We start from the raw sequence: 144,179 nt of genomic DNA, 5'->3' as shown, positions 1-144,179 counted from the left end.
TGGGACCGTTTGCATGAGCGTCTCATTAACGTCTTGGAGCAGCACTGGAAACTGAATTCATTTCCTCTGTGATTTTTCTTTTCTAGCGATAAGAGATCATCTGCAGCCTCCTTCCTTTGCCGCTTTGACAGCAGGAGCGCATTAGAGACAATTACGGAGTCTCACATCCGAGCAGCTCCCCCAAAGTTCAGAGAAATGGGAGGCATGTCAGGGAAATGGAGTTCTGCATGCTCTTACAAATGTCACTGGCTGCAATGTGTCTTTTGAAATTGATGCCCTCTGGCCTCGACACATCACCAGATGAGCCTCGGCCACTGAAATGTGTATAGAAATGTCATTGCAAATGGGATCCGGTTCCGTGGGCAACAGATGGAGCGTCACGCTACACCAGCATGAATCGAACAACAAACATTCAACATAAATATTAGTGTATTTTCATGTGCAATGATAAAGACGACGGATGACGGTTTGGGGTTTATCTAAATTCGATTCTTTGCCGAGCATAAAGAAAAACGGATTGTTCTAAAAAAGGCCACTTCTACGCACCAGACTGAAAAAGTGCTGTGCGCTTGGCTGGGCATCAATCCCTCTAATGGAAATAGATGAGGGCAATCCACTCAGGTAGATGAGGAAAATGAGCCCTGATCATTACAGCCCTCATTCAGAGCCACAGACAGGAAAATAAGTGGCCTGACGCACGAGACCTGCTGATCGACTAACTGGAGACACAGCACAGCAGCTACACAAGACAAGAAACCAATCATACTAAAATAATAGCCCAAAGGGGTTATTTTCTTAGTGATTCATACTAAAAAAATGAGGCTGACTCAGTTCTAGTGCTGCTAAAATATGGTGGAATATTAACAAAGCCCATTTAAAGGGATAGTTCACCCAAAAATGAAAATTCTGTCATTTACTCACCCTCATGTCGTTGCAAACCTGTATGAGTTGCTTTCTTATGTTGAACATAAAATAAGATTTTGAAGATTTCTGGTAATCAAACAGTTAGTTGTTCCCATTGACTTCCATAGTATTTATTTTCCTACCATGGAAGTTAATGAAAACCAACAAGATTTTTGGGTGAACTATCCCTTTAAGGTAAGTTGCTACAGAGAAACACCTCTTATGGTAATAAATATAAATTGTATGATAATACCAATAATATGGTGGGTAATAAATACACTTTCATTCAAAAGTTCGAGGTCAGTAAGATTTTTTTACATTTTTGAAAGTCGAAAGTCTCTTATTCTCACCAAGGCTGCATTACTTTAATTAAAAATAAAGTAAAACTCTAATGCTATACAAGTTGTTTTCTATTTCAGCTTATTTTAACATTTTAATTCATCACTGTAATGACAAATTTTAGGTGTTCAGGGTCACATGATCCTTCAGAGTGAATTCTAATATGCTGATTTAGTGCTAAATAAACATTTCTTATTACCAATAATTATATTTTTAATATTGTTGTGGAAACAGTGATACATTTTTCTTTCGTTTCCAGAATATTCAAGATTCTTTGATGAATAAAAACAGCATTTTTAAAAACAATACTGTTTGTAACCATGTACTGTAATCATCTACTATTAACAATGTAAAAATGCAATTTTTATCAATTCAATGCACCCTTGTTGGATTAAAGTATTAATTTCCTTATAAATACATAACCTTACTGTCCCAAAACTGTTAACTGTTACATAGTGTATAAAAGCACAGCTCCTATATATACACACACACGAATGGGAAGCAAAATCATGAAAATGTAAAAGGTATCATACATAATTTTTTTTCCACCTCAAATCTGTATTTTAAGGCTGGCAAGAATACCCATCTAAAAAGGTAATTGCCATACTGAGAGTTATGATTTTTCTATTTAGATTTTTTACTTTCTCCTGTCAGTTTGTCCATTGAGTTATAATACGTTTTTTAAGGAACTAAAAAAAAAGGATAGATTATGGACAGATGGCTGTCATGATTTTTTATTTTTTTTTATTATTCACTACTGTTATAAAAATTCAACCACTGATGAAAACCTTTTATAAAAAAAGTGTTGATCCAAAAATCTCTAATTTTAAATAATAAATCGTATATTGTGTACCACTTGATGATCGCTGAAATGGAGGTTTTAAATGATCATGATAAAATTATGCATGACAACCTCAAAACAAACAGCTGCATGGAGAGGAAGGAAATCATTTCTGCAGGGTGTGATGGTGCAGACGCTGATGATGCAGAAGACAAACGGAAGGCTGTGTGGGTGCGAGCACGACTATTCTACCTCACCGAACGTCACGGTTACCATGGAAGCCATGTTTTGTTTGTTTGATTGAGATTTGAATCTAGGGAGTCAAGATTCCAAAGCGGTGAAACCCCAAAAATAATTACAAAACAGAAACTGATATTTAGCTAATCTAAGCTACAAAAAAAAATAAAAAATAAAAAAAACACCATCACAAAAAGACACCTCGTCCATATTTTCAACACCCAATTACAGCATCAAGACCAACAGAGTGCATTACTGCCCATCCATTTTTCAGCAGCGTTGGTTCAGAAGTATTTTTTCAAATCATTGTTTCCATGGGGACTTTAACAAAGTCTTAGTTAAAGCATTATGAACAGCTATGAGGTGAATCACAACATTGCAAACTTTTATTTGACAAATCTGATAAAAAGACAAAAGGTACAAGAACTACAATCCCATGAAGCATTGTGAATGACATAACTGAATTAAAAATGTTGGTGAAATATAAAACTATTCAGTGAAATCTGTTGATTTTATCTATAGAAACCATCATTTATTTCAGTACTTTGAGAGCACAGGAGACCAAGCTCACTTGGTGTGATTTGCTGGCCGCAACTCTCTGATTGGTGGAATTTTATGCACAGCATCATGGGTAATGTTGTTTCTCACCACAAATCCCGCTGCTAAACATGATTATTTTAAAAACGTAAAATAATGCGAAACAACTGGCTTTAACACAAGCATATACCATCAATTAACACCCTCAGAGCTCACAACAGCTCAGTCTTTAAAAGTTAGTTAAAAATCGATTTCCCTATTGAGAAGTTTTCACACTAAACGCGACCGTTGCACTTAATGAACGTTATTACTCATTATGCACATGCAAACACATGTACAACCACAAATCTTACTGTTTGTTTGTGAGCCTAAATGTTTGGAAGCACTGCCCAGCTGTTGCATTTGTTAGTGTACACACACGCTGTGGGCGTGTGTGTGTGTGTGTTATGAAGCGGTGCCCTGTGGCTCGTGGCCCAGAGGGCTGTGCTGTCCCAAACAGATGGGCTGTGGCAGGGTGGAGCGGCAGTCTCCTAGAAATAATCCACTCAGACAGGTGTGTGTGAGTGTGAGTGTGTGTGTGTGTGTGTAAGTGTTCATGTAGGTATGTTGTTATGTTGGCGGGTGGAGACATGCTTTACTTTTGCACTAATCCTATTTGACAGGCTGATGTCTGTCTGTCTGTGTGTGTGTGTGTGTGTGTGTGTGTGTGTGTGTGTGTGTGTGTGTGTGTGTGTGTGTAGGAATACACATACCTAGCTGAGTGCTCCTATACCGCCTGATGCTTCGCACCATCTCAGCCACTTTGTGCTACAGAAAGACAAAAAAAGAGAGAGAGAGAGAGAGAGAGAGAGATTTTGGTTGACAGTCATTCAGTGAATGGTATGCAGTCACAAAATAATGTACTTGTGGCCACTAATCAGCTGTACAGAATATTGTGTATTATCAAACACTCAGAGTCCATTTTTAATGATTATTTTAGTCATTTTGAGGGAAAAGGAATGGACAATGAAAACAGTTCTTACTGCATTCATTACACCCTCATCAAGCTGTTGTGAAATTTTAAGAACAAAACAACAAAAGCCTAAAGCTGTATTCATTTGATCAAAAATACACTAAAAACAGTAATAGTGTGAAATCTTTTTACAATTTTAAAATAGCAGTTTTCTATTTTAAAATATTTTAAAAAGTAATTTATTGTCATTTCTGATGCAAAGCTGAATTTTCAGCATCATTGCTTTTGAAAACAGTTTAAAACAGTTAATGTATTTGTGTGGAAACCTTGATATATTTTTTTTCTGTGATGAAAAAGTAGCATTTATTTGAAATATAAATCTTTAGTCACATTATACATGTCTTTACTGCCACTTTTGATTGATTTCTTGAAAAAAAATCTTACTAGCCCCAAACACCGATATTATAAACAGTGGGAAACAGTTAAACATGCTTAAAAGTTGATTATTAATTTTCATGCACAGCTGACAAAAATTAAGATGCATGCGTGTCGTCAAAAGAAAAAAATATAGGGAGTCCTAATACATTTACATTTAGTCATTTAGCAGATGCTTTTATCCAAAGCAACTTACACATAAGAAGAACAGAAGCAAATACTTTATAATGCTGTTATGACTGCAATGTGGAAACATTAATGAAAACAACATGGAAATAGATTGTTACAATAAAAAAGGAACTAATTCCTATTTTCAATGTTAACCCTATTCTTAAATAGAGCAAATAATGTTGTTGTTTTTTTATTTCTTAAAACATATTTGTTTTAAATGAAAAATTCCTGTTAGAGGAAGGATTAAGGTTAATGCTAGTCTGTAAAAATTATATTTAGCCATTTTAAGCATAACAGAAGTCTACATAAATATGTGTGTGCATTAATGTAAGCACATCATTACTTCCATTAAATATGCCAACTCACCATCTTTTCAAAATTAACCAGCTCCCCATGGAAAGTTTTACAGCTCTCATGGAGGAAGGTCAGATCTGCAGAGAGAGAGAGAGAGAGAGAGAGAGAGTGAGCGAGTGAATGCATAATAAAGGGAACAGTTATGTAATGACATGTCATCATGCCATCACTCGCTTAGCCAGGCGTCTTCTTTCTGGCTGAGCTGAAGCTTGACGTTCACACGCAAGAAAAGAGAAAGAGAGAGAGTGAGAAGGAGAAGTGAACAGTCATCATGTCATGATGGGTGATCTGTCAGTGCCTGGGCCAGGTCTGGTGAAAAAGAGAGTGAGGCAGGTAACATGGGAGGAAAGGAGAATGTAAGACACTACATGCTGTCAGGATGAGTCTACTGAATACAGATGACTGAGTAAAAGAGAGAGAGAGAGAGAGAGAGAGAGAGAGAGAGAGAGAGAGAGAAAAAAAAGCCAAGTGCCAATGCACAAAAAAATAAAAATACTCATCCCCACACCTTCACACGACTGTTTGAGGCCTGCAGTTCAGCGGGAGCTCACCGTCTGTCTGCACGGTTCACTGTTAGTGAATTGTCCAGCTCTACTATAAAGGGTTTTGTTATTAAACTGAGAGCAGTTTGAATTTAAGGAGGTGTATAGAACAGTGTTCTTATTGATAACTTAAAGGGGGAAAATGTTTTTGATAATATTAAATTAAATTAAAATTCTCAAGTTCTTAAGAATTTGATATTTGCTTTGACTAACTTAAAACTAATACATTTAAGTACTAAAAATGATCAAAAATTAATATTTTTTAAAATTTTAAATAAAAATCATTTACAGAAATATAAAAACAATTTTAGATTTTTACAAAATTACAAAAACAATCTAAAGTTAAAAACTGAAAATATAAAAACAAGATCACTCAAAATTTGAATAAATAGCATGTAAATATTGCATAAATAACACTGGTACAGAATGTGGTATTCCACTGGTTTCTATTTGTCTGTCAAACAAATTAATTAGCATATTATTTCTCAGCTTTTTAACATTATATCTGAACTGGGGAAATAAACCATTATTATTATTATTATTATTATTATTATTATTATTATTATTATTATTACTACATATATTTTATATTTTTTGTTATTATTTAAAATGTAAAAAGTACAATGCCTTTTCTTAGCCATGGCAATAAAGTTACCTGAATGTTGAGAAAGAGAGAAAGAAGGAGGGGTGCCTCATGCTTCACCTCCTGACCTGCTCCTCTGAGGCCTGAGGCGGTTTTAGCAAAAAGCCATTAAAAATGCAACACGTGTCACATTTCGCCTTGCCATCACAAACAAACAACCCAAACAACCTCTCCAGTTCTTCTGAAGGTCGCTGTTTTAACTCCTATACTCTGAAAAGTCCACCCAAATCATTTGAGAAGATTTTGTAACATATTTAATGCATCAGTCTAAATCTATGATGAAACGTGGCTACTGTCCTCAGGCATGCCGCTTAATCAGCATCATCTAATTCACTTGATGTCATGCCAAACTACTTCTATTACACATGTGCACACATACACGACTCCTGCAGGATTCACATGGAAAGTGTGATGGATTTTCAGATCAGTTGACATTTCTAGACACAGATGTCACTGTCTGTCAACTACTAACATCATTCTAACATCTTTATCCCAGCAGACTCATGACAATTTACACTTTCAGGACAGCAGCTCCTGCAGGCCACGCAGGAGACACAGTGTTCAGATCCGTTAAACACCAGGGATTCCCCCCCGTCAGACTACAGATGAAGCTGTGCTATGAGTATTGACAGATCAGCATCTACAAAGCAAAGGTGCTCGAATATTTTACAAGACATTCCCAAATGTTTGGAGCCGGACACATTGCATTGTGGGCAATAGTTCCGGAGCAATAAAACTGGTTTTATACTGTAAATCTGACAAATATTATCAGTAAATCCTTGCATCACAAATAAAAGTAGTGCATCATTAAACAAGAAATGAACACAACTATTCTAAATCTCTATAACTACATATTACACTAGAAAAAAAAAAATTATGGGGACACTTTTTTGTTCCTCCAAATGAATCAGCTTGCTAAAATGAATCAGACATTGCAAGTTATTAGTCCTGTGTTCATCATTCTTGAGCCTGTTCTTCCTCATTTCTAAAGACCGTCTTTCCTATTCTGATGTCTGTGTGTCTCGTACAGAGTCATGTAATGTGTGTGTCAGACTGAAGCACAGAGCAATGCTCAGCAAAGATTTTGATGCTTAACTGATCCTGACAGGCTTGAGTCATGAGCACCTACAGGGAAGGAGACAGAGAGTGAAAAGACATGGAGAGACTACAGACACGAGAGAGGACAGATGGGACAGGAACATAGCAGCTGTGTGTGTGAATGTGTGTAGAAATGAGGATGAGCAGATAGGTAAAGGTGTGTATGTGTGTGTACATGTATGGCTTTAAAATCAGAATTTGAGAAGCACTCATACACTACCATTCAAACGCTTGTGGTCAGTAAGATTTTTTTTAAATACATACACATACATACATATACACACACACACACACACACACACACATACACACATACATACACACATACACACATACACACATACATATATATATATATATATATATATATATATATATATATATATATATATATATATAAAAAAATACATATAAAAATACATCAGCCATTAGTATTTTCACCAACAACACACATACACACACACTGAGGACTGAAGTAATGATGCTGAAAATTCAACATTGACATCAGAGAAATATATTGGATTTAAAAAAAAAAACATTAAAATAGAAAATACATATTTCACAATATGTTTTACTGTTTTTAATCAAATAAAGGCAGCCTTGGTGAACCAAGATACCATAGATTTAAATGGTAGTGTATATATACTTACACAATGTGAGATTAAAAAAAAAAAAGTGTCATTACATTTCTTGCACTTTTAGGTGTTAATGTTAACAAAATTTGCCTCGAGTCACTCTTCAAAGACTCTTTAAGATCTTCATTCAAGATTTACGTCTTTTTCAGGCAGCAATTTGAGCATATAATAAACGTTTTAATAAACTGAGGCAACAAAGTGTGGGTCAGAATTTGCTTTCATTATAGGGACCAAATATCCCCTCAAGCATAACGAAAGAAATCCACAGAAGTCCACAAGAAAACCCATAAAGAGATTAAATTATGTCTTAACGGCATGCAAAAATTCTGGAGTTAAAGGTTAAGTTTAGGGTTAGAGGATAGAAAATATCATTGGCTCAGTATAAAAAAAAAAAAACACCGTCATAATACAAAATGCACATGTGTTTGTGTGTATCACTAATGTGTATGCATGCATGTTGATCCCTGGTGCATGTTTGGCTGCAGGGGGTCTAAAATCCAGCATGTTCAGGAGCTGCAGATCAGAGGGGCATTAATTAATGAGGCGGGGCCTTTCAGACCGACTTCAAATCACAGAGGCAGTCACGGCAGGAGGGGACTTTATAGGAACACATATGGACAACAGCTGGAGGTAGAGACTGAGAGCACACTGGTGCTACTGTAATGTGTGTGTGTGTGTGTGTGTGTGTGTGTGTGTGTGTGTGTGTGTGTGTGTGTGTGTGTGTGTGTGAGGGACTCACCCTTTAGCAGCAGTGGAGTGAAGGGTATGAGTGGGGCTCTCAGGCTTGCTAGAAGGTCTCTGTATGATTTGTGATTCCTCGAAGGGTCCTGCAGCAACACAAACAGCATCATCATTATGAATGCTGTCGATTAATGTCAAATCAGCCTGCAGAGTGACAAATTTTATTGCTCAGAGATCGTTCTTTCAGAGATCAAGAGACTTAATGGAGTTCTCAGTTACACTGCGTTCAATTATTAAAGGAATGGTTCACCCGAACATGAACATTTGCTGTTAATTTGCTCACCCTCAGGCCATCCAAGATGTAAGTGACTTTTATTCTTCCGCAGAACAGTACAGAAGATTTTTAGCTGAACCTGTGGTCCTTAGTGATTCATAAAATGCAAGTCAATGGGTTCCGTCACTCTGAGAGTCAAAAAAACAGGTAAAGGAAGCATAAAATAGCTCCTGGCGATATATTGAGGTCTTATAAAGCAAAATAATACATCTGTGCAGGAAACTGAACATTATTTGATTCATTTTGTGTGTCCTGTACCTGTATTTTTTTGTTTGTTTGTTTTTACTTTCAAAGTGATGGAACCCATTGTCTTTTCTGAATCTTGAATAACATGAAGGTCAGTAAATTAACAGCAAATTTTCTATTTTGGGTGAAATAAAAGTAATTATTTTTAAAAGTACTGAGTAGAAATAAAAATAGACACAAATGGGACAATTACTGACATACAATTAGAGTATAGAGTTATAAAATGAACACTGATTTCATAGTCCAGATAATATGATCATGGAAGAATCTGATAAGAAATCTTTAAGTTCATTTATGTTCTTTGCAGATATGAGCACAGTTTAAGATATTTTTGAGATGTTATCTGAACTTCTAAGAGTCTTTCTCTCAAGACAAGCATCTGAGGAGCAGGAGACCTAAGCAAAGGTATCCGCTTGCTCTCCATTTAAACTCACTGCTGTCTAGGAGATCAATTCAGATATTAAATTGCATTTGGGATTTTTCTTCACTTACCGCAATGCTCTCAAACTGCTGAAACTGCTTCCGGAACTTTCCTGGCAAACCCTGCCAAAACACACACGCAATTAGCAAATCACACATTGCACATGCAAATTAAAACTCTATTAGGAATTGGATGCATGTAAATGTACTGTACACGTCAGGTAAAAAAGGTTTGAGGGGTTATGATTTATTTAAAAATCAGAAGGCATAATCTGACAATAAATGCACAGGTGGACATGGAAATATTTCCTTTGGAACAGCACTAATTCAGAGTCGTTGTCATGACAACTGCTAATAGCCTCCTGCCAAGAATAACACTCAGCGGTTCTTAGGAACGAGAGTAGGCAGAGGTGCTAAGAGACTGTGTGTGAGTGCGACACAGAGAGAAAGAGAATGCACTCACTTCCCAGGTCAGACGTAGGCGGCTGACTGCAGGGTTGTCCAGACCCAGAACCAGCGCCAGGAACGACAGCAGATCCTGCTGCTGTTTACATCTGAAACACACACACACACAACAGCACTCATTACACACACAAACCCAACAAACAATGTAATAGTCTTGTTCTTTTTCTCTAAACCTATTTAAAAAAAATCTGTATTTGACAATTGAAGTAAAGCTGATATAAAATAAACATTAGATGAAAAACCTTAACTTTAAAAAAAAACTTTTACTCAGGTAGTATTCTAAATGATGATTTTAACTTCTACCAAAGTCATTTTCTGGTAAGATATCTGTACTTTTACTTAAGTGACTTTTATTCTTCAGCAGAACAGTACAGAAGATTTTTAGCTGAACCTGTGGTCCTTAGTGATTCATAAAATGCAAGTCAATGGGTTCCGTCACTTTGAGAGTAAAAGAGCAGGTAAAGGAAGCATAAAATAGCTCCTGGCGATATATTGAGGTCTTAAGAAACAAAATAATTGGTCTGTGTAGGATACTGAACATAATTTGATTCATTTTGTGTGCCCTGTACCTGCTTTTTTTTTTTCAAAGTGAAAGAACCCATTAAATTGTATTTTATGAATCTTGGATGACATGAATGTCAGTAAATTTGGGGTGAAGTAAAGTATTCATTTAGAAATTAAGCAATTAGTATGAGAAAGCTGAAATAAACAAATATTAGATGAAAAACTTAAAAAAAAAAAAAACTAAACCGAAATAACAAAAAAAAATAATTTAAACAAAAGCACATAAAATTACTAAAACTTGAAAACTGATAATAAAAAACAAATTTAAAATATGAATAATTACTATAACAGTAAATAAATACTAATAAAATAACATTGGAATGCAAATAAGATGTTAATAAAAAACATCTCAAGTCCACTTTTGATGTTAGTCAAAGCTTCTTCCACCACGAACAGATTACTTTAAGTTTACATGACTCTTTTTCACCATCTTTCTGAGTTTCAGAATTAAACTGGTGCTTTCTGCTAGTGGACAATTAAAACTATATGCAAATGAACACTATTATGAGTGGCTACCCACCCCCTCCGAGAGCCGGAATACTGAATAGGTGTTGATACATGTGGGTGGTCATATGTTATCACGATCACAGTTGTGACGCAGTTCAGTGCCATGATGATTCCTGAATAATTCATTTTTGTCACCTTCATAAGCGGTTTCAGCTTGTACCCTTCCCAAACACATATACACTCACAAGGCTGCAATCTTTATGAACTTGCGCAGTAGCTGTATCCTCTTTGGAAGCGACTGGCACTGCAGGATCTCTGTGGCGACCCAGTGCTGCACTTCACTGCATCGCTGCAGGATCAGCTCCAGGTTGAGGGGGCGCCAGCGAGCCTGCTCCCCGTGAAACACGTAACACACAAACTCCACCTGTTCAAACAAACCCAAAAAATAATAATAATAATAAATAAACAAAACATGAACAGGAACAAAGACACACGGAAAACATTGCATAATGTGCCATAAAGTTTTGTTATTTTTACATGAACTTTGCCATGCAGCTAGCTTTGAACTAAAAGCTAGTTTCCTAAGGCACACATTTGATTGCAATGGAAAACTACAGAGGATGCATCGAGACAAGTCTTGATCAGACTTTGTAGTGACCCACCCTACAAAGGACACACCGATTAAAAATATGCTTACTGATATATTGTTGACCATTTTAGGACAGTGTTATTTTAATTTTATTTATATAATATTAAAATATTTATTAATCTATAAATGTTGAATTATTTCATATTTTCCATTTTATTTTAATTTTAGTTTAAGTCTTAGTCATTTTGTTATGAGTTTTTGTAATTTATTATTTTATCTATTTATTATTTTTTTAAATATTTTTCTATATAGCTTTTATAGTTTTGGTTTTAATAATCTCAGTACCTAAACATATTTTATTTCAGTTAGCTGTCAAGGCAATATTTCCGAGTCAATTTTATTACTTTTTTTCTTTATTACCTTAATGCCAAACTCAAATTTATTAGTTTTATTCTTTATTTTGTTTGTGTATGTAATGAGTGCCATTGCATAATACTTTTAGTACCTTTGAGATTAATAATTTAGTTTTAATTTTAGGTAACAATAACAATGCTTTTTTTAGGAATTTTGAAAGAAACCGTAGCATAAAAACAGACATTAAATAATCTACAATCTAAAAAAAAAACTCAGGATAACATTTGTGCATTTAAAATCTTGAATATTTTAAAAAATTAAGTTTAAAAGCAGCTAATAAAGAGTAAATAAATAAATGTTGTGAGCATGATACTAGCAACTAAAAAGGTCATGGGTTTGATTCCCAAATTCACATAAAATGCACCTTAAATGCCCTGCAATTTGCTTTGGATAAAAGCATCTGCCATGCGCATAAATAAAAAAAGAACTAATAACCAAAGTTTAATGCAGAGCTACAAGGAATTCCTCTTTTAAGAACAAATCTCCTGATATCTCCCAGTTACAATGATGTGCAAGCATTAAACACGTTGATATTATGTGCACAATGCAATGCAGCAGCTTTACGCTGGCCTGTGTCTGTCTGTGGTGAAGCGGAGCAGAATACTGATGATCTGAGGGCTGTAGTGTCCTGACCTCGTGCACACAGCTGAAGAGTTCCCAGTCGAACACCACCAGCTGATTGGCCACCTCCTCTGCACTCATGTCATGGAGTTTGCTGTCTCCCGGTGACCAGTGGATCTCCTCAGGGAGAGGTATCTGACCGACAAAGACATGAGGATGAGGACCGGAATCACCAAAAGACAAGTCAATATGGCTTTTTCAATAACTTTTACATTAGGTGCCCCCAAGTCTTGAGTATTTGCTTACATCCTACCGCATTATTCTCACACAGTGAAGCTGAACTATGATCACAGAGTTTAAATAACTCCAGCTCTCTGTTTGACTAAACTCTGCTTTCGCTTTGTGGTTGAATAAAACAAGATTTTGATGGCTTTCTAAACCACTGATTTAAGTTCTCAGCACTATTGTAGATAGCATCTTCAGTGAACATGAAGTTTGTGGTGTTTAACTAACAACAATCATAAGTAAGAATTCCCGTATGACTGTAGCAAATACAGAACCCTTATGCTGGCTATTTCTGAAGGTTGCCATGGGAACACCACTCCCCCTCCACAGGAGCATCTCGCCCACGGTTCTCACCAAGCTCTCGAGCTCCGCGGGCTCGCAGGCGAACAGGTGGGTGTTGACGCCCAGAGTGGTGAAAACGGCCTCGTCGCTGGGACGGAACACAGCCTTCTCTGAACAAACACAGATTAGATTGTGATGTTAAAGCAGATGAGCCAAAAATGTTATGTTCCCAAACAGTGAGTCAAGGTCTGGATCATTATGAACTGTCATGCCTCTTCATAATTCACACATATGTGTGCAAGTTTGCATTCTCTTACCCCCAGATGAGGTGACGGCCACCAGTATGAGGTTGGCAGGTTGGGTGGGCTGGTCCTCGCTATACTGGAGTTTCTCTTTCACCAGAGCCAAGATCTCTCCGACCCGACATGAGAGACGGCTCCGGATGGTCACGTATGAGTGATCTGGTGTGTAAACCCTGCAGAAGACTAAACAAGGACCAAAGAGTCAAATCAAGTATCCGATGCACATCACCATCACCTTAGTCTCACTGCACTGCATACAGTACATTATAGAACTGCTTTAAAAATCCTTTTATGAGTACCTAAATCGGTGAATGGTCTTGCCCTATCTTTCTGATCTCCTTACTGAAGTTCAAGAGTTCACCCTTACATCTAATCTGATTGAGCAAATAGTAAGCATATTCTGGCATGCTGTCCTGAGTGAGGACATATATAGCCTGAACCCAGAGAACTCCCCCTATCCCTAGTATGGGATGAGAATAGATTAGATGTGAGGAGTTGGGGTGGAGGAGGGATGCTGGAAAACCTTTGTAGGTTAGAGGTAAGTACGCTGCATACATATATATATATAGTATATATATATATAATATACGCTGCATATATATATATATACATATATATATATATATATATATATATATATATATATACGTATTGTGCTGGTTAGGATGATTAGCTAAACAAGTTACATCTGTGCCAAATTGGTTGATTATCTGATCGTGCTCCTCCCGAACCTTGCTAATAAAACATCATACCAGTCTGGAAGAACACTGAGATCTAGTCAAAAGCTATGGAAAAATTCCAAGGTCTAGATTATATCAAAGAAGTGATCGAGCATTTGCTGTAGCGGCACCCAAATGTTGGAATAGCCTGCCTAATTATAATAGAGATGCCGCTAATATATATGATTTCAAATCACAGCTTAATATGTACTTGTTTTTTATGACTGTTTTATGTTTCTTACTGTAGTGTGATGTATATTATTTTACAAATTATATAAAGCAAAAATTGTTGTGTTGTTTTATTTGTGCTGTATAAATGACACTGACACTGGCAAATATGATAATCATTCACCAATAAGCTTTCAGGCAACAGTATCACATCCTTAATAAAAATAATAATAATAATAATAATAATAATGTTTTATTATTGAAAAAATGGGGTCAGTTAAATGAATAAAATTTTGTTTGTGCACAGCTCGTTTTCTAAAATTAAATTAAATTAAATTAAATTAAATTAAATTAAATTCAATTCAATTCAATTCAATTAAATTACAATTCAATTACATTCAACATTCAATTAAATTAATTAAATTAAATTAAATTGTGAAATGTTTTTTCAAGATTCTTTGTTGAAAAGAATTTTCTTGAAATTGAAATCTTTTCTAACATTATAAATGTCATTACTGTTGATAAATTTAAAGCATGTTTGCTGAATAAAAGTACCTATTTAATTATAAAAAAAATATATTATATATATGTATATATGTATGTGTGTGTATATATATATATATATATAGTTAGATAAAAGAGGCAAAACTTTGAATAGTAGTAATTCTGTACAATACTGACTTCCTTTCCATTCACCAGTCAGGGTTTTGACAAAACTGGCACAAACTGGGTCACTGGAGGCTTCAGGGTCAGTAGCATTTTGTACTGTCAGATTGCCTATTGATTAAGGTCTGGGATATCACTTAAGCTTGGCTTGAACCCTGTCCTCATAAAGAGTCCCATTCCATCAGATGAACTCACTGCATCTATTAAACTAGGCAGACACTACTTCTGTGACCTGATTTGTCATCCAGGTCTGAATGAAGTGGAAGCAGACTGGCACTTTCACAAAAAAAGGATGAATAAGATGATTCACTAACAGTATTCTCATGGGTGTTATTGCACAGCTAGGCAAACGCAGTGGTAATAAACTGCATTCACTCTGTGCAATATTTATGCATCCTTTTGAAACGAAGGTTTGAACTTACTTTCGTCCGAGCCACGGAAAGCCTCTCGGGGCTGCAGGCAGGCGTCGATACGTCTGAAGTGTCGGAAGAGCGGGCGGACTTGCTTCTTTCGACTCTCCTTGTCCTCCTCGGCTCTGTCGGATAGTAGGGACAACAAGTCAGGTAGCTATTCATGTGTAAATAACTGAATAAGTTATCTGTCTCCAAAAGACTATTATTAACCTAAAATTATTTTATTAGTGGCAGCAGGGATGGAAAATATTCTATGCATGCGCAGGATATTTGAGGACCAGTGGTGGCAAGCTCTTAAACTGTTTATATCTGCCAAAACCATGAAAATGGCATTGATTATGTTTGCATGGCATCCTTATAATTTAAAGATGCAGAAAGACCAAACATGCCAGTGCCAATTAAAAGTTCTCCAGGAAAAATGTGCTTTTTTTATAAACTGAGTTACAGAACTGTTTAAGGGTTTATGAAAAGACAGCTGCCTTGTTGAGAGGCTTTAAATGACACAATCGAAATCCAACACAACACATTAAAGTATTAATCTCTGCACATTAATTCTTCATCTGGTTCTAAAGCTCTTAATGGGCAACTGCATGCGCCTCATTTAATACTTTACAACTCACGCTGTACTTCACCAAACTAAGAGGCTCTGAGGCTTCGTGTGTTATGTGATTTTCTGTTCCTCTATGATGTCTCCAGCCATTATAGCCCATAAAATATATTTATAGCTTATATTAATATTCCACTGTGAGGATGAAGGGGATTTGATGCTTACGGGCTGTGTAATATCTCAGTCCAGCGCTGAAGCTTCAGGACGTCTTCCACCAGTTCAGGAAAGCGGCTGAGCTCCTGAACGGCGCACAAATACAGCTCCTGAAACGACATGCATTTATTATTAAGAGCTGCAGGAGGCAAATAAAGGATAAAAAATTAACCTTTTTCTCCATTTCAGCAAGTACATTAATATTAATAAAATGACTTTGTGAAAAAGGATAGTCTAAAAACAGCTGCAATAGAAAAATAGCAGGTTTCAAAATAAACCTTGTGTAGTCATGTACCAGAACAAATTATCACAAAAAAAAATAAAAATAAAAAATGTTTGGCGCACAGGTGTGTTTGTCTTTAATTAAGAAGCACTGATGTGAAACGGATGAAAAGAGCAACATTTTCCTTTGTGGGGTTTTAATATGTTCTGTTACCATAGTAACCCTGAAAGTCTTATGACACTCTAAAAACTGTACAAAAGGTACCAAATATACAAATCTCCAGTTAGGTTTATTTTTCTGAATACATTTCTAACAAAACTGAATGAGGTTTATGCTTAAAACAATTGCCAACAGGGTAATCTTAATTCAAGATATATTCTCTGAAGAAGACTCATGTTGTTTCCCAAATCAATCTATTTTTTAGGTATTTTGCTGAAAAACAAGACAAAAATACTTATAAAAAAAGTAAAAATGATTATTTTAAGTGCCTGTTTTAGTGTCTGTTTTAGTTTATTTTTTTCTTTTTATTTTGTTGTTTGTATGCAATTGAACGCTTTTTTCTTTTTTTACAAACGTGTGCAGTACCTTTGGGAAGGTGTTGGAGCGATCTCCCTCCTCCTGCAGTAAGTCTCTGTATGTGTCCAGATAGCGGAAGGCCACAGTCAGAACTGCAAGTTTCCGCTCAGCTCCGTCCCAACCGGGCCAGCCCTCACCCTGCTTACCCTCTGAGCTGAATCTGAGCCAGGAGTTAAGAAACAACACACTCACGAGCCAACACACACACACCTGCGCTCACTAAATACAGTCAATACAAATGTACCAACACGTCTACACCTGTACAGACAGACAGACAGACAGATAGCCTCAAACACAACATGCAGCTGGTGTTTTTCAGCACAGAAATTGCACTGAGTGGGTTTTTATGAGTGTATGCAGATAAACACATACTCAGACAGCCGCTGTCCCATCACCTGACACAGATGCCACACTGGAAAAACAAAATCTATGCTTCAGTGGCCAGACAGCCAGAATAATTACAACCTTTGAAAAGTATTGAGGCCGATGGAACACACCCATCACACCCACACACACACACACACACACACACACACACATGCAAGTTACAACATAAACACAGCGAATGGACTTTTCTGTACTCGCATGTTTACATAAGTCACATTGGTGAAGTCACACATAAGCATTAAAGCAAAGACATATACTTCTTCGGCAAGTAAAATGACCTAAAAAACTGCAAAGACTCCGTGTCCCCAATCCTAACACTCAGGAAACCTGAAAGGCGGACTAAATTTAAACTGGAGTATCCCTGAGCCTCTCTGCTTATAATTAAAGAGTCCCCGACACCCATCTAAAATTGACACAGCTATTCCCATACAAAAAAGGCCCAAGAGGAGCTTCTGCAAATGGCATGTGAGATCTAGTAAATCTATATCCAGAGCTGTCACCTCTGCTCGGGTGCCAAAAAAACAACAGCAGTCTGAGCCGCTGGGCAGCTGCGAAAGTTGAACTCGCACGAGCCCTGGATCACGGCCGCCGCAGCGGTTTGGAGTCCGGCCAGGCCGACTCCACCGGGACTGTCAGTGTGTAAAGAGCTAAAAGCACTATCAGTCCTGAGTGAAAATGAATCATCCTGCTTTGAAATCCTTTTATTAAACCCCTCAAATGAGCCCTAATGAGTGGGAAGTCTACGAGACAGGGCTTTTCTAAGCAGGAAGCAGACATGTTGCCACAACAAAAAGATCTGACTAGGCCTGGATTAGGTCAAGCCAAAGACCAGGAGAAAAGGTGTGGAAAGTGGAAAGATACATGGCCCGGGAGGAGGGAGAGGAAAGAGAAAGAGAGGAGCGGATCATAAGGCGAGATTAGCGAGGGTCACTGATTGCTGCAGACTCTCGGGTGGCCGCCGCGCAGCAGACACGCTGCATTAGGAGCGCTGAGGCATGCAGACGAGCCTCCCCAGGAATACCTTTGTGCTTAAAGTCCGCAGACAAGCCCCTCAGACGCCATTATGGTCTGGGTAGAGGGGGCTATGGCACTCACAGAAGGAATGTAGGTCACTGAATGAGAGGGGACTTAGAGAGAGAGGGGTGTTCTCTACATACACACACACACACACACACACACTTACACACACACACACACACAATTACACACTCTGACACAATGCCTAAAGCTAACAAAACAAACATTCCCCACACTACTCTCTTCTTATCTGAATTTAGGAAACTGATGACCCCTGAGGGATTGGGGTGGGGGGGTGTTGGCCCGCAGAGTCTGATAGAGCTAGGTTAGCATTGCGGCTAATTGCTAAATCATTTTGACCCAAATTTTAAACACCATGTGCGACTGTTATCCCCCTGCGGTAGAAAGACACTGGGCTCTTCGGCTGTGCGTGTTTTTTGGCAGATAATTCAGTTTGTTTTGGAAGTGTTTTGAAGACATTCAAGTGTTCGGCTTGATAATTCATGCTTTTTCTGAAGTTTTGCGAAGTAAACAAACTGACTGGAGAACATGTGGGACACTAGCATAGCTGTCTGTGTGATCGTTCAGTTTTAAACAAAATAACATAAACGAGACCTAAAACTAATGAAGTTTTAGATAAAAGCTTAAAAAGTTAAAGTAGGTCAAGCATTACAAAATTTCACCAGAAAGACAATTAGCAAGTTATACATGATTTAACCAGTTCTGAGTTGTATCTAGATGGTAAATATTGGTCTGACAAACCAAAAAGCGAGGTCACGCTAGACTTTGATCATGTAAAATTTCATCAGATGCTGTAATGAATATAGACAACAGGATATGATATGACGCTATAGTAAACAGCCTCTAAGAGGACATTATGACAGAAAAAAATTAGACGAGCAGAGAAATTATATTTCAATGTTTGTGTTTTCTTTCAAAAGTATTACATTCCCAAAACCATTTATTGCTTGCAAAGTGATAGCAATATATAGTTGTTGTTTTTTAAACATAATTTTTGCGAACAAATGCAAAGTTTTGCAGGGGAATCAAAACCTTTTTTGATTTTTTTAACAAAAAATAAAATTGTGAGTGAACGCAAAAGCATTGAAATATAATTATTTTCTCCCACCTCATTTTTAAAGTTTTGGGAGAGAACACAAAGTTTCCAAGGGGAACCCAAAACATTTAACTAGAAAACGCAAAAGTTTTCCAAGAAAACGCAAAGGTTTTGCGAGAAAATTTTAAATTTTATATTTTCCTCCAATCAGCTTTTTGCCCATTATCATGTCCATTTTTATAAATAATTAAAAACAAAGAATAAAGAATACATTTAAAAAGGACTAAACTATGTTCAATCTTAAAATATTTAATAAAAAAAATTATATTCAATTAAATATAAAAATACTTTATGCAATCTATTCCACTTGCCCACACCAAATACGTGATCTTCTGGTCCTGAAGCAACATTCCTGTCATAAACTGCAGCCTAAACTTTATTCTTATTGTTAATGCTAACAGAAATTATTATGTTGATAAGACCCAAAATCCTTAAAACTGGTTAATAATGCTATGATGATCCCAGGTACATGTTCTACTCAGATGAATCACACTAAGAAAGGTTTCTAGTCGCCTAATGATGATTTTCAGAAGTTAAGAGACACTTATGGTTCTGGCGAGGGGAAAGGATACTGCTGAAGCAAGACCTGCTGGAACTTGTCTGGGGCCAAGAAGATTGGGTGTGTCAGCATGAAGTCATCCAGGAGTATTTCTGCAGGGAAACAGAGAGAAGAACAATACCTTATTAGTGACATCACAACAGAACAAGATTTTGATTGACACGAGGAGGACAGTATAATGAAAGACAAGGAAAGACTGGAAAATCATGCAGACTGCGTCATAACTGTTCATGTTCGACAGGTTGTGAACACTCGCTCTGTGAGCATGTGTGGAGAAACAAAGTTGAACCTGCCTTCACCTCTGCTAACTCATCTCAAGGACAGTCGGTTTGTGGGTAGAATAAATCACGGCGCTTTCTGGCCCACTTTGGACCGCAGACACTCCCAAAGGCTGCAGTGATGTACTGTACACACACATCTGCCTGTACAAGACAGGAGCTGAAAGCGAAAACTAACAAACTAGCTCACATAAACGTCAACAAACAGTGAAAACGACATTATAAACAGAATACTGAATGAGCAACGCTTTGTAAAACTGTGTGAAATGCTCAAAAAGGAATAGAATTGTATATAATATCTTTCGATCTGGGGCACATCTTGACGGTGAGGATTTCAGGACTGTATTTTGGCTGATGAGGAGACATGATGCTGATTATGTATCTGGGTTAGATCAATGTGGAGCACATAAATCATTGATACTTAACTATTAAAAATGTGATGGCTGAGAGGAATGAGAAACAAGTCAGTAGCATGAAATGAATACGTCGTTTCAGAATGCTAAGGCTTTCACGTGTCATGCAAATAAAGCAAAGCAGGCATGAACTAGAGCAAAACAGGGTCCAATATTCAAAGCTTAACCAACACATTCGCATTTCAGAGCAGTAGCTTGGACACTGAATGAATTTTGCCGTTGGATCAGTCAGACAATGAATTTAATTAAGATGAACTGTCAGCTGTATTTCCTCAGTTGATCCATTCGTCTGAACAGCAAAGATTCCCACAATCCTGCCCTGCTTTGCATACTGATTTGCAGGCAACAACCGATCACTGCTTGGTGCAGATGTGTTTGCTTTAGTTCCTCATTGTGACTATCGAGAAATTACGCAAACGTCCTCCTGTCATTACGGGATACTGGGGCGCAAGACATTCTCACGTGCATTTTAGAAATGTAACATGTTCAAACCTGCATACTTCACACCTCTGTGCATGTTTTTGTGAAGTCACACCTCTTTTGAGAGTTACAGGTGAGGAATAATGGAAGCGTGAGGAAAATAAGGTCACATGCACACCTAGCTATCTATTGTATTATATATAAAATACTACAAAATGCAAATAATACAAATAATATAATAAATATATAAAATAAAAATATTGAAATATAAAAAATATACTAAAATAATAATTATATATATAAAATATAACATAAGGAATAAAATATTTATAAAAATAATTAATGAATTATGTAATGCATTGTATATTACTTTATATACATATATTTAAATTTAAAATAAGTATTTGTATTATTACATATATTAAAATAAATGTGTGTTATGTGTAATAAAAATTGCTATAACACTAGTATTATATATTTATGTATGTATGAATTATATTATTATTTTAATTATAGTACCTATTGCTTCAAATTTTATTCGCCATGTAAGGCCCACTTTAGAGGTCACAACATCTTACTTGTTGAATAAAATATATGTACGTTGAAGTCAGACTTCCACATCTTTGCAGCTGCAGATTTTTTTGCGGTTGCCACGGCAACACTGACTTTAGAGGCTGGACGGTGAGTAAGGAGAAATAAAAAAGATGAGAGGCCAAGAGCGAGACACACAGACAAAATAAAGACAGATGTACGCAGAGAGACAGAGGGGAAAAGACTCAAGGGACATGTTAGTAACCAAACTGAAGATACAAGCCGGACTAGTTCTACTAAAGTTGATGAGGAAATGATGAGGTGTTATGTCAGAGCTGAGGGTGTGAAATATATTCACGCAACTTTACTTTTAGTCACTGTAGCGTGTGTGTGTGTGTGTGTGTGTGTGTGTGTGTGTGTGTGTGTGTGTGTGTGTTGACTGGAGCCCCTCCGGTCAAATGTAAGCATTCTTTTCTAGGGCAATGACCATCTCTCTTCATTAGCATTTGTCATGGCTGTTGAGATTAAATTAGAGTGGGAGTTTATAATTCTCGATAACTTGTGCTGCAGCAGTAATTGAGCCATGTGTTATATCCGTGTGTTATGTCAGTGCGTGGGTGTGTTTGCCTCCCTCACGCAGATAATGCCTAGCAGAGAGCATCACAACTGCTGTAAAGAGCCAAGTTAATTCCTGAATCACGTGAAGAATCACTGCAGGACATGCGTTTAATGCATCCAGCTGTCCTTAGTCAAAACACTTGTGGCTTTGACGCAACAGATATGGGCCTAATTTAGGATGAGTTTTATGCTAATAAAATTTTAGCTCATCAAGATAAATCAAAGTAATAAAACAGGAAAACCCAAATGTGCTTTTGCTTTTTTGTGACTATATCTCTAAATTGCGACTTCATATCTTAAAACTAAAACTTTATTTCTTATAATTGCAACTTTTTCTTAGAATTGCGACTATATATCTTATAATTGGAATACTCCAAAACTAAAAACTTTATTTCTTTTTGCAACTTTTTCTAATCTTCACAACTATAAAACCAAAAATTGTGACTATATCTCTAAATTGCGATTTCATATCTTAAAATTAAAACTTTATTTCTTATAATTGCAACTTTTTCTAATAATTGGGACTATATATCACAGTTATGACTGTGATATATACAGTTATGACTATATCTCTAAATTGCGACTTTGTATCTTAAAACTAAAACTTTATTTCTTATAATTGCAACTTTTTCTAATAATTGCGACTATTTATCCTACAATTGTGACTATATCTCTAAATTGCGACTTCATATCTTAAAACTAAAACTTTATTTTCTTTAATTGCATTGTGACTATGTATTTAAACTGAGACTTTATATCTTAGAATTAAAACTTTATTCTTTACAATTAAAATCTACATAATTATAAAACTAAAAATTACAACTATAACTATAAATATCAACTTTATAACATCTTAAAACTAAAACTTTATTTCTTATAATTGTGACTATATCTCTTAATAGCGACTTTTTATCTTAGAACTACAACTTTATTTCTTATAATTGTGACTATATCTTACAACTGCAACTTTATGTCTCATAACTGCAGCTTTTTATCTCAAATTGTGAGTTTATATCTTATGTTAAACTTTACGTTCTGTCTCTGTGACCTGTTTTAGGTGGAAACAGGCTTTCATAAGAAACTGTCTATGTGGCTTAACCGTGTAAATGTTTGATACCTATCTTCAGTGGTAAATAGATAGTCAGTGCTGATGTTTAGCTTGGAAATATAAATCAGCATGAAGATGAGGCACAGAAGACGCAAATATGACACCTTTCTGCCTCGCATGCTTATTTCTTTATTTAATCCCTTCTTTCTCTGACGGACCCCACAATCTTGAGTTCTTTTAGGCATTTTCCTCTTTCGACTCACTAGTTTACATTATGATAGAGCTTAAAGTGTAGCAAATCTCCTGCCCAGATAGGCACAAAGAGCATCTCTTTAAATGACAAGAGTGGGAATAGAGCAAAATCCAACACCCACCCTGATACCCACATGCACACACCACACACACATCCAGATACCAACACAAGCACATGCACACACACAATCATTATCAAATATAGAAACTGCACATGTATTCTCTACACCAGCACATGCTCTCGCACAGTAAGAATTAAATGCAAGAGGGGGTTCAGACAGACACCCATCACACGCACTGAACACCCATCGTTCAGACAAGTGAAAGCACTCCCTTTTCACTCTTTTCATCTTAAGGTCAAGAGGAGCTCTTGCCAAGTGAAAACACCATAATCCTGCTGCCTTCAGACGATGGGAAGAAACGGGGTGTGTGCAGCTGAAGGCCATCTAGAAGAATTTCACTTTCAGCTAAAATGACCTTGATGAGTCTAAACTGGGACCAAACTCATTTCACAATGTTTGTTTTGAAGTTTTAACTCTAGGGCAGAGCTCTTATTCTCCTCTGTCTATAGAGGCTCAAAATCACAACTGAGATCTCAATTTTTTCTCCTGTACACGAATAAGATCACATTGAGAACAAATGTGGACTTTTGCTTAAATGGACAGTTCAACCAAAGATGAAAATCTGTCACTATTTAATGCCATTTCAAACCTGTATACTATATATCTTCTGCAAAACACAAAATAGATTGTCCAAACCAGAGGTGAACCTACATTAAATGCAGGGGGCCCCAGGCTAAATGAATTTATATTTATAAAGGCTCTTCTAAAATAATTTTTTTCCCTAGAGAAATAATTCTACAACATACAAAAAGTCGTCAAAACACATCTAACAGAAAATAAAATTATATTTTAAACACAAAAAAAATGTGAACTAACCCCTTAATTAAATGCCGATAATCTCACAAGTGTCTCTGTAGAGTTTCTAAAAAGTTATTCCCAGTCATTTCTCAAACTGTGCTCAGAGTTGCCAAGATAACAAAGTTTGTGGTCAGAAGTCTCTATGAAATCTTACATTATATGCGTCTTCCACATTTTAGGGCAAATCAAAACAAATAAACAAATCATAACGCCAGTCTCCATTTACGCATGTAGCGGATGGACAATAAAGCTCACTTGAACTTAATCATATTAATGCATTAAGGCCTACATACTTTGTAAAAGTGCTGAAGAGTAATTATAATTGGCCAACCCCTAACAACAGATACTTAAATGAAACATAACCAGTCTGCTAAAAGACAAAAAGAGCATCACTTGAGCAATTTCATTTTCATAAATGTTTTTTAGACACTGGGACACCTGCAGGTTAGGGGTCACGGGGGTTCACGCTCAATGAACGGCTGTCAGAAAAAAGGGCTGAGCATCCCAGCTGCACGGATGTGGTCAATGTAGATGGTAATCAGCTGGAGATGTGAGATTGGGATTTCAGGAGAGCGTAATGGAGAGGACCAGGGTGGCGTTACATAAACCATGATAGACATTCCGTTACCATGGAGGCCTTATCACATCTAAACCCCCCACTACCCACGCATGCTCTCCTTTCTCTTCCTCACGCCATCTTTTCTTCATCTCTCCCTCGCTCACGTTGGTGCCTTTTGGCATGACGCACCGTGTGTGTGCATTCATGTGTGTTTTGACGGTCTCTGCTCATTCTCTGAGCTGTATTCGCTCGTTCTTCGTATCTGCTTTATCTCGACTCCCCTGCACAAAATCCATCCATTCTGGGAGGCATTTCACCCTTCAACTCCCATCTTTTCTTTGGCTCGTAACACAAAACACCATCATTCACATGCAAATCTCCTCTGGCGGGCCGCCAACTATAAGGAAATACACAAACGCCACTATTCCTGAAACAATCCTTTGAAATGAATGCTCGTGGTGAAAACTTCCCATACAGTTTGGAAAGAAGAAAGCAGGTGCAAGTGAAAATACATGCACAAAAGCAAGACAAAAGCAAGAAAGAGTCCATGTCAAGCCACCAGCCTGGCACAAAAAAAACACCTTACGGCCTGTAAACTAAAACAGAGCTTGCTGAATTTAGAAGCATGCCACTTTTTTAGGTCTAACCCAGTTCAAACTGGCCCCAGGAGAGATTGTTCCTAGATCAGGACTCACAAAAAGCATTTTTAAAGTCTGCTCTCTGGTCAGATGGGAGAAATGATTTGAAACCTCTGCAACTGGTATTACATAAGATGAAAACGAGAGAGGTGTAGTTTTAATAGCTCTACAACATCAGTCCAAGATGTGCCCACATGAAAGCACGACACAACAGATCTCAACAAGAATATCAGTGAACACCCATGCAAACAAATCCAAACCCACAGCAGAGGTAATGGATTTTTTTTGCACCCTTTTGTTTGCCTGTACCATGTGCACAGCCGCTGAACTGCTGGAGGCAGAGGCTTGATGCTGCTATTACTCAAAACATTTTGCAAATTTTCTCGCAGCATTTATTGAACTCTAATGTGTTCAGTTTTATCACATCATTTCTGCAAAAATGGTATGAACATTTATTCAGACTCTAACATATGTATGCCATTCAAAAGGTATCATTAATGTCACATATGTTTACTATTTCAAATCAATTTTGATCTTTTGACTTTTATCCGGAACAAACAATATTCAACACTGATAATAAGAAATGTTTCTTAAGCAATAAATCAGCATATTAGAATGATTACCAAATTACAATGAAAAACTGAATAATGAAGCTAAAAATTCCAAAAATTCAACACAGGAATAAATTATATTTAATAACATATTCAAATAGAAAACAACTTTTAAATTGTAATAATATTTCACAATATTACTGTCAATATTACTGTTTTTACTGAATTTTTGTTAAATAAATACAGTCTTATATATATGTATGTATATATGTATATATATGTGTGTGTGTGTGTGTGTGTGTGTGTATATTGTGTATATATATGTGTGTGTGTGTGTGTGTGTGTGTGTGTATGTATGTATTATTGGTTAATATTAGTTTTCCCTGTCCATGCATGGTCTTGGTTACATCAACAGAAAATAAATTTCTGTGTTGCAGAAAGTTGTATTTTCAGTGACAACTAAAACGTACACCGATTAACCATAAAGAATGAAAACATTTACTAAGAAAGAAATTTGAGTAAAATGTCAAGGACTGTAGTTTTTAAAAGGTTATCACAAGCCTCAATGCCATATACATAGTAAAAATCCTCAAGCCAGCCTGTGTTTGTAAAACTTTCTTATGAAAAATGTGTCACTTTCTGCCTCCCATGGCTCTTTTTCCTGCAGGGGAAGAGAGATCACACACCCAGCCTATCGTCACAGTGAGAATGGCCCCAATACTTCAAAATAGCATCTAACACATGTTTGATTAAGATGATCATCAGAGCTAAAATCTCCTCTATGGCTCTGTTTCTAAACGGTCCTGTTATAATCATCGCCCTCCTCCACTAGAGTGAAAGAACTAAACGAATGAACTTCATCGCCATTATAGTATGCAGTGATTGATATTACTCCTCCCTACGCTCATCGTTTTCTGCATTACTGTTTATGCCTGTGATCTCAAAGCATGAGAAGCTGTTTGAAGGGTCTGTATCTTCTTTGGTAAGCTGCTTCGGAAGGAGGCTTTCCATGTGCGACTGCTTCTTGGTGGGAGTGATCGCTGTGTGCTAATCACATCCTTCTCTCTAGCAAGCAGGAGGCTGTTTTCAGGCTGTTATTATGGCTGTCGGTCAAGCCACTGATCTGGGAGCTCGAGGCCATCTGTGTGTGCGTGTGCACGTGTGTGTTTGACTGTGCAAACTGCGTGGTGAAAAAGAGCAACCTCTGCTGTCACTTCAAAGGGGCGTCACGTGGCGCATTTGCAATGGTTTGATTCAGCCTCTGACTCGCACTGACTGCAATGCTGCTTTTGTAATGCAGAATGAAAAGAGCGGAGAGAGAGAGAGAGAGAGATCAGAAGTGGCGCCCTATAATTGTGTCTATGTAGCTGGAGTGTGATATTCTGCACTAACATCAGGGCATGTATTATGGGGGTGTGCAAAGCGAATATGATGCTTAAAACAAGACATGACCCACCAAAAGAAGGTCAAAACAAAATGATTATTTGTTTTAAATGTATGTATATCCCCAGGGTTATCAAACATCAGTTACCACAAAAGTAAGATCGCAAGTTAATACAAATATGAATTTTGACCTTGCGGCAAATATACGCACGCACGGATCATGTCACACTGAAGACTCTGAAGAATCAGCTTTACCAACACAGGAATAAATTACATTCAAACAGAAAACAGTTATTTTTAAATTGTACAAAATTTCACAGTATTACTATTTTTACTGTATTTTTGATCAAATAAATGCAGCCTTGACTTTTTTCAAAGTAAATCTTACCAGTCACAAACTTTTAAACAGTAGTGCATATATATATATATATATATATATATATATATATATACATATACACAAATATGTAACAAAAACGTTTTAAAACATTTAAAAAATCTTTAAGAGTTGGTTAACAAACTTTACTAGGGGCGTCGAAGAGCAATTTAGCCTGCACTCAACATGTTTCCAATTCAAAAACCTCATAACGTGCCCTAAAAGACATTATTAATAATTGCATAATTCCAACACTGCTTTCCACTTCTCCCTCTGTTCCCTCCTTCCATTTACCTCATCTTCCTACATCTCCACCTCCTCTGAAAGCGCCAGTTGCCATGTGAACAGGTGCTGAGACCGAGAGAGGCTCCTTCTACACTGGTGCATTTCTGCTAAGAGAACTAGGAGGACTAGGATGCTCACACAAATATCCATTTCATAACATGGAGAAAATAGCATCCCAAAACATTTATTTGGAAAAAAATATGTTTCCCCACTAAATTCTGAGGCAGCACAACATGTATCCAAAGGCAATCCCAGAATGCACTTTACCAAGCTCAGAGAAAAAAATAAATCCAAGATGGTAGATTCTAAATTTTTTTGTGCAGCACTGTAAAATATTGATTAACAGGTTTAACTATATTTTGTTTTGGTAATGAACAGGCTGCAGTGTCGCAAAATATGTTGTGTCTGTGTGTGCGTGAGGCGCCAACGCGATATGGCCATACCAACGGTATACAGATAGAAGCAATCATAAAAAACTGTCAAGCTTTTGCAAAACAAATAAAACTGTAAAATAAAAGCATTTGTAAAATAAAGAAAACTACTTTCTGCAGTCTCATTTTCCTTTCTGGGAACTTTGGATCGCGTCACAATTAACCGAAACTCATTTTTTCTTTCGTTTTGTTAATCGGTCAATGGTTTAAGTGAAATATATTTCATGTATAGGCCAATATAGGTTTTTCCATTTATGTAAGCCTAGTTTATTCTGTTTTCTCCGTTCACAGAAGTGATGCACGTGCATGTGATCTGTTGAATCCTTACACTATCATCGGAAAAACTCTAAAACCGGTGCATTTCCATAGCGACTTACCTTTGAGGATCTCACAGCTGAGTGTGGGCATTCATGATTGTTTGACAACAAATTTCAAATATGAAATGGAACGATAAAATAACGGTATTAACCAGTTAATGGTCATTTCAAATTTTCGATTCTGTTCGGAACTCTAAAATTCGATTTCATTTCTGTTTCTGATTCTGTTCCTGTCAAAATTTTGTTAGTTTCCGTTTCGTTCTGTTTTCGTTTTCGTTCCTTGGACTGGTTCAGAGCCCTGATTGGAATCAACTGTGAGCTCTATTAGTGAGCGTTGAGTTGCAGCAAAAGTTGCCTATGCAGGAACAGTGCAAACGAGTCACATATATCACACAATATAACAAACAATTGAAAATGCCCTTCTGTATACTACCACCCCCTCCACAAATACATCAGTTCTGCAGCATTAACATACATCAAAATAAACAAATTCAAAAAGCACAAAGTCAAGGTGGACACCTAGCTGCACTTCAGCAGAGCGCTGCCCAGGTGCGTGGATAAAATGAGTGGGCTAACCCTTAAGGATCAAGAAGAAAGGGGGCGAGAAGGTGATAGACACAGAACGAGAGAGAGATATCTCGCTTTTCCTCACAATGTTATGTAAAGCCTTGCAAAGGGAGGCCAGTGAGTGGGCAGCCATTCCACTCTAATCCCTCACTCTTTTCAAAAGAAAAAAAAATGCCAGCATTCCTCCTACACAAATACACTCTCTCCGACTGCACTTCTCCCTCTCTCCCTCCATGCATTTATTTCTTTCTCCACTCTTGCTCTCTTGCTGAAGATTCTTTAAAACACCCTCAGGATAGTTTCGGCCCACAGGAAAGCACCACATGGAGAGTGGGGTGGTCCTTATACAACCAGGCCTCAGTCCAGAGACTACCTACATCTTCATAAGCCTTCATTTGCTTCTGATGAAAAAGCAAATCAGCTATAATAATACCCAAAGATTTTTTGTGCATCTGACTACAGAACTTTTAGAGCCAATCTTCTGAGCTGCAAATGCCATCACTGTGGAACCACAGGAAAATGACGTCATGAAAAATGTTGATTGACACCACAAGAACGCACAGTCCCAAACCTTCACTACCAACAATCTTCAGATGTGAAAGGCTTTTAAGAGTATGGCTGGAACTGAGAACAAATTTTCATTCATTATTTAGAAAATACAGAATGACATTTGGCTTCGTTCGTGGTTTTCACACATGCATTATTCCGCCTGTGCGGATATACAGTGACGCCACAATGACGCTACTTGACTGAAATCACAGCACAAAACAGACAACGCAATCAGTGTGGTAGTCAGTTACTGTAAATCAAGCTTAGTGCAATGAAAGGTGGACTGTGCATCAGGACTGACACGCAAGTTGTCAGAGTCCTGAACAAGTGATTCATTTGAGTCAATTATTTTTAGTGAATCAAAAGCACACAGCACAAACTGTGCAGTCTGATTCCCAAACTTATGACTCTAACCATAACCAGTTCGTTTTAGTGTTATACATACCAAACTTTACAGCTCATTGTTTCTTTTTACGAACCAGGCCTAATCACTGAATGGTTCTTTGGGGAATTCAAAATGGCTCATCTATAGCATATGGAACCTTTATTTTTAGGTAGAAGTACATATACTAGGGTTTTAATATTACAAAGTCATTAAATCCACATGTTCACTTGCAAAGATGGTATCCAGAATGTAGAAGCATCTAAAAAGTGCATCTGTCTACAGTTACTCATTCTGTCAACAGCTGTGCTGTTTGTTTTAATGCTGATGAATTGACTGTGCATCAGGACTGATATGCAAGTTGTCCTGAACGAGTGATTCATTTGAGTCGATTACTTTTAGTGAATCAAAAACAAACAGCGCAAACTGTGCAGTCTGATTATCAAATGTGTGACTCTAATGAACCGGATCTTTTTAACTAACTGTGAAACTTAAATCAGTTAATCAACTGACCAGTTGATAAGACAATGTGATGTACACTCTTAAAAATAAAGGTTCTTTATCGGCATCAATGGTTCTATGAAGAACCCTGAACATGCATGGAACCTTTCAAAGGCAGAAAAGGTTCTTTAGATTTTTAAAATGTTCTTCAAGATGGTTCTTTTAGGAACGGTTCACTGAAAAGTTCTTTTTGGTACCAAAAATGGTTCTTCTATGGCATCACTGCAAAAACACCCTTTTGGAACCTTTATTTTTAAGTGTGTACATTGCAGCCAAATGGTGTAGTTACATCATCTACCAGGAGGCGCAACATGAGCTAACATGCTAACATTCCAAAACTTTTAATAAGCAAAACCATTATCACAACATGACATTTTTGTTGACAACAAAAACATTAAAGCATGAAGGTACAAGCCACTCCCATCGGCACGTAAAAGTGGAAGAAAACTTCCCAAAATTGGCAACCACCACCACTAATGAATCACATAGCCATTACCCTGCTCTTGCCCTGCCCACTGGAACTTTGTTCTGACACGCCAGCCAACGGAACTACTGTTGCCTCTGGCTCACAACTGGAAGGGCTAAAGGTAAACAAAGTTATGTAATGATCGACTTGTTAATCTCGGTTCAATGAGCCCTACCAAATCACTCCATTACACACATTCATGAGGTGTCCGTGCACATTCCAGAGATAAAGCTGTTTTGTAGGTGTGGAAGAGCACTAAATTAGGTTCCTGAGAATCCTACATTCCACATATAAAACCTAAGAAATACAGGTAATAAAAGTATATACACTCTAAAAATAAAGTATCTTAATTGGCATTGATGACCTTTGACATCTATGGAATCTGTCTATTGCACAAATGGCTCTTTATACTGGAAAAATGTTCCTTTAATTTTTATTTTTTTTTAAATGTTCTTCTTACATTGGTTCTTTTAAGAACTAATCACTGAAAGGTTCTTTGGGGAATCCAAAATGGTTCTTCTATGGCATATGGAACCATTATTTTTATGTATAAGTTATTTCAAAGTCATTTTAACTTGCAAAGATGGGATCCAAAATGTAGAAGCACCTACAAAGTGCATCTGTCTACAGTTACTCATTCGGTCAACGGCTGGGCTGTTTGTCTTAGCGCTGATGCATCAGGACTGATATGCAAGCAGTGTCTTATTTCAGTGTGTTACCTCTTGACCCTGGATCAGTGGACTTCCCTCAGTCCGTAATCCACAGTCACTCCATGGACAACAACACTAGATGAGACAAATTGCAAGCCCATTGTTGGCTAATCCAGGATTAGTGGCACTTTTTCAAAATTCCCCAGGCCTCAATAGTGACAAACCGCAGAGAAAATGTCAGTTTTATCTAGAGGCAAGGCATCCCCCTACACATAAAAAAGTAAAACAGGTTGAGAATGAGGCCAAATGTCTCAGTCTGTGACAAAAAAATTTTATCTCTCTGATCTGTTCTAGATATAGAGCAGAGGTTCAAGATAAATTGCTTAAACGGAGTAAGAGAGACATGAGCTGTCAAGTGCCCAAAATGAATGACAGTTCAGGTCGAGGCATCAGTTTATAGGTTATCAAGAGCTCACATAAAATGTGCTTTGAAAAGAAATGAAGCATGTTGAGTGAACTTTTGATTCTGAATCATTAGTGTAATATTTCAAGCCATAATAACAAATTAAGGAAATTCCGTTTTGATGCAAAATTTCAAATAAAGACATCAAATTCTGCATGTCCTTCAAATGCCTCTGGGTTTTTAACTTTTGCTTTATTACACATATAGTCTACCTCAATTTAGCTTGATGTGCGCATAAACCTTTCCTCACCTTTCTACTATTCACACAGGTAGAACAGATCCAATGAAAAAAATTAAAAAAATAAACAAAACTATCCGTCATCATCATTTACCTTGTCTATAAAAACTGGACATTTTATTAGTAAATGCATATCCTAACAACGCATTGAACCAATGCAAAACGGACCATCTGGCCATCGATTTCACATCAAGCATAATTCTCTCTTTATGCACGGGTCCGGCATACTATCGAAATCCCTCCAGTTTCCATGGTTACTTCACAAAAACACTCTAATGCACATGTGCAGTGCGAACTGCTGCACAGTGGCTGCAAAGCATCACTGCCAATGAATGTGTGGGAGAGCCATTCTTCATAGCATAAAAGTCCTGGGACTTACAGGAACAGGTAACATGTATGCACTTGTTAAAGACACCCCATTCCCATCACAACACATCACAGTTTGCCATTTCCCTGTAAAGCGTCCTTTGTCTGAGACTACAATAGAAATCCCCTCACTTGGAACAGGAATTGATTCATTCCTGGTGTTTTCTGCATACAGGTGCTCAGTGCTGTTTGTGGGTGTCAGGTGTGGGTGGCAGCAGCTTGTCGGTTCATGAAACACCCATAACACCAATTTGAGGAAAGACACAACGGAAAACCATTTAATATTTTCATTCTCTTGACATAAGCTTTCCCATAGCCAAGGAAATACCCTAGCACCGCCCTGTTTGAAGATATTCCCCAGCCAGTTCCTCATTTAGTGACTGGGTCAGTTATTGACAAATGTGAAAGCACTTTGTTTTATGACATCACTATGTGTGACCTTTTGATGTGACCTTTTATATGCTATCAGTGCTCAATGAAACTCAAGGTTTACTAGCCATGACTGCCTGTCTAGAATACAGTGGTCCACTGCCACAATTCTGTGAAATAAAGACGCTATGAAATGCATTTATAGATCAGATAATCATAGCTACAACATGATTTATTTTCCTCAGTGGTATGAAACTCAAACTGTGTTGTTCATATGGCCCAAATACTGTCAGTATGAACTAACTATTTTTGTAATAGCAGTGACTAACATCTGTAACCATAGGGATGGTAACTAAAGTAAATAACAGAAGTGCTCCACATTATATTACATAACAGACAACTGGTTGTCAAGTGTGATTCTGTTTACACAGCACAGGTTTTCCCGAAAATGCAGCTGTGAGGTGAGAAAATTTAAGGGAGTCAGTTTGGTTATATTTATTCCAACTTTAAAGTGTGGTTCCATTGTGGTTTGACACACCCACTTTTCACACTTTAATCAAGTAAATTTAAATAAAGTTAATGCTTTGCATTTTTTTTCTTGTTGAATATAATAATTTACTCCAAAGCACCACATTCCCTAAGTAAAATGTTTTGTCCCCTTTCATGTTGATTTTAAGTTAAATGGTTTTTAACTGTTTTTTTTTTTTAAATCTTAAAAACAGTTTGTGGCATGACACAAAAATACAAAAAAATTACAAGACGTGAAAAAACGGCCAACAATTTTAAAAAAGAAAACTTGTACAAAAGTCATGGAGTAGCTCATTAGCGGAACTAGAATTATCGTAATTGTGAAAATGTGTGTAATCCATAAAAAATAAAAGCAATTCGCGATAAATTTGTTCATGTCACTTCCTTTGTAAACATACAAACACAGCTTATGAAAAAGTCAGGCTACGTATCACATTAAACATGCAATCAATAATGTATGTTTCCTTTAGGGCTTCGTAAACAAATATGGCGCTTAGAATATGAAAACTGTTTACAAATGTTTGAAATATTTCTCTTACACTTTTAGCCAACTTAAAATCGTATTACATTATATCACCATAGGTACTGATTATTGAAATATTGTGGAGTAGATTGATTTATGTCTGCGCTAGATTCGTCACATTCGTGCACTCCGCGAACTAAAAATATGTGACATCGCGTGAATATTAAAATAAAGCAAGAGTGAATTTAAAGTGCACAATAATAGCTTGAAAAAATAGCGATCAGCCGATAATCGCGACAGCAGGCCTTGCGGAAACGATTATTATTGTAACCCACCAGAGTTCGCCACAGCAGCGCAAAGAAACGATATTCTTCAATAAACGACCTGCTCTTCGAAGAAGATCTGTCAGTGGAGCATGATCAGTGGAGTAGTCTCACCTGTGCAGGTGCCGTACCGCTTTCCCGCCACGCTGTCCAGCAGCGCCAGCGCTAGGTTCTCCGCGGTGTCCGCGGGCAGCGGGGTCCAGTTCGTGTCCAGACTCGCCTCGGAGCTCTGCTCGTCGCTGGATAGTGACGGGCTCCTGATGTCCGCAGTGGCGGAGGGCCAGCACGGTGCTTCTTCGGTCTCCGGACTGAACACCTCCCTCGCCGGGCCGCTCTCGGGAGACGTCTCCCTGAAGAACGGCACCACACGGGACAGGCTGGCCCGCCGCCTGGATGCCCCGGTGCCGGTGGCCTTCTCCCCAAAACCGCCCGCCCGAGTGAGCGCATTGGTCTGTTTCTTCAAGAATTTTTCAAGAGGCTTCATTCCAGCCGGCATTTTGATGACAGAAATCGCAAGAAGGCCCTGGGTTGCTCCTAATTGATACTCAATAATGAACACTGATGATGACCGTGGGGACGTGAGCGTCTACATCATAGCTGGATAATGTTTGATCCCCGCGCGGTTTGGAAAACGCCTGAAGAAGTTCTTCTCCGTTTGTGTTAAGGTGTCAAGAATAAAACACGGCCATGTTCAGTGTTCCCGTTACACAAGTGGATGCTGATCGAGTCCTTACTACGCTAAGAAAAAAGAAAAACCCAAACGTATCCCAGGGAAACCCGTCCTCCACTGCAGTCCTTCAGCTCGAGAAGAAGGCTATATGTGTACTGCTACCATTGCCACTGTCACCGAAGCCTTGATCGATGAGTTCACTAGACGAATTATCAAATACCGAAGATGAAAACAGCAGCAGGTAGGCTATATCTTAATAATGCATATGCATATATATAAATCAGTCTCTGCCAAGATGCTGGACCATGTAAATGAATCGCCTCTACCGCAGCAGGTCTGAAGGAAACGCGCTCCTGTCGCAGACGATTTCGCGTCTCGAGATCCCTGACCGGTTCACTGGAATCCGTATTTGGTTTTCTCTCACGGTACCGAGTGTCTCTGCGCCTCGAGTCCGCACAAATACTGCGCTCCGTCGCTCTCACACACAGTATAAGCTACACACCCTCTCTCTGTCTCTCTCTCTCTCTCTGCACCCGCCTTCTCTGCAGCTGAGTGCGTGTGTTATTGGTGGTGATATTGCTCAATTGCTTTGAATCGCAGCATTTGCAGTCGCAAGCTCACATACTAACGCCGAAGAACCCACAAAGACTGAGTATTTCAATACGCGTTTGCATTTGTTTTAATCTGTTTAATCTTTACTTTATTGGTAACAGTACCACTGTGTTTATAGGCTACACTTTATTTGTGCTATGTGTATAGATATTGCAATATTTATGTGCAACATATTAAATTAGTTAAAAGGCTATTATCCCTAAATTAATATTATTACCCCTGTTACTGTTTGAATTAATATTAAGTACAAAGAATTCTTCTATGGTCAAAACTCCTGCAAAAGCACCCTTTGGGAACATTTCTTTTTAAAAGTGTATACATTTTTGTACAGAATGACAAATAACTTTTTGTGCATTGGCATTGGTTCTATATAACAGTGGAAATATTGTGTAAATAAAACAAATAATAAAAAAAAAAAACAGATTTAAAAAAGTAAAAAAATAAAAAAAAGACATATTTTACATATACGTTATAAAACATAAAGATAACAAACTAATTTCAAGAGCATGAAAATTCATTAAGGAAGAACCTGAGACTAAAGTCCTGTATCAATTACAGTTGGCATGTGTCATTTAGGTCTACAGACGGCCAGCTGTATGGTTTCAAATTGCCCAGCTGGAAAGCACAAAAAGGAGTTATTTTCTCCACAACCACTTCATTAAAACACACACTGCATTTAAGAGTCTTTAATCAAAGGCACTTATTAGGAGACAAGCACAGACACCATCAGACCTCGGGCCTGGTCAAGGTACGAGTGGGTTATAGTTGTGAGCCAGTAGAGTAAGCAACTTCATTATCAGTATTAAGTTACATTTAGCAGGCCATACGTGGTGTCTTGTTCAAACGTCTGTCAGGAAACAGTATCCCAAGACACCTATGAGGGGTAAATTAAATTGTTAATTGAATGCAGGATCATTTTAACATATAGGAATAAAAACCAAATGTGGTTAATCTGCTTAAGAGATTAGCTATTTTGAAATACTAATTAGGTATATGTGGTTTATAAAACACATAAAGAAACTATTGTGTGCTGTGCAGTGAATGGGTGCCATCATAATAAGAGTCCAAACAGCTGATAAACACATCACAAAAATTCAAAAGTAATCCACACCACTCCAGTCCATCAGCTGACATCTCGTGAAGTAAAACGCTCAGTATTTGGAAAAAAAAAAAAACACCATCAGTAAAGACCATTTGAACTACAAATCACTGCTTCTTGCTAAAATACGAGTCCTTTATCCAAAATATTGCTTTCTCCAGTGAAAAGTTGTTTTGTCTGAATCAGGAAATATGCACAGATCAAGCACCATTCACAAACGAAAACAGTCCAAAACTACTGATATGTGTGAAATATGTCACTAGATTTTGATATGAAAAGACAACAGGGAACGATTTTTTATTTTATTTTTTTTAAGGAGGGAGTGTTATAATGGATAACAAACTTGTATTTTAACCAGAAGTGAAAATATAAAGTTAAAATGCTTTGATGGATTTGTTTCTTAAGAACAAGCAGCTTTTCGCTTCACATGATGTTAAGTGATGAGTAGAATCATGCGAATTACTTGTGGATTATTGTGATGTTTTTATCAGCTGTTTAACTCTCAGTATGACGGCACAAATTCACTGCAGAGGATCCGATGGTGATGTAATGCTAAGTTTTTCTGATCTCATCTACATCTTGCCAGGCCTGAGAGTGAGTACATTTTCAGCAAATTTTGAACTCTTTCATCTGCGGTTAGATCTTCTTCCACACATCATATGTGATGACTGTGTACTGCAAAACCACCGAATGGGTATTTCCACCCTCTGTGACATCACACAGACAAGAGTGCTGAAGTTAGGCGGGGTGAAATGCACTTTAGCTACATCTCATATGATCCAGTTGAATTTTGAGCAATATGTGTGATTTCACTCAGCCATGTCTGCAAGCTCAAAACTGCAGGCCGTAAAAAAGCACTGCTGGTATAAATTTAGCTCTGCGTCAGTAGAGGTCCTCATTGTAACCATGGAAATGAGAGTGAAACCATGCTGCAGAGAAGTGGAAATCACACATCGGGTGAACCACTGCAGTCATCCGCTGGTCACAGAAATAAAATAATAAACACACTTATTCTCTCCACTTTTATACACTTATCTATTCTAGTAAGTCTCCCAGTCAGTGGGTTCTCCCTGCTTATCTCACCACAGGTCATCCCTCACTTTATCCCACTTCTACCTCTGAGGTTTCTATGGCCTCTTGTATGAGGAAGTACACTGCATTAGGCTGCTGTCAGATGTGGATGTGTGAGTGTCAAAAGAATAACCCGGTCAAGTGTTTGTCATGCCGTTTAGTCATATGACCTTCTCTGAAGATGACAGACATTATGTTAACATGCACAGTCTATGACTTCATCTCAAGAACCCCCAAAACAACATTAGACTTGCCATCAAAGTCGTGCAAATGACTATATAATGTTTTCTTTGCTCTCAACAGGAGAATTTAGGGGGTAATGAACCCTTAAATAAATTAACTCTAAAGCCAGATGAGCTCCTGCAACTGAGAATGACATGAATGAATATCAAAATTAGGAATTCACAGACATATTATGCCATTTTTATGATTAAAAACAGACATATATTGATCTTTCATATACAATTGGTATATACATTGGTATATTTCATACAGAAATTATATATGATTATATATAAAATAAAAATATACATATACACATGCACTGTAAAAAATGTTCCCTTCCGAGGGAACTTTGAACTGCGTCCTCTAGAGGTCGCTATGTAGTCCACTAGAGGACCGTTAACCTGAGACGTTTTCAGTTTTAAAATAAAACAACAAAATAGTGGCATAGACCTTATTCTTTAAACTTTCATGTGTAATTCAATGTGTTATTTCTTTGTAATTAATTGTGAAACTTTCTAGCAAATTCTAAATGAAAATTATTTCTACACCATTTTTTTCAGTGTATATATACAGTAGGTTTTTACACTTACAGCTTTATTCGGTAGGCATCAGAACATAATGAAAAACGATAAACTGGCAAAGAAAAAGTGTTTTCTGTTTTTGATTCGGGTGAAATATTCCTAATATTATCTGCTTCCAATATCAGCTTTATTATATTTATGTTCATAACTTTAAAAAAGGATGCAACTGGCCAAAATAGCATTAGATATTATGTATCCCTACTCATAAAATCTTTTGCATCTGTATATTTGTTTTAGTTTCCTCTTAGAAATCCAACAAAAACCAAGCAACATTTCCACAAAAGCGAGCAAAGTCATGGTAATTCCATAAGCATATATGTCTTTGTAATGAACATGACTCTCTAATATATTTGCCTGGCAGTGAAGCCCACCAGTCCTTGTGGATACATAATCGCAGATGATGGATGACCTCAGCAGCCTAACGCACTTGCCCTGGAGTGAAGAGAACAGAGCTCACATCTGCGATGACTCATTAAATACATCCCCCCACCCATCCATGCTGTCACAACACCATCCTTATGCCATGCGTTATCGTACACAACACAAACACACAATTACTAGTGCACAAACTCACTATGTCGTCATTTTGCATTGTGAAAAAAAGCCTGTAATGTATTGTACAGACAAATAAACACAACCAAATGTTAATGTCCTTCGTCAGAATACAGAGACACTCAGCCTTTTGTTTCACAATAAACAATAGATCAGTCATGTCCAATATTCACACACATTAGACTAGACTGGGAACCCCTTCAAATCCAGACAGAAGCCTCTCGTGTGGACACACACTCACTCTTTTATACACACACATGCACAAACAGAAGCTAAGATGAATGTTTAAGGCCTCTAGAGTACAGGATCAGTTTTGTGTGTGTGTGTGTGTGTGTGTGTGTGTGGACTATTCATGCCGTAAGGAGATTATCTTTAACTCATTAAACAGACCCACTTTCAAGCACTATGATACAGAAACCCCCTTCTCATCCCTGATGCCCGTACACATCCAAACACATCACAAGGAGGAAAGCCGTTTGTCTTACCCCAGCGCAGACGCCCTCCTTCCAGTTGGTCTAGCAGATTAATATGGTAATGTGACCCCTGAAGATCATTTTCAAAAACACACATTCACTCTGATCCTCAGGCTTAAAGCATCATTTAGCTTTGCGTTGTTTGGGAAGTGTCACTAGATTATGCTACATGTCTTAAGACCTGACGCCAGTTAGGAGACTTTCATTAAAAGCTAGATATAAATCTTAATGATTTCATTGAATTTAAGCAATTTTGTTGCCAACTGCAGGAATCATGAGAATCACTTGTTTGGTAATAGGACTTCACTGGTTGCACTGTATATACTGTATATTAAGATATTTTGATTAAATCCGAGAGCTTTCTGACACTCCATAGACAACAAGGGTCCTACCATGGTCAAGGTCCAGAAAGGTACCAAGGACATCAATAAAATAGTCCATGTGACATCAGTGGTTCAACTGTAATTTTATGAAGCTACGAGAATACTTTTTGTGCGCAAAAACAAAATTAAATCACGACTTTATTCAACAATTGCTCTTCCCCTCTGCCTCCATTATGAAAAGTATCACGACGCATGTGCGTGCTTTCCTCTGCTGCGGAGAAGAATTGTTGTATAAAGTCATTATTTTATTTTAAACAACATGAGGGTGAGTAATTAATGACAGAATTCTCATTTTGGGAATGAATTCACTGGTCGTGCGGTCTGTGCATATTTCACTAAAAACAACCCTCTCAAAAGAGTCATTCACTCAAGAATAGATTGTATTTTATATTTCTATACACTAAAAAGAACCTGCTTATTTTGCTCAAGTTTGCTCAAGAATCAGATTCCACTGGTCGGGCTGTATGTTTTTGATTTACTAAAAAGAACCGGTGCAAGAGCCATTCACAAAAAAATTTGAATTCACTGGTTATGTGTCTGATTCACTAAAAATAACTCAAAAATCACACTTGACTTTTCGCAGTGCATGTGTTTGATTGACTTATAGAAAAGATTCTCTTGCAAATCAGACTTTACTAATTACGCTGTATGATTTGAGCTAATCAATGCAGGAAACACTTTTGAGTATTTCAGTGTTTTTCCACATCACATGACCATAAAATCAACCCAACATAACAAAATCAAATCATTCCTGAACTTAATTTTAATTAAATGCTTGTCAAGTTCCCAGCACTAATTATAATAGGTTTTATTTTTGGGTGAACTATTCATTCAATGTAAGACCTTTGTAAGACCAATGTAAGTTTTAATGTAAGACCTTTAGTATAATAAATAAAGACCAGACAGAAATGACAGTGAGACTCTTTTTTTCTTACACAACAATTGCAGAGAACAACAGCACATTAGACACAGTCTCTCTTGCATTCACCTAGGGATGCATGCAGGTTAAAGCAATTTCCTGGCTGTGATATCACACCTCAGTGCTGCTCTCAACTGTGAAGAGAATGTGAGAAAAATACACCATGAACAAAGAAAAGAGAGGAAATCAATCAAAAGAAATGACAGCATATATGGGTCTCAGACGTCTGAGTCACTTCTGATGAGTTTGTGTGAGTGAGCATCTTTACTTGAACGTTATGCACACACACACACACACACACACACACATAATTTTTCTCAATGTATTGATGCTTCCAAACAGCTCCCATGACTCATGCGAAAGTTTAATGACACCCACATAAACACACACTCCTGGCCCATGCTGGGGGATGGGAACCCAAAATGACATCACCCTGAGAGACAGGGGGCTTTGTTTGGTTACTGTCACTCCATAAAGGCGCCGGAGGGGGATGCCCCACCTCACCCATGTGCATCTCAAATACAAAACAAAGGATGAGAGAAGAGACAATGTGAAATATGCAGAGGCCACCAACTTAAAGCATTAAAAATGCATTGATGACAAAAGCTTTTAAAGAAGGCTCGTTAATTGTGCAGAATAATGAGTTTTAAAAGTGTGTCAGATTTAGCGCAGTAGAACTTTTAAGGCTTTTTCTGGGTTCTTCAGTCTTCCTGGATCCAAAGTTTGGGTTCAGTTTAGGGTCACTTTCTCTACAGTTTATAGTACAAAGATTCATCCATTGCTAAATTCTTTCATGAACTGTTGTTCAAGGAAATGTCTGTGCAAAAATTAAAATACTGTTGTTCACCCTTGTGTAGATCCAAATCAATATGATTTTTTTTTTCTTCAATGAAATACACAACTGAGATATGTGGAGACTACATGTGTGTTCAAAAAATTGTGCTTGGTAACATTTTATTATGTTTTTGAAATAAGTCTCTCATACTCACCAAGGCTGCATTTATTTGTTTGTATTTTTTATTTTTATTTTTGGTCAAAAATTGAGTAATTTTGTGAAATATTACTACAATTTAAAATTACTGTTTTGACAGAGCTGAATTTTAAGCAGCCATTGCCCCAGTCTTCAATGTCACATGATCCTTCAGAAATATTTGTTATTACTATCAATGCTGAAAACAGTGATGCTGCTTAATATTTTTGTTAAAATGTATACTTTTTTTTTTTTCATTTTAATAGGATTTAATATAAATTTGCATAAATCTTTAATCAGAACAAAAACAAAAAGATTCTGGATGTCTAAGATATGTTTAAGAATCTTTAAGCAAACAAGATCCTACATAGTGTTTACTGCATGACATCTTGGAATGAGTTTGGGCTTGTGACTCTAAAAGAATCTGTGACGTGTGTCAGGTTTGTGCAGGTCATCTGCGGCCTGAAGCCATAAATCAGGTCACGTTTCAGTGAACTCAGATGCAGCGTACAAACAAATTCAGGCACGTGATCAGCATCCTTCATGTGCTGTGCATGGGAAAGCATTGCTGCGAGTGTGTTTGTAAACACTGCATCAGTCTGACTGGAAATATATCAAGGCTTATTGTCTAGAACCAGAGGCCCAATCACTTCTGGCTTGTCTGTGCAAGTCACCAGTGCTCCAGAGAGACAGAATGAGAGAGATTCCATACATAACAGATGAATAGAGAAGAGGTCAGCTGGAGAAGAGAGAAGAGGGTTTGCTTTATGCATGTGGGTTGCTGTCAGTGGAAGAGTTCGAGTGGCTAGATAAAAAAAAAAGGAGAGGGCTGAAAAAAAAAAACACAACTTTAATAGTAATAATCTTGATTCTTATATGGTTGGAAAATATGGCTTGTGCTTTCCTGTGCTAAAGGTGTTACTTAGTGTTATTTAGAAGCAGGGTTAGCACCGCATTTTTACCCAGGGCCAGGGTTATGAAACCCTGCTCAGAAGCAGGACAAACTTGTGCAGTGTGAAATGATGCAGTGCAAGAATACAACAGCTAGATGCTTAACAACACACATTTCATAAACAGTAGTTTTAGCATTTGAGGAGGAAATGGTCAAATGGTGACAGAAAATGGTTCAAATGAATTGAAAAAGACAGTGTTTCACTTTTATGGAAGGCAGACGGGGCCAAAAGTGTTTAAACGGGACGCTTGAAATTTCACTGTTACCACACATTGTTTGTCAGTTTTGAACGTGACTCTTTTGTATGTGTTGACATGCTCATACTGGCCATGATAAGGCATCAGTTTTCACCATGTTCCTGCAGTATGTGCTAAGAATCAGTTTTACCATGTTACCGATCCAATATAGTTGCACAGCTTGCAAACTGTGCCTTGTTTGTAAATGAATCTGTGGTAATATGAAGTGAACAAAGGACCAAGTGCTTACTGATGTGGTATAGAAAATAAAGTCCATCCACTCTTTCCTAACATTGGGGTCAGAAGGAAGGCAATGCAAAGACAGTTTTTCCCAAAACTTGGCACTGCACAGCATCTTGTTGTCTTCAGAGCCATCTTTATCATTTGGATTCGGCGCAGACATGCATTTGCCTCTCTCATAAACACTACTTGTGTGAATCGGTGGGCGGGGCTAAAGCAGTGATGTAGAAGCAGGCGTTGATCTTATTCTGTGGAGGCGGTGCTTATCCACACTATTACATCATAGAATAGAACATTCCACAAGCTGTCGTTTAGGCAGACTGCCTTCAATAGAAGCTATTTTTAGAATAATGAGAAGGTTTTGAGTTCTGAAACTTAAAAAGATGTTTTTATAGTACAGTGATCTCTTATGTGTTAAAAGATCAAGGGAATTTTGGTTTCACAGTTCATGACCCCTTTAAAGAGGTCATGAACTGTGACCCACATATTAATTCTTTCTTTTAGCTTATTGCAACATTGTTTGACTGATATCGACTCTTTACAACTATAGGACAGGAAGAACTAAATAAACTTATCACTGCATCTCGTCGTTATCTTTAGGTCACGTCCCAAAACCATTCAAGCTGGCGGTTATTAAGCCTCTTATTAAGAAACCACAACCAGATCCTAGTGAACTGGCAAATTACAGACCCATTTCAAATCTTCCATTTAATGTCTAAAATTTTTAGAAAAAGTTGTGTGTTAGTGTCTTGTAGTGTCGTGTGTGTGTGTGTGTGTGCGCGCGCGCGCGTGTGCGTACATTCTCCTCCCTCTTATTCTCTCTGGTATCTGATAGGATGGCCGCTGATGGGATGTATGATCGCCATTGGTGGTGGAGACGAGGCGTGGTCTTTAAAAGGACGATGCCGGCATTCAACGGGGAGCTCATTGTTGGTTCGGACGCGGATGGGTTGAGAGCTCCTGGATCCCTTCTCCGGCCGATGATCAAATTTGTCACTTTCAAGTATAGTGTAAAAGCTAGTGATCACGTTCTTTCCCTTTTCAACATTGTGTACTAAGAACGTGGAGCAAAGGGGTGTCCTGCCGATTTGTTTTGAGCTATCTTGTTTGGGTTCTGTTTTGTGTTAGGAAGTTAGGGAAGTAAAATGTATTTTACTTTTGTTATTTGATTAGGTTAGTTATTACTCATTTTCTTTCTAGATTGGTTTTGTTTGTTATTTTGGCCTTTGGGACACCCTGGAGAGATGCTCTTTGTTTCACTTGTTGGCTTTTAATAAATCTAATTACTTATTCTGATTAACATCGTGTACCTGTTTGATTATCGACCGGAGTGATTCGTACTTGGGATTCCATTACCACAACCCAGTCTTATTATGCCCTGTTAAGAGTCTTTTATACTACCCCTAGGCGCGGGGCGTAATAATTGGGGGCTCGTCCAATTCTATTTTTCAAAAAAAAAAATGTAATTCGTTCGATGCGAATTAAGAGGTTCGCGCCTCTGATGGTGAGTACAATCTATATTCTATATTTTGACTGGCAGTTTTTTCATGGGTGGTGGGGAAGTGTAAGGTTGTTTTAGATGGAGTTTAGCATAGAAGCATTTAAGCAGGATCCTTCGCGTGAGCTCTTGGAGTCGTGTCGAAAGACTGATTTGTATTTGGTCGCTGACTTCTATAGTGTTCCGGTTATAAAAACTGCTAGGAAGAAAGTTGTACGAGACGTAATTGAGGCGGCGTTAATACAGCAGGGTATTTTGGAGCCTAGACCGAACGTTGAGGTAGGTATGAATGCGGCGACAGGAGTTGAAGTTAATACTGAAGCTCCAGAGTCCGATCCTATGTTGCGTTCACTTAGCGGCGTGAACTCGGATGATTTAAGGCTGGCTATTCAGTTAAAGCAGTTAGATCTGGAGATTAAACGTCAGGAACATACTACTCAGCTTCTGCGTTTTAGGCAATGCGAGTTAGAGACGCAAGCTGGCAGTCGTTCGTTGGGGCTAGTGAAAACTCAGATGCCACTTTCTACTCCTCCCAATGTTGGTAACTCTCCACCTTTTGCGTCTTTGTCTGGGACCCCTAACTTAGATGATTTTGATGTTAGTCGTCATCTCACTTTGGTGCCCGTATTTCGGGATAATGAGGTGGACTCGTACTTTGGCACATTTGAGCGTATAGCTTCTGCGTTGCGCTGGCCGAGAGAGGCTTGGCCTCTCATGATACAGTGCAAGTTAAGTGGAAAAGGCCAGGAGATTTGCTCCACTCTGTCTGTTAGTGACAGCTTGGATTATGATAAATTGAAAAATGCTGTGTTAAAGGCTTATGAACTAGTGCCAGAAGCCTATAGGCAAAAGTTTCGCTCACATGTTAAAGTTGCCGGTCAAACTTACGTGGAGTACGCTCGGGAGAAGAACGTGCTTTTTGATAGATGGTGTAGTTCCAGCAGAGTCGCTAACTTAGAACAACTTCGTGAGTTAATGTCGATTGAGGATTTTAAAAACTCGTTGCCGGACAAAATTGTTGTTTATTTGAACGAAAAGAAAGTTTGTACCCTTGCTGAGGCTGCCGTTTGTGCAGACGAGTTTACTTTGACTCACAAAAATCTGTTTGCCGCACGTCGTGAAACATATTCTGCTATGCCTTTGGAGAGGAGCGTTAAAGTTTCGAAATCACCTAAGCCAGTCATACCTGTCGAAGCTCGTGAATGCTTTTACTGCCACGAGCTTGGCCATTTGATTGTGACGTGTCCTTCATTAAAAAAAAAAAAAAACAAGGGGAAGTCAACTAAAAGTGTCGGTTTTGTCCATAAGATTGGTGGTCAACTTAATCCGGATATTGATGCAGCGTATGATCCTTTTGTGTGTGAGGGAGTGATTTCTCTTAGTGGGTCTGAAGAAGATTTGGTTCCTGTAACCATGTTGCGTGATACAGGGGCTAATCAATCGTTCGTGTTAGCTAGGGCGCTGCCATTCTCTGAGAAAAGTTATTGCGGTTCCGATGTTCTTATTCAAGGGATTGAATTGGGTGTGTTGAAGGTACCGTTGCATAACGTGTACATTCGATCCGGGTTAGTAACAGGCTTTGTAAAGTTGGCAGTACGTCATGAGTTACCTGTAAGTGGTGTTGCATTAATTGTAGGTAACGATTTAGCCGGGGAAAAGGTACTTCCAATCCCCGAAGTTATTGAAAATCCTGTGTTTGATTCTGTTATTTCCGGTGAGTTTAGCATCAGAATTTCCTTCGGTTTTTACGGCGTGTGTAGTTACACGCGCTCAAGCGCGTAAGTTTTGTGATTCGATTGTTCTTTCGGATACCTTCATGGCCACCGAGGGTAGAGCGAAAATTGAGCGTTCTGTGGTAACATCTGAGTTGCCCGACCTTGAGGCGCTGTCTATGAGTAATGGTGCTGAAATGGACTCGGCTGAGTTGTCGCTGTCCGCTGATAAGGTTCTGATCTCTGCTGAACAGCAGAAAGACCCTTCTTTATTGGGCTGCAGGAAAAGGGCGGTAACTCTTACGGACATTGAAGGTAAATCAGTGGGATATTTTTGGGACAGTGACGTGTTGAAGAGAAAGTGGACTCCAGCAAGGTCGGATGGTTTAAGTTGGGATACGGTTTACCAGCTCGTGGTACCGAAATGTTTACGCAACCAGTTTTGAGCGTAGCTCATGATAATGTTGCTGGCCATTTGGGAATTACTAAAAACATATTATCGAATCTTACGTTATTTTTTCTGGCCTGGTATTAAATCTGATGTGGTTCAGTATTGTCGTTCGTGTCACGTTTGCCAGGTTGTAGGAAAGCCTAATTAAATCATCCGTCCGGCACCTCTTCAACCTATTCCTGTTTTGGGAGAACCTTTTGCTCGGATAATCTTGGACTGTGTTGGGCCGTTACCGCGAACTAGAGCGGGGCATGTCTATTTGCTTACGCTCATGTGCACGACTACTCGCTATCCCAGAGGCGGTACCGTTACGCTCCTTAAAAGCGAAAGCTGTTGTGAGAGCGCTGGTTACGTTTTTCTCTACTTTTGGTTTTCCTAAAGTGATCCAAACGGACCAGGGGACTAATTTCATGTCTCGACTGTTTAAACAGGTATTGTCTCAACTGAAGATTACGCATGTCACGTCTAGCCCGTACCGACCTGAGACGCAGGGAGCGCTCGAAAGGTTTCATCAAACCTTAAAGTCCATGTTGAGTAAATACTGTGTCGAGTCAGGAAAGGATTGGGATGAAGGGCTGCCTTTACTTATGTTTGCTGTCCGTGAGACCGTTCAGGAGTCGCTGGGGTTTAGCCCGGCGGAATTGGTTTTTGGGCACACGGTGAGGGGCCCACTCAAGATGCTGAAAGAGAACTGGCTATCTGAACAGCGATCCGAGTGTAATCTGCTGAATTATGTCGGTTCTTTTCGGGAGCGACTGCACGATGCTTGTAAACTGGCTCAGGCTGCTTTGGAGAGTACGCAGACAAAAATGAAAAGACGTTTTGACAAGACTGCTGTGGTTCGTTCATTCTCTGAGGGGGATAAAGTTTTAGTTTTATTGCCGGTTCAGGGTGCTGCGCTGCAAGCTAAATTCTCTGGTCCGTACGTCGTTGACAAGAAGCTAAGTGACACGAATTATGTTATTCGAACTCCCGAGCGACGGAGGAAATCCCGTGTGTGTCACGTAAATATGCTGAAGTTGTATGTTGGTCGTGAGGAAGGTGAGGAGTCAAAAAGCTCCGTTATCATTCCTGTAGCTTTGGCTGTGTCTGTTTCTGACAGCGATGTTGACGAAGATGGGTTGAGCTTGCATAATACCCTAGTCTCGGGTGACAAACTGAATAACTCTATGGTCCTGGAGAATTTGAATTCTCAACTGGTACATTTATCTGACCCTCAACGAAATGATATCATTAAGATAATTAATTCTTCTTTGGGGCTGTTTTCAGATATCCCTACTCGTACTCAAGTTTTGGAACACGATATTGATGTAGGTGACCATTCACCCATTAAGCAAAGTGCTTACAGAGTGAACCCCGTTAAACGTAAAATCATGGAAGCTGAGGTAAAGCATCTTGTTGAGAACGGTCTCGCAGTTCCGAGTTCCAGCGCCTGGAGTTCACCGTGTTTATTGGTTCCTAAATCTGACGGCACACAACGATTTTGCACGGATTACCGGAAAGTAAATGCCGTGACAAAACCAGATTCGTTCCCCCTCCCGCTCATGGAGGATTGCATTGATAAGGTAGGCTCTGCGCGCTTCGTCACAAAATTAGATCTGCTTAAGGGATACTGGCAAGTTCCCTTGACGGAGCGTGCGGCCGAAATATCTGCCTTTGTTACGCCGGATGATTTCTTGAATTACAGGGTGATGGCGTTTGGATTGCGCAACGCTCCGGCTACCTTTCAACGCTTGATGAATAAAGTGCTGAAGGGGGTTCATAGCTGTAAGGCTTACTTGGATGACATCGTGATTTATTCGAATACATGGGATGAACACCTGAAAACTTTGAGTATTGTGTTTGATCGCTTGCTAAAGTCATCTCTTACACTTAATTTAGTTAAGTGTGAGTTCGGTAAAGCGACTGTTACCTACCTGGGGAAACGGGTGGGACAGGGTCAAGTTCGACCTGTTGCCCTTAAAGTGCAAGCTATTGTGGAGTTTGCAGTGCCCGTACGAAACGTGAACTCAGAAGATTTTTGGGCATGACTGGTTATTATCGGGGCTTTTGTAAAAACTTCTCAGATGTTGTGTTGCCTTTGACCAATATGCTTCGGGCTTCGCAAAATTTTGAATGGACTGCTAAGTGCCAAACTGCATTTGATTCTGTTAAAACGCTCCTGTGTAGCGCTCCCGTCTTGGCTGCTCCAAGATATGAATGTTCCTTTCAAAATGGATGTTGATGCAAGTGCTAACGGTGCTGGCGCTGTCCTGTTGCAGGATGATGAGAATGGAGTTGAGCATCCTGTTGGGTACTTCTCAAAAAAGTTCTTGAAACACCAACTAAATTATAGCACTATTGAGAAGGAGGCATTAGCCTTATTAATGGCGTTGCAACACTTTGAGGTGTACATTGGTTCTAGTTCCCTTCCGGTGATCGTATTTACTGATCATAACCCATTAGTCTTCCTGTCTCGTATGAAGAACTCGAATCAACGGATCATGCGCTGGTCACTTTTTGTCCAGGATTTTTACCTGGAAATTCGTTACAAAAAAAAGGCAAAGATAATGTACTTGCTGATGCCCTTTCACGGTCGTTCAGTTCTGAGTAAATCTACTAGAAGTAGATTCTTTGTGTCCGGGGGTGTTACGACCTGAGTCTTGTAGTGTCGGTGTGTGTGTGTGTGTGTGTGCGCGCGCGCGTGTGCGTACATTCTCCTCCCTCTTATTCTCTCTGGTATCTGATAGGATGGCCGCTGATGGGATGTACGATCGCCATTGGTGGTGGAGACGAGGCGTGGTCTTTAAAAAGACGATGCCGGCATTCAACGGGGAGCTCATTGTTGGTTCGGACGCGGATGGGTTGAGAGCTCCTGGATCCCTTCTCCGGCCGATGATCAAATTTGTCACTTTCAAGTATAGTGTAAAAGCTAGTGATCACGTTCTTTCCCTTTTCAACATTGTGTACTAAGAACGTGGAGCAAAGGGGTGTCCTGCCGATTTGTTTTGAGCTATCTTGTTTGGGTTCTGTTTTGTGTTAGGAAGTTAGGGAAGTAAAATGTATTTTACTTTTGTTATTTGATTAGGTTAGTTATTACTCATTTTCTTTCTAGATTGGTTTTGTTTGTTATTTTGGCCTTTGGGACACCCTGGAGAGATGCTCTTTGTTTCACTTGTTGGCTTTTAATAAATCTAATTACTTATTCTGATTAACATCGTATACCTGTTTGATTATCGACCAGAGTGATTCGTACTTGGGATTCCATTACCACAACCCAGTCTTATTATGCCCCAAATGAGTCTACTCCACCAAACTATTGTTATAAGCATGATCCCCTGTGTCTGCTCAATTGTGCTCCTACCCTGCAAAAAAAATGATCTCTATGAAGAATTTCAGTCGGGTTTCAGGCCCCATCATAGCACAGAAACTGCACTTGTTAAAATTACAAATGACTTGCTTCTTGCATCAGACCAAGGCTGCATCTCATTGCTAGTTTTACTTGATCTTAGTGCTGCGTTCGACACCATAGATCACGACATACTCATAGATAGATTACAAAACTATACAGGTATCCAAGGGCAGGCTTTAAGATGATTTAGATCCTACCTGTCAGATCGCTACCACTTTGTTTATTTAAATGGGGGAGTCATCTCATTTATCACCAGTAAAATATGGAGTGCCACAAGGATCTGTCCTAGGTCCTCTGCTATTTTCAATATACATGTTGCCCCTTGGTAATATCATTAGAAAATACGGGATTAGTTTCCACTGTTATGCTGATGATACTCAACTATATATCTCAACAAGACCAGGTGAAACTTCAAAATTATCTAAGCTAACAGAGTGTGTAAAAAATGTAAAAGATTGGATCTCCTATTAAATTCAGATAAGACTGAGATATTACTTATTGGACCAAAAAACATTACACAGAATCTCGTAGATTACAATTTGCAATTAGACGGATGTATTGTTACTTCCTCTACTGTCAAAAATCTGGGTGTTATATTAGACAGTAACTTGTCTTTTGAAAATCATATTTCCCATGTTACAAAAACAGGATTCTTCCATCTTAGAAACATTGCCAAGCTACGAAACATGTTACCTGTTCCTGATGCAGAAAAGCTAGTTCATGCGTTCATGACCTCTAGACTGGACTATTGTAATGCACTGCTAGGTGGTTGTCCTGCATCCTCAATAAACAAGCTACAGGTAGTCCAAAATGCAGCGGCTTACCAGGTCAAGAAAATCTGATCATATTACCCCAATTTTACAGTCTCTCTGCCCTGGCTACCTATTAAGTTCCGTATCAGTTACAAAATATTATTACTTACTTAAAAGGCCCTTAATGGCTTAGCTCCTGCGTACCTAACTAGTCTTCTACCACGCTACAACCCATCACGCTCCCTAAGGTCACAAAACGCTGGACTTTTGATAGTACCTAGGATAGCAAAGTCCACTAAAGGAGGATGAGCTTTTTTCGCATTTGGCTCCCAAACTCTGGAATAGCCTTCCTGATAATGTTCGGGGTTCAGACACGCTTCCTCTGTTTAAATCTAGATTAAAAACACACCTATTTGGCCAAGCATTCAAATAATGCATCTCATAATTTTGGACTGCAGTTATATATGATCAAATGTGCATTATTATTCTTTAGCTTGGGTTAAACTTATTAATTTTACTTGGCTGGAACAGCAGCTACGCTAATTAGAGGACCTCAGATGATGCTAACCCAGAGACAACATACAGAACTACCACATTTAGCTATAAGTTTGATTGCATAATTGCTGTTAATAGTGTTAATCTTCTGTTTGTTTACGTCTTTTATTGATTTTTCTGAACATTTCTGCCGTATGCACATAAATTGACAGTCATCACTGATAAGCTACTACTAAATATTGTAGAAACTTAATTTTCTGTAAAGTTGCTTTGCAATGATTTGTATCGTAAAAAGCTAGAATAAATAAATTAATGTTACAATGTAAATTGAGGCTCTTCTACCTGAGAAAGAACATTTGAACTAAATGACTAAAAAGCCATGACATAAGACTGACATCATGTCTGATGTTTGCATATGTGCCTTTATAAAGTGTACCTTTTTAACATCCTTCATGAATAAACATGAGGCCTGATGTGTTGTATACATTAATACCAATGTACCATCTACACGCAAATATAGTCTTCAATACAGTAACCTCATTGGCTGCTGTGTGTTGTTGCGTTAAAGCAGACAGTGCGTGCTTACATGGTCAGATTTTCACACGTTCCATTTAAAGACTTTTGGCCCTATCAGCCTTCCATACATTCTTACCTTTAAAGTAGAAAAGTCCATTCAGGAAATAAAAATTGACAGTACAGTCAGCAATATTATATGAGGATGTTAAATGCTAGAGCCGTTATGTGAGCAAATCACAGGCTGCGTTCATCCAATCAATAACACTGACACTGCAAATAAGCAAATAAGAACATTAACTCAGTGTTTAGAAATACTAGTTAGGCTATGATTGCCCTAGCAAGCTTTATTCTACATTCACCCTGGGAAACTAAGATTGAAATAAGAAATCTGATAATGCAAAACCCACAACTTCCTGTTTCACCCTTTCAGCAGTGACACAGGACTGTTACTCACCAATTCACGTTTTGTAATATAAACCCATAAACAATAGAGTAGGTATGCTCTACCCAGCGAGCTTCACAAAAGAGTGAATGCACTAGACTAAATACTTCTATAAGTAGGTCAGTGAGACTATGAGCAGTTTCACTGTTCCTTTCAACTGCTGTGCATAATAATCACATTATGATGATTCAAGAGGCAGAAGAGGGTGTTTTTTGGTAGGCTGTAGTCAAGAAGATGCATGCAGCAGCCATTGTTTCCAGCAGTAGGATCATCACTTGATAATTTGATTGTTTATAATATAATTGGTGCCCCAAACTGAGTCACTTTGCAAGTGTCTTCAGAAGCCGAGTGGGAATTCAGAAGAACCCAGTGAGGTTCACACTCTGAGAAAGGCCATGGGTTACTCTGAACTGAGACTATTTCTAGTCTTCTAGAGAAGACGAATCTTTTCAAGTTGATAACTTTCATGTAAAGTGCAAGTCAAAGGGTTAGACACACTTGCTCGTTCTCTCTCATTCTTTTCAACAGCTTAGAATAATAGTAAGATCATCAAACCTATGAAATAGCACAAAGAGAATTATAAGAGTTAAACAAAATGTCTTGTAAAAAAAAAAAATGTAATAATGTATTTATTAAAAATATTATAAAATTAGTTACCAATGCAACATTTCTAATTTTCTGTAAGTTATGTTATATTATTTTCGCTCAATTAATCAGAATGAATATAACAGTGACTGACAGGTCCAAATTTTTGAATAGCCTACCTTACAACACATTTGAAAACATTTGTATTATAAATAAATCAGTCAAGCAAGCAATTAAGCTGAATTACAGCTGAAGATGGAAAACAGATGAAGATGGGGTGGTGGGGATTCAGCTACTGCAATATTTATTGTTTGGTATGAACACTGCTGGGATCAAAGGTGTAGCGTGGAGTCCCTGTAAGAGATCTGTGACAGTGCAGCAGTGAAGAATAAAGACATTAGTTCCCCCAAGTGGACACTTTGAAGCACTGACGGTGACAGTTAAACCTGACCTAATTCTGCTTCACAGAAGTCTATTGGTTTGGTTTCACATTTCACTGCTGAAATAATCTATAATTTAGTCTTTCTCGTACATTTTAAACCGGCTAAGCCCGTTTAGTGGTGCGATTTAAGCCGCCTGAATTTGGACGCACGCTATGCATGGCCTCTAGAACAAAACATGTATTTTTTATTCCTCTAAATAACAGTTGCAAACGCGATAATGCCTCAAATAAACTCAAAGAACAGCACAGTTGCGGCTGCAGCTCGTCTATGGCTCTCATCGCGGCTGCGGTGTAATTTCGCGGCGCGCTGCCGTAAGCGGGTTGAAGCGGCAGCAGCGGCGCGTTCCGCCGCATCACGCCTGTTTCAGTCACTCAATCTTGGCGGGGTTGCATGCGGCAGAAGGCGACGCTTCGCTTTTGGCAAAGTCAGAGTTTAGCACACAACCACAGGCGGCAACGCAGACAAACGCTGGGACGGGCGACCATTCTGTGTTTACAGACTACAATGCTTTTTACCACGACTAATATTGCTCATATTTCATATCTATGAAAAATGAAGCACAATGGAGACATTTACCAGATGGAGAGCTGAACAAAAGACAAAGCTAGTGAAGGAAAAGAGTCTAAACAAACAAACAAATGCTTGCTAGTAAAAATTGATAGTAAATTTCAGTTACAAAGAAACTAGTAACACTGAATTAAATGAGGACGTTTAAGAACAACTAAAATGATTTTTCTTCTAAAACATACTCAATTTTTAATAACAACTTAAATAACAGTACAAGTATAATGATAATCGTTATGGACAATATAGCTGACATTAAAAGTCAAAAGCCATTGTCTAAAAAGTTAAAGAAAATAAAACATTTGAATTCTAATAACTTTATAATCAATCATTTAAAAAAGCTAATAGTCAACTTAGGCATTACAACACTTTACTATACAGAATAAATTAATATTAGCTAAAGATGACATCCTAGCAATGTTATTAAATTATGATGAAGGTAACAATGTAAAAATGGAGGAAATAAGCATTCATATTTAAACAATACTGATAATAGTGGAAACAATGTGAATGTATGTGTGTTTAAATATAAAGAGAAGAAAAAACTAGGACAAGTCAAATGTTATATTCAGTTTTTGTTTAATTTCATCTCCTGACATTGCTCCACAAAATAAAATCGCAAAAATGAAACACTTTTAATATTATTCAAACAACCATGAAACATACAAGCCCTCACAGTGTTGTCAGGTCTAATCAAACAAAAACAGATATGTCAAACCGATTAACTCTTTAAGGCATAGAAAGTAATACAACATCTTCTAATAGTCTTTAGGAGTCATCTCTAAACAACGCTGGGAACGACAACGTGTCATTTATACTGTCAGGGTTTTTTTCTTTCATCGGAAACAATGATAAAGGGAACAATTGAGAAAGATGCATCCATAGCACTCCCACGGTGGGGCAAAGAATAACAGCTCACAGCCAAATCTGCCATCTAGAATTGCTTTCACAAAGAAATATACCTATAAAACCATGCATGCCTGTACAGTGTGCCTAAAAGAAAACAATTGCAACCATAACTATTTATAAAAAAGGAAAACATTGAATAACTGCAAATTAATTTTAGAAATGAAATTTAAAACGAAAGACAGGCCTAGGCTAGGTTCCCTGCTGACTTTGTTCATACTGACAGCACTTCAATAAATGACTAGTTCTTAGTATTATTTGTTAAACCACTGGCTTCAATATACTTTAATATGTACACTTACAATAGAAAGCTAATCAAGCGAGTTACACTGTCAAGTAGGTCAGTATCTGGCAAGGTTAACGGTTCGCTTCGATAGAATTACAGTATTGAATTCAACACAGTACAATGTCAAAAGACACAAGGGACAGCGGGACAGACGGAGGAAGGAGGATTGATCGGTCTGAAATGGGACTAGCACCATCACAGCAGGTTAAGCAGTCAGAACAATACAGCTCTCTTAAACGGAAAAGAAAAAACATGCTAAAAGAGCCTTAATTTGGACCAAAAAGGGTCTTAAATTTGTGCATTTGAAGGTCTTTCCCATGTACTTCATTACCATCTGCTGGCCGCCTGACAGCTCCATTTAAAGCATGACACTGATCTGAGACTATATTTGAACCGTAAGTCCAGAATTAATAATGCAGCTCCATCTTTCACACACTACACTTCGTCTTAGTGCTTTTCTCCTTTTCAATAAAAACATTTATTTGCCCAAGAGAGTAAAAGGAGATTTAAAACAAACTCGATTCAGAAGACCAGCAGTCTTGTACAATTTGAATTCTCGTCTGTTAGAGACAGAGGAGTTGCTCAGTAAAAACTAAAACCTCTCGCTGTGTAAGACTGCACATTGAATTCCTCGCCGTCGCCGAGCAGCAGATAATGGAAAAACACTTCACTGGTTATGAATGGAAATACAACAGATAGGAGCAACCCGCAAACAGAACCTTGGATGAAGACAGTGAACCGAAGCAAGGCATAATGACAACACAAACAGTGATAAACAAAACAAAACTAAAGTTAAAACCTAAATGGTGAATTTAATTTATACAGAAGCGGTGCTGGTCCTGACACGCGGCGGCCTCCTCGTCCTCCTCATCCTCTGGCAGCTAGGAGCCAATCTCTTCAGCGGCATTTCTGCTCTGGTCCTGACAGACAGGAAAAGTCAAACCACACATCAGCTGTTAACAATCTCTAGATATATCATGTAAACTGATAAGCCTTCTATCACACTTCAAAAAGGTAAAACAAACAGATTGGTCATTTCTTCTCCCCTAACCTTATTAATAAATAAAGTTCCTTTTCCCTCCTTCTCAGTATTGTTTTAATTATTGCTGTAATTTATGTGTATATTAGTGCTGTCATACGATTGCATCCAAAATCATTTGTTTACATAATATATTTGTGTGTACTGTGTATATTTATTATGTATATATAAATACACACACATGCATACATTTAAGAAAAATTAGTTAAGTTTATATATTAAATACATGTAAATATTTTCAAAATATATGCTGAAATGTGTGTCTTTATATATACATAATATATACGCAGTACACACATATATATTATGTAAACAAAAACTTATTTTGGATGCAATTAATCATTTGACAGCACTTAATGCCATGTTATCATCGGGGCTATTTACAAAATAGATATTTATTTAGAGATTTACTAAAGATTACATTACCAGTGTCATTAAATTATTAGGTTTGTTTATTACTTTTTTAATGCCATGTTATCATCGGGGCTATTTATACGGCAAACACAATGTCAGCATCATAAAATGTTAAATTATCATATCCAGTTGAAATGTTTTATAAGAAATCCAAAAAGTATTCAGGTTATAGATTACAAAATATTCAGCTTAAACATGTTTCTGAATAAAAACATTTTCTGACAGTATTATAAAATAGTTCACCTATCAGTAGAACATGAAATTATAAATGTTTTTAAAGATGAAGGGATCACTGCAAAGGTAAATCTAAACATTAGAGAAAATGAAAACAAATTCTAATATCAGCATGTAACCAATATGGCATTGATATTCTGTGAGTCCTCCTGGATGAAAGTAATGAATGATGTAATGTTTAATGTGCTGTTACCTCAGGAGGGGGAGGTCTGACTGTAACGGGATGAGAGGAGCGTCGGGGCGGGGAGCGTTTGGGCAGAGCTTGCTGCTGTACCGTGTCGTAGTACGTCACACCACCGTAGACCTGTGCCTGTGCCTGGAGAGAGACGCACAACCCCCGTCACCCTCACTGCTGTACTACTGGAGTGCGTCACAGGATACACATAACACTTATTCAGAATCAACAGGCTCACCTGGGGGTTGGGGTACATTGGAGGTAGTGTAGCTCCGGCAGGATACGGGTAGTTGGTGTTCCCAAAGGTCATCACACCTGGCGGGGGGTAGAAGGGCGGGGGTAGCAGCTGCTGTGGAGGCGGTTGCCCAGGTGAAATAGAAACGGGTGGGGCGGCGTAAAGAGCCGGATTGGGCATGGGCCCTCCTGACTGGTGCGGGTGTAAACCTGAAACAAAACACTCAAGTTAATGTTGATGCAACATCTGGAGTCATTCAAATCAAGAAAACTGAAGTTGCAAGAGATATTTTCTTCTGTACTGTGACGTACTTCCGAATGCAATGATCAACAAACAAACAAAAAAACACAGACTGGGAACTGTTTTATCCACTGGTTGTTAGATAGAGGAAGAACTGAATTCAAAAATCTATCAAAAAGAGATTTTTTTTAAAAAAAATAAAAAAAACACAAAATGAATGAACAAATCAAATAAAATAAAATAAATTAAATTAATCTATCGGGTGAATATAGTTCATACTGACTTTCAGTGCAATCATACCTGCAATCTCCAAACCAGGGAAAAGGTATTGGGTTGGTGGATTTTTATTTTTAATAATAATAAAAAAAAAAAACCTTCTAAAAAGTAGTTGAAATAGGGCCAGAAATGATGTTAGAACAGTACTTAAAAACATTTTTAAAACAACACCAATGTCTATGGTGAAACCTAAACCGTAAACTGATCATAAAAGTATAAAAAAAAAAAAAAAAAAAAAAAAAAAAAAAAAAACATTTTGACAAAAAGGTTTATAAATGATAAATCTCTTATTATTTCAGCCTAATAAATGATTATGTATGTTATAATTGGTATGAGCATAAAAGCAAATTCATTATTTGACAGCAGGTGATGCTTGCACAAGTAAAATACAGCTGTTATTACCATGCCTTCATCATATTTTATCAAAACTTTTCTGAAGACAGTTAGCTCCCTTCAGATATACATTCATAAAACACCCACCCACCCGCAAAAAAAATTAAAACCCTTAGCTTTGCATGAATTTCAAAGTCAGTGAATATGCCAAAAAGTGATGAGTTTGCAGGTATGGCAATACACAAACAGAAAAGTGAATAAGCAGACAGTAACATCTTGTTTAATTGGGTGAACACTTGTTTCATGCTACTCTTGATTTCTTCCTTAAATGGTCTCAGATCAGTTTTTCTTTTCTCAAATCACTGGTTTGCCTACTAAGAGTTTCAAATCCAACGAGAACCACATTCTGTTCGCCTTCACCTGTTAGCTTCAACCGCTTCCCTTTCAAGAGAAGTACCTGCGTTGATTATACTTGGAGTCGCTTTTGTCTGATTACTAAAAGTTTTCAGAATTTTTGTTCTTGCACCCCATTCATTTCTGAACATGAGTTTTTTGTTAGAATTTTTGGGAAATAAATAATCAGAAAGAACTACTGATTGTGCGGCCATTAACTCATTTGACCCAGAAGTCTGCAGATGTTCACAACTCTCACCTGGGTGTCCGGGGTGGGTGGGGTGTGGCAGGTGCATCTCAGGCTGAACTAGCATGCCTTGAGGGGGCAGGGGTGCTGGGCTTTCCCCGTGTGCGTAGATTGGTCCCTGGAAAGACACTGCATGTGGAAATTAATGTTATTATCTTTGATGTTCAGCCACAAAAATAAACAAATAAATAAGAATGATATTTCCTTAATCAACGGCACTTGAATTTTCAAATGAAGCACTAACTAGAAGTTTATCTACTCAGTAGGTGATTTTAGGACACATTCCCATGACCCATTAAACTTAAAACTGCCCTCTATGGGCCACAAGCAGGACTGCACTCACTGGGTTCATAATAATGGCCCTCCATGACTCCAATGTGCAAGGGTGCAGGCTCGGGAACTGCCCTCTGGCGCTGTGATGAATACCGCTTAGCCCGGCCACCGCCGACACCCTGATAACAAGAAATAACAGATGAAACAAGATCATAGCTAACGACTTTCGTCTGCAAATTCATACACATTCGCGAAAATACATTTACATTTATTCATTTAGCAGATGCTTTTATCCAAAGCAACTTACAATTGAAGAATACAATAAGCGATTCATCATAGAGAGGCAAATAAATGTGAGAAGTGCTTGCAAAACAAAGCTTCATGTATTGTTCAAATACTTTTAAGACTAATGTTAAAGTCATGATGACAGATCTTTTCATCCATACTGTAACATACATCTGAGTGTAATAGATTTTCAAAAAGTAATTGCAGGGGATTTTTAGGCATCGGTTGATGATTAGCTTTTGAGATGTGGGCGCCGCACTCTAAATCAGAGGCAGATGGATGTGAGCTTGCAGAGACAGGTTTAAGCCAACTAAAATGATCAAATGACCAGAGACATTTTGATGACATTAGGAGGTCAAATCTGTTGTTACATACTGTATTTCCAGAAAACAAGTTGCAAATAAATAGAGGAAAATATAAAAGATACGTTGCAGTGTGCAAGTCACATTTCACTATATTCAGAAATAACCAAATACAATGGAAAATACAAGCATTATAAACACTTCAAACATTGATTGTAGCTCCCCGCACTCTACATTTTAAATCCTATAAATGAAACAGCATTTAGTAAGGATGTATCATCAATATCGTAGTATCACAATAGCAAAACTGTCTTGATATCTTTGTGGTTCCATGACGGTATGAAACGATAAGACTTTCCAGGCAAAAAGTGTATTTAAAAAAAATTATATATAAATTTTAACTTCTTATTCTAACATAAATGGTCTTTTAAGTTGTGTTTTGGGCCATTAAACTTTGGCACAGTTTCTGTCAAACGAACTAAAACCGAGTCCCCTTTAAAGTTCAGGTACAAGTCCATTCACTGACTTTTTTTCTGACTTGAGTTTTCTTGTTTAAGAACATGGGTTGGAGCTCTTAATTTTGAACTCTCAAAGTACATTAGACAGAATAAATGTAACTTTAAATTTTACAAAAATATTTTCCAAGTCTTCATGTCTTTTTTTTTATATAAATATCGCAATATCATATCATGGACTTCATTTCAAGGTATTATCGTACCGTGAGATTTTGACATCATTATATCCCAAGGATTTAGAACAAAACAGGAACAAAAAACAAACGTGAGGGAAATGCATTTTACAAATAAAGTAATATAACTTTTCTCAGTAAAAATTATATATTTAATGTAAACTGTATTATACAAGTTGCTATGCATTAATAATCAGCACATTTCAGATGATTTCAGAAAATGCAGTACATGAATAAATAATTCAAAATAACATCCAAACTCACATCTGGAAAATAGATAGTGATTTTTCATTTTTAGTACCTTTACTGATTTATATGGGCAGTTATAGATGGATCGGTTGACTCACCATATCCTCCATGCTTCCATACTGTGGAGGGCCTCCTGCCATGTGCATGGAGCTACGAATGCCTGTTGGGGACAAAAAAGCAGAAAATGTAAACCAACTTAAAAAGGGTTGTAAAACAACCTAATTACACAAAGATGAAGTATTACCTCTCATCTCGGCCTGCAGGTAGGAGGGTGGGCTTTGGGCCCAGTTCTGCCCCGCCAGGCTGAGTCGGGCCAGGTCCTGGTCGAGGCCCGTCAGTCCACCTTGTGTTCCAGCATCACTCTGCTCTTGCCACGACTCGCTCTTTGCTGTCGCCGGGGCTTGCTGGACCGCAGGCGAAGACTCATCTAATGACGCCTGCTTACTGAGATCAGACGGTCGCGTTCGCGTCGCCCTCCGCGCAAGAGAGTACGATTTTTTTTCCACCGGCCTCTCTTGAGGAGGAGACGATTCTCGCACCTGACCGGCTGCACTGCCCCCTTCCGTCGCTAGGCCCGACTCTTGTTTCCGTGGAGACGGAACCCTCTCTCTCTCCGTCCTGTAGTGGTGAGCGGTGTATGTAGTTGTCGCTGTTGGAATCTCACCCTCCTCCTCATCTTCCTCACTGCGGACGTCCTCCACCACCGTGGCTGGGCTACGCTCAGCGTGAATAGCATGTGAGCCTCGGCCCCTGAGCCTCGGGCCCCTCTCACCCTCTACAGGCTGTGGCCGCACTCCTCGAGGTGGCGGGCCGTCTAGACTGGGCTTCGAGTGTCTTTGACCTTCCGTCCTGTGGGGGGCCGACGGGGCTCGACTGCTTTGGAAGCTGCGCTGGGGAGGCTGTGTCGAGGGTCGGCCGGAGGGTTTGGGTGCTGCAGGGGGAGCAGGAGGTGGGCCTGACTGCAGGGGAACAGACTGAGGGGTGTTGCGGTGGCCAGGTGGAGGCGCCTGCCATGTTGTACGAACAGACTTTTCACTGTCACGATGACGCCTCGGCTCCCGGCTGGGCGAACCAGCATGTCTGCAAATAAATATGGAGATATTAGTGGATAACTTAATACATATCTGGCTGTTACAAATATCTAGGAAATAAATATGATTAATAAAAATGTGGCCAAAAGATTGTGGTAAGTCTTTTAACATCACTAATATGCTTGCTTTGATCAAAAAATACAGTACAAAGAGTAAAACTGTAAAATTACTACAGTTTAAAAAAAAAAACATTTCTATTTTAAAATAATTCCAGTCTTCAGTATCACATGATCCTTCAGATATCATTCTAATATGCTGAATTGGTGCTCAAGAAATAATAATAATAACAACAAATATTTTTATTATCTAAAACAGTTGTACTGCTTAATTTTGTGGAAACAATGATACATTTTTAAAGGACTGAATTTTAAAAAAAGAAAAAAAAAAATGTGATTTAACTCCCCACGTTACAAGCACAGAAACTGTGCATAATATATATATATATACACATACACATACATACATACACGCAATAGCAATAGACACACTTTTATATAATTTAAATAATATATAATTTTTTTTAATCAAATTGAATGAATTCAGAAACTGAAATGGTTTATTATTTATCAAAAATTGAGAAAGCGGAGGTAACATTTCTAAAACACATTTTTAAAATGGCTAAATACAGCTGAATAATCAACCTGGATATTCTGTCAGTCCATCACTAGTACATACGCATACCTAAAACTATAAGTACCACTAAAGTTATATTTTACCAATAGCACTCAATTCCAAACTGCAAAGAAATAAAGACGGGCTTCACCTGGGTTTTCGGGAGCGGTACGATCGCCCGTCACTCGGCCCCGTGCCATTGCGGATGTCATAACCATAGAAAGCAATTAGCTCGTCACGTGATTTTGGCGCCTGCTCCTCTTCACGGAACTTGTCGTGTTCCCATCGGCCCTCATCCTTCCACAACCTCCTGTGCCTGCCTTTTGGCCTGATGGCAGACAGACAAACAGGGGAGGAAGAAACAGCACAAAATGAAATATGAACCACATGGCTTCATAACAAATTCAACTAATTACATCAATTAAAATATGACTTGGAAAGGGAGTTTTCCCTGAAAGAAAAATCCTCCTGTCTCTCACCTCTCCTCCTCTGTAGCCTGGCCTCTCACGTCATGCTCAAAGAAAAGGCCTTTTCGGGGGATGTATGCTGGATTCTTCCTGTCCTCATCATCATCAAGCTTCTGGCCTTTGCTGCCTGATTTATTCTCAGGGTCCTCTGTGCTTTCCTGTAAACATTGAGAGGTCTCCGCTTCAGTTCTGGCTTAAAAGGGATTTACATACAAGCAGTGGCATTCTGGCCAATGGCTTTAAATCTTAAATCAAAGGATTGTTTTAATTATTTGGGATTGTTTTAATTCAAACTAAGCGTTTTCAGCAAAACAAAGTGTTTAAATGTCAGTCCCGCCACACAAACTGAACGCTTCCAGAAATTTAAAGTAGAAGATGCAATGTTCTGTTCCTCCATACCTGTCCGTCCCCACTCTGTCGCTCCCCAGCTAGATTGCCCTTCTCATCAGACTTAACTTCCTTGCCCCCTCCATCTCTCTCCTCCTCCTCACCAAGCTCTTCTGTCGGGGCATCTGCAGCGGGCTTCGGTTCTGCGGCAGGACGTGGGGCCTCTTCATCACTGAAATGCTGTCCCTCCTCCTCCTCTCCTCCCTGAAACAAGCAGCGCCAAATAACAACAAATTCTCAAATCAAACTTCATTCCTATAAAAGTACATCTAAACAAATTCTAGAAACACAAAGGAACGTAGCTTCACTGAAGCTCTAAAAATCACAAGAACAAACAGTAACACTACTTTACAGTGTCTTTGTTACATATTACATGTACTTACTGTAGTAATCTAGGGCTGGGTGAGAAATGATAATTATCGCAATATAATTTTCCTCGATAAAACGATATCAAGAGTTTAATAAATGTTCGATATAATGTTTATGCGCCACAGGGACCATTTATCCGCTCAGATCTAAGCTGGAACTGCAGTGCAGTGCGAGCTCACAGATGCGTTTACTCGCTGATAAATCAAGTGACCACTAAACATCGCTTTGAGATCCAGTGTGAAGCACTTGTGTGTAACGATACAGTCACAAGGCTTTTCAATCTACAGATCGTCATAAGTTAAACATAAGTACCAGAACAGTATTTTTGTGATGAAACTAGCGTTTATGCATTTATACTTCATGTATTTAGACTACTGTTTTTCATACATATACCTAGAAAGCATATAGTTAGATTTTTGCCATGGTATTGAGATGTGCTATGTGTGTGGTTTCAATTGTAGTTATGACCTAAATGCTACTATGGAAGACCAATGGTTAATATGAATAAAATCCAAATCAGAATAATTTAATTAAATTGAACTACATCTAAAAAGTAATATTAACATTGGCCTGCACTGCAAACTGTGCTGAAGAGAGGCATCAAAGTCAGGCAAAACAAATAAAAAAATTGAATGAAAGCAAGCAATACCACTCATAAGAGCATGCAGAAACTAAGAAACTATTTTTTCTGTTAAGATATTAATTTTGGAGAAAAAGTGTTTGTCATGTTATGACCATATAGAGTAGTTTAAAACCACGATTAATGGTCAGGGCCTGTATTCTTAAAGAATCCTCTCAGAGAACTTCTAATTTAGCTTTAAAATGTCTAACTAAGAATCTTAGCTTAAAAGCAATTCTGAGCGAGAAAAAGAAAAAAATTAATCTTTTGAGGAGACAGGGCTGACCCCGTTGCTAGCTATGACACAGTCCTTTGAAAACTGTGATTGGTTGGTTGTCCAAGAAGGAAATAAAAGAGTGCTTTTAAGAGTAGGCTCTATTATAAGCCTTCACTTTGAAATCACATGTGTAATTTTTCCTGTTTTGCCATACTCTCTCTCTCTCACACACACACACTATATATGTGTATATATATGTGTGTATGTATATATATATATATATATATATTTATATATATATATATATATATATATATATATATATATATATATATTCTTTATTTTTAATTTACCATGCTGTCATATTTAACGTAATTTATAGGAAATGAACAGCGACACAATAAGGTTCTGAAAGTGCTGTAATTGTTTGTGTTTACACTTTGCTTACAGAAGGTTGTGACAGCCCCAAATCATCACTGCTATATAGCTGCATTTCTCCAGTCCACTATCACTATGGCATTCCTGTGCGGTGTCTGAGATGTTAACATGTCTTTAATAAGATCAGTCACAAACATAATCCCTGCATGATCTAATAGCGTCTTATTAACTCACTGTCATGCACTGTGTAACACATTACTTCTCCCTCTTCAGGTTTCGTTCATTTTCTCCCCTGCTAAAGAAACTCTTGCGCCTCTTAAAAGTCCTCGTCTGTACTCCTAACAATTTTGGACCTTAAGACCTTTTTTAAGGGTTAAGATGCTTTCTGAATTACTTCTTTATTTACTAGCATCTTTTCTTTAATTTTAAGAGGAAACGCCCACATTTTTAAGAAGTTTCTTAGAATTTTGTTACTAGGAGCAACTCTTAGCACTAAGATTTTTCATGAATACAGGCCCTGGTTTCTACAAGTTTCACTTAGGGGCAAAAATCTGCCTTTAAACTTGAAATAAACAGATTTGAAATTTATCGTAATAAGTACTGACAGACTAACTGATATATAAAAAAAATATCATTTTTAATCAATTATCAAAAAAATTATAAAAGTGATCTTTTTTTGGCCATAATCGCCCAGCTTTCGTAATAACAGTAAATTATGCACAGCTACAAGCAACTAACCCTAAACAGAAATGTTAATTAATATTACTCAGAACTTATTTGCGTAATTGCACCCTAGCAAGCACACCAAAAAAATATAACCAAAAAATATCAGCGCATTTGAACCAGAATAAGAAAAACAACAAGCTTTTCATATCAGCAAAACCATTAACTATTAAAAAAAAAAAAAAAAAAAAGTTAAACTTAAAAATGTTGCTTTGGAAGCTGACTGAAATAAACTGTACTGAAATGACTAAAGCTGGGGGGAAAAAAAACTCAATTATAAATAAATGACAAGACGCACATAAACTAGCCTACTAAAATTAAAGTGAAAACAAACTGGATAAACCAAAATAAAAGCCAATTCAAAACATCAGTAACATGCTAAGACAGTAACAGAGCAGCAAAATACAAATCTTTCAGGAGAAAGACTGGCGTCAACTGATTTCACTACACAGAGGTGGACAGTATACACTACATTGTTGGTTATTTTCACCATTTACATATTATCGGCTCAGCAAGACAAAATAACTATGGCACTACAAATCAAAAACATGTCCAATAAACCTTTTCCTGGTTGTTCCTGTTAGGAAATCTCCTTTAGACAGCGTTTTGAAGGATTGTGTAAAAAGCGGATGGTAGGACACCAAACAAAGTGGAACATCAGCAGCCCAGACTGAACCCGACGAGCTGAGAGCTACAACAACCCCATTCACCTCCACCAGCTCAGCAGCAGTGAGCCCCAGCCAGCGCTCCCCAACACCCCTAAACCACCCGATGATCCCGCCATCATCAAAACTCTACCTGCATGAAGGAGGAAGAGCAGCAAAGAGTGTGGCTAGCGCACCACGTCTAACTAAAATTAGCTGCGGACCACAGATGCACTAACAGCATGGGGCTCCGCACTGGCAGTGCTCATAAAACCTCGAGAGAGGAGCAAAAATACTCATGACACAATTTCAACAAAAACCTCCCGCGCCAAGTCTCGTTTAATCATTACTTCATACTGAGCTTCAGATTCAAAGCTACTGTGTTAAACTATAAACATGCTCCAAAAAGAAAGGGCGGCCCTCTCACAATGACCGAGCAAAACTCAGTTCGGCTGCGATGGAGACATTCTGCCCCCTCTACACACAGCCCCGGCTGGATCTGTACGGATTCATCTCAGCACTGTCTTTAAGAAAACTGACTGATTTCCCGACGAGCCCCATCAACGGCGTTGCCATAGAGACTCACCTCCGTGTGCGATCCGTTCTCCTCCAGATCAGCGCTGTCATAGTCCGATAAGACTGCTGAAGAAAAGAAACCAGCCATTTTAGCAACTCCGTTCACCTTACTGAGAGCAGATAACACATGGCTACAGAAGAGGTCATCGAGAGTGACCGGTCCCATAACAATAATTCTGGTCTCTTTTGAGAGCAGACTAGTGATGTCGTGAAGAAAGACATCAGCAAAGAGAGACAGAATACAGACTCACCTTCACCAACACCGTCTTCACTTTCCTAAGCAGAGAGAACACAATCATATATTAATAACTCATCTCGACCAGATGCACTCATGAAGAACTCATTCAATTTCATGCAAGTGTCAGTGTGTCTCGACCCTGTTTCTAGAGGTGCACCAATGCATTTTAGGGGTCTTATTAATCTGACACACACACACGACTCAGTTTAGGTTGCCTGTTTATGAGTTGGCTCATGGGTGTAAGATTAAGAGACACCCACAGCGTGCAGGACCGTGATGGAGAACCACTGGGTCATGTTAGATGATTGAAAAGAAAGACATTTTAAGGTCAGATGAAGGAAACCACTGTTGAGTAACTAGGACTACGCGCTTGTTTATCACTTGAACATTTATCTGAAGGGCTACTGATAAATAAAACCCGCGACACAACAGATGAAACGTCTACTCTGTTATCACACCTTAACTCGTATCTAAATGACACCCGCTCCGTGTTTGGACTGTGAAACACTTCTCGCGCACACACTCAGGTCGGCCGTGGTTATAAAAGCGGGTTTAGAGCCCCAAACTCACACATTCAGACTCGTCGTCTCTCTTGGCGCACACGCGCTCCGCGGGCGACTCCAGCGGCTCGGGGTCTCCTCCGCGAGTCTTCCGGACGCCGGACACCGACCCCCCGCTCTCCGAGCCCGACGCCGACTCGTCCTCCTCCTCGCTGTCCTGAGAGGCGCGCCGTCTCCGTCGCCGCCGGTCCGCCATCTTAACTCTCGAGGAAGGGAAAGCGGATCTGCGCGCGGAATTGTGGGGGCTCGTGCGAGCGTCATATCCTCCTGCTCCCTGCTGCTTCAGAGGAGGCACGCGCGAGTGGGACGAGTTTCGTTTCGTTTCGTTTCTGTGTGGACCCACGAGCAGAGCTTGAAGTCAGCTGCTGTTTCTGTCATTTATTTGTTTTGGCAATGCACCAACACAGAAAAATGTTGGTCCGATTTTTTTATGGTTATTCAATCTTATTTTGTAAGTGACTTTTCTTTTGGTTTTAAGTAAAACGGAGAATATTACATCATTAATGTATGTTTTCTGCTAGCTGAAGCTCACGTTCACAAACAGAAGCTGACTGTTTTCAGTTGACGTAGATTTGAAAGCTATGAAAACTATTTCTGTATTCATCCTTTGTGTCTTCTAACAGCTAAACCCGTTTTTATGTGACCCTGGAAACAAGTCTGTGTGTATTCTTGTATTTTTTTTTCTTTTACTTTGTCTTTGTGTATAATTGTAATAATTTAAGGTTTTATTGTTTGTACTGTTTAATAAAAAACAGTACAGCTCTAAGTTTAAAGTCACGTTTCATTACTGTTTTCCACTCATTGTTAAATATATATTTCCATTCATTCGGCTTTTTTGAGGTAAGTACATGAGAATAGTAAACTAACGTTACCATATTACTACGAATTATTCTGAGTACCACAGTACACGAATATTGTATTCAGTACCTTTTTTGAATTTATTAAATGAAAACGGTAACAAAATGTGGCACGGTACCGGCATAATTTGGGCTGTTGACATGTAGCACCAGGAAAGAGTTTTCAGTACCACTGTATTTAGATTATTTCTGAGCTAAGTACAAGAAAATACAGTAGTGCTACCACTTACTTGAAATACTTTGGAGCACAAAAATATCAATTTGTTATATTTGCTTTATTTATTTATTTTTAATGTAGGACCATAATAGCAACTATATATATATATATCCCTGCTGAAGAAAACAATAGAAACCATCACAGAAATTCTAATGGTTTCCACTATAAATACCATTACAAACCATCAACTTTTAAAAATTAAAAAATTGTTTCCTGTAGTGTGTTTTGGGAAATGTTGCATCAGGATTAAGTGTTTTAACAAGCCACCAATAGAAGGTGACCAGTTACCAGTAGAGACCATTACAGTTTCCATTAAAACCAGTTCACAGTGACGGCGCTACACAGGGGCTAGGGGTGGTATAGCCCCAGTTTAGCCCCATTTCTTTATGAAGTAACTCTGACGTCATCAGTATTATTTATTTTCTTAGCAACCCCACATATTGATCTAGCCCCACTTTTTTTAGGGCTTGTCACAGTCCACAGTACTTATATTTTTTATATTTCAATTTCTAATACTCTTAAAACTGATGACTGCAGTGATGTAATTAGTTTGCATCAAACACTTGATGCAGCATTTTGATCCGAGACACTGCAGCTGAGCATATTAATTTGTAAAAACATATTTTATTCTGCATAGTTTACTGCCTGAAGAACAAAGGGTCTTGAGCTTCAAGAATGAAGGGGGACCAACGTCACACCTCTCCTAATCTCACTCCTCTGTTTCCTGGTTGAATCCAATTCCAGTACATTTTTTCCTAGCCAAACATAAAAGTCAAGTAGAATTCTGTGATTTAGCTTTCAATACAATTCTTCATTAAAAGACATGAAAACACGGTATATTCACAATATGACTCATTTTAATATTTGAAATAATTTCTTTAGTTACAAGTATCTTACACATGTCCTTGGAACAAAAGCTTCTGTAACCGGTGTTCATCATTTTTCCCTTTATGCGACAGAGAACTCACACCAAAAAGCGCAGCATGTACAGTTTTGATCTTTTACGGCAGCTCTCGATGTGTTGCGGTAGAAGCTTTGGTCCATACTGCTCAAGCTAATCTGCAAAGTATGACGCAAACGTGAACACTGAAGTGTTACACTCGGCACTGTGATCATGGGTGTGTTGTTTCTCAGACATTACAGAGCGAAACACAGCTGCTCATGGATACCAAGCAGGGGGCTTTAGGGAGATCCAAAATACACCCTTCAATCTGCTTCTGAAGATCCAAAGTGCAATAAAGATGTGTACGCGAGATGAGACCACAAGGCTAGGATTTTGGAAGGAGCTTCCTTGTGACGGTTTCATTTACGACATGTTCGATGAGGCGTCCGTTTCTTAGTCACCTCTGCTCGACAGCGACTACGCTCATCCAGCCAGGGCAGGTCAAAGTTTCTGTTTAAATATAAATATGAATTGCAATCAAAAAAAGGTGTCAAGATGTACATTATTAGCAGCATGCAAAAAACGTATATTGTACTTACTGCTGTTTCAGGTTGGGAAGAGGTCTTCCAAAAGCCACCACTGGCAGGAAGGGTGTCACCATAATAGACTCCACTGAGGACACACACACAGAAACAAGCACTTTAAATGAGCAGACCAAATACTTTTCAGGCATGCTGGAAAAAAGCCATCCGCTGACATACCATCCTCAGAGTCTGGATAGAAGGAGAGCAGCTCTGGTTCGCTCTCCTGAATGACCTTCCTCCTGTTCATCCTCTGCTGCAGGCGCTGAAACATCCTCTGCTCACGAATACGCTGGATATCCCACCTGAAGAAGAGAAATGAGATTGCGAGCTGCGTCAGGGAGGCAAAACCAGTGACATTTTTCTACTGAATGAAAGCTAAGGTTTATCCAAAATGCCACTAGTTGCTATGCACTTTGTCTTACAAAAAGGTTGGTAAACAGTGCAACACTGGTTTGTGCGCCCCTCTGTGTGTGTGTGTGTGTGTCCCATGGAGGTCTGAGTGATACGAGTGCACTGGAAATATGAAGTGGATGCGGGTCCGGATTGAATCCCCTTCGGACCAGAGTCCAGACTTTGAGAAGAGCTGCTCTAATCTATTTGATGCTATATAGAAGAAAAATAAAACAAACATCACCTCTTCCTCCTCTTCTCATCCAGCTCAAGCTTTGAATGCCTCTTCAGAAAGACATTATCATCTAGACACTGCACAGAAGAAAGTATGAGCATTTACAAGCATCAAGGTGGAACATTTAATTGAAATAAAACCAAAATTGTGATACGAGTATGAAGGCTGTGATTTAATTAAAAGGATAGTTCACCCAAAAATGAAAATTCTGTCATTAATTACTCACCCTCATGTCATTCTGAACCTGTAAAACCTTCATTCATCTTCGAAACACAAATTAAGATATTTTTGATGAAATCCGAGAGCTTTCTGAACCTGCATAGACAGCAACACAACTGACACATTGAAGGCACAGAAAGGTAGTAAGGACATTGTTAAAATAGTTCATGTGACATCAATGGTTCAACCATAATCTTATGAAGCTACAAGAATGCTTTTTTTTCTGTCCAAAGAAAACAAAAATAAGGTCTTACTTAAAAACATCTAACGGGTTTGCAACAACATGAAGTTTCAGTTTTGGGTGAACTATCCCTTTAAATAAATATATATGTGACCCTGGACCACAAAACCAGTCTTAAGTGTCAATTTTTCAAAATTGAAATTTATACATCATCTGAATGTTAAATAAATAAGTTTTCCATTGATGTATGGTTTGTTAGGATTTGTCCTATATTTAGTCAAGATACAACTATTTGAAAATCTGGAATCTGAGGGTGCAAAAAAATCTAAATACTGAGAAAATCGCCTTTAAAGTTTTCCAAATGAAGTTCTTAGCCATGCATATTACTAATCAAAAAATAAGTTTTGATATATTTACAGTAGGTAACATAAAAAAAATATTTTCATGGAACATGATCTTTACTTAATATCCTAATGATTTTTGGCATAAAAGAAAAATCAATAATTTTGACCCATACAATGTATTTTTGGCTATTGCTACAAATATACCCCAGCGACTTATGACTGGTTTTGTGCTCCAGGGTCACATTGGTGCTGCGTGTTTCAGAGTGAAGCAGCATCTCGGTTCACAGAAAATACAGCTCTACACGAACTTTGCCACTTGGGATGCTTCAGGTCTTACTAACCTCAGGGATGTCCGTCGCCTCTTTCTGCCCCAGTGGCTCTAAGATACTCTCCCGCCAAGAAGGAACTACACATGGTGAATAATGATACATTTTTAAGGATCTTAAATTTTCATTATAATCAATACATGTGATTAAAATCATTAAAGGAATATTTCATCCAAAGACTGTGTCATCATTTACTCACCCTCATGTCGTTCCAAACCTGTATGAGTTTCTTCCATAAGCTGAACATAAAAGAATACATTGTGAAGATTGCTGGTAATCATTGACTTCCATAGTATTCCTTTCCCTACTATGGAAGTCAATGGGAACCATCAATTGTTTGGTTCTTCAAAATATCTTCTTTTGTGTTCAACATAAGTTATTACTTATACAGGTTTGGAACAACATGAGGGTGAGTAAATGATGGCAAAATTTAAAATTTGGGGTGAAATATTTCTTTAACAGAGAAATTACATTCATTTCTCCCAACCTGCAACTGTGTCCTCATGCACAGGTGAGGGGTCTCGACAAGGTGACGGAGGCGGCTGATGCCAGCGGCAGAGGTACATCTCTGTGGTAGTCAGGTAGGGCAGTTCCTCCGACTGAGACTGCAATTCAGGCTCTGTCTCTTCCCGGGGTTCCTCGTTCTGAGCTGGGCTATCCTGTGGTGGTGACCTGGGCTGCCCACGTCGAGACCTACTCATCCGGGAGTCCTGGAAAAGAAACCTCCTTTGAGAGCGTGAAAAAATAAAACATATTTAGTTTAATCAACTCTCATTTCATTAGCTACAGCACATTAGGGCTGTCAAATAAAAATTTGAATTTCGAATATTTGTCGAATTAAAAGAAAAAATAAAAATCCACAAAAACGTTGCATTCGAATTTTAGGTGTGCGTCACGCAGCCTTATCAGTGGCACACGAGATGCAATGACGATATAGTGTTGTTGCATTTTAATGCTTTTGTTAGCCTATAGCTATAGCCTGAAGAAGATCTTATGGCAAAACTGAAGCCGTTCACACAGAACGCTTATTAATCGCATTTTCTATATAGACAAGTAAAATTAATATAAGTTCAACTTTTAAAAAACATGTCTCAAAACTGTATGCCGGTTTTTCTCCATCCCACTTTATTTCATGTTTTTAAATTGAAAAAAGTACTCTGTTGTTTGGTCCTTTGTATTAAATTTTGCACACATACATGATGCCGTTTTGTTTCTAATTGCTTAAGCAACTTAATTAATTATATTCGGTTTATAAACATTATTTGAAACATAATGCACTTTTTTCAAAGATAGTCCTGTTATTTTATTGCTTTGAATAAATGTGAATTAGTAATATTTTGCTCCATGCGCCCTCTTGTGGCCTCAGAAGAGAAGCCAAAATCATTTTCCCCCTAAGTGAAAATATGCCTTTTAAATTTGAATATAATTTGAATATTGATAATATTTAAGTAAAAAATTCGAATTTAGTTTTTCAGCCATCTTGACAGCCCTACAGCACATTAGTCGGAAATAATGAGGATAGCTCACCCACAAATGAAAATTCTGTCGTCATTTACACACCCTCATCACTTCTTTTGAGTTCCGCAGAAGAAACGAACCACATGAGGGCAAGTAATTGATGATGAATTTTGGGGTGAACGATCCTTGCAATAAATCTTTATATAATTAGAGAAAAACTCATGATCATACCTTTTCAGGCTTTTTCCTCCTCTTCCAAAGTGCATTTGCTTTGGGGTTTGCACCCGCCCCTCAGATTGCTGGACGTCATCTGTGGCAGCAGCCTCAGCTTCCTTTCGGCGAGGAGTCTGAGAAGGACGGGATTCTGTACCCTCTTTTTTCACCATCTGCAGCCGACGCTCCATGCGTTCAATTCGGGCCATTAGCTACAAACACACACCTGTGTTAGGCTGTGTATTACACATCGGGTTCAGATGAATAGATGAAACAAGAAACAAGTGTTACAAAACAACAAGTGGGAAACTCTGAATGCGCCCAGTTTAACATCAAACAGGCCCATCATTTAACATTTCATATCAGTAGTGAAAAAAAAAAGTGTTAAACTCTCAGCATAGTGAGCGTACCATCTCTTTTTCAGCTTTGAGGTCATCGATCTCTTTGCTCTTGTTGTGCAGTTGCTTCTGCTGCTGTTCAATCAGTTCCAGTTGCAGCAGCAGGATCTGTCGGATGCAGCTGGTCTGTGTGTCCACCAGGCCGGAGCCTTTCCTCACATTACGACGCTTCCCATCGGGACTGTTCTCCGGCGAAGGGACCCCCACTTCTCTCCGCTGATTGCTGCCATTTGATACCATGGGATCCATCTTCCCCACGTGGTTATGACTGGCCTGACAAAACAGTGATTTGCTCTTGACCGGGGAACCTTCGGCCCCCATCTGCTTGGTTGAGGGGAGTGTCAAGGCCCCCAGCGTCTCCCAGTTCTCCTCCTGCCCGAGGGTCCCTTTTGGAGATTGGTCAGGGGAGCTCAACACGTTCCGGTGGCTGATATTTGCTTTGCTGTGCAGGTGATGCTTTTGATTTACGCTGTTGTGGATCGTGCTCAACACATGGGTGGCGAAGTCTCGGCTTTCCTTCTTCAGGGATTCATGGGCTCCTGCTGGCTTCTTGCTGAGGCTCGTGTTCAGTCTGTGTCCTCCACTCGTGAACACAGTGGATGGCATAGTCATTGTGACTAGCTCCAGCTGGAGCTGTTTTACCAACACCCAGCTCCATAGATGAGGAGGATTTGTGACAGGCTGAATGTGTGTCCTTGAGGCCCCTTTTCTATTGCCATTCTGGGGGAACAGCACAAAAACTTGAATTTTATTGCATAATTTGACCATAAATGTTTTTCTTAGTAAGGCAAGAGAAATTGGCTGTAAAGCACAATTAAAAGGTAGGTATACTGATATGACTGATATATGATGCTTTAATTGTTTTCTGAGACTTGAAAGCACATGAATCCGTGAGCAAAAATGTCATTTATAGAAACATTATGTATGATCGGATTTCTAAAATAATGTATATGGATACGCTAAGCTAACTTTAAGTACCCTTCCCATCTGTTGAGTGTGTCTATGGATGCATTGCATGCATTGTGTTTACTGTTTCAGGAAGGACATCGTCCGATCACTGTTTACGTGCATGCATCTGGGAGTTTTTTGATCGATAGCAAAACTCCACAGTCATACACGAGCTATTGTGTGTGCACAGGCAGCGTCCACCATTTTAGATATACAGCAAAAACAATGACAATCATTTTAGCAGTTCCCTTCGTCTGCTCTTGAGGGACGATGACGCCATCTTAAGTCATGCAATCGTGCTGTTTATTTAAATACTGAACGAAGCATATCGCATCATTTTGCATTGACATGTTATTTAAATTTCCCTGGCCCCCGCCCGAACTCACCTATCGCCTTGCTTTGGCCCACTTTCCGATTTTGTTTGAATCTGCGCACACGGCGCATGCGCGGTGCGCTTGGAATCTGATTGGACTCTTGCGGAACAACCAACATTTCGTGGCGCGCGCGTTGAGGTTTGCATTTTGACATCATGCAGAGATGGACTGAAGATTAACATTCAAGTTTTAAACGCATTGCAACATTACGGTAAATATGAGTAAGATCATGAACTTCACTAAAGAATTCACAGACGAATATAACAAATGTGTGTTTATTAGCACACTACTGAAAGATCTAAGTTTTACAAACAGGTTACATTAATATACAGTACCTGATTAAATAAATACTGAGGAGTTCTTGTGGCTAATTTGCTGGCAATGAAATCTGGCAAACAGCCATGCTAAAATACACAAACTTGGCACTAGAGGAAACCTGTTAGATACATGCTGTAATTACTAGCCTATTTAAACACAAAACATTATTTTGTAAAACTTATTAATATTGTAAAAATACTAAAATATTCAATACTAAGACAGAATAAATCTGTACGTGATAAAACAGTATTTTTCTTAAAACAAGAAAAAAAAGCCAACCTGTCCAATAAATGTAAAAATATACATGTAATTAACACATTCTTTTGAAAGGATATGTTATATATATATATATATATATATATATATATATATATATATATATATATATATATATATATATATATATATATATATATATATATGAATAATACTTAATATCCTGGAATATTAACAGATGTTAAGATCTTTTTTTTTTTACAAAAAAATACAGATTAAACTTTTTTTCAGTTCAGTCAGTTTATAAATACTACAAAATGCTTCTGGTCTGTAACTGTGAACAGATAATTTGGTGCCACTTTACATGTCACATGCGCTGTTATTCTGTTGTTTGGTCATCAGCTGCAGAGGAAAAATAATAATATTAAAATAAACCCAGATTGGTAAAGGTACATGTTTAACTTTCTTAATAACAAATGCATAAATATATCTGAGCAGATTACAGGACAAACCTGAGGTAGGTATGTAGGTGATCTGCAATATAAAGACAGGAATACAATTATGAAGCCTGACCAGCAGAGCTTATGTCTTATAACATGAATCCGATGCATTAGTGAAACAGTGAGTGTATGTGTACCTGCTCAGGCTGTGAAGATCTCTTCCTCCATATTTTAAAGGCAGCCAGAAATCCAAAAACACACAGCAATAGAAGTACAGGGGGAACTATGATAACAGGATCAGGACCAGGTTCTAAAAATATACAAATATATATATATTAGTGTAAATTAGATGGCCAATTCTATTAGATTGCCATTGCCATACCTATACTGAGGTCAAGCTTGTTATCCAGGCTAAGGTGAGTTACAGTACAAGTGTAGGTGTGTCTTTCTCTTTGTTCTTCGGCGCTGAGTTCCACACTCTTCCTCATCTGATAGGTTCCATCAGGGTTGGGCAGCAGTTCACCTCCTGTGACCCTCTCTTCATTAACTGGCTGGCCATCTGAAGCAGGGTCAGATTGATGTGACGTGGGTAAAAACCAGTTGCCAGGCAGGTCATCTGAACTACACCTGCCTCCCTACAATAGCGTTTAATCACTCTCACTCTGGGCTTTACTGTCAAGGAAAGAATGAACACATTGAGCAGGACACACATCATTAATGTTTTCCAAACCAAATGGAGTGTATTTCGGAGGTTACATTAACTGACCTTTTGCCATCACACGCTTCTGCTCCTTTTTTAGATATTTCCTAAGCTGGCTAATGCACAAGGGGCGGTAAAAGTGGGCATAGAGCCACGCGTCGTACTCCAGCTGTGCCCTACTCTTTATGACAGGCCATTTCCAGTCAGTGTGCTGGTCTCCTTGAACGTTATAGTGTCGTTCAAAGCCACTCTCGCCATTAAAGGCCTCCAGCGTCATCATTCGGCCAGGCTCATCACGGAGAAGTTCACATCCAACCAGCCTCTGCTGCACGTGAAGGCCTGGGAAAAAATACAGGGTCTCAGATACACATATGTAAGGATGGAATTCACAATTCTGGTTATGACATTACATTTAGTCATTTAGCAGATGCTTTTATCCAAAGCGACTTACAAATGAGGACAATGGAAGCAATCACAATCTACAAATGAGCAACGATATGCAAGTGCTATAAAAAGTCTCAGTTAGCTTAAAGGGATACTCCACCCCAAAATGAAAATGTTGTCATTAATCACTTAACCCCATGTCGTTCCAAGCCTGTAAAAGCTTTGTTCGTCTTCGGAACACAATTTAAGATATTTTGGATGAAAACCGGGAGTCCTGTGACTGTCCCATAGACTGCCAAATAAATAACAGTGTCAAGGTCCATAAAATACAGAACACTTTTTGTAAGCGAAGAAAAGAAAAATAACAACTAATTCCTTTGTCAACAGTCTCCTCTGTGTCTCTTCATATCACTGTATTCTGTGTATGCTCTTGTCATCCGCACCACAAGGATGCGCTGTTTTATTTCATTTTCAAAGCTAAATACATATAGAAACAGTGCATCCTTGTGGCACGGATGACACAGAATGCTATGATATGGAGAGACACAGAGGAGACTGTTGACAAAGGAATTATTGAATAAAGTCGTTATTTTTGTCTTCGCTTACAAAAAGTGTTCCCATCGCTTCATATAACACAGATTGCATGTCTGATGGCAGATGGAGTATTCTGACGACGACTTTCATAACTTTCCTGGACCTTGACACTGTTATTTACTTGGCAGTCTATGGGACAGTCTCAAGCCTCCAGGTTTTTCATCCAAAATATCTTAAATTGTGTTCCGAAGACGAACAAAGCTTTTACAGGTTTGGAACGACATGGGGGTAAGTGATTAATGGCAAAATTTTCATTTTGGGGTGGAGTAACCCTTTAATGCAGTACACATAGCAAAGTTTTTTAAATCATATAATAAATAAGAAAACAAAAAATAAAAAGATAAAGAAAAAAGAGCAAGCTAGTGTTAGAGGCTTTTTTTGCTTTTGTTAATTGTATAATAAATAAAAAAGAAAACCGATAGAATACAAAAAGATTAGAGAAGCTAGTGTTAGTTTTTTTTTTTTTTTTTTTAGAAAAGCTGTTAGTAAATAAATAGTCTAAAAGGGGCAGTTTTTTAGAACAGAATTAGAATACAGAGTGCTAGAGTTAGATGGTCAAATGAAGATGGAAGTGATGTGTTTTTAGCCAATTCTTGAAGATTAACATTAACACACACAGTTCACAGAGAACTTAAAAAAAAAAAGCAGAACTTACTTTTGCTGATATCTAGAATTACTGACACGGTCACAACAGTTCACTAACAATAAGGTTATCTGCCATTTTAATTATTTATTTTTTTTTTAAAATAAGTATTTTATGCTCACTAAGGCTGCATTTTGATCGAAAATTACAGTAAAAATAGTAATATACTAATAGTAAAAAATAGTAATAAGTTTTCTGTTTGAATATTTAAACATGTAATTTATTTCTGTGATGGTAAAGCTGAATTTTCAGCATCATTACTCCAGTCTTCAGTGTCACATGATCCTCCAGAAATCATTCTAATATTCTGATGTGCTGCTTAAGAAACATTTCTTATAATTATCATCAGTGTTAAAAAAATTATAATTATGAATGAAAACTGTGATACATTTTTTTGCAGGATTATTTGATGAATAGAAAGTTTAAAAGAACAGCAATTTTAGTTTTTTAGTTTTGTTTTGTTTTTAATCCTAGTGATTCCAATTTTTGGTTTGACTGCATGTAGCCTCCACAAAAAAGAAAGTGAAAGTGACGTGACATACACCCAAGTATGGTGACCCATACTCGGAATTTGTGCTCTGCATTTGACCCATCCAAAAGTGCACACACACAGCAGTGAACACACACACCGTGAACACACACCCGGAGCAGTGGCCAGCCATTTATGCTGCGGCGCCCGGGGAGCAGTTGGGGGTTCGGTGCCTTGCTCAAGGGCACCTCAGACGTGGTATGAACCGATCTGAATGAAAACAGGCTACATTTCATGCACTCTCAAGAGAATAAACACAAAACCATTAGAGAATAAATACCTCTTGTATAATTTAGGTAATCAATTAAGTAGTATGCTTTGGTTTTCATGCCCTCGTGTATGCCTTTACAGACTGTTGATATAGTCATTTGCTCCGTGACATTAACGGATTCTTGGACCGTCTTCGGGACAAAACTTCTCTCATCTGCGTTATAGTGACCGATGACAATATCATCCAGCATAATAACGGCAGTGAACTCTGAGAACGGCACTGAACTGTCTCCAGTCAAAAATGTAGCAAAGACCCATAGCGAGTGCGATCCTGTGAGAGAGCAGAATTTTTTTAACTTCATAATTCGACAATATAATGACCAAGAATAGCTAAATATGTGCTTAGTGCTGTAAAACTAGTTCTTGCTTACCTGATTCAGAAACAACAGTATGTGTGGCTGACAGTATGTACACTAAGATGAAATAAAACATGCCTTTTACAAGGTGTTAAAAAAGGTTAGTTTTTTTTCATTACAAAATAATAAACATTAGTCATAGTATCTATTTCAGGTCCCAGCCTGACAATATTCCAGTAAATCTTTTTACATGTAGTAATTCAGCACCGTCCCGTACTAACACTTCCTCATTGTGCACGAGGTTACAGTTCATTCTCTGGAGGTGTGGTTTCAACACGCGTGTCTGCGACCACTAGGAGGCGCCAATCAAGAGCGCCAAAACTGAAAGTGGAACCTTGGAAGGTGTTTTTAAATTTTTGGAACGTGAACATCTTAATCTAAGACCAGCAAACCACTTTAAGTTTTGTTTTTTTTAGAAGGGGAGCTGGGATTTGAGACCCTGAGTGCAACTGTAATTATCATTCTTCTCCACTAGAGTGCACTCTCTGTCAGGTTTATCTTATTCTCATTCGCAGAACTTACACGCATGTAATACTGAACACTGTTCTCAAGTAGGGCTCTAATTGATAATAAACAGTAAGATTTTGATTTATTATTTTTAAGATAAGGTGTACAGATTGGTAGCAATGTTAATAACTGATCTGTTTTTGGACAATGTTAATTTGTAACTTCCCACAAGGTAGTTCAGTAAATATGGGAGTGGATGAAAGGTTCCAGGAATAGCAGCTATGGCATGTAGTATATCAAGATAAGACTTTTATACTGCTATATCATACAAAACATGCAAGGCCAAGGCCAGTGAGAGTTCAGTTAGGCCCATGTGATATAAACAACCTCTGTGAACTACAGTGAACGTGATTTCACCAGGTACAACATGTTCCTGGAACAACATCCTTGTTGTTCCTGGAACAGCATTCCAATCAACCAATCAGAATTGAGGGATAACTTTTCAGGAAGTATCTGTTTTAGGAATAAATTATGGGTATGGTAAAGTTTTGGGGTAGGGATTGGGCTAAGTCTATATTTTTAGACAGTAATGTTGCTCCAGGATCATCAAAAGATGTTGATCCGGGAACATGTCTTACTTGGCAAAATCACGGCGACCATTTCAACGATCTCTTCTCATTCCTCACTCTCTTGTCTATTTCCCAGCTTTACAGCACTGACAGAACCAGTCAAAACCAGAACTACCCATACTCTGAGTTTCCACGTCCTTCAGTTTGGGGAAATTCTTAAAATCTGAAACTTTTAATGTAGGTTTTCTGTGATGATCACACTGCTTTGACAGTCCTCAGATACCCAAACCACGAGAGGACAATGACGTTCCTGAGCAAATGATTCTGTCAGTTGTTACACAAGAGCAACAATAGGCTACTTGCTGACAATAAAATGGATTGTTCCACGAGTCCACCACAGAAGAAAAATGTTAGATGGAAATAACTTAAGAATAGTAGTAAGTTATAAACAACAAGTCGTCTAATCTTGTCTACAGCATGAATAACTTACTGTATAAAGTCAGAAGTCAGACAGAGCTTTACGCTTACACACACACACAAGGAATTTAACTTGACAGGAGCTTCCAGTGCAGAAGAAAGTATGGACATAGTGCAAAAGTGCATGATAGTGCACACACATAGGAATTACACTTACGAAAATCAACCATGGTTTTATTGTAGTAAAAGTGTAGCAACGTTTTTTTTTTTTGGCTCATTGATTACTATTTGTATAACCAGTTTTACTACAAATACCATGGTTAAACTATAGTGTAGCAAGACCATGGTGAATTTGGTTACCATGTTTTTGTTTTGTTTTATTTGTAGTAAAACCATGGTTGATTTTCGTAAGGGAACACAGTATAGGGATGGAAGGTGTGTGTGTGTGTGTGTGAATCCACGTCTAAATAGAGCGACAACCCCATTACATCCCTCAGTAAGACCGCTGAGATGTTTACATTAGTGCATGACCGAGGCTACTCACTTTCCACGAAAATAGGGCTCGCGGGGTCGACGCCCACTTTACTGCTCCACTTCAGGGCTGAGTCACCCCCGCACGTGGACCAGCCTGGTGACCGCTGTCGGTGACGACACACCCCCATCACGCTCCTGTGCGCGCAGCCAGCCCTGTCCTGTGCGGGACGACTCACATGGCACACAGGACCCTGCGACTGCAGCGAGCACACAGACAGCGAGGCAGAGCTCTCTGAACCGCATCGACGCATTAAAGCGTTTATTAAATATTATTTGCTTGAGGACTGAACAACGGCTTCATAATAAAGCCCAGGCGCGTCCAAGAGAAGCAAATAACCTGCCGCTGTCTGAATTAAGAGATACGTTTGTTGTAAAAGACGTGCAGCAGTCGTTTAAAAGATATTTAAAATATGCTTTCATTTTCGCTACAAAAATTTGCCAGAATCGCATTAACATCAGCCTTAAAGGTGACATATCATGAAAATCTGACTTTTCCAGGTTTTAAGTGCTATAATCAGGTCCACGGTGCATCTACCCACCAACCAAGGACACGTGCAAAAGATTAACCCAGTAACTTTGTTTTGGTAAGCCTTTTTCTGCACGCGTCTGAAAAAACTAGCGCCTAGTGACGTTGCAATGGGATCTCATTATAATATCACCGTCCCAGTTTCCACTCATGGTGCACAGCTCTGTCAAGAAACCCAAATAGCTCTTGATGAATCCGATGTGTGGCTGATTTGAAATGCTGTATATAAAAGACCTATTGCTATAATGTCAGAATCCTGTAAATGTAGGCTACTAATACTCTTGCTTTGCTCATCCTCAAGGAACGCGTCAATGTTTTACCAACACGTTTGGTCTTGGCTGTCCCGCCGCCAAGGTGTTCCCAGAGGGAGGAAAACCGGGATGATGAGAGCCTGATTATTCTCCACCAACAAAACACCTCACCACGTCGACCACCACCGCCGCTGCTCCACAAAACAACACAGAGAGGACAGAATAACACAGGGATAAACCTCCAGCAGAATAGATGAGATATACAGAGCTTTGCCGCTGTGAATCCAGTGCTGATTATCAGGCTGCACGTTGCAAATTGATCATCGTTACTAAAAATATGCACGGCTGACAAGGTGTGGTGATTTCTGGAGAGGTTATTAACTATTAGGTTTGTTTAAAGAACTTGTAAGGTTTGATGTGTCACCTCCATTTTAAAACAAACAACATATAATAATGTCACAGTTAAGCATATGCTAGGCTACATAAATGAGATCAGCGAAAGCTTCTACAATAGTGTTCCAAAAGGTGCATCATTTAGGACATTAAATGTTATGCTTTTAAGTAGGCTACCTTGGAGTAGCACGAAAATAAAACATCATCCGTACTATATATATATATATATATATATATATATATATATATATATATATATATATATATATATATATATATATATATATATATATATATATTCAGTTGGGTTTCTGATTACCAGGTTAGTTTTGTCTTTGAAATCTAGCACTGACCAAGATACTGTGCGTCTGGAGACAGTATAAACAAAGACCGTGCTGGTTAGATTATGGTACACCGGTGCGCTCCATGTGAAGTGTGTGTGTGTACAGAGTGTTTTTGCATGTGACAACTCAGCGATGTGTCAAACGCAGTCGTGTCTTTGCCACAAGTCGGGGGAGTCGAAGCGTGCGCAGCTATAAGTCCACTCAAGCGATTACATGCCGCGCGCGCCCGGTCTCATGGTGTTTGGTTCAGGTAACGTGATGTGCAAACGTGACGAAAAGTTTACCATCTTGCTTCTGCTGAGGCACTGTTATTATCATGTCCGGGATAGTCAAAACAGCCAGCACAAATATTCAGACACTTGCCATAAAGATACAGTCCGAAAATAGAAGCAACAGGCGTGGTCAGTTCACAACATCAGCCACACAGTGAATCATCTACGTTTATGTTTTCCACCCGCTTGTCACGTGTAGCGTCACGCAGTGTTGTTATACAGGTGAGAACGATTAACCTGCAATAAGGCGCCAGAGTGATTCACGTGAATGCAACTAGTGGCTCATGCAGTGCTGTGGTCGGTATAATTGATGCTACGGATGTGACTCCTTTTATTGCTGCGAGATGCTCTGTTGTTTATTATTTTTTTCTCCAAGTTTCACGGTTTTGTTCTCAGGCACGTGCCTGCTGGAGCCGCAAAAAAAAAAAAAGAAAACAGAAAAAATATATATATATAATGGTCTTCCAAAAGCTGGTGAGCGGTTCTCTAAGGGAGGCGCTCTATCTGGGACACACTGGCAACTTATTGTGGGGGTGAATTGCTGTTTTCAAAATAACCTTAAAATAAATTCAAAAGCTGAAAAGGCGCAACAAAGTGCCAAAATAAGCCTCCAAAACACACGACTTTAGGACATTAGGATTTTGTGCATCCTAAAACTAACTACATCTAGCCACACACACGCACGCATTATATAGGGTAAGATGGGGAAAGAAGTCCCCCTTAAGAACAATGCCCATATAAACTATTGACATACACATGATTTTAGCATATATGATATTTTGGGGTTAACAGAATTGTTCTTATTGGCTGTGGAATTATTAAATAGCACCAACTTAAATATCAATGAATTCCAAATGTTTATGTTTAACATTTTCAAGCAACCTATTATTTTGGGGCAAGGTAAAACCTATTATTTTGGGGCAAGGTAAAACCTATTATTTTGGGGCAACATATTTTACCCCATCTCACCCCAAAGGCACAAAATATATTCCTCAGATATAAGTTAATTATTCTACCCTTAGTCTGCAGTGTTAACTTTACATTAACATAATGACCTATATAAATGATGAGCATATAAATAAACTAGTATATAAATGTAGTTCATATAGGCTATATACACTTCTCCGCTATTTGCTGTGATATCTGAGATTTAATTCACCCTATATTCTTTGCTTGTAAATACATAAATACAGAACATTAAACATATTAGTAATGGCACATTAGATATTATCTGTAATGTTCACGTTTACATTTTTTTTTTTCATGCATTGTTGCAAGATCCTCCACCAAGAGTTTCATACATTTACTGAGAATGCCTTGCGCTGAACACTCACTAAAATCTTCTCCTCATTCAAAACCACTTTTCACGCGTGAGACTCAAGCACAGAACCCAGATTCAGTCATACAAACTATTCCAGGCGATTTCAAACTCTTCAAAATTAGACTTCATTTCCCAACACCGAGGCAGGCACGTGCGCGGGGATCTTTAAAATTCGCACGAAATGTGTTCTGGAGAAACTGTGTCACTGGGCCACGAGGCTCACGGGGTCACATGGACACATTTCGAGCCTCGTGCAGCTGCGCGCCTGCGCGCATCTCATCCATGCTCTTTAGAACAAGGCAAAAAACAAAACCGGGCCGACTTGACAGAACAGTTCAGAGCGAAACAGATAGGGCGAGTGACAGGTGCACTGGCGTATGATACACTTTTACTGAATGAACCACATTTCCTTGACGTCTTTGCGCAGCATTTAACATCTTTTCTCAGCATCTAACAGATGCGCGCGTATTTTATGCGGTTTTAGGACGGTCGTTTCGTGGCAGTCATGACTTTATCGTAAAGAAGAACCGATCTGTAAGAAAAACAGAAGTGTGTCTTCTCTCTGGGGGTTGCATTGGAGATTCTTTCATAAAGCTGCATGACTTTACTGGGGCTCAACATGACGACAGCAGTAGATACAAACAACACAGGTAAGACTTCTTTACGGATGCTTTTAGAAACAGTCTCGTTGATCATTCTGTTTGCTTTCAGTCGCCTCTCTGCTTCATCACTGTCAAATTACATGTCTGTAAGTTTCTATTACGTTCTGAATGTTGCGCAACGGATCCACAAAGTTAATTTATAATCATAGCATGATTCTGAAATAAACAATCGCGAAGATATATTTAAATATGTACATCTTTTAGCATGTGCAAATACTTCATTGTGCTTTCGTAAAACGTAAATATGTGTGAACTGAAAAATCCTGTTCAAGTAAGCATTCTTTCAATGTTTGTATCTTATGATAAATGTTCTGTATATACATAGAATGTAAATACACAACGAGCGCAAGGACATCACGGGTTAAGGCACAGTGTTCTCGTGAATTTCGGGGAACTAGGTCATAACTGCAAAGTCAGGTGTACGGACATCCCCGTGATACAGGCGAGTCGATTCACATGGACCGCCGTGCCTAGCCATGTGCTCTTTGTTTTCATTCTCCGCTCTCCGCCTACAGCCATTGGTGAGCGCAGGAGCTCATTACATAATTCCGCCTCGCGCTGTTTTTGCCCTCCCAGCGCGAACCCGTGTGTGACGCCGCAGTCTGAGCCATGTGCGCGTTGCGATTGGACCAAAGAACGAGGCGCGGGGCTAGGCATCACGTTAACCCGTGTTTGCTTTAAAAGTGGGACATGAAACTGATCCAGTTTAACATTACAGTTTTTTTTCCTCCCGTGACACGAATACAGCCTTTGATAGATTATTTCTTGGATTTAGCGTAGTTCGAACATACTGATAATGAGCCGATTAATGTGGCTAACTTTAGTTTATGATACAACTCAGAGAGCAAAATGTTTTGAAAATATTTTTAGAATGGGTTAATTAGCCAGTGGTATATCGAATGCCTGATATATCGAATGTTTTCGAATCGATTCTGATTGGATGAATCGCGTTCGAAACCGTCTGATACACTTATGACTGTCTGTAAATTCGGAATAGGCTACTTATATACTTATCAAATATTTTAAATATTTTGTATATCCTGCACTCCCCGGAAAACAAGCTGTGTTGCTTGGTACCCGTTACCAATATAGTCAACCTAAATTATATAGCTAACGTAGCGGGAAAATGTTAAAATGTAGAATGTTTACAATTAATATTGAGCAACATGTACCATTTTACCTTTCAGTTTTATTTTTTAAAATCACGAACGAGGAGTTTTCCGTTTCGCGTCGTGTTCTTAGAGCACACTTGTCGAGTGGCTTAAGAGACAAACATAATGAACCCAACGTAAACACTGACAGAATTTATTAATGTAGAGTGTAAAGGTCTCAATCATTGAGTGTAGGCGCAAATGAATGGTGCAAGTTTTTTTTTAAAAAGCGGGTGTGTTTTGAGAGGCGTGCCTAATGAAGTGAGTCTCGTTGAAAGGCTGTCCTTGTGTGGCGCACGTGGAGGGGAGGCGTGCTTCCCCAATGACACAACAGCTCACACGCGCCCTTGTTGTGCTTACACAAGTATTTCCTTTGACACAACGTTTAGGAAAACCTAAGTGTTTGGATTGAAAAACAATTAGGAGCTGCAGAAAGCACGTTTTTGAGCATAAGCAGGAGAAGATCTCAAACCGCTGTAGCTATGTACCTATACCAGAAACATCCACAGTGAGCTCACTGCAGGCTAGTGGACATGCATTGATAAATCTAATGCAGGACAGGTGTTTTTCAGGAGCTTCTGAGGCAAACCACAGGGGAGTCAAAGCTACAGGATGTTTCCCAGTCGTGGCTCCACCTGACACAGTGACTTTTTGACTGTTTGTGCTAGTGAAGGCTACAGTCGTTATGTAACCTCTACACCAGCTCACCTTTGACATTTAAAGTGCTTTAAAGATTATACTCGAAAACACTTCGCAGAATAATTCTAATATGTAAATGTAATATCTATCTATCCATCTATGGATGCATCATTTATTTTAGGAGAACATTAGCAGGAATCTCCCCAAAACATGGTTTTATGGTTTCCATCAAATGCACTGATGCAGTGATGCAGGAGGAAACTGTAAAACGAGAATGAAGGAGACTGTTTTTAACCTCAGGGGACCAAAGGTTAGGAAAGTCAGGAGGAAGTATCAGACACTGAGAATAGTTTACATCCTAGAGTCAATGCCAAGGTGTAAACTCTAGCACACTGTGCTGTTCCTCAAGAGCAACGTTGACTAGTCTTATCTGATTTGAGCTGATGGACGCTAATGAGCAGGATGTAACTCAAACAAAACAAAGTCGTAAATGTCATATAAATGCACATGGTTAGACATGTGCTACTTGACACATCATGCAAAGTTGTTTATTTTATAAACGGAAATAACATCAGACAAATGTGGCTTGCTCACATGGCATACTGGTGCCAGTAAAACTATAAACCACAATTCCTCTGAGGCACAAACTCAGGAAGAAAGGAGTGGTCGCTGTATTTTTTTAAATGTACCCTTGCAGTTTACAATAACAGTTCCTAGAAAGTATTTTCCACAAAAACAGATTCTCTTGCTCCCTCGGCTTCCTTGTTTCCATAGCGTGATCTTTTTCAGCTGCTTGTGTAGTAGAGAGAAGTATTTATGGGAACATTTTAACGAGGATGGACCGTTGTAGGGAGGAGAGCAAATACCTGAGAACATTTTCAGCCCCCTCTCAGTGGGCCTCTCTCACTTTTTGTGTTCCCACAGTGGAGTAAAGAGGACTGTCTAATAAATGTGGCTTTGTTTTCCATTGCTAGGTGGAGTAATATCATACATCGGATCGTGTGGAGGCTCTCCCAACCGCACCAGCCCCGTGTCCATGTACAGTGAGAATTCCAACAGCAGCCTGCAGTCCTTTACACAACCCTGCTTTGGCTCTTCATTCCCACCTTCCCCTAATGGATCACATGATTCCTCGCGAATGTACACCAGCAGCAGCAGCTCGAGTTCAGGATCAGGAGAGGAAGGAAGCTCATCGTGCTCTGGTGGATCCCCAAGAGGCCGCGATGATGGTGGAAGTACACGTAATTCACCCAACAAATCAGTTGCCACCCTTACTAGTAAGCAATAAGAACCATATTTTACCTGATTAATGTATAGTACAGTATCCAGGAGAAGGATGTTAACATCTGACTTTCCATCCAGAGCTGAATGGAATGGTGTTGCTGTGCAAAGTGTGTGGTGACGTGGCTTCCGGATTTCACTATGGTGTCCATGCCTGTGAGGGCTGCAAGGTAAGACAATAGCACTGATTTGCATGAAGCATTAAAATATTGTTGATTGCATTTAAAAAAATAATAATTAACTGTAAATGTCGCATAAAAAAAATAACATTTATGTTATCTGCTTTGTCTGCAGGGTTTCTTTCGACGCAGCATCCAGCAGAACATCCAGTACAAAAAGTGCCTTAAGAATGAAACCTGTACCATTATGAGGATCAACCGGAACCGGTGCCAGCATTGCCGTTTCAAAAAGTGTCTGTCTGTGGGAATGTCCCGGGACGGTAAATATCTATACAACCAAACTTAGAAAAACAGTTACAGAAAAGTTTGGGGATGCACTGATATTAAAATTCTGAATGATGCTGATATACAAACGTTTTTAAAAAATGTTACAAATAATAAATACTAATATTAAAATGAATACAATTTATTTACTTTATTTATAATATTCAAAAACTCCAACATTTATTAAGTGAATAAAGGCAGTGAAAACAGTTTAAATGTTACTATTTACTTTAAGACTTAATGTTAATATTAAAAGTAAAATATGTTTTTTAAATTATTAGGGTTTATAAGATTATGGCTAAAGTAATATAAAAATGGAGAAAAATCAGCACACACAACTACCGATCCAGTATCAGCTGAAACAGATAAAAAATAAATAAACTAAAATATCACCCAATATCTTATATGGTACAATTATATCTTGCATCCCTTGAAACATGTATAATCAGAACATTGAAATACAGCATGATGAATTTGTGACATTTTCTATCTTTACTTTAACCCCCAGCTGTTCGTTTCGGCCGTATCCCGAAACGCGAGAAGCAGCGTATGCTGGCCGAGATGCAGAACGCCATGAACAACATGGTGAACAACCAGCTTCAGAATGAATTCCAGCTGGCGAGCATCACATCCAGCACCCCCTGCTCTTCCTCTTCATCCACCTCTTCCTCTTCCTCATCTCCGTGCCCGGGGCTTACAGTGGGACCGCAACCCCAGCCCCCCGCAGTGCCCATAGCACCGTCCCCTTCCCCTCCGACCCCAGCTTCTCCTTCGGTGCAGCCGGCTCAGTGTCCCCCGGCTCTGACGACTTCTCCACCACCGTGCTCCAGTCCAGGTGTAGACAAAACCATCGCCGCCATAACCAGAGCACACCGTGAGACCTTCATCTACGCCCATGATAAGTTGGGTCCAGCGCTTCTGCCTCACAACGGCGAGTTGGACAACCAAAGCAGCAACCGCTGCATGGCTGGATACCACCTCAACGGCCCCAACACCATCTACCACCATAATAATAATGTCACTCATCATTGTAACAACTTCGAGGTGCCACCAGAAAATGGCCTTCATTTTCAAGCCTCTGGACAACATCAGCAGCACAATAACAATGGTCAGCAAACTCCAAACAGTAACCTCTTTGGCGTCCACCACAGTCAGGAGATGAACAGCAGCTCCCAGGGTCAGAACTGTCCGTGGAAAAAACGCAAGGAGATTCTGCTGGTAAGATCTTTGATATTTAAACTACTCTATAGGTGATTACCAAGTAAAGAGAACCTGGAAGTGATGATGATTCCTTTTTTTCCAGGCTTGCCCAATGAACATGCATCCTTTCTCAGACCCCAACAAATCACCACAGGAAATCTGGGAAGACTTCTCTCTTAGCTTCACCCCAGCGGTCAGAGAGGTGGTGGAGTTTGCCAAACACATCCCAGGGTTTAGCACGCTATCCCAGAATGACCAGGTCACTTTGCTGAAGGCCGGAACGTTTGAGGTAAATTATTGGTGTTTTATTTAAAACAACTGACTTGCATCAAGGCCACAGTGCCAATTACGCCTTGATGGTTTTATTAAGTGCGTATTTCTTTTTGAATATCTCCTGCAGGTCCTCATGGTGCGCTTCTCCTCTCTGTTTAATGTAAAAGAGAGGACCGTAACGTTCATCTCGGGCACCACCTACAGCCTGGAGGCCCTGAAAAGCATGGGCATGGGCGATCTGCTGGGTACCATGTTCGACTTTAGTGAAAAACTCAACGCATTAGAGCTCTCAGCAGAAGAACTGGGACTCTTCACTGCAGTCGTGCTGGTGTCTGCAGGTCAGTCGCATATTAGTGTTAAAGAGAAAGTTCACTCAAAAATGAAAACTGTCATCATCTACTCATCCTCATATTGTTCCAAACCTGCAAGACTTTGGTTGATCTTTAAACACAAATTCAGATATTTTTAATGAAAGGTTTCTGGTCCTCCATTGAAAGCCTATGTAACCGAAACTTAGAAGATCCTAAAATCCAAGTCTTATGAAGAGATACGATCGTTCTATGTGATGATCTATGAACTTTCTTTGGTTACCTGGAACTTCAATGGAAGAACAGAAACCTCTCAGGTTTCATAAAAAGTATCTTTAATTTGTAAAGATCAACCAAAGCTTTATGAGTTTGAAACAACATGAGGGTTGGTAAATCAAATCATGTCATTCCAAACCTTCTTTCTTCTGTGCAACACGAAAGTAACTTAATTTGATCCACTAATTAATTGGGTCTCTCATTGTTTGCTTCTGTTGTACAGACCGTTCTGGCATCGAAAACGTGAATTCAGTGGAGATGCTTCAGGAAAGTTTGATCCGGGCTCTCCGATCCCTCGTCAGCAAGAACGCCCCTAATGACGCCTCCCGATTCACCAAGCTGCTGCTCAAACTTCCTGATCTGCGCACGCTGAATAACATGCACTCAGAGAAGCTGCTCTCTTTCCGCATTGACGCCTGAGGTTGCAAGAATCTGGTGAAAGTGGATCACCGCTGGTTGACTGAAAGACAGAATGGGTACAAACATTAGAACTCTTTCCAAGAGAACCCACCAGAGAGCAAACTCAAGGCTTTGGCTCTTAAAAGCACTTGATGACACATTTAAAGGGACGCTTTGGTGTCTAATGGTCAGTCAGTAGCCTTTATGGCTTGATAACCATAAAGGCTTCTTGAGCCATTTTCAGTACTTACCTGCAATGGGTGGTAAGATTAAGCTAATAATAAAGCAGACAAAAAAAACACTCACATTTGGACTGCATCTACACGGGGAACAAGTGCAAAATGCCTCTTGTAAGGAGTCACAGCCAAGCCAGAAGGATCTCCAGGCCACTTCCAAACAGGGGACGATGGCAGAAAAACGTCAAGCGTCTCCTCGTGCCCAGTTCAGCCTGGGTTCCTGCTATACCCACACTCAGAGAAAGTTATAATCATTTTAACTATAACGCAAATGACAAGCTATACGTGGTATGAACCTTCACACATAATCACATCCCTGTGACTTTGTAAAATATTTGTAAATATGATATACATACTTTAAATGTTTTAAAATGTATAATATATATTTTTTTGTAAAGTTCACATGCTTAATGCAAATGATAAATCTATTCAAGCACAGACATATAAGTAGACTGTATGCATATTATAGACATCAAGACATGTATTTCATTTGTCTTCTTCATAAAGGCATTTTATGAAACAAGAGTGTAGTGTGTCATTTTTTTGAAAAAAAAAATCTCTTTTGTATCTCTTTTGTAACTTTTGTATCTTGAATATATTTTGGTTTATCTGTGTACTGAACATGTTTACATTTTAAAAAAGTAAAAATTAATAAAATACTAACTGAATGATAAAGAAACTACATAAAGTACTATGTATAATATACTAGGTATACTAAAAAGTTGCTTTTCAGTGTCAAGAGAGCACCAGGGAAAATGTATCACTGCTGTCCTGAATTATAAAGTTAAGGCTGTGTCCTCTAGTAGGAGCTGACGTGTGTACCAAATATGGAAGACAGGAAATGATGCCAATTCGTTTCCATAAGCTCTGACACTGAACAGGACTGGGAAGTAAACTAGAACATTATGTAGGTTTTAATTATTATTTAATAATAGTAACACTTTTATTCAGCCAAAAGACATTTTAGTGATCAAATGTGACAAACACAATCATTAAACGATTGAGATTTTAAATAAATGCTGTTCTTTTGAACTGAAAATGATCAGAAATAATCAGATCATAATCAGAAAAGAAGCAAGTGGGAAAAAATGGTGGTGGGGGGCACAATGTCTACCTCATTCATTATCAATATCTACCTCATAAATTTGGTACTTTTTAAAATAAAATGAGAAAGCAATAAGGAAAGAAGTATGCTTAATTAGCTATGCAAGCAAATACTGATTACAAGATACTACAAATTCTGTATGAGAGCTTTTAAGGCAATAATTATATACACAAAAGCAGATTTTAAGAGGGACAGTAGCATTAATTTACTGAGGTTATTACGAAGGACTCAAAAAAGGTCAAAAGACGTTATATGCCAGGCTCTGTCTTAAATTTCCCCACCGGACGTGGAATCTGATCTACAAAAACTGTTGTCAAAACACATCACGTAGTCCAGGCCCTTCCTTATTACAGACACCAGAATAAGCAGAGGATATGTGGAGTGTTCTCCACACACATGGACTCAGAACTGGGTCATTGTGCACTCATAATCCGTTTCACAGCTCCCTATTGGCCAGATCCGAGCAAAACTTACATCTTAGTTGGCCAATGAGAGCAGCTCCTGTTGCGCAGCGCCTGAGGGCGGATAACTGGTATAGAAAGTGGAGTCGTGCTCTAAGTGCCAAGTGGAGTATGTCAGAACAACCAGGGGAAGAAAGAAAAATGACTGTGAAACTGATCTGGTTTCATAACAAGCTCGGGGGTGGCCAGAAGCCAGCGTGATAGGAGCTTTTCGTGTATGACATACGACACTTCAAAAATGAAAAATGGTTCTACACAACTGTTGTGTAGTAAAAAAGGGGATTAAATATACAGACAGCAGAAGAACAAGCTTGAGTGTCCAGATACTGTCTAAATCTTTACCTAACCTGTTATGTCAGACCATAGCGGATGGAACGATATGCAACGATATGAAGAAGGGGTGCTCTTCACAGGAAGTGCTGCCCTCTAGTGTGGAAAAACAAGAGCTGACTGTAAATGTAAAAGAGGGAAGTGAATATTGCATGCCATTTTATACATTTTAGATTCATTTTATTTACCATTTTGTTATATAATAGACACAAACATTACATTTAAACTATACTGCTGAGAGATGTCATGTGACCTGCATTTACAAAGTGAACAATGCAGAGCTCTTTGCTACCTGAAAACATACAAGTCTCAAACTGAACTGCTGGCTCTCCCAATCTGTTGACATGAGTAAAGAGCAATTTTATGCAAATAATAATGACAATTCTAATAATAATGACAGTCTGGGTTGGTTAGATAAAGTCTGAAAGTACTTTTTGACTCACAATGCAGACACAACACAAACATTGATATTTGTGTATCAACAATACAACTAGAACTTTACAATGCAAATGGATTGTGTGTCATATAATAGACTCTGACTCAGGACGTGACATACATGATGAAGTCTGACCGGAGGATCTGGCCTGGTGTAAATTCTTTGATGTCAGATGTTCGGATAGGAGGAGAGAAACTCAAGCCACTCTGTCAGAACAGGATGTTGCACTGGGGGCTGAAAACAGAAAATTCAGAAAAGACACAGAAAATAATGTTGCAAGCATCTGAGCTGGAACATTATACCAATTACTTGGCTTGGGAACATTTTCAGAAAATGCTGGGTCTCAATGCAGCATGGCAGTCTCTCAACTACACTTACTTCACATACAAAAAGACCCAATCTAATAAACATGCATTAAAATGCAATTTATACATTCAATGAATTAAATACAGCTCCTCTACGAAGAGCAAATGATGGATTAATATTTATTTTGATATTTTCGGGGGAGAATTAATTGCAAAAATTACTGAAAAACATAAAAAAAAAAAATAAAAAAATAGTTTGCCATAATTTAACAAAACAAAATTTAAAAAAACTAAATTGCTAAATTTACTAAAATACTAAATTTAAGAAAACTTTATTAAATAGTTTGCCATAATTTAACAAAACTAAATTGCTAAATTTACTAAAATACTAAAAATTTAGGGAAACGTGAAAACAAAGACTATATTTTATAAGAATTTGGAATAATATTTATGAAGTTTGAACATGGCACAAATTTGGTGTAAAAAAATCAGCAACAACATGGATATTTGCATATTTTGATGCTTTGCGTCATGATTAGTAAGGAAGTAATATAAATAAGTGAATAGAAAAGAAATCTTTTCACTCTTCCTCACCTGTAGATCAGTGATATCAAGCAGACTGCCGTCTTTCCTCACAGACAGGAGAGTAGCTCGGCCGTGTGATGGGTAGCCCTCCTCAACCCTCAGGTGACATACGGTGGTCGCAGTCTTGAGAAAGATCAGAAGCTTTTCAGCAGGACACCAATCAATCGCAAACCTGTCGAAACAAACCAAAAGTTCTATATGAGATACAGGGAGTACATTTCTGCACAGTGTAAAACAAGTTTCCCATTTCTGCTATAAAGAACAATGTTGAGATCCAGTGCTGTTAACTTAAATTTACATTTCTATTCTATTCCAAAACAAAAAAATAACACATCCTCAAACACCAAAATAAAACAAAAAAATTAAATGTTGAACTGAACACTTTACTATAAATATAAATATATTTTTGCAAGCTTGCATAGTGTAGTAATAAAAAGAATTAAATTAGTTCATTTCCAGTGCCAAGTCCATGACTTCACGCATTGCATAATTACGTTGGAAAGGTCACGCGTGGTTAGTTATTTGTCTGTGTTTTTCAGTTCAAAAAGGCAGGGTAGGGCGAAAAACTCCATCTCATTTTTTCCACCAATTTCAAAATCATCCAACATTGTTTTAAACTTTCTTGTAAAGAGATTTGAACTTTCTTTGCATGTTGCATTGTAAACACTGGGTCAGTTCTTCCAACGACATCACACATGTGTGGTTACTTGACTATGTGGCTGACAACATTTCACAGGGTTAAGAAAAAAAGATTTTCAATTTGAAGACCTGAGTTGTATGGTGTCTTTGAGTTGAACCTTTTTCTTTATCAGCGACTTGTGATGAATCTGACCTTTACAGTCATAAAACACAGAAAATGTACCTGGAGTGCAGAGCCTGAATCTCAGACAGCATCTCTCCTTGACTTATGTACCGCTCCAGCACCTCCACAAGAGCGGCGCTCACTTGCCTAAGACGCCCATTCACTGCCTCCTCTACAAGGCCAGCAGTTCCCTGAAACACCTGAAACACAGGAAAAAGAGATATATTTACAATAATGTAGTAAAAGAAAATGAGAACCAGATAAGGCTAAAAAGAAATATACTTCTAGACTAGAGGAATATTGCCACTCACAAAAACAAGAATATTTAGTTGTGTTATTATATGTACACTACCATTCAAAAGTTTTTAAAATATCAGATAGTAATAATTGTTCAAATTAATGTCTTTCTTGATTGTTTTTTTTATATATATATTTTTAATGGCTAAACCATTAAAATTTGCGAATTTCAAAATTATGTTTGAAGTTATGAATCGTGCTTTAGATAATGTTTATTTGAATTCTAGTCCTGTTTAACACAGCATTGCAAATTATAGTCTCATCATAATGAGAGCGCCTGTACTTGTGCGCATGTACAAAATCTACTTTACAATTTTGTAATTTACAAGCATGTTCCTTTTTTGGCAATTCATCCCTCACTTCATAAAACACAGCTCTCAGCATCTCTATTAGAGGTCTGCCGATTAATATGCACCGATAGTTGATTGGAGGAACTATCGGTTATCGGCAAAAATCCATGCCGATAGTTTTCCAGGCTGCATCCGTTGCTGGAGTGGCTGAAGGGTCCGCTGCCATTATACAGTACGAGAGCGTCCTCTAGAGGCGGACATCACTAACAGCACGTGTGGTTTGTTTTGACACGTGACACTGCACGCTGCACAGAGCAGGAAATTTCAAACGCGCATTTAAATGCAGCCGACAGAAAATCTTGCCGCGGAACAGAGCGCCATTCACACAGTTTTCCTTTAAATTACATTATATTTGTCACAAATCACTGTTAATGTAAATAATGACTTCACCCTAGGCTATAAATTATGTTTTGTGCTCTTTCTGTGGCTCTAATACAGTCTGTATGCTTCATATAGAGAGCTGTCATACAGATCACACTTTCTCTTTCCCTTTTTTAAACACCGAACTTCAAACTCAATTATGCCAGATTGTTCATTCTTGAAGCAAACTTATGTCCGTTTGGTGATTAAATAATAATAATAATCCAGTGTGTGACTTACATTTTTTTACTATTATTATTTTGATTAGATAATCATGCAGTGTTCCAAAATAGAAGCAAATAAAGTGTGAGAGTACACATAATATCAATAATCTATGTATGTAATTTTAATGCTATGGCCTTGTGCACTGTGGATATTTAATATAAGATGGCCATATTTAAGCATGAATGTTGAAATTAAATGGTAATACTTAACAGTAAGAGTCCATTTGTAATATTAATGAAATCTGTAGAAGTATTGTTCCTTGTGTGCTCATTTCAACATTTACTATTACTAATAGGCTACGTTTTTTAATTTTTAAGTTTCTTTTTTTAACATTAGTAAACTATTAAATAACTTTAATGATCAATATAATAATTAATATTAATATGCTTATTCATTTACAAAGTATGGTTCAGTACTGCTACTGCTTTCTTTTAAAAAATAGTAAAGCACTGTTTTAATTTCCATTTAGTATCCATTTTAAAAACTATCAGTTGATTAATCGGTATCAGCTAGTGTGGTCCAACCTAGCTATCAGTATCGGTAAAATCCACTATCTGTCGACCTCTAATCTCTCTAGGGAATTATATACTGAGACACAGTACCTGAAGATGAAATTCTTCGCTGGTTGTCATGGTGATGGAGACACACAGGGGCTCAAGTGATACTTCAGCAGCACGAGGCAAGAGCTCGAGGCACAGCTCAGAGGAACTGACTGACAGCAGCCTGTACGCCATGTTTCTGTGAGTCACGTTGACCAAGGTCTGCAGCCTGAGAGTCAAAGAAAGCAAGGGGAGTTTATTGTGTTTAAATATTTTTGCAGCAGAAACTTTTCTGAATATTAAAAAAATAAAAATCTTCAGTGTAATCACTCACAGCAACAGCAGTGTTCAATAAATTGTATTGTTGTTACGGATGAGATATTTCCAAAAAACAAAACAAAAAAAACGTTCAGTACACAAGAACTCTGTAAAACGTCAAAATTATGTGATTTATTAATACGTGAACTATTTAAAGAGTGCAAGCCAATGTAAAAACCAATGTAGCCTGTTCCTCACTTCCTCGTTTTAATCCACATTATAGTCAATATGGCTTCTAAACTGACTAAAATCTATTTCTCCAGGCTTTAGTGTCACATGACCCTTCAGAAATCATTCTAAAATTTTGATTAGCTGTTCAAAAAAATTCAAAACAGTTGTGCTGCTTAATATTTTTGTGGAAATTGTGATACATTTTTTTTTTAATTATTTGATAAATAGGTCGTGTATGTACAGACTCACCCATCTCTTAATATTGTCCAGTCACTAATTCGAGCCTGCTGCTTTTCAACCTCATCCTTAAGCTTCGAAAACTGCAAATCACATGCATTGATCGAGTTTTGGGCTGCCTGGATGGAGTCTTCCAACTGAAAGCTGATTTGTTTCTGTGTGTGAGAGGAAGGAGTAAGAATGCAACCAATCTGATTCAACCCGACTGTCCCACAGCTGTTCTCGGTGAAGAAAAGTGGAAATTATTGGAGCTAACTAGCCAGACCAGCAAGTCTAAAGTGAGCGGATGTCTCACCTCAGCTCTCTGATTTCGTTTAGCTGCGATCCTCTGCTTCTCTTTGCACTCCTCTTTCTGAACCAGAATGAGATTTGATTTAATGTACAATAAAACAGTAAGAATATTCAAGTGTTTAGTTGTATAAAACTGCATCATAAAAGTAGCCATTGCTTGAATTCATGAGTATAATGCCATACAATAACCTGAAACAAAAGCTTTTTATTAGATGACTCTAAAACATAAATATCATGTGCTTGCTAAATCAGATAAAAAGCCAATTTTTTTATGAATTTATTAATAGGAGAAAGGCAAAAAAGGAAAGTCTGAGTACCTTTATCTGCAGAACAGACAGCAGAGTCTCCAGTGTCTTCCGTTTCCCCTGAAGCTCCTCCGTGCGATCCCAGAGAGAGCTGATCATCCCCTCCACCTCCTGAACTCTCTCCAGATATTCAGCTTTTAAAGCCTTCCATGCACAACGAGCTTCATTACCTGTGTGCCAACACACACGAAACAAGGCATCATCTCACTGTTTAGCAAATGTAGCAATGAACAGTCATACAGAATAATCCATGGCGTGTGTGTCACCTGGGTTTTGGGGACATGGCTTATTCAGCAGCTGATCCACTGACTCCAGACCAGCCAGCAGCTGGATCATATCAACCACCACACACAGCTGCCTGAACACATGCTTCTGTTTTCTCCTGCAGTCCTACAAACAAACAAACAAGGGCATCAATATTTATTTAATGTATACATCTGTTTAATGTAAAACCCTTTATACCATAATACTACACTTATTGTTGCTACAATAAAACCATGGCAATTGGGTATTAACCACCAGTGTCATCAAAAGTAATACTACTCTAAAAATAAATAAAGTAAATGAAAACAATGTCAGAACGATTTTAAATGGTTCTTGCATCATTTGAGGGAAATCCCAATTTATTGTTAAATAATAGCAAATTTCTGAAAGTTAGTTATTGGCATAAACTGCAGCTAACGTTACACGTGACAAAACACAAACTTACCATCAGATAAGGAGCCATAATTTCGCCCTCTTCTGTTTCCTGCAGCTCGGTGGTGGTGCATGATTTCAGAAAGGAAGGGTCAGTCCTTTCCAGAAGACTGAAATCAGAGAATACCGTTTAGTGGTTATTTATTAAATCTTATTTGTCTATATTTCATGCCCTTAAAAACAAGGACCAAAGCTAAACAACCTTCAGACTGAGAATATTTGAGGTATTCAGTATCTTGGGTCAGTTAGTTTAATCCTTTGAGGTAAATAATTTGGTTGATTACAATTACAAATATCTTTCTTAAAAAAAACTTGAAGAAAACCTGTTTATACAATATCTAGCTGCATTTTATTTTGGGTTGTCACTCACCTGCACGTCAGTATTTGTATTAAAATCTACAAAACATAAGAATTAAGGATAAATGTCTTTAATTATTTCATTAAAACGTCCTTGTGAAAGTACATCAGTGGAGTATTTTAAATAGAGTCGTCGCATGTTGAATTCACGCTGACACAAATATGAAGAAGAAAGTCATACAGAGTTATGAGACCAGGTGTTTCGGGTGTAACACCAAACCCTGATGGTTTGGAGATGCTTCAGAGGGTTAATGTAATGAAGTGGAACTGTATTGATGCTATTTTAGCGAAAACGAAGCTACCGTTACAACCGTGACTTGAGGCGGTTTGAATCCAAATAATGACGTGCCAGCGAAATAACTTGATTCTTATAGTGACAGAGCATTTTTAAACGTATAAAGTACTATACAAATAATTCAAATAGTTTATTAATTCCGCATATGCCTCCATAATTTGATATAATAATAGCCAATACTCACGCTTCAGTTCTCTCCGTCGCCATTTGTGTTTTGAAACTTACCGCCTAACGCTGATTGGTCAGAACTCTGACACCTACGTCACATATGTCCACCAATCATCTATCCATGAATGAACCCTTTAGATGTACTTGAATATATGACTTGAATTTACAGCTAAATAAAACACATTCATGTATTTAAAATAAACATTACATAAATACTTTTTATTTGTAATCTATTAATGCATAGTACTTAACCAAATTCATATTTTCAGTTATCAATATATAGTTTCTAGGTTGTGTTATTTAATTGTAGACTTTTACAGGAAATACAATTTTTATGCATACTTCAATGTTTACATCAAAAGCGTTCTCGTTTAGTTTAAAGAATAAAGTTTAGCAGTTGTCAGTCGTTTAATAGCCTACAAATAACATAAACAAAAAAAAAAATACAAATCAACAGCAAAAATAAAATAGTTTGCAAACCAAACAAACAAATTTTTTTATGTAATATTAGTTTTTAAAACATAACATAAATACAATACAAATAATAATAATAATAGCCTACTTATTTACCATTCCTGGTGATTACTTTCAGTAGCTATTTTTTATCAATCCTCTTCCACGATTAAAAACACCAAACAAACAAATTTTTTTATGTAATATTAGTTTTTCTAACGTCAACGCTTTCTCATTTTTCATATTATAGTTTTTTTATGTAATATTAGTTTTTCTAACGTCAACGCTTTCTCATTTTTCATATTATAGGGGAGACCAGGCTGATCATAGGAACCGTCGACAGTTATAGCCTTTATAGCTAAATTTGTACAGCAACAATATGACACACAAAACAATATTTCAACTTAGACATTAAAAATGCAATCAAAATGAATCGCTAATGACTTAAAATTTAAATAAATTAATCTATTCATTTATAAGGTCATTTAAAATTATTCAATAAAAGTCACAACTTTCTCTGACCTGTATTTATGAGAAATTCATTATCTTGAGAACATTGGCCTACCTTTTCTTTTTAAATATGCCTCACTGTAGTTCCATTGTGTTGAAATCTTTAAGAGGCGTTTGAAACCAAAATACAGAACTCTTTTTATAAAACATATTTGTGTAACTGCACTTTTGACTCAAAGCCTTAGTGATAAAAACTGTTTACATTGATTTCATAATCACAAGAAAAAATATACTGACTTTATTTAAGTTTTCTGTATTCATGCCAACATCTGCATTAAAATTATATAGAGTATTAAGTGATTTAATTCACTGAAGAACAGTCAAGATAGCATATGGCACAATATAAATATAAAGCCTTTTAAATTGGGAAGAAAATCTAAACTAGATGTGCCTAAGCAGAGACAAAAACACACAAATACAGACACAAGACGACACCGGTTTACTCATCTTTTATTGTCACATTCATATCTATGCTCTGTATTCTTTACAAGGAGTTCAACACAATTGTGGATGAGAATCAAAGAAAATCAGGCAGGCAGAGGCTGAAAGGCCTGATAATGTCTGTGGCACCTGCTGTAAGAAGGGTGAAGGGATAAAGGTAGTCAGGTAAAGGTAGTCTCCTTCCTCCTAAAATGTGCCCCATTTAATTCAACAGACCTTCACTCTCCTGTTGCATCATTACAGGTGAAATGAAACAATAAAAATGAAAACAATTTCAACATCATGCTGCTCTGTGCGGCCTGAAAAGATACTATAATGTTGCAGTTCACAGAGAAAGAGAGCGGATTCTATTGCAAACATAAGAGATACAATCCTATGTCATTTTTAAAAAGCCATCAGAAATATAAATCAAATGAAGAACTTGTAAGTTAAAAATAAAGTCAGCTTAATAATAATGAAAAAAAAGAGATCGGATAGTGAAACATGTTTATCTCCCCTCCCACATTTCCATTTATTCCATTTCCAAATTCATCCTAAACCATTTCAAAAACAACTGAAGAAAATCATCTTTGGAAGTAAGAGACTCCTATGCACTACAGTATATGGAGATGCTGCTACCCAGTTGCTTAAGTCATTTATTATTAATATTATTATTATTGATTCGTTAAGCTTAACATTTTCAAAATTCATTTTTTGTGTCCTTTTTTTAGTTTTATGATCTGTTCTATCTGTTTGTCTTTATTCTAAGAGGTAGATCAACAAAAAAATAAAAAAGAAAAGAAAAAGGAAAAATTTAAAACACATGGTTACAGGTGTGGTGCCTTTCGATTCAGGCCGTGAAGTCATAACATGGGACTACAGGTGGAGGACAGAATGTTAGTAGAAGCTCCGGACAGGTTGTGCCATTTTATTGCTGATTTAAATCTAGTTTCACCAAAAGAGAAAGAAGGTGAAACCATTTTCAAGATCGGCGAGAAAAGGGCTTCTAAATGGGGAGGGTCAAGGCTGCATGGCGTGGAGGTAGTGTGGTGCCATCGAAGTGGGAAAGGACACAGAGGAAATAGTGCGACAGGCACAGTTGTGTGTTTCGTCTACGGAGGTATCGTTAGTCACTCTATGAATGCTGGCCTAGTTAACGTTTGTGCCATTAGTTTCATAATAGTCAGGGTTTATGGTGCATTCAAGTCCTCCGGGAAGTCTGTATTTATGAGTTGGGAAGCCGTAATTACGATGTCACTTTAGTGGGTGCAAGATGGCAATGTAGCTTCTGTACGAAAAACAGATTTGTTTTAGCTTCTATAAATCATCTTCACCTCAGATGTGTTTTTCTTTATGTTTTTATCCAATTTCTAAAGGTGCTGTAATAGTAATTGTACAACACTACTTTATTTTGTACATGCGATCTATTGCCCGCTAGATTTTCTGACCGACACGCCCCCAACTTGAAAATTAAGGGTTTACATGAAAATATCTTAATATGTACTCACCCTCAGGCCTTCTAAGATATAGTTTGTTTCTTTATCTGAGCCAGAATTGGAGGAACTTAGCATCACTTGCTCACCGGTGGATCCTCCGCAGTGAATGGGTGCCGTCAGAACGAGAGTTAAAAAGATCACAATAACAAGTAATCCACAAGGTAAAGCAATACTTTAGATAGAGGACTCGTATCTTAATGATGGATTCTTACAAACACAGCATTTCACGTCACATGCTGTTAACTGATGGACTGAAGTTGTGTGGATTACTGTAATGTTTTCATCAGCTGTTTGGACTCTCATTCTGACGGCACCCATTCACTGCAGAGGATCCACTTGTGAGCAAGTGATGCTACATTTCTCCAAATCTGTTCAGATGAAGAAGAACTCATCTACATCTTTGGATGGCCTGAGGGTGAGTAAACTTTCAATTTCAATTTCCCACTTGTAATACCGACTTTGTGGTGGCATGTTAATGTGCGTTCAACTCATAAATACGACCTTTCTGACATGACTTGAATGCACTATAAGTCACAAAGGGAATTTTAGCTTAACTGTGCATGAACAGAATATCACCGTTTTTTCAACGTTCCTCGTCCCGTGCCGACCGTCACAACACACATCGGTTCCCTGTCCTGCCACCTCGTCCCGAAAGTGTCCCAGCTCTAAGCTGGAGTAGTATTCTATCCAAACGTCTACTGAAATGAAGAGCTAAAAATAAATTAAAACTCAAAAGTAAAATATAACATGCACTTTCGCTCTCATCTGCTTGATAAAAACACATCTTTATGGCTAAGTCTTGAGGTAGCGTTCCTAGTTATGTGAGGTTTGAGTCGTCATTTGTAGCACCCAAATGTTTTCCTTAAGGAGAGGCCAGAAACTAGCACGGTGAGATACAACAGTGGCATGCAACGTCGATATGATGATCACATCCAACTAAGCTGCGCTTCAGCCTGTGGTCTACATGTAAATCTATGCACTGCAATGCAACTTTCCCAGTGGACGCTTAACAGTCCGTGTGACAAATGACAGCCATTCGTTTGACTCGTCACAGAATTGCATAAGTAAACAACATACTATCTCTTTTCCAAGCTCAAGTATGCTAAACTGTTCTACGGTTTGTTCAAGCCCTCGCCACCGACAATGTGTGGAGGACAATGAAATAAAAAGAAGAGAAGAAAACACTTCCAAGTGCCAAACAGGAGGCTGACTCGCAGTACTCAGGGAACCGTGTATCTACATGAGCACTGCATCCGTTCCTGACTGCGAACAGTCTTAATTAGTTCCTTTTTCCTGGAGTACAACAACAAAACACAAAGCGAACCCCAGTTTGGCACAAGTATTACGTGAAGAATGATTTATTTGTTAGTAACTCAGATGAACTAGTAGCAGTGTAAGAGGTGCATAAAGAACTCTGATCGGGGAGAAACCTAGCTAGAATCCAAACTTAATGGAGACAATTTAAGAAAAAAAAAAACGTAGAATGAAGAAAAATTAAATTGCAAAGAAATTCAACATCAAACGACTGAACTGAACAGAGAAAACGGTCACAAACGAGGCCAGCGTGAGAGAGGGCGCTCAACTCCAGAAATGAAAGGACACGTCGCTCGCCAAGTCTCTTTTGAATCGGATAATAACGCAAAACTAAAATGAGCGGATGAAGGTAGTGAGGGGTGGAAGGGGATGAAAGGTGAGAACACGCGGGGAAAAAGAGGAAGAGGGCTTTTGAAATCTTTACGAAATGTCCACCTGTCCATTGAAACCAGGGCATCTCCCTCTCATCGCTTATACCTTTCACCCAAAGAATGATAATAATAAAAGAGACAAAATAACAAAAAATGCAATTACAATAATATATCTACTATTTCTGTTTTTTTTTTTTTTTCATTTTTATTTTTTTTTTGTCACAACTATGTTAGTTCTTGGAGATCTGCTGTTATGTTAATATTTCTCGCTCGCAAATTTTTTTGTCTTTTATTGATGAAACAGTTCGCAACCAGATGTCATGTCCAAATAATGCTTGCTGTCAAAAAATAAAAATAAAAACAGAAAAACAAAAGGGCTGCTGCAGTCTGAACAGAGCAGAAGTGTGTGAGTGTGTCTTGACAGAAATCTATGGGCTGGAACAGTGTTGTGTCTCCATGGTGATGAGTCATTGACAAGTTCAACCCTCAAGCAGAAAGCAGAAGACTGCCATCTAGTGTGAAAAAGGGAAGCTTAAAATAAAAAATCATTAAAACAAAATAAAAGACCTTGAGCGGTTAAAGCACATGAACATGCTAGCAAACCCTTCTCTGAATGGAATCTGAAAATGATGTGGTCTGGCAGTGTCCATCCATCTTTAACGGTTAAAAGTCTTTCCATTCTTTATCCAATTAGTATTTTATTTAAAAAAATACAAACTATTTTTTTTATCCAATTGATCCGGTGAACAAATTATTTACAGGCTTCAATTGGAGAGATGTGAATGTTTTTATTTTATTCTTTTACGTTATATTTTTTCGGCTTCCGCTTTTCGAAGGTATATTTTATAGTGTCAGTCAGTTTAAAAAAATGAGTATGACCGAGGCCATAGAGTGTTTTCTATGTTCCTGCCTTTTTAAAACACCCTAACCACTTCCCCAACAAAAAGATTTAACACTTCAACTCAATTAGAAAACACACTCGCGCACACTTGCACAGGACAATGGGGAAGGACGAGACTCAATCCAAAAAAATGGAGAGAGATGTTGAGAATGGTTCACATTCAGTGTCTTAGGGCCGAAGATTTTCGACATGCTGATGTTTTTTTAAGCATGGCGAGTTAAGTCAAGCCCTTTCAAGTAAGTCATCCAATGATGTCAAAATCCATCAGTGCAGCATGATGAAGATCACACCACAGGTGCAAAAACAATGGCACGAGTTAGAAAAAGAAGCTCTCTTTAGATTCTGCTTTCAGCTTGTGTGACAAACACACACATATGCGCCAAACTTAAAATTCTGTGGTCTAGCAATGTTCATTATGCACCAGCAAAAGATGGTATGATCCGTCCTACGTCCCATTGAACAGTGATTTCAAGTGCGACTCTCCAAGGACCCCCAGGCTGGCCTAAAGGCTCCGAGAGAGACCAACTAAACAATTCAGAATTTTTCCTGGGAGTCCTTCTGAGCTCAGGTGAGGAAAAACCTCATTTACACTCACGCATACACTCATACCAAAAAAAACAAACAAAAAAAAAAAAAATGAGTAAAATATTTCTTCCTTAAAAAAATAAAATATTCAAGACTATCAGCTTTTATATAAAAACACCAGCAAGCAAGCAACAAAAAAAAAAAAAAAAGGAAAAAATAAAGAAAAGAAAAAAGAAATTAGGAATACTGAGGTAACAATACCCTGAGGTAGGTTTTTAGTTTTTTTCTTAATTTCATTTTATCTAATCTGTTCTAGGTTCAGTGAGAAAGGCCAGGACTCTGGCAACCTCATCGGCAAATGTCGAACTAAGTGGGCGAGAGAGAGCACAGAAACCATTTTGCGGTCACCTGTTCTTGACCTTTGACCTAAAGGCAGACTTGTACCCCTGTCATTTCAAACCTGGCATTCAGGCTGACTGTCCTCACTTGATTCAGTCTCTGCATATTTTACAGCATATTTACTCTCAGGAAAAACACAGAACAATGCATCTGAAGGCCAGGTTTTAAAAAAACGTGAATATGTAAATCACACATTCCTCAAAGAGAAAATGTTTAAAAAAGATGCTAGGTCACGGTTTCTGAAATTGCGGTACGTTCTTTTTCATTGTCTGTCTGCTTCCACTGCAATGAGGGGCCAGGTTAACTCACATATCATATATATATAATATATATAAAATATGCCGTTTGGGTGTGAGCGGCGCTGCAGCGATCATCGCTGGCGTGGTTTAGGGCGGAACTGATGGGTTTCCGCGCATCAAAGCTGAGCCACTGCAATACAACTGCAGAGGCCACCTTTAGCCCACACGCTTATTGAACTCTCGCCGCACGTCCCGCCGGCCAAAAGGCACACAGCCTAAAAGGGAAGCCTCAGAAAAACACTGCAACCCTCTTAAGCCAGGTACGTGATTGGCGACGGTTAAACGTGCAGCATCTCAACACAAAGTCATGAAGATTATATTTACAACCTCATTTTTTTTTTCATCTCGTCACCCCCACAGTTTAGCGTGAGGGACTTCAAGAGCAGTGTTAACAACTTTGGCCCCTCCCCTCGTCTCTGATATCCAGGGAGAAGTCACCTGATTGGTGACCCCGCCCTCCAAAAATTGCAATTGATCCTCTGCTCTCTCTTTCCCCATCTCTACCTCACTGCATTTCATTAATAATACCTCTGAATAAACATTTCTATACATATATCTCTATCTTTAAAAAAAAACACAGTTAAAATTTTGAAGTGACTGCTGATGGCTGAGGGTCCCGAGTAGCTCGAACACACTTTTGAGGGACCTTCATTACGCCCCATTCCTAATAGGCAGCTATGTAAAAAGCTCTCACTAGAGGGCGCTTCGCTTTGAAAGACCTCCTTGCCATCTTCAGTCACTCCACCTGGCCTGGCATCTGGTCTCTGTTTTCTATTTCTCTCTCTTTAAAAAAAAAAAAAAAAAAAAAAAAAAAAAAACTTTTTTTTTTTCCTTGTTCATTTTCACTCAATTTTCTTCCTTTCCCTCTCTCAGGGAAGCTTTTTTTTTGTCTTTTTTTCTCTTTATAATTCCCTCTCATTTTGCTGCTCATTTCTCCCTGTCTACCGCTGGGTCTGTGTGTCACTCTCTCTCAGTCAGTCCGCTTGTTTGTCCTCCCATTTGTCTGTCCCTCTGACTGGCCAGCGGCCCCGGCCTCTCACTTCCTCCTGGGTTCTTGTGCCAGTCCCTGAGGGGTCCCCAGCTCAGGCATGCCCTGCGGATGGGGCCCCTGCGGACCTCCTGTACCGGCTGTACCTCCCTTCTGCTGCTGCTTGACTTGGGTCAAAATGTCCCTGATCTTCCTCTGTGCCAACTAGAGAGAAGAAAACAAACAGCACTTTAAGTGAAAGTGATGTGACGTGTTGCCAAGTTTGGTGATCCATACTTGGAATTTGTGCTCTGCATTTAACCCATCCAAGTGAACACACACACACATCATTAACACACACCCGGAGCAGCCCCCGGGAGCAGTTGGGGGTTTGGTGCCTTGCTCAAGGGTCTCACCTCAGTCGTGGTACTGAGGGTGGAAGAGAGCACTGGTTATTCACTCCCCCCATCGACAATCCCTGCTGGACCTGAGACTCGAACCCGCAACCTTCCAGTTACAAGTCCGACTCTCTTAACCAAACTCTTTGGGTGTCCACTCCTAACTAAGCAAGGTATACTGTGACCCTGGACCACAAAACCAGTCATAAGTAGCAATAGCCAAAAATACATTGTATGGGTCAAAATTACTGATTTCTTTTTTTTTTTCTTAAAATCATTAGGATATTAAGTAAAGATCATGTTCAATGAAGATATTTTGTAAATTCCCTACCATAAATACAGAAAAACGTCATTTTTGATTAGTAATTTGCATTGCTAAGAACTTCATTTGGACAACTTTAAAGGCAATTTCAATTAACAAAATAATTTTATTTTCACGCACCTTTAGATTCCAGATTTCCAAATAGATGTTTATTCAACTTATTTATTCAGCTTTCCGATGATGTATAAATCTCAATTTCAAAAAAATATAACCCTTATGACTGATTTTGTGGTCCAGGGTCACATTTGTGCAGGGAACAAGCGACTGACCTGACTTGCGTAGAAGTGGCCGATGATTTTGACGATGACCTGGTCGTGTTCATCAGGGGTCTGCTCTCGGGGAACCACTACTTCAGCAGCGGTGAGGTTCTGCAGTTCATTCACCTATGATGGGTCGTTTAAGCACGATTAAATCAGCAGCAGTCTCCATCAGCACATTCCATCAGTCTGTTTTATTAATCAAGTAATCAACATTTTTGCTTGATTTTATGGGGAGTTTGACCACAACATATTAAGAGTTCTTTTTAAAGAAATTTAAATTTTGATTCGGCAAAGATACATTTGTGACAGTGAAGATGTTTATAATGTTACAAGAGATTTTTAAGTTTTAAGGAACTGTTCCATTCTATTCTTCTGTAAGGATCCTTTATCAAATCCACAGGACTCTTAGGCCCAGTTTCATAAACAGGGCTTAGCCTAAACCAGGATTAGGCCATAGTTCATTAGGACATTTAAGTAATTTTTATAAACATGCCTAAGAAAAAAACACTCCTGGGGTCCATCTTGAGACAAACTGAAGGCACTGACATGTTTTAAGATCAGTCAGTGTAAGTTTCTTTCAGTTGAAACAGCTCAGATTTACATTTTAGTCTAGTACTAGGCTTGTTTTTGCATTATTGACACACTATTTTCCTAATCAATGCTGTACAGCTGCTTTGACACAATCTGTATTGTTAAAAGTGCTATATAAATAAAGGTGACTTGACCTGACTTAAGCCATGTCTGTGAAACCGGGGGTTAGTTTCACAAATTTTACAGACTCCAAACTTTTGAGCAATATTAGTAGTACACATTAACAGTAGTATCATTGATACGCTATTATAGTTTCAGTTTTTTAGATTAGGTTTTTTTTTATATTCTCTGTTTTTAATTTAATCTTCGTTAATGTTTTAATAATTCTGTTGTGTGTTTGTAATTCAAAGATTTTTTTTAAATGTCTCTTAATTTTTATTTATTAGTTTTAGATTTAGTTATTTTAGTACTTCAAGTTAAACTAAACGAAAATGAAAAACTGGCTCAAATAAAATAAATCTTTTAAGATTTTATTTTATTTCAGTTACGGTTCTTTTACCTCAAGTATAATTTTTTATGGCTTTAATTTAATAATCACCCATATTAACATTTCAACATGAATAGAAAAGACAACTTAAATTATTCCACAGTAAAATTAATAAAATGTACCATTTGCTGCTTTCATTAAAAATGATATAATAAAATGTGTATTATTATATAAACTGGATTGAAACAGTAATAAAACATCAAATTAAATATTTGAAAGCCATAAAAACCTTTCTCTGTGATCAGCTCTTCAACGTTTAATTTCATGAGGTAACTTCAAAGAAACTCTTTGTTGTCATCTATCATTTTTCAGCCATATGTTAATGATGTACGACTTACAGTTTTCCCGCCCTTTCCGATGACCCTTCCTGCTGCTGCAGCTGCTACTTTGATGTGCGTCTCCAACTTCACTTCCTCTTTGGGGCCAAAGAAGTTCTCCTCCTTCAGCTTACCATATATTCTGCCTTGAGCCTGAACACAGAGCGCTTCTTAAGTGACTTAGGCCTTCCTGACAGCAAATATTTTCTGAAATTCGATATTAAAAAACATGCAAACCTTGAACTGGGCCTCAGGTGGTCCTGTGACAATGACCATTCGCATTTTCGAGTCTGGAGCCTCTGCTGGTGCAATCTGAGGAAGCATGCATTTGAGAGCTGAAGTCATCTTGACATAGCTATGCACTTCCAAAAAAAGAGAACATGAACCTCGATATTTTAAATGACATATGAACACAATATTTGATCTGAGATGACCTGTGTGTGATCATTTTACCAATAATACTACCCAAAGAATATCACTTTTATGTTGTTCTAAACCTGTATGATTTACTTTCATCCGTGGAATATATATATATATATATATATATATATATATATATATATATATATATATATATATATATTTGTTAATTTATTTGACATTTATTATTTATTAATACTTTTATTCAGCATTGATCAAACTGATCAAAAGTGACAGTAAAGACATCTGTAATGTTACAAAAATATTCTTACTCAAATACATGCTGTTCTTTTTATTTTTCTTCAAAAAACCTTGGAAAAAAAAAAAAATCACAGTTTCCACAAAAATATTAATCGATTAATACTTGAGGTATTTATTAGCCTAATGTCCCACCCCCCACACACGATTATTCCTATTAATCTTTTTTCCTTTTTTTTCCCCATAACCTGTATGACCCGTTTTCAATTATAACCAACCAGTGATGGTGACTGATGTTCATATTTTTGAACCTGCAATATAAGATGCTTTCTGTGAGATTTTGAAATGTGCAGAGCTGCAGGCCATAAGATAAATTCAAGCAGGAATAAATGCTTGAGGAAAAGGCAGTGAAACTACTTTGAACACAGTTCTACTTTGGTTATCCCCTTTTTTATTTATTTATTTATTGTGTGTGTGTGTGTGTGTGTGTGTTAGCTGTTGTGTAATGGTTCGTTGGGCAATTATATCCAAGTGAATATGGGTTTATGTATGTGTTGTAAGATCTGAATATAACTGAAGAAAATCTAATAAATAAAGTTAAAAAAAGCACAATTAGAATGAAATGATTTCTGAAAGAACATGTGACACTGAAGAGTGTAGAAATGATGCTGTAAATTCAGCTTTTTAATCTCTTTACAAATTGAAACCCCTGCAACAGGTTTGGGAAAAAATGAGGAAGAGTAAACAAAAGAATTTTCATTTTTGGGTGTATTTTTTTTTAAAGCATTGGAAACCAAAGATTTCCCACAATTTCCCACAATGCATTTTCATAAAGGCTACCTTAATAGAAGCTCCAGCAAAACGGCTCAGCTGCTTGATATGCTGTCCTTTCTTGCCAATAAGGGCACCTACGGCTTGCGCTGGGATGTACACGTGGACGGTCTCCTGTTCAGAGGCCTGTGGGGAGACACAGAAAAAATGAAAACCTCTTAGACCGCCACAAAAGAGAATTGAGTTAACTGACCATAATAGGCTAAAGATGCCACAGAGGCCTAGTTAATGTGACATCAGTATGATTTTTAAAAAATAATGAATTGTGACAAAGTTGGTCATACCCCCATAGGGCCATAGGGGGGTCCAGGCATGGAGTTTCCCAGGGCAGGAGGAGGCATGGCAGAGGATGATGGGAAGAGGCCGATGGCTCCCAGGTTTAGTCCAGGGATCAGGTGAGTCTGTTGCTGGATGAAAGCGGAATAGATTCTCAGATTAGGATAAAAATTCATGCTTACTAGCCAAATAAGTCACACTTCTCTCTTTTTGTGTCCCTACACGATTTTCTCTCCCACACAAACTCACATTCATGGCAGCAACGTCATTGTCATATGCCTCCCGCACTTTCTTCATGATTTCCTGTTCTGCCAGGCAACACGCTTCGATCGAGCCCTTCACTGTGATCGTCCTCTCTGGGTTATAAAGGGTCAGATCCTGCAGTCTGCATTAAGAGACATTAAGAAGAAAATCGTGTTAAGAACACTCAGTAGAAAATTCGGCCACTGGTTTTGTGATTGTGTCCTTTCAATGCTTACGGTGAAATCGTGATCTTGGTATCAGTGTCTTGTTCCACTTTCTTCAGGTTGCGTCCCTCTTTGCCAATCAAACGGCCAACAAAGTTGTTGTGAGCAAGAACCTTCAGAGGCACCTCATCGGCACTACCAGAAATGTACAGTATTTGTTAATACTGATCTGAGAACAGACATGACCCAATAAATTAAATGCAATTACAACAATAAATCTAATTGTCCGCTATAGTTACTGAAAAAAAAATTACAGTTACTTTGAACAATTACAAAGGGGGTTACATCTGAATATTTTCACATACACACAGATTAAATTGATTTCTTTCCCAGATTGTAATATCTTTAACCTTAGAATGAACTCAAAGTAAAAAGAGGTGCTGAAGTCTTGTGGTGCCTGTGCTTTAAAATGAAATGATTACAATCTTAATTCAAGTGATGAAGGATTTTGAAAGTCTGACAGTGATCGGTGTTGAGCACTGCCGTAAGGTTAACCCTGACAGCTTTAAAACAGTCATCAGAAATTTAGCAGAAGTAGAAATTGACTTTAATAAAGCAATTGAAATAGTTAAACTTACTTGTAATCTCCAAAGTAACCTTCCCAACTCTGGTCAATTTTGATTATTGATGAATAAAGTACTACTTTATTTAAAAAATAAATAAATAACTGGTTGACCCCAAACTTTTGAACATATACAGAGGACATTATTACTTTATAATTTATATATTTTGAAGAAAAATCAAATAGTAATAATCTAAAGGGGTGACTGTTCTGGTTGTGATTGTCGTCGACACTCACGTTTTGGTGTCCTTGGCCTCCTGGTTCATGATTTCCAGGATCATGCGGCAGGCAGCTGAACAGCCCTCCTGGGTAGAATGGATACTTATGGGCTTTTCAGCGGCACCTGCGTTCTCTTTACGATGCACATCAATCCTGAGAGATGAGAGGAGAAGAGAGGGCGGCATCGTAAAGGTTATGCAATGCACAGTGTATCAAATATACAAAGGCATGAGGAAAATTCAAACAATCGGTCAAAAAAAAAATACTCTTTTAGTGTGAACTACTCTTTTAAATTCAATTAGTTTCTGTTCCATTCCTCCACTTTTTCCATTAAATCACACTTAAGAGTCAATAACTCACTTGCTCTGAGTTTGTTTGGTGATGTTACGGATGGTGGCGCCCTCTTTGCCGATTATGGCACCCACGTATTGCGTGGGCACCAGCAGCCTGAGAGGGATGTCAGGGTGCTGATGTTTGCTGGGGATTCCAGAGCCAGGCGACATCTGGCGGGAGTTTCCTCGCGGACCGTATCCGGGACGGCGGCCGTTGTCTGGGCCTCGTTGAGAGTCGACATCAGAGTTTTCATCAGGGATGTATGACACACGCAGGGCGTTGTTCTCAAACTGGTAACCGTTGAGCTTCTGGATTGCTCTTTGAGACAAGAAGCATGAATGATATGCATGAATGTGAGAGGGTTTATAGTAACTGACAGTATCTCTGGGAAAAAATGTCACTGCGGTGTGGATGAATGCTGACTGATTAAATGTATAAAGATTAAATCATACAAATAATTTCACAGTTCAACAGAAGAGATTTGCTTAAATTGTTATTAAGCAACAGTATGAATGAATCTGATGAAGAATCCAGGCTGACAGATAACCTGAATAAAAGCTTGCAAAGCAGCTGGATCACCAGTAGGTGTCAGCCGCAAACAAGGAAAAACCGTAATGAGAGGATGCATGCTTTGTGGTGAAGGTTTAATGTGATATTGCAGAAAGACAAGGGATTTTAAAGCTGAAATGTGTACTTTTTAATTTTTTTTAAACACTTTATTTTATTACAGGACAATATACACATACAGTCCTTTTTTTATTGATAACATAGCATTTTCAAAACATTGAGAATCCAGACCAACCCAGCACAGCGACATGGTGTGAGTTTGAGGAGAGAATCAGTTTGTCCAAACAATGGAAGACAAGGGAAACCTACCTGACAAAAGTCAGTATTTTTGAAATTACATTTGGTGACACTTGTAAAAAAAAGAAAAAATGACACACTTCATCTTCAAAATAAAGGTTTCAGGGCAAAGTTCACTCACTGTCTAGCCTGCTCCCGCGTCCCATATGTGACGTTCACAACTGCAGTCTCACTGTCTGTATTCACTGTGGAAAGAATAAGAACAGAGAAAGAAAGGGAGTGTAAATAACTACAATCTTTTAGTCTTTTGGATTTCTTTTTATGCAACAAAGCACACACAAAATTTCCAGGTGTTCAGCATGCATTTGATTTATCTTTAGAACATAAGTCATTCAAATTTGTGTACTATTTTTAGCAGTAATGCATCATTCAAAACATAAATGAAACAATTTACCTTGTTCACAGTTCTCAACAGCTCCATACTGGGCAAGCAGACCATCAAGAACCTACAATGGACAAAAGAGAATGATTGAAAGGGGGGCGGGGGTTGGGGGGGGGTCCTAAATGAGAATTTGCTTAAAACTGTAGCAACAACAAATGCAGCAGCTGACTGAATCGGTTTCACACAAGACTCAAGATAAGATTAAGGTTCATGAGCGTATACTTCATTTAATGTAGTTACCCAGGATGCTCTCTTACTTGTTTAGTAACCAAGCTAATTTCACTTAAGAACTTAGAACTTTCAAATCTTAAAGGATTAAAGGATTAACTAATAAAGGATTTTTCTGTAATGTAAAAAAAAAAATTTGTCCCAAACCAGGTGTGTATTCTGTCTATGATAGTAGGCTTAATTTTTCCATACAAAACTTCACATCTGTCAAACTGAACTAGGTTTCACCCATTAAAACCTGGTTGGCATCTGACTGGTTTCGCCACCAAGGTGTCGCCTCCTAGTGGTTGACGTTGGCGCTTGTGGCTGGCAGAAGTGGGGCCTGCTGGAGAGGTGCCAAGAGAGACCCCGCCCGCAAGAACAACTGTCAGCCAGTACAACAACCATTGGAGAAAACACACACTGTGCCACGCCCGCGCACACACACACACACACCCAGACACTGTATGTTGATGGTGTAACGTTATCTCATAATCACACACAGATCACCTAACCTGAGTGACATGGATAAACTTGGAGTTCAAACCAACACAGCGCACTGCCCTTGCCAGAACATTTAGGGGAAGTTCAAATTTTGCTAGTCAGAGTCACATTAAACAGACACGCTGCAGAAGTTTGCACCAAACTGACAGAACTGCACAGAACTGATTATATAATTATTGTGCTGCAGTTTTCCTGTTCATGTAAATATTAGAAAATGCACACGTTAAAAAGATAACTTTTATTATTATTATTGATTGACGGAATTCAATTTTTATTTTTTTTTTGGTCAGGTTTCCTTTTGGAAGAGGGTGAAAAAAAAAGTATTGATTTACATTTTTTAAATTGCCTTTTAATATATTTTAGCATTTTTTGTCAGGTTTCATTTTGGAAAAGGCTTTTAAAAAAGTATTGATTTATGTTTTAAAATGGCCTTTTTATTGTTTCTTTTTAGATGAGGCTGAAAAAAATAAATAAAGACAGTTAAATAATATTGATGATGTTAAAATACCTTCGCTTTTTACAATGGAACATGCAGAGCCAGCTGTGAGTGAGCCACTTGTAGCTTAATTTCCCCCCAAAATGTAAAATATCCAAGAACTTTGATGCAAATTATTAAAACACATCTGTTTGAGCATCCAAACCAGAACAAAACAGCAGCATTGGTTTGCAGCTAATCTGTTTGTCTAACTCTAACCAATGTAAAATGAAATATTGCAATTTCTGTTTTGGTGATGATAAGACCCTACACTCAGGTTGTTTTCTAGGTAAAATTTAAAATACTTCCCTTGTTATGAAAATGTAGGGAAAGTTCAGTCTTTGCTAGTCAGAGGCAGACGAAATGCAGAAATTTGCACTAAAATGATAAAACTAATTATACAGTTACTACACTGCAGTTTAATAATATTTAAAATATAAATGTAATATTAATATATATATATATATATATATATATATATATATATATATATATATTTTTTTTTTTTTTTTTTTTTTAGGTTTCTTTTTGCAAGAAGTTGAAAATATTTTACATTTTTACTTAATTTGCAATTAATACTGATTTTCATTTTTTTTTTTTTTTGAAGATGTTACAATTCTCATTTTCCAACCAAATATGCAAAGAGAGATCTGGGAGATCTTCCATGTAGCTTCATTTTCCAAAAGAAGAGCCTCAGTGGCACTATTAAAACATATTTTTGTTTTTCATTGGGATTATCTGTTTGTCCGACCAATGCAAAATTATTGCAATTTCTCTTTGGTGATGCATAAACATTTATATCCGGGATGTTTTCTTACATCCAACGTCTGAATCTATGAATGGAGAAGAATATGCGTCCACAACACTGTATTCTTGGATTATGCTTTAATCGGTCTAAAATGCATCCTTAAGAGCCACCCTCACTTGGGTGAAGAGCATCATCGTGTTGACTGAGAATAAGTGAAGAAGTCTTTCTGTCAGAACAGACATGGACACATCCAGACTCACCTCCCACTGTAGGTGTGGTGGAATGTTTCTGATCTGGAGTTTTCTGGTCCTGCAGAGGGAGAACAAAAAGAGAGAAATGAGGTTTAGAGAAGGCTCCCTTCACCAGCTTTGCTTCATGAAACAAGAGCCATCGATATATCCAACACAAAACTAACGAGAGCAGCGGTTCCAGCCACAGACATCTTCAAGAAAAAATGCTCTCAAGTTTACACCCACAATCACATAAAAACTAATTACACTAATGCCATCCAACATCATCCAAACGCTGATTTACGCTGACAGCTAGTGTTCAGACAGGTCCTGGTCTTGTCTATATCTAAATGATGTGGAAAGAGATGCATGGAAAGGTGAAAGTCAGAACAGGGATAAATCCACCAGAACAGTAACTTCCATCATAAATGGTACTTCATTTTAGCTCTGATATTAAAACTTTCATCCTTTCACATGCCATAAGAGTGAACGGATATAGAACAAAATCTTGAGGAAAATTTTTACATTACAATTTTGTGCTAAAAAAAAAAAAAACTTAAATTAACAAAACAACTACTTTTGTGTATTTATCAACAGCCTATGGACAGCGTCCATATTTAGGAAATACAAAAATATGTTAAAGTCTAGTTTTATACGTCAGGTCTTTATTAATGTAATCTTTGCATTCGTCTTGGTTTTATTTAAATTTGAAAAAAAAAATTGTAATGACATTTTTTGATGTAAAAATAACATGTTTTCCTTAAACTTTGAATTTGACTGTAAAACATTAATCTCAACACACACTGAAACATCATCATCATTTCCAAAATGGTTTGTAAATAGTTTTTCCCCCAAGGTAAATTTCCTTCTCTTTTCTGTTCTTCTTTTTTTTTAACAAATGTTTTTGAGAGTTCCACTATATACACTTTATTTTAAGGTCCAATTCTCATTAATTATCTATTAACTATGACTTTTGCCTTAATAAACTCCTAATTACTGCTTAGTAAAGTAGTTGTTAAGTTTAGGTATTGGGTAGAATTAAGGATGTGGATATAATATGTTCAGGCAGAATATTTGCTTTATTAATAAACAGCCAATATGTTAAAAATATGCATGCTTAAAAGCAACTAGTTATTAGCGAGAATTGGTCCCTATACTAAAGTGTTATACTATACTAAATTTTATTTAATAAATAAAATCAATTGAAATTGAGGAATTAAAAAGGTGTGTAAAAAGTGCTATTCAAGGCACTGCATTTAACATTCATGATCTATGTTTAATGACACTCAAAAAACAAAAAAGACTGATAAAATATATATCTTGAACTCTGGATAAATATAAAGAAATATAAATGTAAACAAAGAACTTTGACCAGCTATATAAGTAAACCTTAACAAGAATGTGTTGACTGTAGAATCATTCAGATAATTCTAGTACGACATGATTTATGCTCATAAATTTTATTTCAAAATCAAGGGCAGGACCTGTGAGGTTTGAGAAAATCTCTCAAAATGATCGGGAAGGAGGTATTATTTATAGGTAGATTAAACATTGTGAAGATGCTTGGGTGTGGAAGCGAGGCGGAATGGGCAGAGGAGAAAGAGAGCGAGAGAAGAGACTGAATGGGTATATTATTGAAACTAGACACTGATGTAGTTCCATGGCAGCTGCCCCAGAAGCAGAGAGAGAGAGAAAGAAAGAAAGAAATGAAATAACTACAGCAATGACCAAGCAATGCAAGGCTTGGGGTGGGGGGATGAGTGAAATCAACTATAAAGTCCAATAGAGGACTGCAGCATGGCATTGCTCCACAACCAGAACAATGACACAGTTATAAGGAGACCAGATAACCTACACACAGCCGTAACACTCTGGAACCTCTAGAGGGTGTAGCAGCAAACATCTGAAGCAATGCATGTGTTTAGGATCAAGGAGGGAAATGGGTGCCAGGGGTCATGTGGGAGGGGCAACCCTTTTCTGGTGACTGAGAGCAGAAACCCTAAAGACCTCTGAACTCCGGAAGGTTGACGCCCACCGGTTGACAAGCAGAGAAAATGGCGCCGTTTGCCAGCTTTCAAGCTCTCTTCATGCAAATGGCGGGCGAAACAGCCAATCAGGGAACAAAGAATCCTGCAAGGGTGTTTCACGCCACAAAGATCAGCATTGCGAGCCCGCCTAAGCCAAATGAAACCAATTGAAACCATGCACTGCCCAATTTTGAAAATGGCCATGCAGATTCAAAGGCCTTGAAGCACTTATTAGAGTACATACTTTATTTTTTTTATTGGCTTCCAAGATTATGTACAAATCAGGAGAAATGCAACACGACTTGAGTTGAGTTTGAAGCAAATTAAGAGCAGGAAAGCACCAAAAGGTGCAACAAAAGGCAAAGGCCACACAAACACGATGGGAGAGACCACCAATCTGTTCGCTCTCCCGCTGATCAATCACCTTGCTCCCGAACCCATCCCCCAACCTGACGCTTCCACATCCCACCCCCACTACTACAAAAACATCCCTCTCGTTTGGCACCTTTGAACCCGTTTAAACCCATCATGTCACGTCCCACCAAGTCTCTGACCACTTTGATTGGTCAACACCGTGGAAAGCACGTCCAGATGAAAGAGGTGACCTTTTGGTCTCTTTTTTCCATTGTTTAGAGACGAAAACATGCTTTAACTTCACGTTACTCGATTTACCTGTTGTGCAGCAGGCCTTACGTCCAGCCGTGGAGCAGTGGATGATGGGACACCAACCACAGAACCAAATCTGTTAACATGCTCACATTCCCCAGAAAGAGTTGCATGGGATTTCAATGTATTTTATGGTGTGGCAAATAAAATCTATGTTTAGAATTGGCTTTAGTTAAAACGGGAATCTCAAGACACGCTGAAACATAGAAAGTTCAATCACAGCACTAAAAAGACAATAAAAATTCTAATTAAAAGACCAAATAACAAGAACAGAAAATAGTGAAAGAAAAAAAAGAAGAGAGCGATTCACCCCCTAAAAAGTTCAAAGGTGAGGACACTATAGGCCAGCGAACAGCATTAGGGGGAGGGTGTGGGTATGTGGTATTGTCCTACAGAAGCGGTGAATTATTGAAGTTTACTCCTATCTTGAACTAGTGAACGTGAAAAAAGAGAAAGAAAAAAAAACCTGTTGAGATATGACTATATGGCCCGAGATAAGATTTATCAGTGGCTATAGCAGGAGTTTGCAATGTGCTTTTAATAATCATAATAATCATCAAAATAATAATCCATAAAGCTCACTCTTTTAGTAAAGAGAATCATAGCTTGAGTGTCTAGTTGGCAAAACCCTGCTCCGCACATCACATGAGCCCAAAAAACAAAAAACCATTGAGGGGAAAGAGCTATATGTCTTGACACAGTTAAGCACATTCAGTTCCTCCACACACCACACAGACATGCTTCAACACAAACGCATTTACTCTGCTATCTAAATGAGGGCATACATCAAACTACCAATCAAACGTTCGGGGTCAGTAAGAACTGGGTTTTATTTTAAAGGAATTAGTACTTTTATTTAGTAAGGATGCATTTAAATCACAGTTTCCACAAAAGAGCATAAATGTTAACAACATTGATAATTGTAAGAAATGTTTCTTGAGCAGCAAATCAGCATAATAGAATGATTTCTTAAGGATCATGCACTGTAAAAAAAAATAAACTAAATGAGTGTAATTTTAGGTAAAATACTGCAAAAACACTATGGGAGAAAAATGGTAATAGGTTATGCTACACGCTACAAAATCTGTAAAACATCTAGTAACTGGACATCAATGTTTTTTTTTTTTTTACAATAAAATATTATTAAATGTACAGTTATAAAAAGTAAAAAAGCTAATCAAATTATAAATTAAAGTGGAAAAACTAAGATAATAATCCTAGAATAATCCTAGAATTCCCTATTAGTATTTTGTTTAAATAATCCTGTTTCTTAACAGCTTTTATTATCGGTTCTGTACATTTTGCTTTTTATGTTACATCATCTGCTGTTTAATAAATGTTTATTGCATTATTTTAGTGTCATGTGTGCGACCGTCATGGTGTTTTGTGTTTGTGTGAATGACCGCACCTTCTGTAGAATTCAGATTGTGGAAAAATCTAATTCATGATTCTTCATGCAGCTTTCTCTTTTAGCACCTGTATTATGATGATAATTGTCAGTGTATGTTAAAGTTACAAAACAGATTTTAATAGCAGGGAGCCTTATTGGATTTACTGGTTTAAATGGCAGTTTTCTTGTTTGTAAACAACATTTTTATACTGTAAAATTTACTGCTTGTTCTATAAATATTTCAATTGTATTTTTTACAGAATTGTTCTGGCAACCACAGCTGCCAGGATGTTTATTTGTAACAGTGTGTGACACTGAAGGCTGGAGCAACTTCTGACAATTCAGCTCTGCTATCAAATGAATAACATTTTAAAATAATTCTAAACAGAAAGTTTATTTTAAATTGTAATAATATTTCACAACATTACCGTTTTACTGTATCCTGTAGAAATTAAATGCAGCTTTGGTAAGCATAAGAGACTTTTTCCCACACTTTTGAACAGTAGTGAATGTGTTCAAAATTTCCATTTAATAAATTTGATTTGATAACTACTAATAAATTAAAATGAGTAATATTTCCTTTTTATAGCACACAATATCACACACACATATAAAGTAGATGCACCAGCACTCCCTTTGCTAAACATTAGCAAGCTTATCCAGATGCATGATGGGCCAGACTCAGCAGGCTTGGAGGAATCAGCAAGGCTCACTTAATCAGAAACAGACATATTTCATATCTTATATTCACAAACACACTCTGGCATAAACCCTGGCATATCAAAAAACACAAACTAAACTCAAGGATGTTGCCTACTGACTATCTTACATGCTTGTTTGCGCTAAAACAAGAAAATTATTCATTATTAAGTATGAATTAAAATTCAAGTACAACAGAATTGACAATGGCATCTAAAACGTCTTTAAAAGGATTATCGAGCAATAAGCTAAAATGCTACTCCTATGCTCGTACACAACACACATTCACAATCTAAGCACTCAAACAAACAAGCCCACAGTGCAGGGAACGAATGTGTCACACTGACATGAAACACCTACACCGTCAGCACTACACAGGTGCAAGCCAACGTAAGTCTGTATGAAACAAGCTAAACTCCACCAAACCACTTCTGATGAGCGTCGGCCTGTCAAGATACAAGAAAAGACACAAATCTGGAAGACAAACGCGTGTTGTCGAGGATAATAAACGTGCTTCCCAAAACATCGCTCTGCATTTAGTCTCAACGGATACACTGTATTAAAAAAGTGAACCGTGTCTGTTCTACAAGCTTTACCATGCCTTCATTTCAAAAGCTTTAGACACTGGGAATACTTTTCTGTCAACTGTGTATGTATTTTTTTTTTTTTTTTTTTTTTTTTTTTACGAAGTAACACTTGTTGGAGAACGGAGCTGGGGAAAAAAAAAAATGAAGAAATCATCGAAGGCAGTTTAAAGTAAATACAGGGAGCTACAACAGTTTGAACAATAGTGGAGATCAAATCAAAAGGTTAATGTGATTTGTAGTTTGCACTGGCGTACATTTAGGTCAACGTCTAAGGGCAAGAACGAAGTCCTAAGTGGCATTTAATTATGGGACTTAAAACTACAAAATGTAGTGATCTAACACTAATTAACCATTCGAGTCCCACCGTTCGAGAGGTCTAACAGGAAACCCAGTACACAGGAAGTCAAAAATCACCCCTTAGAAGTCACAACCCTCATCGAGCAACTTCCTGTCTTGCTTTGAGCCATTGCCACCTCAGCCAATCAGAGGTGAAGTTGATTTAAAAACGGGGGAAGGGCAGATAAGCAGAAAGAGAGAGAGAGGAAGAAGAGAAACAATATACCAGCAGGAAAAGAGCATTCACTTGCATCTTTAACCCCTCCTCCATGACTTATACATTCATTCACCTCACACACATACTTTCATTGCTTTACCTCTTTATATATATTTGCAAAGCAGCTGATTACGGATACCTGAATTGCAAGACTACAAAATATAAAATTAAAGTTTTAGCACCAACTTTTTTGGAGCTACACAATGAGTGTAGGATAAGATACATATAATGTACATCGCTGAGCAATCAACCTAACTTTCCTCATAATTTTCCACATATTCAAGTAGCAAAACATCAGCTTGTACTTACTTGCACAGTAATTCAATTGCATTTGGGCATTAGAGGGATCTGAAATTAAATTGCATCCCAGATACTTTCTAAAACATTTAGGAGAGGCTATGAACCATGGCGTAACTTCTCATGCATTAGCTCGTGCAGATAATGGAGTCAGTTCAACCATTTCTGCAATTTGGAGAATTTATTTTCAAAAATTTCTCCAAAAAGAAATTTTATTAAATGGGTCAAAGACATTAAGATGTCTGCATTAAAAGAAATTAAAAGAAAAGAAAATAAGTGATTTTACGTCCATAGAAAGGTCATTTAAATGTAAGTAAAGTGTCTACATTTAAGGTTTCAAATATGTTTTTGGAGAATAAAATGTCAAAATTTGGTTGAAATAATGTTACACTGTCATTCAGTGTAACACAATATTTATGTAAAAATTCAAACAACATGCTTATTCTGACCTGTACATATTAAAATATATAAAAGAATAAGTGAGCATATTAAATTTGATTGTTTTAAATGAGTAAAAAAAATTCTTGTTCTCAATATGCATGTCAAGATTGTTACACTGAATGACATTTTAGTGGGTCTCTTCTGTAAATCAGGGAAAAAAATATATGATATTTAATTTTTGCTCAGAATTAAATTAAACAGAGGGGGGGGGGGCAAACAAAAATTTAAAGCAGTGTTACTCTTACTGTTTTATGCTCAAACCCTTTTTCGTCTTTGACCCAAATATAAAAGCAAAAATCTAAAGGACTGGTGAAACCTATCATTTGTGCTAAAAAGACTGTTAGTTTGAATACTACTAGTAATAGATTTTTTTTTTTTTTTTAATTATGATTTACTAAATAGCCAGGTATAGGTTCACATAATCATAGTCACACTGCACTGAATTTTATATTTTCCTAACTACATTTTTTGTTTGGTAAACAAGGTAAATATTCCTGAAAGAAAATGAATAAATAGGCTTAACCACATTTTTAAATCAAATGTTTTAAACATTTTCATACAAAGTTACTTAAAAAAAAAAAAAAAAAAAAAAAAAAAAAAAAAAAAAAAAAAAAAACTCTCTATATATTCAAATACAAATGCAAGACAAATAAATTATTAGACAATATATACAAAAACATAGTATTTCTTTAATAAAAATCAACTAGGGAAAAAAAGAGAAGCAGACTGGGATTACTCAGCACAGCAAAGTTTACATTTATAGCTCTGCAGAAATAACATCATAAAGTGAGAAATTATCCCTTTTCATCTACTTTTTTAAAAAAGCCATTCATGAGCAAATCATTTTACACTATATAATTATTGTATTAACTCACATCTAAAAATCCAAATCTAATCAGTCTCCAGAAATAATATTCCATACCACTGAAGTCAATCATAAAACATACACAGCCCAAACAGAAATGATACAAAGCTAGAGCACCTTTTTAACATGACGCACTGTGACAGTGGTAGGCAGAGGAAGGACATGAAACAGAACTTCAGTCAGTAAACTGCTAGAGGAGCTTCGTACACAGCAAGGCCTCTGCAGCCAACACTGAAAATGGTGGGTAAGTGTGGGAGGGGAAGGGGCGGATCCTAACTTCCACACACCTCCCTTTCCCGCTCTTTGCGTAACAGCGAGTCCATGGAGGGACGTAGTAAGCTGCTTAAGGTCTAGATGGACGTGGAGGTTCCTCAAGTCAATGAAAACATCCTGGCAACGAAGTTAAGGAGCTCTGCTAGGTGGCCGTGTAGAAAGCTATGGGTGCCGTCTCGGCTGGGGGGACCAGACACTGAATGGAACAGCAAGGGTTAAACCATAAATCAAAGTGGTGTAGAGAGTAGCAGCGATGGTGAGACAACTTCACCAGAAATAACAGACGTCCCATCCCCCCTTTTTCCTGCTTTCTTCTCAGTTTCTCATTCCCTCTTTCGACACTCCTCCCTTTGGAGCTTTCTGCTCTGCATTACCTGATAGGCCCTCCTTCCCCCTCGCTTTTTTCCCCTTGCCCTATTCCTCTGAGAGGTGAAAGGTCACTCCCATGCAAGCTTAGCAATCAACACATGCTGATGCAACCCGTAACATACCAGAAGAAGAGAGTGAGGGGCAATATACTGCCGGCCCCAGCAATACAGTCGTATAACAATGAAACCAATAAAAATAAATCTCCCGCCTCTTGCCACTGAACACTGGTGTTGGCCAATAGCATGGCAGTAGTGGACACTATCTGAATCAAACAGTCAAAACTGGGACTTGGGCACTTAGAGTTAAGTTCCTGTTCATTTTTGTATTTTCATTTGAATTGTTCAAGTCCTGAATTAATTAACAGCTTTGAAATTCATTAAAATAATTAAATGATCAGAATATGAATCCTGTAAATGCAGGAACATCAATGAGCAACTGCAGGAAAAAGTGTAATGATGCATTCAACAAATGCATCATTATAAACAGATAAATTCATAAATAGTATTTATAATTAGGCATACACACACACGACCCTGGACCACAAAACCATGATGGTCAATTTTTTTTTAAATTGATGAAGTTGCATCATGCTAGATAGATCTGAGACAAACTGTAGCTTCTCACAGGCTGCTATAGAGAAGTGACAGTTAATTTTTTATGCTACTGGCATGCAGAGAAATCTGAGTAAATATTTCATAGTCCATGCAAAAGTGACCAGTGACTGAAAGTGTCTCTCTAAAATGTATCTGACAAACACAAAGATTTGAGGAGCAAGGTCAACCCTTCACAGAAACAGATCTAAACCGTTTCAAGGATGGAAGACAGATGTTTTTTTTAATCATTGGATATACTAAAATAAATCAAAATGATACGAATATTATTAAACCAACCAAGGAACTCCAAAAGATGGATGAAGAGAGAAAGACAACAAAAAAGAACCTCTTTTTATTAAAAGCTACACCACAAGTTTGTCATTCTCCGCATAAAGTAACATCACACATGGATTTAAAAGAGAGAGAAACCGTTTGTGATCACAGATAAACAGTATTATACTTTTTGTAACATTTAGTCTGAAGCTTTGGCTTCTCTAATGAATTCAAACAAGATTCACAGTTTATGGGACATGTTTTACAAAGTTCATGCATAATTTTTTTTTTGCCTAGTGCCTAAAGGAGCGTTTTTATTATTTTTGCCTAAATTCTGTTTTCTCACAGAGAAGCATAAAACTACGATAAAAAAATTGTTTAATTAGGAAAAAGTATTCACTCGTTGTCAAAAAGCAAAAAAGCATATGAATTAGGGCTGCACAATCAATCAAATTTCTCATCACGATTACAGTTATTACATAATCATTCAAAGCGGCAATTAATCGTTTGAAGTACACTTATGTTATTCTATGTGCTTAAGATGCGGTTTTTTTTTTCTTTCTACATGTAATCTTAAGGATTTTTCCATTGTTTTAAATTTAATTTTAGTATAACGCTATAATACCGTTCACATTTTTACTTTTTTTATAATTTAAAGAAGAAACCAATCCGATGTATATTTGACAATTGGGCCTTAACACTACAGAAAAGCAATAAAGGTTTTTCAGTTAGACTGTTTTCAGTTTATTTTCATATATAAAAATACGGCATGCAGTTGCATCAAACAATGGTATAAACATCATTCGGTGTAAATTGTGATAATCGTAATTAATAATCGCAATTACAATTTCAAGAGAATAATCGACAATTATGATTTTTGTCAATCGTGCAGCCCAAATATGAATGCTAGTTGGAAACAATTAAAATCTGCTAAAAATACATGAATAACAAGACCAACAATAATCTTCACATTGTCTTTCTGTCAGTGATCTTGATATACCAAACTGTTCAGCAATGATTTTAAATCTACACAACCCAAGTTTAGAAACATTAGGCAAGTAAACCACTGAAAGTAAATACCAAGCTACCTGAAAATGATTTCGGACTTTAGAACTACAATGTTTTTGGACTTGCATGGGCCCAACAGCACAGGGAATCCACTCTGCCTCTGACTGCACATTTTTAAGCATGTCAAAGTGTGCAGGGAGCGACATGCTCAACTGAGGAATGCAAACGGCCTCCGAAACGGCAGCCGGTGGGGGTGAAGCGAAGAGAACCTGAGGTCCTTTCCTGCACATTATCATGTGAAACACCCCTCCCTCTCATCCGTCATCTTCTCTTTCTCTCCCTTGGCCATTTGATTGAGAGAGAGTCATGGGGAACGGAGAGAGAGAGAGAGAAAGACAGAGAGAGATTTCATCTTTTCGACAAAGAGTTTTGTCTGCAAGTAGTTCTCAACCTTGCATCTCAACCTTTGACCCCAATGTGGATGGGGAACGCTTTGGTCAGGACTTTAAAAAGAGGCAGGGCAGGGGACGGGGGTTACTAGCAAACAATTGAACTTTTCAAAGAGGCCGCATATTATGCTGAGGTATGGCGGCTCTGTTAAAAAGGGGGAAGGGACTGCAGGACATAATACAGCAAATATTAAAAGTCTTTATTAAATTTGTGGTGCACTGCAAAAAACAATACAAAACACTCAAAAAAAAAGAAAAAAAAAAAGAAAATTCACTTTCTGCTGAGCATGCCCTCAGGCAAGCAAAAAGGCTTGTTGAAAAAGGGGCGTTGTCTGAATCATAATTCATCAGAAATAACAGAAGGAAATGTCTAAATATTTTATTAGTTGCACACACTGACATAATTGTAGCTACTAATCTCTTCTCGGCTTGTACGAGATTCATGTAAAGATTGCGTCGCCTACCTATAGGCCACGCGGAGAAAAGGCGCTCAAGCACACGCGCGTTTGCGTCTTTCTAAAAATTCCTTTATGTTTAGGCACTTCCCCCTCGGGTGGGGTTGGTTTGATGGGTGGTATGTGAGAAACAACTGCAGAGGGTAACAACTCCGGGATCCATTTAGTTTACAAAGGCGAAATGCCCTTAGTTTGGGTCAAAGTTCACGCTTCGCTCTGCTGTGCCCTACTCAGCGTGGAGAAGATGGAAGCGCTCGTGCGCCTCCATTTTGTGACTCAGGAGCAGAACACGGACAGACAGCATGACTGACTACAAACTGAGGGAAGAGACAAAGTGAGCTCAAAATGAGCAAATACATTTGCATTATTATTAACTCACGCAAAACTGCTTTACAAAGAACAATCACGATTTCAGAACAAATTAGGAGGACTCACGCTTAACTAACCGAGGCATAATCTGACAAGCATCATAACAGGCTGTGAATAATTTATCTGGAGGATTGCTGTACGCCAATCGAGTTTCTAAGATCATCAACGATATAAATTAGAGTGTAGGATGGTAAATAATGTTTTTAACTGATGAGGTTTTTAATAAATCTATACAAATATTCCTCCCTCCCCTCGTCTCGTATGTTCGCCATTTCATGAAAGCCAAGTGTTCAGGAATAAAAGAAATGCCAGGTTGCACTTCAAAACACACTTGTTCAGCTGCAAAAGTCATGCAATCACCTTTGAGCTGCTTTTGGATAAAAAGAATGCTCATGATTTAATCAGATAATCACACGTCTTAATTGGGTTTTTTTTTTTTAAGTTTCTGTCTCACGCGGTTTACTCACTCGGCGGAAAAAATAAACTTACAGCGGTTTAGTTTTTATTGCTCATATTTTAAAAGTAGGAAAAATCTCAAATAAACTGTTTTTTTTATTATTATTAAGTTTGCAATTATAATGCTGACAAATAAGACTGAAAAAAGACTACAACAGTTTAACTGCTTTATTTCAGCTGATATCCAGTTACGCATTTTGCATGAAAATCGCGTTTAAAAAGTAAAAGATATTACCAAATTAACAATTAGCTTCATTAGAAGATTTAAATAATAAAATGAAAATAAATAGTTGTATTAATAAATAAGCAAAGACACAAAACAACCTTACCTGTAAAAGTTACCAAATTATTTAAATATAGCTACAGTCAGTGATTCATGAAGCATGCAATAAATATGTGCACTAAAAAACTAAAATGCACATAGCCTACCCACCAATTATATAGGCTGCGTCTTCTGTTGTGTGGTTAAGCTTTATTCTACTTTCTATAACGCGCACAGGTAGGCCTACATAAGGATGTTTACGTGACGCAAACTCGCACAATTTGGTTATCTCATATCACAACAAACCCATCAGGAAATTCTTGTTCAGAGCGAGTACCATAGGCCCGGATACATCTCAACCATGTGTGCCAGCGTGCGTTCAGCCATCTTCCACCGACAACGCCCAATTACCACAATGACTCCCAGTCACGTGAGCAGGCGCAGAATGTGCTAGAAAACTATAGGTAACATATAGAAGCAGAATAAGCTTCAATGTCAGCACAGAGAGAAATGTGGCGTGTTGTAAGGCTATTTCAAAATGCGTAAAACAGAAAGGGTGCGTTTGAAAACTGCGTTAGTTCTACAATTAATAGGCTAGCTCTAAGGGTGCTATTTTATTTGATGGATTTAAACTCTAATATCATCATCCCCTTTTAAACTAGCTACATTATAATGTACTGCTGTTGCACTATCATTGCACCGTATAGTGTCTGCTGTTATGTAGGAATCAACGTGCATGATAATTACATTACAGCTGCGAGTTCATCCAGCAATAAAGTACTGTACTGCGCATTAAACTCCATTTACCAGCGCCTTCATTTGAGCCATCGAACTAATGTGAGGATGTGAAGATTTGCCTTTCGATGACTGACTGCCTGCAGTGCAGCAGGCGCAAACGCTCGCGCTTCTCTGGGTCACTCCCCTTTACGCACGCCGCGCTGTGGCTTCAGCTTCTCGCAGGCAGTGAGGGGGAGACCTGCCTTCATTCATAAAGTCACCGGGCTACTCGAGAGTACTACAGCGCCGTGAAAGAGGCGGTGCGCGCAGTCACTGTCCCGCCCACCGCCGAGGAACGGAGGGGGTTGGTAGAGAAGAGGAGATCTGCACGAGGAAACAGGGGGTGTGGAACGGAACAGAAACCGTCTCGTACAGAACCGAGTATCCAGGCTATATGTGCCACAATGCAGTGCACCTGACTCAGCACGGTTTAATAACGATTTTGTCACGACTCGCACAAGAGTGCTGTCCTCTTGAAGAGCACAGCTTGTAGCCTATGGACTTTCTGCGTTCTGCCGTAAAGATCAGCAAATGAATAGTTTCCATCATGTTCTGGTAATAAAGCGCGCAATAAAAGCCCGGGAATAATTTCAAATAAATTATTTCGTTCCATTCGGAACTGATCATGAATATTATTAGCTCATCTACGGATGTAAATAATTTATTCTTTCATACTCAAAGCAGCACATCTAGTTAGAGTTGCAATCTATATCATAAGATCATAAGCCACATTTTAAGTACAGTGACTCTTTGGAGAAGCCAAGGATAACATGTCTTAAACTCTACAAATGTGAATGAACATGCCAGGGAAAAGTCTGATATTATCTTGTGCATACATTTTATATTATATATATATATATATATATATTATATTTATTTATTTATTTCGCAAGGCTTGCTCATTTTCGACCCGCATAAAGCATAGTTTACATAGTTTACATTTCATAAAAGGATAGTTCAAGTCAAATATGCATCAACATGTGTTGTCACATTTCAAGTAGTTTGCCTTGATCCCATTTGAGATAAAAACATTTCACACTTTCCATCTTAACAAAACTGAATATCAATTACTATACACAGAGATTTCTACTGTTTGCAAATTTAAAGTAGTTAACTTGTTTCAAAATCTTTAACATTTTGAACTAAAAGAAACAAAGAAATTAAAACAATATTCTCACATTAAGACAAACAGGGTGTTTCTTTTAAGGCAGTTATTTGATGATTAAATTCAAATTGTTATTTTTTTACCTTTCCATGAGTTTTTCCCCCCAAACTTTGAATTATCAAAAAATCTACAAAACATATAACACAGTCCAACTAATTAAATATTTTCATTCACAAAATATTTATTGCTCATATTTAATTGCATTGTTAGAAACAAAACTTTAAATACAGCAACACTCAAGACTTTAAAAGTTTTGCTTTTCCTTTAAGCACATTTCACAATTTTTTAAATTAAAACAAATAAGTAAACATTCAATTTAAGCAAAATAAAATTTAGTAAAACAAATAAATACATTTCAGTCAAAACATGAAGGACTCTGAAATGTTGTACAGTTCTTTTTAATGCAGTTTAAACAACTATCTGAAAGTTAAAAATCCAGTTTTCTCTCTGAATACTTCACTTCTTAGTATTTTTATTTAGACAGTAGTTATACATGTTTCAAACAAAGTTTGAAAACAAATACTACCATTTTAAATGGAAAAAAATAAGGTTTTAAAACAATATTCTACCAATAAAAAAAGTTTTTTTTTTAAATTAAATTACTTTGTAAATATCTAATTAAATGGTTCCTTTAACCTTTAACCAATAAAACCTTAGGTTAAACCTTTCTTTCAATGCCAGTTTCTTCTTTTGTTACAAATGAAGGACCTTCTTTCCTGCAAACATGTTATTTTTTAAATCTAAGTTGTAACTCCGAAAGTAGACAACACTCTCATCTTACCTGTCTTCATTATCTCTCCTCTGTTCCATGAACTTTAAAATAATGACTATTAGAATTGCAGTTTGTCTTAGACTGTGGTTTCTTTGTTTTGTGGTTTCTTTAGAGGGAAAAATAGTCTTGAGTCTATCCAAAAGGGTTAAAAATTAAGATAAAAATGCTCAGTAGTCCATAGAACAGCCTCATGAGTAAAGCTCCACAAAGTAACAAATTCAAAACGTCATTTATTTCTTTTCATAAATACTTAAACTATTAGATAATATAAAAAAAAAAATCTAGAAACTTGGACAGCAATTTTTTAAACATGACTCTCCTGGCTGTACAGAAATAGCATACCATCAAATCATCCACAAAAAATACAAAGCGAACACCATTTTTTGCAGGAGACTTTTGAAAAAAAAAAAAAAAAAAATGAAATCAATTCTCCAGGTCAGCTCTGTTTCACAACACCCTTTGTACTATGTTATATCAATATTTGAATGCACTGTTTGATTGCACAGAAATGATCAGAAGCATAAAGTCCACTGAAATGTTGCTCTGAATACCATCACATCTAACTGCATGCAATCTGAAAATATCATGGATAGTAATATTCATATGTGTGTATGTAATGTATACACTCGTGGCAGCTCTACTCCGCCTGAGAAAGCCTTCGCTCTACACTGCAAGAGGAAGGTATGACTCCATGTATGTCTGAGGGGTCTGTTGCCAGCCCCTCCCCCCTTTCTATGCTTTTAAAATGCATGTGTGTGTGTGTAAAGGGGGATAGCATGACCATACCAGCACATGCCTGTTACGAGGCCATGTGATCTAGAGGCTCCATTTTAAGTGATTTGGACTCGGTAAGGAGGGAATTGCAATGTGGAGGAAGAGAGGGAGGGGGAAGAAGAGGGATACAGAGAGAAAATAGCATAAAAAGAAAAGAACAGTGTTTACTAATCTCTATGGCCTCACGAAGGAGAAAGGGGTAAAGACGTGAACAAGCCATGTACGTTCTCTGTCACTCTCATGCTTCCATACCTATGGCAAATTTTCAGCTAAATTAAACAACTGCAAACTTCTGTTTTGGTGCTAGCTGTAATACTGCTGAAAGAACTTCAAAATATATGTGGACCTCACTAATATGAAGGAACAGATTGAATGTAACAGACGAATCAAAATAAAACTCAAAACTACTAAACTAGTTATATCGTAATGCAAACAAACATTAAAGTTGAGATGTAACTAAAGTATTGATCAATCCTTTCTTCCCTATGTCGTACATTCAAGTGTGATTTATCAGAAAGTAAAAAAATTATTTTTGTATGACGTCTTTTTGTATGAAGTATGACTTTCACTGGAAAATACAGTTATGATAATTTATTAAAAATTGCAGGTAAAACTTTTTTTTTTTATGAAACATATGCATGGATGAATCATGTGATTAATAACATGCACTTACAAAATAGACTGTGAATTTGCATTTAATTCTGACTTCAATAGTAGAGTTTTAAACTTAAAAAAAATGTTCTGTTTATTTGGTATCAACAGCTAGCAATGGCGGGTCAGCATGCAATTAATTATTTGCTGGCACACAGCTCTCTAAAACATACATTGCATACATTATAAAAATGCATACATTATTTATACATACAAGGACAGAGGGGAGATGGTTACTAAAGAGAAAATAAGCTACATCTTCCCTGTTCTAATACGTGGTGTAACGTTCTTGAGATGATTAATACAGCAGTAATGTGATTCTGTAGGACTTGAGTCACATCCTCATTTTTAAATTCTAGGATTTTTCTCCTCCTGAATTACTAATAAAAAAAATAAAAAAGAGAGATAAAGAGCTTTCAAACAATTCTCCATTTGTTACGTTGCAATGTATGAAAACAAATGGAACCTAATTGGATATTAAATTAGTTTCTAATTATTTGTAGGTGCAAGGAACACTTATATGCTCAATCAATTCACTAAAAGAGTACAGCTATTAATAGGGGCTTGTACGGTAGAAAAGTTTTTTTAATTTTAATTTTTTGGTGCTGGAAGAGGACACCATGCAGGCATCTCAAGAAATCATTACGAGCTACATAAAAAAATGTCACAAGCCTAATTTTCACCATAGTGCACTGATAAAAATGATTAATGAGTAAATGAGTAAATAATACAGTAATAGTTCAGGCAAGAATTTAAAAAAAGAAGAGTAGAATTTAAAGTTTGAACTTATAAGTGTATTTTACTTGGAATTATTTGTTATTTTTACAAAGATTGTTTAAGTAAATATCAAAGTCATGTTTTTTTTGTTTTTGTTTTTTTCTGTTTTTGAGATGTATTAACACTGTTTTATGGTTACTTTTGTTGTTGGGTTTTGTGACATCTAGAGTTCATTTTCTACTCAAAATGACCCATTCATACTCAAACACTATTCACTGATTGTTACTGTTATTGTATATCATGCGCCAAGTATTCAGGTCTCGGTGTTCATTCATTCAATAACTACAACATGTCAAAATATTACCTTAAAAAGAATAACGAGATGTCTACTTGCTTACATACGTGATTGTAAGTGAACCACACGCTTTATTGGCATTTTTTTCAGTTCTATGTTGTTTGAGTAAAGTTTACAAACCGTGACTGAGTTCTTGAGTATTGCAGTGTAAACATAATTAAGTAGAAATTACTCATCAAACTCGAACTGGCCATGTTAAATTTACTTATTTGCTTTGCTAATTTTATATAACTTAGTTAAGTAGATTTTACTTAATCCCATACTTAAATTTTACTTAAAAATATGCGTGCAAAAACTTGCAAAACAAAAATTAAGTATATTTTACTTTTATATTTTTTTCCAGTGCATGGCCAGTTTTCTTCTATTATAACCCAGTTCCACAGAAATGCTACAGTAAATACTCAGGAAAGCATCCATTTAAACATGCAATGAGAACTTGAATGAATATAAATCAGTTCTAGTCGCTTGTGTCAACATCATATGTACTATGACCCAGGCACTCAATACATGTTCATTGGTCCATTTGGGGGAAAAAAGGAGAAAGAAAAATGTAAAGAATTTTCGGTTCAAGGGGCACCCCCCGTTCACCAGTGTTTATGATGGCGACGCCTTTAGAACGGCTTGTTCACCAGAGAAATAAAGAGTCATTGGGGGGATGGGGCAAACAGGGGGCCCATACTTCAGAGGGGTAAACCACCATGAACTTTTTTTCCCCTTGGGAAACACCCCTAGTCTCACATCCCTCCCACACACAGACATTAAAAAACAAAAACAGACCTACACGCATATCTAGACTGTCACACTGCACTGCATTCTGTAGAAATACCCACAATGCTATCTGAACATTCAAAAGAAAACAACAAGGTTAGGTTAAAATTTTACGCTTGAGAATTCACAAGTAATTCTCGTCCTTGACGTCAAGCCTGTCAAAGCAGCACTTTTTTTTTCTGGAGAAAAGTCAACAGTTTGAACACAACGTGAACGCATTTTATTTGCTATTACAGAAGTCAAATTTATTCAATGCTTACAATTTAGATAAATATGTAAATGTTCTAGATCAATGCCAAAATGTAAGAATTTTACATTTTAGATATGCTGCAAAACTGAGGAAATCTGAATCAGGCGAGACCCTGAAACCCGTCCCACAACCACTTGGGCAGCCATGCTGCAAAATGGCACCAACCAATGATTTGAACTTCAAGCCAAGTCCCATCCACCTGTTCACGCTGCCTTGTGACAGCAAGCCTCTGCGGTTAATATGTTCAGCTTTGAGAGAGCGTTGTCACAAATGTTATCAATGGACAAGGAGAGAAAGAATGTTCTCACTCTCCATTACGATTTCCTTGACCATAGAGTTAACAAGAATTAGATCTTACCAACACTATTGATCCAACTCTTAACGAACATCAAAAATGTTTAATAGGAGACATATCTCTAATTAAAATACAAACACTCACTTTTATCATGTATTGTAGCCCGTTTACACAGTTTTTTGTGTGTGTGTGTAAAAGCCCTTGAGGGTGTGAATGTGCTTGTGGTACTGAATGCTTGTCCAAAGCTGAGGTAAAGGGACTTCGATCCTTTCCAAAAAAAAAACAGCACAGATGGTTCAAAATAGGGAAAGGGGGAGAGAAGAGGACACATTGGTAAGGGTTAAAATGGGAGGGGTGCTCTTAAAGGCACAACGCACACTTAACTTTCACATCTTCAGCATGTCTACGTGCTATGAGTATTTTTCCCTTTGTCCCTCATCCTGCTATTTCCCCCGTTCAAAACAACGGTCGTTTTGAGAGAATCGCTCTCCGGAACAGCAGAAAAAGGAAAGCCCACAAGGAAGTGCTGCCATGCATTCCCTCCTCAATCCCCACCCCCTCCTCTCCTCTTCTCTCCTCCTCTCCTCCCTCTTCCTGCTCAGGCAAGCCCTGCGAGTAGCACGTCATATGACCAAACTGACAAGACTGCCTGCCCGCACGTTCTGCAGTCCTGCAAATGTGGGAATCAATCAAAAATGCATGTCTCGCAGCGGAAGGAAAGACAGCCTATGCAATACAGAGGGACAAAGACAGACAGAGCAAAAGTGCAAGCCAGGAAAAGAAAAGGGAACAAACTGCACTCAAGCAAGCACGCTGCTGGCAGAGAGATAGACAGAGATGAGAACGAGGTTGCCTCACGTGCAGCACCGTCAACGGCTTCTGAGAAACTGCACACAGGTGTTCCTGGCCCCCGATTGGTCGCACCTCCTTCTTCGTAAAAACCCCTCCCCCTGACTTCTGTAGTACTACAATCACAAGCGGAGATGGAGAGAAAAGGACAGAGAGAAAAGGAGGGAGGGAGCGAGCGAGAGAGAGAAAGAGAGAGAGAGGACAGAGCAGGCAAGTGTGGCTTCAGACTGCCTGAGCATGCAATCGCAACACACTCGTTTATTTACCCGGCGAATCGTCACGATTCGATTCAAAGCTGAAGCTTTCTGCCCCCCTCCCCCCTTTTGTTTCTGAATCCACTTTGCGAAGCTACTTTAAAATGCACAATTTTTTAATTAGGAGTTACTTAAACAAAACTGCTGTTATTGCAGCCCAGCTGTAAGCCTGTAGGTTTTGTCCTTCAGTCAAAGCAACCAAAGCATTTGTTAGATATCGGATGTATTATTTAGTATTTAAAAAATAAAAACAGGCTATTTACAGCACACTCTAATTGTAAGACAGCACACAATTATTTTTTTGTTGTTCTTTAAAAATATATTTTTGGTTTATTTTAATCACTATGGATCTGACAGCAAACATGAGCCACGGTAAATTACAAACTCTAGCTTTTAACATAATTATGCACTTGAAAGAAAAATCAAGAGTGTACGGTCACAAAGAATATCAGGAGACAAAAACAGCTCAACAGGGAGAAACTACTGACACTACACACACACACACACACACACACACCTCAACAGGTACTCACCTTCACTATTTAGCAATAAACCTGAAGTCAGTTTTCACTTCTGTAACATCATTTTTCCCTACTAACAAATAAACACATGCAGTCAGATGAGCAGCTACATTACTTTAGACTGCCATTTTGGAAATAACAATTTACTTTTTTTCACATTCGAGTTCAAGTGTCCCAAAGTACTTTCTATTGCAATTTTTATTAATAAATTTAATATAAATATTTCTATTGCAGTTCTATACCCACGACCTGCACCACGCTGGCCTCTTGCACTACTTCTCTACTGCATTATTCAGTTCACAAAGAATTAGCCTCTGCCACAATTTGTCAACATTCATCCCACTGTTAAAATTCAATTTTATTTATTTTTTTGAGAGAGAGAGAGAGAGAGAGAGCAATAAAATGTTGCAGCAAAAACATGTTGCTTTCTGGCCCTTGATAGGTGCTTACAAGGGGAAGGGAGCACGTAGAGTAGCATCTGGAAGAAGGGGGAAGGGCTATTGTTACACTTTTAACACCCGGTATTGTCATAAAGGTGTGGCTCTTCCCCTTGTCTCCAAATCTCTCCTGCTGAAGGCCTTCAAAAGTGGCCCATCAAGCCATTGCAAATGGCCCCGTCACACCAATGCAATATTACATAAAGCAGGGAGAAACTCAAGGCGTGAGACATGGAGCCGCCCACACAGCTCTATGCACAAAACATTATGGCTTACTCACTACACCCTCTATGGTCTCCACTCTATTCTTTGCACACATTTAACGTCAGTTTTTACCAACAACTACTTTATAATGCATATTACTTAAAACAACTGAATAAAAATGCTCTTGATATCAGCTTTTGCTGGTATTGATGTTTTGACAAGTTTTTATAGTTTATTTTCAACAATAAGACGTTTTCAACAAAACACATTTCTAATTTTACTTATAAGCATTACATAAGACAGACCCAATGTTACCAAATGTAAGGGGTGTGCACAATAGCAAAAAGCTGCTCTGACCCTCCATCCCACCCCACCCTAAATCTTGTAACTCATCCTGCATTCACACTTCTCCAAAGCAACACATGAAACCTGAAGCAACTGAAATGTGTTCATGCACCAATTAAGCAAAAATATATCTATTTGAATGGGACAGAGTCAAAACTCCACCAGCACATGCATGCATACAACACAACAAAGGGTCAAATCAACAGATATGCTGACCTGGGGGTGTACACTCGTTTTTAAAGTCCCGCACCTCAGAGGCCAGCCCCACAAAGACGTTTATCAAAATGGCGACGAGTAACAGTTCCACCCTAATTAACATTTCTAATGCATTTTCCACAACTCTGGTTATGTTTTGTGTATGTGTGTGCGCGTGCGTTCTGGTTACTTGGAATTTTCAACTCAAAAGAGACACACGTCTCACCAGAGCAGACTACACGAATTCTAAAATTATCATACGCACACAGGGAGAAAAAAGTCCCTTAAGTAGCCTATAAATGTAAATAGCATAATATGTGAGTTTAGGAGCAAAACGCATTTTTAGCTAAAATAGCTCACCTAGCAATTATATCAAGGATTAGTTCACGGATTAGTAAACTGTTTACATGGCGCTATCAAATGAATTTGTAAATGCACTGGCACTCATTCATGTTAATGCCCCAGTGCATTCAAATGGAGCCTTCGACAGAGGGTTACATTGTACGCCATTTTCTCATTTGCTGACGTTGGTTACTCTTCACACTGATGGCGACCCAGTGACATACTATCAGTGTACAGTTGGCCTCCCAACAATAATCACAATGTATGCTATTAAGGTCTATCAAAAAGGCATATCTGTTACAAATTAATGCATGATAATTTTATAAAAGGTCCGCTTTATCAGTATACATGTCGAGACACGTTAAGCATCTGCATCACAAATATGCAGAAAAAAAAACTTTTTTTTTTTTTTTTTAAAAAACAGCTACATCATAAGTAGTGTAATATTTAAATATGCAAAGCATACCTTCACACAACACGTCTTTCAGCAGTAAACAGATTTATGGCTAAAGCGCGTAAACCAGGCGAACACAGATAGAAAGCGGCCATCAAACAACGTAAATGTTTCAGCTGTACCAACCACAGAATTAATGAAACATACGAGCAGCAGGTTTTAAAATATTCACTGCAAATTATTCAGCACACACTATCGTTTTACTATATAGATTCTCAACAGGATTCAACGTTTTAAAACAATATACCATCGAGTTACACGCCAGGTTAACAGGTGTAGCTCGGATGGTTGTGAAAAAATGCATTTAGGGTGTAAAGAGGTAAGAAGCAGAGTTGAGCTGGGTGGGGACGTAGGGGGAGACCTTTTTTGTTCCACAGAAACAGTCTTCTGCGCGCCATGCAAACTCCCCAGAACACAAATAAATACATTTCTGAGGCTAATTTTAATTTTAAACAGCAAAAGTTACAAAATCATATCCACATTTACTCACAACTATCGGCAGAAATACGGATCAGTGAATTTTTAGACGACAAATCTTTCGAACTGTACAGTTTATGGAACATAGCCATGTCTATAGGCTACGCTTTGTTTCTCCAGCGCTGACCTGAAGCGGCGTTCCCTACAAAGTCTACCCTTTAAATATCCGTAACAAAAGTACGAACTACGATGGTGTTCCAAAGTAATAGCAGCTTTTAAAACCACAGCGGGCTAGAAAACTAAATCTGTGATGCACGAATCAAGCACCGAGGCCTAGGCCTTGCAGTAGGCCAAGGCCTAATCAACAGGGAACAAGTGATTGAAATGATTCGGAAACCACCATTACATGTTTGACAAATATGCACGCAAATGCATAACGTGGAAACGACTCCCATATAGCGCTGTAGTAACTATGAATGTAACAGCACGTGGTGTAATGCTAAGAGCATATGCCACTTTGAACATCCAGGCACTATAACATCCGTCACGTGAAGAGAGAGACACAAAGAATATTCGTGTACAGAGAGCTAGACTCTTAAAAAGTAACAACTACTTAACTGTTACAACCATACAGATCAGCAGTTTAAGCACACAGCCAGATCCTGCTTACACAGTACACATATTTGTACATAGGCTACGCCACGACACATACATACATGCATTCAGCTTTTATACAGTACAGTAAGCAAACAACTGTCGAACTATTCAAGAGAAAGCAAATACCTCTGCTTCTTAGGGACAGAATGTTCGACCTCGATTCGTTTTCCGTGAAGTTCCACTTTACCTGGAAAAGGGAAATAAATTATTTTTTACCCCACTCACAGAATGAGACCACAGCTACCTTAAATGGCCCTCATAATCCAAGACAACTTTAAAACTAAAACATAATAAATGCGTGCCTCAAATATGTTATATGTATTTCCCTGTGTGAGGAGAAACGGTATTTTTACTGTATAACTTGCGAAAGGCCTGAACGAGCTTTTGAGGTGTTGGGCTCGCAAGGGTGGGTGTTAATGAAAAGTAATTAAACTAAATATATATATAAATAAATAAAATACTAAATGACAAAATTCTTAGGACGCTTTCTAGGTTCACTGCTCAGGGCTACACTAACTATTTGCGTCAACTGTATGACAGAGTCCATATGTGTAGGCTATTATTTGTTCTTCGTGTCTAGTTGAGAACTAAGAGGCATATAGCGATAAAAAGAACAGCTGAAGATGAATTAATCTTGACCGTGCATGACTTCATGTGGTGGATAGTTTTAACTGGATCCTTATCGGCATGGCGACCTTCGTGCTATATAGAACACACGTCACATGCTACATATGTGGAGAATCGAGGAGAGACATATTTTGTGATCAGTGGGACAGATGCAATGAAACTGCACGGTTAAAGTCAGCACATGAGAATGCTTCATGGTCGGATGCGTTAAAGACAAGGTGGTAAACCCTTAGCATTGTGCCTATTAACTCAAGGGGCTTCAAGAAACATGTTTCATTTTAGCTCCACTGGCCTATTAGCCAAAAGGGGGAGGGGTGAGACCTGATTCTATAGCTGTGCCGGGGTAGGTTGGACTAAACCTAAGGACTGAGCTTGGGAGAACCACGTCCCACAGTTTACAATCAGAACGAGGCTAAATGCATAGTTATTTGCTAAAGTAGAATACACTGCACGTTTTAAACCTGTCAGAGCAAAGAAAGTAAAGTCGTGGTTGATGTGTGAATGCATGCTTTTAGCGTATGCAAACCCTCTGCTCTTAAAAGTTCACTATCTCAGGCACCTTTGCACTATACAGCCTTACATTGCTCTGACTTCAGTGGCAAGAAGTAAAAACATTGATTCACTTTCACAATAAACCAGAGATCCCCAGCAAACCAGTAGATTTTGAATTAGAAACAAGCAAAACACTTATGGGAGCTTAACCAGGGTAAGTTACGAAAGAAAACCGGCGAAGAAGCAAACCGGTAACGAAAGGCCCATTAAAATCAATTTACTCACCAGAAAATGTTTCAATTGCTTTCATTGCCCATTGGTCGTCTGGGCAATCAACAAACGCATAGCCAGTTTTCATGAGAAACTGTCCAGAGTATTGGATCTTGTGATCTTCAAAGGTTTTAACCAAGTCCTCTGCGGTCACGTTTTCATTGAGATTTCCAATATATAGCTTGTTCATCGTGGAAAAACTGTATAGCTCCCCCCCGAAAATAGAAATGAAAATAAAACTTTTCGGCAAAACGCTCTTAATTTGGGGGAAAAGGACGCAGACGCCCGCAGATTACAAAATCATGTAGATGTCAGCCGGTTGGAATTAAAAACGGGGGCTAAAAAAAAAATCAAACTGCAAGACAATCCAAAATAAAAAGGGGAAAGTTCGGCTAACAGTAACGTTGTAGTCTGATTAAGTCCTGCAGGCGAGTGGTAAATATTCTTCACTGTAGCAACCCTCGCGAATTCCCAGCACGGTGTAGAAATGATATCAGTTTGAATTAAGCTGATGTTTGTTGCGATGGAATACTGTCGAGCATAAAGCCGGATCGGGAGAAATTATTTCCTCTCGCTGCCCCTCAACCTAAAGCTGTACCCTGCACTGTCACACAGATCCTACCGCTTGGCGATGGCACCGCCTCTAAAAGCGAGTCGAATTTACTAATTTTTTTTTGTTTGCAAAGAAGAAACCACGTGGTGTCAGAGTAGCTGGAGAAGGGGCCGGTCCTCCGCGCTCTCTCGTGCGCGCGCGCTCTCTCTCTCTCGCTCTCAAGCTGTGCTTGCTTGGAAAGACAGGAACATTTTCTGTACATTGCACCGTATATGCCCTGCCATGCACACAGACATACAGATTCATACTAGCCCATATACGCTCCAGTTTTTCTTATTGCGCTCAGCGTCACGTTTCCTGCTTTCTTTTAACCTTGTGTTAAGAATTTCTCGGATTCCAACGAGATACAATTTACAGGACAAAAGGCCATTTATTAGCATTTTCGATTTTTAGAGATTCTGCGTGTAAATGCAACCCCACTGTGATGTTGGCCGGCTGCTTTTCCTTATCCTTGCCCTTTTCGTACTCGCTTGCCTTACGCAAGCGGCTAAAGTTGATCACGAAACACGTATTTTGAACCAATAGCCTTATGACATTGTCAGCTGTAGGTCACGACCAGGGCGAAGTAAAATATTTGATTAGAGTAGGTTTACAACCAAAGTTTTTTGGCAAACATTTTTGAGGTGGAGTAAATACTAAGCAGTGACACACATATTCAATGCATGGTTTTATTGAAACACTGTATCCTTTTTAATTCAGCTCTTGGGAACTTGGCTGCGCGGGGAACGCAGAATCCAGTTTAACTTTAACAGGTCAGCTCCAGCAGCGAGGCAGATCTCCACAGATCCCCGAAGTTCTCGTGCTTACCTCCATGTCGCGCCAAATCGAGGCACGAGAAGGTCCAACAACTGATTCAAAATGTTGCGAAAGCAGGGCCTAGCGTCTGGGATACCGCATACCAACAGGAAGTGAGCAACTGTTGCATTGCGTATTGTGTGTGCACGCTGTGTATGATATTTTTCATTGCGAAGATTTTTCAGCCTTCTACTCAAGTCTGAAAAATCCGACCTCAAATCCCCATTCAAATGACTTAAAGGCAAATCAGATGAGAATTTCAAGCGGTTACTTTTGTTACGTGGCTCTCAAATTGTACACGTGGCGGCAGTACACCGGATCTCTGTGAGAAAATGGCTCCCCGTCCATTACAGCAAGAGTGAGAAGCGATTCACATCTAGCAAGAACTCCATAGCGATGGTCCGCAATTATGCGTAATTAAGTGCTATTTCGACCAACGTGCTCAATGAAACAAGCGCAGATCCCGTTCCATTGATTCCTTTAGCTTCCCCCATGTTTACTAAATCACACCTGAAGGGCTCCTTCAGTAACGAAGCGTAACTTCGCAAGGATGTCTTCATTCAAGAATGATTACGATGAGTAGACTAAAGAGGCGTAGTTGTGTGCATATCCGAATTGTGTATCACGTCTGTAGTGATCAATCACCTTGTCTTTTTAATGTCTGAATAAATACAGGTTATCCCCTGATGCACATAAGGATCTTGAGGGTCTCTGGCCAAGGTTTACTACAATGTAAATAAAGGCTGCTTTGAGGATTA

At 38.1% G+C, this 144,179-nt stretch overlaps 7 protein-coding genes across 9 annotated transcripts in view; 1 reads left to right on the top strand and 6 right to left on the bottom strand.

Annotated features, from left to right (window-relative positions):
- rapgefl1 (Rap guanine nucleotide exchange factor (GEF)-like 1) overlaps window positions 1–35,884 on the bottom strand; it is a 39,210-nt gene extending 3,326 nt beyond the window's left edge. The window contains exons 1-14 of the mRNA XM_042720747.1: window positions 34,822–35,884; window positions 19,836–19,914; window positions 16,752–16,902; window positions 15,956–16,053; window positions 15,193–15,305; window positions 13,233–13,400; window positions 12,988–13,085; window positions 12,421–12,543; window positions 11,030–11,208; window positions 9,772–9,862; window positions 9,381–9,431; window positions 8,367–8,454; window positions 4,722–4,786; window positions 3,550–3,604 (exon numbers count right to left, since the gene is read on the bottom strand). Of these exons, the coding sequence (XP_042576681.1) occupies window positions 3,550–3,604; window positions 4,722–4,786; window positions 8,367–8,454; window positions 9,381–9,431; window positions 9,772–9,862; window positions 11,030–11,208; window positions 12,421–12,543; window positions 12,988–13,085; window positions 13,233–13,400; window positions 15,193–15,305; window positions 15,956–16,053; window positions 16,752–16,902; window positions 19,836–19,914; window positions 34,822–35,203 (1,741 nt within the window). The 5' untranslated portion in view covers window positions 35,204–35,884. The remainder of the gene's footprint in view (window positions 1–3,549; window positions 3,605–4,721; window positions 4,787–8,366; window positions 8,455–9,380; window positions 9,432–9,771; window positions 9,863–11,029; window positions 11,209–12,420; window positions 12,544–12,987; window positions 13,086–13,232; window positions 13,401–15,192; window positions 15,306–15,955; window positions 16,054–16,751; window positions 16,903–19,835; window positions 19,915–34,821) is intronic.
- A 19,217-nt stretch (window positions 35,885–55,101) lies between these two features.
- On the bottom strand, window positions 55,102–68,233 carry casc3 (casc3 exon junction complex subunit). Of its 2 annotated transcripts, none has more exons than XM_042720746.1 (13): window positions 68,006–68,233; window positions 67,449–67,473; window positions 67,208–67,260; window positions 63,684–63,875; window positions 63,297–63,442; window positions 62,969–63,145; window positions 61,359–62,194; window positions 61,213–61,274; window positions 59,661–59,769; window positions 59,330–59,446; window positions 57,832–58,037; window positions 57,612–57,734; window positions 55,102–56,651 (listed from the first exon to the last, which is right to left on the bottom strand). In XM_042720746.1, the coding sequence occupies exons 1-13, from the start codon at window positions 68,189–68,191 to the stop codon at window positions 56,613–56,615; spliced, it is 2,271 nt and encodes a 756-aa protein (XP_042576680.1). In that variant the 5' UTR covers window positions 68,192–68,233; the 3' UTR covers window positions 55,102–56,612. The 2 variants fall into 2 exon arrangements, with proteins under 2 accessions (XP_042576680.1, XP_042576679.1); XM_042720745.1 differs by having other exon boundaries at window positions 67,208–67,263; window positions 68,006–68,232.
- A 1,673-nt stretch (window positions 68,234–69,906) lies between these two features.
- Window positions 69,907–75,790, bottom strand: msl1a (MSL complex subunit 1a). Its single transcript, XM_019103475.2, has 9 exons — window positions 75,635–75,790; window positions 74,313–75,020; window positions 73,921–74,114; window positions 72,719–72,957; window positions 72,247–72,311; window positions 71,171–71,238; window positions 70,714–70,838; window positions 70,552–70,624; window positions 69,907–70,462 (listed from the first exon to the last, which is right to left on the bottom strand). The coding sequence occupies exons 2-9, from the start codon at window positions 74,910–74,912 to the stop codon at window positions 70,372–70,374; spliced, it is 1,455 nt and encodes a 484-aa protein (XP_018959020.2). The 5' UTR covers window positions 74,913–75,020; window positions 75,635–75,790; the 3' UTR covers window positions 69,907–70,371.
- A 629-nt stretch (window positions 75,791–76,419) lies between these two features.
- LOC109089365 (major histocompatibility complex class I-related gene protein) lies at window positions 76,420–81,605 on the bottom strand. Its single transcript, XM_019103482.2, is given in 8 exon segments — window positions 76,420–76,558; window positions 76,669–76,690; window positions 76,794–76,906; window positions 76,979–77,158; window positions 77,161–77,268; window positions 77,363–77,635; window positions 79,727–79,987; window positions 80,088–81,605. Coding segments are annotated over 8 exon segments (1,041 nt in total). The 5' UTR covers window positions 80,149–81,605; the 3' UTR covers window positions 76,420–76,535.
- A 3,843-nt stretch (window positions 81,606–85,448) lies between these two features.
- Window positions 85,449–92,537, top strand: LOC109089358 (nuclear receptor subfamily 1 group D member 1-like). The gene is made up of 8 exons (XM_019103474.2): window positions 85,449–85,796; window positions 88,573–88,875; window positions 88,961–89,049; window positions 89,174–89,318; window positions 89,831–90,540; window positions 90,626–90,811; window positions 90,923–91,133; window positions 91,603–92,537. The coding sequence occupies exons 1-8, from the start codon at window positions 85,745–85,747 to the stop codon at window positions 91,797–91,799; spliced, it is 1,893 nt and encodes a 630-aa protein (XP_018959019.1). The 5' UTR covers window positions 85,449–85,744; the 3' UTR covers window positions 91,800–92,537.
- A 1,536-nt stretch (window positions 92,538–94,073) lies between these two features.
- On the bottom strand, window positions 94,074–100,781 carry LOC109089364. Its single transcript, XM_019103480.2, has 10 exons — window positions 100,664–100,781; window positions 99,841–99,937; window positions 99,398–99,521; window positions 99,144–99,301; window positions 98,831–98,887; window positions 98,548–98,690; window positions 97,873–98,038; window positions 96,099–96,238; window positions 95,246–95,408; window positions 94,074–94,580 (listed from the first exon to the last, which is right to left on the bottom strand). The coding sequence occupies exons 1-10, from the start codon at window positions 100,684–100,686 to the stop codon at window positions 94,515–94,517; spliced, it is 1,137 nt and encodes a 378-aa protein (XP_018959025.1). The 5' UTR covers window positions 100,687–100,781; the 3' UTR covers window positions 94,074–94,514.
- Window positions 100,782–106,170: 5,389 nt separating this feature from the next.
- Window positions 106,171–142,685, bottom strand: igf2bp1 (insulin-like growth factor 2 mRNA binding protein 1). 2 transcript variants are annotated; one of them, XM_042720743.1, is made up of 15 exons: window positions 142,029–142,685; window positions 140,751–140,811; window positions 117,424–117,472; window positions 115,242–115,293; window positions 114,969–115,032; window positions 114,011–114,301; window positions 113,669–113,803; window positions 112,882–113,004; window positions 112,652–112,787; window positions 112,411–112,527; window positions 112,136–112,252; window positions 110,915–110,989; window positions 110,699–110,830; window positions 109,292–109,405; window positions 106,171–108,527 (listed from the first exon to the last, which is right to left on the bottom strand). In XM_042720743.1, exons 1-15 carry the CDS (start codon window positions 142,201–142,203, stop codon window positions 108,372–108,374), a joined length of 1,797 nt encoding a protein of 598 aa, XP_042576677.1. In that variant the 5' UTR covers window positions 142,204–142,685; the 3' UTR covers window positions 106,171–108,371. The 2 variants fall into 2 exon arrangements, with proteins under 2 accessions (XP_042576677.1, XP_042576676.1); XM_042720742.1 differs by having other exon boundaries at window positions 112,411–112,533; window positions 142,029–142,684.
- Window positions 142,686–144,179: the final 1,494 nt, after the last annotated feature.

Source organism: Cyprinus carpio, chromosome B3 (genome assembly GCF_018340385.1).
Source record: "Cyprinus carpio isolate SPL01 chromosome B3, ASM1834038v1, whole genome shotgun sequence".
Classification (NCBI taxonomy): Eukaryota; Metazoa; Chordata; class Actinopteri; order Cypriniformes; family Cyprinidae; genus Cyprinus; species Cyprinus carpio.
Note: the sequence above shows the minus strand (reverse complement) of the source record. Positions and strands in the feature narration are given on the sequence as shown.

Bases quoted from the DNA above. Each gene is read 5' to 3' on its own strand.
- casc3 (XM_042720745.1), bottom strand. From the start codon at position 68,191: ATGGCGGACCGGCGGCGACGGAGACGGCGCGCCTCTCAGGACAGCGAG. The intron at 58,038-59,329 runs GTGAGAGTTGTG...GTTTTGTTTCAG, and splicing joins CACCCACCCCGGACACCCAG to GTTTACACCCGCACCAGTCA. The intron at 57,735-57,831 runs GTGAGCCTGTTG...GTCTCTCTCCAG, and splicing joins CAATGTACCCCAACCCCCAG to GCACAGGCACAGGTCTACGG.
- msl1a (XM_019103475.2), bottom strand. From the start codon at position 74,912: ATGACTATGCCATCCACTGTGTTCACGAGTGGAGGACACAGACTGAAC. The intron at 74,115-74,312 runs GTACGCTCACTA...GTGTGTTTGTAG, and splicing joins TCAAAGCTGAAAAAGAGATG to CTAATGGCCCGAATTGAACG. The intron at 71,239-72,246 runs GTTAGTAAGACC...TCTTCTGTGCAG, and splicing joins AGGCGACGGACATCCCTGAG to TGTCTAGATGATAATGTCTT.
- LOC109089358 (XM_019103474.2), top strand. From the start codon at position 85,745: ATGACTTTACTGGGGCTCAACATGACGACAGCAGTAGATACAAACAAC. The intron at 88,876-88,960 runs GTAAGCAATAAG...CTTTCCATCCAG, and splicing joins ATCAGTTGCCACCCTTACTA to AGCTGAATGGAATGGTGTTG. The intron at 89,319-89,830 runs GTAAATATCTAT...TTTAACCCCCAG, and splicing joins TGTGGGAATGTCCCGGGACG to CTGTTCGTTTCGGCCGTATC.
- LOC109089364 (XM_019103480.2), bottom strand. From the start codon at position 100,686: ATGGCGACGGAGAGAACTGAAGC. The intron at 99,938-100,663 runs GTGAGTATTGGC...CTCTGATTTCAG, and splicing joins GCGACGGAGAGAACTGAAGC to TCTTCTGGAAAGGACTGACC. The intron at 99,302-99,397 runs GTGACACACACG...GTTGGCACACAG, and splicing joins GCCATGTCCCCAAAACCCAG to GTAATGAAGCTCGTTGTGCA.
- igf2bp1 (XM_042720742.1), bottom strand. From the start codon at position 142,203: ATGAACAAGCTATATATTGGAAATCTCAATGAAAACGTGACCGCAGAG. The intron at 113,804-114,010 runs GTGAGTTATTGA...CTCATCTCTCAG, and splicing joins ACCAAACAAACTCAGAGCAA to GATTGATGTGCATCGTAAAG. The intron at 110,990-112,135 runs GTAGCCTTTATG...ATGCTTCCTCAG, and splicing joins TTGCTGGAGCTTCTATTAAG to ATTGCACCAGCAGAGGCTCC.